At 45.7% G+C, this 144179-nt stretch overlaps 1 non-coding gene across 1 annotated transcript; it reads right to left on the reverse strand.

Moving 5' to 3' along the window:
- On the reverse strand, positions 42722-42793 carry TRNAG-UCC. Its single transcript has one exon. It is a non-coding gene; the product is annotated as a tRNA-Gly (tRNA).

Consider the following 144179-nt stretch of genomic DNA (forward strand, 5'->3'; position numbering starts at 1 on the left):
GACACGTGCATATTCTTTCAACTTTTTCATGCAAATTTAGGGTATTTCATATGCAGAATTTCTTGAATTGGATAATGGGACTGCTATGGGTTGAACTGTGTTTCCTCTCAAATTCCTGTGTTGAAGTCCTAATGTGCAATGCCTCAGAATGCAACCTTGTTTGGACATAGGGTCTTTGCAGAGGTAATCAAATTAAAGCATGGTCATTTGGGTGGGCCTTAATCCATTATAACTGGATCTATACAAAGGGGAAATTTGGAGAAAGACACCCATGCAAGGAGAAAAACATATGAACAGGAAGACAAGGAGCGGCCTGAAGCAAATCCTTCCTTACAATCTTCAGAAGGAACTGAACCTGCCAACACCATGAGCTCAGATTTTTAGATCTGCAAACTGTGGAGACAGTAAATTTATTTTTTTTTAATCATCTACTATTTTGTTACAACAGCTCTAGCAACCTAATTCTGGGATATATTTACTAAAGTAACAATAAAAATGAAAACATTTTTATTCACTGTTATTTCTCTAGGAGAAAGCATCTAATTGCATTTGGCTGAGTCACTTAAGGTGGAAGGAGAGCCCCTCCCCACCCCACCTCCCAGAATATTTAAACCATAAAAGATTTTTTAAAATTTGTTTTGGTCCTAAGGGAAAGCAGGAGATAACGTTGGCTGAAAGAGTGTGGGCAAATATTATCCGTCTCCCACAGTCCATGACCCATGTATGCTAAGTCGCTTCAGTTGTGTCTGACTCTTTGCGACCCCGTGGACTGTAGCCCGCCAGGCTCCTCTGTCCCTGGGATTCTCCAGGTAAGTATACTGGAGTGGGTTGCCATGCCCTCCTCCAGGGGATCTTTCTGATCCAGGGACAGAACCCACGTCTTCTGTGGCTCCTGTGACTCTTGCAGAGCAGGTGGATTCTTTACGGCTGAGCCACCCAGGAAGCCACCGTGACCCACACATCTTCACCGAGGACTACAGAGATTCCCAAACTGTTTTGCCTAAGCAGTTTCCTCTAGCTGCCAGTGCTGGAACTAAGTTTTGTGCTTGGGTTGTTGTAGGACCTGAGGCAGAGGGAGCCACTCCAAACTGGCAGAAATCTAACAGAAGAGTGTCATCGTCTCAACACTGTGGAATGCTGGCTGTTGCTAGTCTGATCTACAGGACAGAGGCCCAGGTGACCTGAATTACACTGAGAACAACAATAACACCAACAAAACAAAGCAGGTGAAATTTAAAACACACACAAATACAACTGCTATCATTCCCATAGCCTATGTACTGGTGTTCCAATCAGTCAGGTCACAGCAATGGCCCATCATTTCGGTGCACAGACTTGATCTCAGGACTTTGTGCCTAGTTTGAAGTAGAGTGGGGAAAATGATGGATCCTTTTTTACTAAAAAAAATGATGCATGACCATGGTTAGAGCCTAAAGTGTCATCTACAAGTGGGCTGTTCCCTTTGGAAAATATTGAGGATATGGAGAGAGGATGGCAAGAGCAGAAAAATAGGATTGAGCGTAATAATTTTCTTCAAAATCGATTCACCTTTGAAGCATGTGAGTAGACTTTAGAGCTTCATACCTCTAGAACCACCGTAATCTAGAAATTTTATTTGTACAGGGTCCTTCCTTCTCTCTTGTTTTTTATCCTCCTGTTGTGGGCTGTCCCATTCCACCAACTTTTGAAGAAGCAGAGTACCTTGCAGTCTCCCTCCAAGACACAGAATAAGGAAGTTCAATAATCTGAAGGTCCCCATCCCCTTTCATTAAAAATCCCATTTCCATTAAGAACCCCAAGTGGAAGAAGTGCTAAAAGTTGTGCCTCTGTCTTCGTTTTCTTGCCCTTGAAAAATAACTTCAGATAAATAAAGACTGTCTATCAGTGTTTCAGCCATTGTTATTTGCCACTCGTCCGCCCCATTCAGAAGGCTGAGGTGAGGAGAATGAAGGGCACTGCCTTTACTGGGACACTAAACAGAGGCCTAATATGTTATAAAGGTCTCAGCAAGACCTTCTGAGGCTGGAGTGAAGTCAAGAAAAAGAAGCCTAAAGAAATCTCACTTTATACCTAAATGAAAAGAAAAAGGGCAACAGCCAGGAGCGGCCCTTCATGTTTGACATCCTATTGGAGGTGCCCCTGATGGTCCCACTTTCTTTGGGCAAAGGGTTTTTGAGGAGTAGGCGTGGCCAGGCCCCTTGTCAGACGCACTCAGCACTGCAGAAGCCCTGTACTCCTTACTTCACGGACCAGACGACCAACGTGAGGACCCTCACACAGAGCCACAGAGCTGGGAGAGAGATGCAAGGAGCTGAACAGCACCGTCCCTGCTGCCAGACTTTGGTTTCCTTTCCCCCCACATTCCTACGAGGGGTTGGATTAGTTTTCCAAGGTTGCTGTATTAAATGAGTAGCACACACTGGATGAGATAGAACAAGAGAAATTCGTTTTCAGCTCTGGAGGCCGGAAGACTGAAATGAAAGAGTTACAGGGTCAAGCCTCTTGCTGGCTTCTGATGGCGGCTGGCGCCTTCAGCATGCCTCGGCTTCCAGCCACGTCACTCTAACCCCTGCCTCTGTCACGTGGCGTCATCACATGGGTCTTTACCTCATCTTACAAGGACCCCAGCTGTATCAGATTTGAGGTTCCCCCTTCTCCAGACCGACTTCTTTCTAAACTTTTAATTTTATGTTGGGCTATTTCCTATTAACAATGTTGTGATCGTTTCAGATGGACAGCAAAGGGACCCAGCCATTCATATACACTGTCCATTCCCCACCAAACTCCCCTCCCATCCAGGCCACCACAAGACATGGAGAGGAGTTACCTGCACTATACCGTAGGGCCTTGTTGGTTATCCACTTCATATATAACAGTACATGCATGTCCATTCCAAGCTGCCTAATTATCCTTTTCCCCCATTCTTCTTCCTGGCAAACTGAAGTTGGTTCTCTAAGTCTGTGAGTCTATTTCTGTCTTGTGAGTAAGTTTATTTGTATCATTTCTTTTTAGTTCTGCATTAAAGGGATATTATATGACATTTCTCCTCTCTGTCTGACTTACGTCACTCAACCTGACAATCTCTAGGCCCATCCATGTGGCTGCGAATGACACTATTTCATTCTTTCTAATGTCTGAGTAAAATCCCATTCTACTTATGCACCACATCTCAGGGTGACTCCACCTTAACTTATGATATCCACAATCACCCTATTTCCAAATAAGGTCACAGTATAATGTCACTGACTTGATGGACGTGAGTCTGCGTGAACTCCGGGAGTTGGTGATGGACAGGGAGGCCTGGCGTGCTGCGATTCATGGGGTCACAAAGAGTCGGACACGACTGAGTGACTGAACTGAACTGTACTGAACTGATAAGGTGCTGTGGGTTAAGCTCTCAACCCCTCCTTTGAGGGAACACAATTCAGTCTCTAAGAGGTCTCTTGCCCATGCAAGATCCACCTAAATAAAAATGAGGCTGGCTGGTTCTAGGGACCAACAACTCTAAGGATGACAGATCTAAATGTTCAAGAGGCATTCTGGGGACTCCGTCTTCCTTTCTTCTCCTTCCCCCACTTTCTAGTCTTTTTCTCTCTGTGTCCCCTCTTTCTCTTAGGGAATTAATCTTGATATGGCGGCTCATACCTAAATTCTAATAACTGCTATTTAATGCTTTCTCTTTCTCATTAGATCCAGCAGGATTCCGTGACAAAACCTCACGGTATGGCCTGGTCATGTGCCCCCCTGGGGAAATTACTGACACAGTCTATGCAGGAATGGGTTGGCTAATCCCCCGAGACAAATTATTATCACACATGAAACATGACCTCATTAGATACCTTTAGAACACGATTTGTCTTATGAATTCACACACCACATTGCTGGGAACCCAGTGGAACCAGCTTTTTTGTAACCATCCATCTGAAGACAGCTCTAGAGGATTTTGTATGTAAGCAATTTCCCAGGCACCATGGCTGGGTCTGTTTACCAAGATCCAGGCGAAGCTTTTTTATTAGTCACCTTTTCCCTTATTTCTATGGCAACTGTGATATAGAAGGCTTGTTTCTATGTGGGCTGTGCTGTTTTTATCTGGCACCACTTTAGAGCTATTCAGCTAGGGTTGAATTTTTGCTGCAACTAAATTCATGGGATGAGGAGGAAATTCAGGACCAGCAAAATCACAGTAGGGAGGAAAATTCAGTTCACTTCACTTTTAGCCTCTTGGTGACTCCCAAGCATGAGGGAAGGAGAACATTTTTCTACTTCTTTCCCTTTATTTTCTGAGACTTAGAGATAGAAAAGAACCACAGGAGGTAAGATATTTTGAAAACATTCCCAACCTTGGAAGTATCTCTCAGTCACTCTTTATATATATTGATTTACTTACTTACTTACTTGTTATGGCTATTCAGCCATGTGGGTCTTAGCTGTGGCATGCAAACTCTTCGTAGCAGCATGTGGAATCCAGTTTCCTGACCAGGGATTGAACACAGGCTCCCTGCATTGGGAGTGCAGACTTAGTCCCTGGACCACCAGAGAAGTCCCTCTCAGCCACTCTTGAAAAACAGCTGGAGAAGTGATTTTGGAGTCAGATATATAAAAAAAAAGAATGTCCCTGGTATGAGCATTTAGGTGCTGAGCACTGTGCTAAGGAGCCATGTGTCAGTTAGCTATTGCTGCATAAGAAGTCAGTCCAAAGCATCACGCCTTAACACAATTTATCATCTCAGTTTCCATATTCAGGAGTTGCGTGGCTTATCTTGGCCTCTGTATCAAGGTCTCTCATAGGAGCGATCAAGGTGTCACCCACAGCTGTAGATATTTTGAGGCTCTATTGGGGAAGCATCAGCTTTTAAGATCACTTGTGTACTGTAGACAGGAGTCAATATCTCATAGGTTATGAGACTAAGAACTTTAGCCCTTCAGTGGCTGTGTGATCATATCTAAGAAGGGACATTCCATCACTTTTTATGGGAGGGGATTACACCAGGACATGACTACCAGGAAGTGGATTGTGGGGCCATGTCAGAAATGCCTTCCATACTGAAGCAGATGTTACTAACATCCTCTAGCTCCCATGCTCCCAAAGTCCAAATCAATCCCCTCCCTTGACAGATCTGAGTGTAGACTCAAACTTCTCTGGACCATGAAAACTAATCTTATCATTCTGACACACAGGTAGAAAATGAAAAGGAACAATTATTTCCCCCTTGTACAGTCTCCTGGTAGAGGAACATCCCCAGGACCCTCTTGGCCTCTCTCCCCATCTTTCACTCTCTCCTTCAGGTGGGAAGTTGGAGAGATGATGCTGTCTCAGAGCTGTCCCCTCCCTCTCCTTCACATCTGCCTGCCTTCAGGAAAAGAGGATTTGGGTCCACTTGCTTGGCCACCTTATCAGATCCCTGCCTGAAGTTTTGGGCAAGTATATTCACCTCAGAAGAGTTTCAACAAACCCACTGTCCCACCTGAGTCATGTCCTCTAGCATAGCTTTCCCAGGAACAGACCAGCACTTTGCCCCCATTGCTCTGATCCCTGTTTCCCTCTCAGAAAGTGCAGGAGCAGATGGACCTACTTACCAAGAGTGACGCCATCCGATCTAGGATTTCAAAGGGCCCCTTGTTTGTCCTGTTGGGAACAGGGCAGGGGACAAGAGTTAGAATCGGAGAAGCCTGAGGGAAGGCTTTTGCCATCACCCAGGAGACAGAGGATGGTGGCTGGTCCAGGCTGTGGAGGCCGGGAGCAGATGCTGACGGGAGAGTGCACCAGAGTAGCTGACAGGTTGGGGGCAGGATGTGAGAACAAGGGAGCCAGGTCCCAGGGTCTTGTGCAACTGAAGGATGGACTCACCATCAGCTCAGACACAGGTGGTCACAGGCGGAGCGAGTTTCCGGGGGGAGAGAAAGAAGAGTTCAGATACGGACTTGTCAAGCTTGAGATGCCTGTTAGACATTACAGCAGGCAGAATAATGGCCCCTAAGGGTGTCCACATACTAAACCCCAGAACTTACAAATGTGTTACCTTACATGGCTAAGTGGAATGAAGTTTGCAGAAGGAAATAAGTTGACTGATTAGCTGGCCTTAAAACTGGAAGTGTCCTGAATTATCCAGGTGAGCCCTATATCATTATAAGTGCCCTTAAAAGTGGAAGGAAGAGGAAGAAGGCCATCAGAGTGATGCCATGTGAGGACTCAACTGGCCATCAAGGATGGAGGAAGGGCCTCAAGCTGAGGAGAGCAGGAGGCCCCTAGAAGCTGAGAAAGGCAAGGTCAAGGATTTTCCTTTAGAGTCTCCAGAGGACTACAGCTCTGCCAACACCTTGATTTCAGCCCAGTGAAACCCATTCTGGACCTCTAGCCTCCAGGACTGTAGGACAGTAGCTTGTGTTGTTTTAAGCCACCAAGTTTAGGGTAATATGTTACAGCATCAATTGGAAACTACTGCAGACATCTCAGTGGCTACCTGGTGCTGGCGGCTAAGTACAAAAATAATACAAAATAATCAAGGCAATGAGAAACAGAGGGCAAGATGAAAGATGGAGAGGCAGAGAGAGAGAACTGGGCACCAGGCAGCGGGACACTGGTTCCTGCAGCCCCTTCCTCAAGGGTTGATCTGTTTTTCTTCCCCAACAATGTGAGCAATGAATCCTTTTACTGCTTAATCTAGTCTGGGCCGGTCTTCTTTAAGTAGCCACCAAATTAGTCCTGACTCCCACACATGTCTGTGGTGAAGTTAGAATGGGGTACCATCTATGAAGTGCCCAGCTGATGCTCAGAGCTTTCTGGATGCTGTAGGTCATTAGAAGTCTGGTTTCAACCACGTAGAACTACAACTTCTCTCCTCTCTCCTCTATTTTCCTGATCGCCAGCCAGACTGGAGGCTTAAGGGACTCAGAGCTGGGGAGAGGGTATAAGTGTTCTCTTTGATTCCTTCTTTCCATCCTGAACTTGTTGGACAGTGGACTGCTACCGTCTGTCTCTGACACCCTTCCTGTCTGCTCCCTCTTCTGGGGACAAGAAAGAGGAGGGATAAGGAAAAGGAGCCATATCTCAGCTCACTGCCTTCTCTTGTCCTCCACCTTTGATCATCATTGCTGCTCTGGACAACACTGATGGGCTTTGACGCCCTCTGTGTGAAAGGCACTGGACACTTGTGTGTTCATGTGGGCAAACATTTGGATCCTGGAGGAGAGGGATGAGGCCCTGCCTTCTGCACTAAGATGCTGACTCAAAATTCCGAAGGTCTCCTCCTCCTTGCCTTCTTGTCTTTCGCTTCTGTAGCCCAGGAGGCATGGGATGGGCTTGGGGTGGTTTTGTGGTGATCAGACTTCCCTCTTTGTGATGCCTTGAGGGCTGTTTCACCTTGTCCATCTAAGGACCCTGGTGAGTTGGCCTATGTAAGTGCCCTCCTAGACCCCGAGTTCTGAGGCGACAAGAAACCTGCCCACTTCATCTCTGTGCACATGGCATGGAACAGATGCCGGCATGGAACAGATGCCAGCATGTATCTGTTGAATGACTAAATGAGGCCACTTAGTGACTTTACAAAGGAGAGAGAGCAAAAGAAGATGGACTGGGTTGGATCCAGGGAAAGGGAACGCGTAAGAATCCATCATCTGCTCAAGATGCTTTCAGGATAGAAAAGCATGTTTCAGTGACATACAGCTGAAAGCAGGCATGGAAGAAAAACGATATCTTCATGTTTATACCCCGAACTAAGTTCAGAATATATTTTTAAAAATCACATGCCGTACGTTATTTAGTGTAATTCTTGCAACCACCATCTGGGGGCCGATGTGAAAATCGAGGTCAAGGGGCAAAGTGCCTGCCCAAGGACACACAGATGGTGGGTCTGCTGCTCAAACTCAGAGCTGCCCCTGGACCTTGCATGACTCCAAGATGCCACCAGCGGCAAGAATCACCGAAGTCACTTAACCTACAAAGAAGACTCATCTTGGCAGCTCTTCTCAGCTATTCCAGGAAGTCAGGAAAGGCCAGGGCAGCTGTGTCAGAAACTATCTCTGCCTCAAGGTTTGAAGATCCAGGAGTTCTCTGACCTCAAACCTTCAGAGCCTCTGAAATGACTTAAAGAGACAGCTACAAGCTTCCCCAACAGAGAGAAGGTGTTTCTTAGATGCTCTTTTTTCTCGTTAATCTTACATCTTACTTGACTGCTTCCTACTCCCCAACACTGGCACTCAATTTTTTCTCTTAAGTTGGTCTTGAGAACAGCAGAAAAGTGGTGGTAAAGTAGTAGTTGAAATCGAGATCAAATGGCAAATGATTCCTAAGGCATTTGCTAGCTGGTTCTTTAAGAATATGATGGTGACAGTGATGGTGATGAGGATGATGGTGATGGTGGTAAAGATGGTAGTGATGATGGTGATGTAACTGACTGACTTCAGGCAAGGCCAAGAAACCTGAGACCTTCCTTGGGCCAGATGTGGCCTCAGCAGTAGAGAAGGCTAGCTGAAAGCTTACCTCCTGCTGAAAGGCTCTCCTGGAAGGGACAGCTAGTGCTGACTGGAGGGATGGCCAAGAAACCCAGGAGGCCAAGGGCCTGAGGAGAGACAGGTCACCTAAATGAGAGACATCACCAGCACTGCAGGTGTAACCAGAGGGTTCCCGGAGACCCCCTTGTAGAGAACGTCATTAGCCCCTGCCTGGCCAGAGAATGCTAAGCCACCTTGTCAAGCCTAAACTACCGCTTCACCGCCCGCCCCCCCTCCACTCGCCTCACAGTGTGACACAAAGGAGCGGCTGGTGTGCACACGGACTGGTGGACACTTAGTTTCTGAACCGAGGCTGGGGTAGGGGGCTTGGGTGGCTTATGCCTGTCTCTATCACCTAGGAGGGAGGAGTAAGAGAGGCACGGGGAGCTCTCTCCAATGCAGGAGACAAAAATAAAACAGACACTCCTGTAAGGCGTTCTTGTTCAATGCAGCAGTTAAAGCAAAAACAACCAATCAGTTAATAACAGCGACATCTCTGCCGACAGCAGCGTCTCCTCCCTACCTGCGGACCCCTGGCTCTCATGAAAAAGTCCATGAGGGTCTCCCTCAGGGTCAGTTCCTCTTTCTGCCACATGCCTTCATCTGCTTCACCAGGTTGCCTCCTCCTCAGCCTTGTAGGCACCCAACCACTCAAAGTACCGTAACTATACCCCATCTCACTGATTCCCCCCTCAAGGCCCTTATCACCAGCCAATTTCACTGCTGTGCATACACACCTGCTCACCACCTATCTCCCTGTCCTCTCCCCACTGTCCCCCCAGCACTTAAATCAGGGCCTGTCACGATGCCACCTCTTTGCACCAAGCTTCGTATTATCAAGCTTCAGTTCACATGTTTTTAAAATGGTACAGCCGAACCAGACTCATCTCTAAACTAGATTCATTGCACAGCTGCCTGTCTTGGATGGATGCTCCAGGAAACTTTCTAAAATCCTTAAGAGAGAGCAAAGACCCACGGTATCCGGAACTCAGGAGGCAGGCTGCAAGGAAAGGCCTGGGTGAAGATAGAAGGTGGCAGGAAGAGAGGAATGGAGCTGCTGGGGCAGCGGGAGGGCTCCATGTCCAAGGCTTTTTCCCAGATGGCCCCCTGCCTCCACAGCCTCTGTCCAAGGACACAGTCTCTGCCATCACCAAGGGCAAACAGCATCTTAGAGTCCACTCTGTCTCAAGACCCAGGAAGAATTCTGCCTGGGAACGCAGAACATTAACACACTGGGTTGGGAAAGCATGACCAGGGCCCAGAATAGCATCTGTGCCCCCTCCCCGGCCCCAGCGGAAGGCCCCAAGGCTCTGCTTCCTCATTTCAGTGTCACTGGCTGCAGTCTGCTCTGACTTCAACTCCCTTTCTCCATTCTGCGCCCCTGGCTTGCTCTCAGCGGGAAAGCTGTGAACTCAATTCTTAATTAAGTTCCCCTGGTGCCAAAAATAACTAGAACCACACACATACACACACTCACACACACAAAGAGGTCCCTCTAGTGTTTTTCTCTGTGTATCTGACAAGGCTGGATTTGAGAGGCAACTGATGCCTCCTTCTGCCCTCTTTCCATCCCTTATCTTAAGCCGGTCACACTCCAGCTCGAGGAATGGGAGTTTCGGGTAGCCGTGAATTACTCAGGTTCACACCAACCTTGGCCACTCTCCAATGGAAAAGCAATGTATCTGGAGCAAAGAAAGTGCTTCACCTCCCTGAGCCTTAGTTTCCTCATCCATAGCAAGGAAGATTATGTCCACATGGCATTAAGTAGACACCTAGTTAAACGGGAGGTGGTCCCATTGACTCAAATTTTACAAAGGAGGAAATGGCCCAGCCACAAAGTCTGTGTGTGTTAGGGATTCCAGCCGTGATTTAGGGTCCCCAGTCAGGTGAAGATCTGATTGTGTCATTCAGCTTTAAACTTCTTTAGTGTTTCCTATTGTTTGAGAGCCAGAGAGCAAAACCACCGCCCATCCTATCAACCCTGGGTGACTTCCTTCCTCCTCCCTGACCCCCTTCTCTGCACCCCCACCTCCCACAGCCCTCTTTTATCACTTTCTTTGCTCCGGATACATTGCTTTTCTCTTCCTTGAAAGCGCCACATTCCCTCTTGCCTCAGGGCCTTTGCATATGCTATCCCCTCTGCCTGGATGTTACTCCTGCGCAGTCCCACCCTTCTTCCTCTCTTCACCCAGCACCTCCTCACTTCGCAGCTATTAGCTGGAACTTCCTTTTCATGGAGAAACCCACCTTATATGGCCCCAGAGGTACTTCTCCTGCTTCCTGGTTCTTGACATTGGTATTGTTTGCGGTCTAATAATGACTCCAGTCACTCACATCAGCTTGTGAGCGCCGCAGGACTGGAGGTCTCATTTATCTTGTTCACCATTTGACGTCCCGGTCTAAAAGTATATTGGGGAGAGGGGCTATAGAGAGTGATCAATAGATAGAGATGAACAATGCACTGGATTAATGAACATGTCTTTAGGCTCTGGAGAGGAATCAGCATGGCCTTGAAGACCTGATTCCTCAGCCAGGACCTCTGACCTCACAGGGTCCGCCGCCCACCACCCACGAGACGGCTCAGCGCCCCTGCCACGTGCCTCAGCGCCTTGCAGGTGCTCTCACCAGGCAAGTCTAGGAATAGCTAATGAATAAGCAGTAGGCGCTCCGGAAAAATACAGCTTGTTGTGCAGATGCAGCACCTTCACAGCGGTGCCCAGGGCGGTTTCTGCTCCCCCTCTCACCCCACTCTGCAGCACCTCTCCCGCCCCCACCCCTCCGGGACGCGGTCCTGGGCTCTGGCAGCGGTTCTGACTTCAACACGCGGATAAAGAATTTTCCTTTTGTCCTTCCGCTGACAAGCCAGCTCCGACGGATCCTGCTCGCCTGAGGGGTGTTTTCAGCAGGGCTGCGGTTCCTGCAGTGCAGACACCGGAAGGAAATGGAATTTGGGCAGCAGAATCCACAGAGCAGGTGGAGGGAGCTCTGTGCCGGGGCTCCGGTTGTCTTGGCTTTCTGTGGGGTTTTTTTGTGGCTTTTCGGATGGGGAGAGGGTCTCTCTGTGTGTTTTCCCTATCCAAAAAAGAAAAAAAGAAGAACATAACGTCAGAGAAATTTTGGAAAATGTACGGAAAAGAATCTCGTACAAACCTAGCGGCCCGAGGGCGCCGTGCTCCTCTCTTGGCTTTGTTCGCCGGCAGCTCTGCGTGTGCACAGCTTGCGCAGAAGCCGGCTTGCTTTCACCCTGTTTCTTCTTTAGAGGTCCCCTGTAAGCACATCTCCGTGGGGCTTTTAATTATCAGCGTCAACCACAGCAGAATACGGCTTCCCCCTTGGGGGCAGTGCCCTGGCTCACCTGCCAGCTTCACTTCCGCCCCTCAGCTCAGCGTTCCCTTCCCCCCCCCCCCGCCCATGATGGGCCTGTTATGACCAGAGTTGGGGGACCCGGGTAGCTCTGGGGCAGCTGCTGGCCCTTTCCGAGCCTCCTTGTGCATGTCTAAAGTGGAGGACGAAGCGTCTTTCTCACGGGCGGGGCTGCTGTGAAGATGAGCAGCGTATATTCCTGTCCCAGGGCGCCGTAACAAATGATCACAAACGGGGTGGCTTCCCGCAAAGCCATGTCTTCTCACCCAGATTAGGAGGCCAGATGTGCTGTGGCTGTGCCTCTCTCGCGGCTCCCGGTGGCTGCCAGGGAAGTGCAGCTGGCAGTCCTTGTTGTTGCTGTTGTGTAGTCCCTAAGTCGTGTCCGACTCTTTGTGACCCCATGAACGGCAACCCACCTCTGTCCATGAGATTTCCCAGGCAAGAATACTGGAGTGGGTTGCCATGTCCTTCTCCAGGCAATCCTTGGAACTCCTTATAGACACATCATCCCGGTTTCTACCTCCATCTTCATATCAGCTTCTTCTCTGTGTCCTCACCTCTTCTTAGAAGGACACCAATCATTGAATTGAGCCAGGAGGATTTTGTGTTGACGTCTTTAATGACATCTGCAGGGACCCTGATTCCAAAGAAGATCACCTTCTGAGGTTCTGAGGGGACATGGGTTTTTGGAGGACTCTATTGAACCCACTTTACCATGATAACACAAGGGAAGTTATTGGCACCAGCAAATCTGTCACTACCCGTGATGGAACGTGTTCAACAAACACTGAGTGAGTTAGCAAGCTGACTCACACGCTAGGCACAGTTGGCATGGTTGGCCCCTCATCCCCCAGGCTGAGACCCTGGCAGAGCCGAGGACCCTGTGCAGGCACTGCGGTGGTAGGCGAAATGAAGGGTGGTGTGGTGGGGAGCAGATACCCCTAGGAGTCTATGGAAATGTTTCAGCTTATTCTAAAATAAGAAAAGAAAGAATGAATGGTATCCAACTTGAATTGTTGTTGTTCAGTGACTCAGTCCCGTTGTACTCTTGGTGATCCCATGGACTGCCGCACACCAGCTTTGCCTGTCCATCACTCCCAGAGTTTACTCAAAGTTATGTCCATTGAGTGGGTGACGCCAACCAACCATCTCATCCTCTGTTGCCCACTTCTCCTCCTTCCCTCAGTCTTTCCCAGAATCAAGGTCTTTTCCAATGAGTCAGCTCTTCACATCAGGTGGCTAAAGTATTGGAGATTCAGCTTCAGCTTCAGCACCAGTCTTTCCAATGAATATTCAGGGTTGATTTCCCTTAGGATTGATTGGTTGAATCTCCTTGCAGTCCAAGGGACTCTCAAGAGTTTTCTCCAACACCACAGTTCCAACCTGAATTGTATTTATCTTTATACCGATTGCATAAAGTTTTAAGCTTATTTTATGAGGAAATAATAAAATAAGGACCCATAAAAGCAAGAGTGTTTTAGGTAAGACCTCCCTGGTGGCCTAGCGGTTAAGAATCCACCTGCCAATGCAGGGGACACAGGTTCAATCCCTGGTCTGAGAAGCTCCCGCATCGCGAAGCGACTGAGCTTGTGCGCCTCAACTACTGAGCCTGCACTCTGGAGCCTGTGGTTACAACTACTGAACTGCAACTTCTGAAGCCCACACACCCTGGAGCCTGTGCTGCACAACAAGAGAAGCCACTACAATGAGAAGCCACAACTCATGAGTAGCCCCTGCTCAGCACAGCTAGAGAAAGGGCACCGCAGCAACAAAGACCCGACATAGCCAAAAACAGACAAATAAGTTCATTAAATAGTTAATTAATAATAATAATAAAAGGACGCTTGAGGTCCATGCAAGTCCCAGTGGGGCCTAACCTCTGTGGGCACGACCCTGTGAGGTTCTTTGCTGTGTTGTCTCATTTCATCCTAACAGCCTGGTAGGAATTGTTATCCTTATTTTGGGGGGCAAAGAAACTAGGGGTATGTGAAGTTGACCTGTACTGACCCCAAGCTGGAGACCTCGAATCTTGGCCCCCAGGAAATGGCCCAGGGCACACAGGGCTGCCCTGAACTAGGACAGGACTGTCTCCAGCCCAGGTGCTCCTGACTGCAGACCTTGAGCTCATTACAATCAGTGTGCTCATTGCACTCACTGCCTGGAAGGTCCCTGTCTCCATAATCCCCAAAGACACATGGGCCGCTTTTTCTATAAATCCACTGCCTGGTCTTTGGGCAGGCAGTGTGCCTGAGCCCCAGGAACCTCCCTGTGGGAGGAACATCCCTCATTAGCCAGCGGTGTTCACACTTGCTGTGCACGAGCCTGGGTGAGCTGGCTGAGGGCCCTCATCATGAGAGAAGGTGGATCTTCCTGGGGGGCTCAGAGGGTCTATCCCCACACATAGACTAGGCCTGTCTCCAGCCTGAGGACACATAGCTGGATGCAATGCAGTCCCTGCCTCCAGGAGCACCCAGTCACGTAAGGGAGGCTTCCCTGGGTGGTGATAGTCCAAGAGGTGGCAGCCAGATGGCAGGTGAGGGGCAGGTGAAGGGTGGACGTGTGTGTGCAGGACCGGGTAGGAGGGTCACATGTATGGAAGGCTGATAGGCATGGAACACTCCAGCCAGCACCCAGCAGATGCTGGGGCAGGAAGACTGGGCCAGTGAGCTGAGGGAGAGAGGACAAGAAAAAAGGCAGAGAGCTAAGTGGGACTAGATCACACCAGCCTTTGAGGGACTTTAGAGGAGCTTGGATTTGATTCTGTGTACAATGAAACTGCTGGAAGATTTTAAACAGGGAGTGATGTGCTCTGGACTAAGGTTTTTCTGTCATAATTCTGGCTGCTGTGGAGATGAGGTCAGAAGAGGTAGAAGGGGCTGGAGGGGAAGTTAGGAGACCTATTGGGGATGTTGTCATCAGCTGGGTGATGGGTATTGTGGGCTCAGCGCAAGGTGCTGCCAGAGGAGACCACACGAAGCTGAAGGATGTGGGGCATTTGCTGCAGGAGGAAGAGTAAGCAACTCTTCTGGGGAGACTGAGCTCGGAGGGAAAATGCCAACCAAAGAGTGACTGTGAGTAGGGTTTTTAAGACTGAATAGGAGTTTTCTCAGCAATCAAAGGCTAAAGGGTTTCTCCCAAGAGTGAGACCGGCATGGACAATGTCACAGAATGGGAACCTTCAGTGGCTGGACAGCACTGGAACACAGAGAGTACAGGAGAGGATGGCAGGAGGGCAAAGTCGGGGCCTCGAGGAGCCTTGACAGCCATGTCGGGTTTGCACTTGGTCCTAGAGAAGGAGAGAGCTGCAGAGCTCACACGGCTAGTTTACACCCTGAATTCCAGTGGAAGGGCTGGAAACCATTTTCCAGGTAGAAGGCGTGAATGAGTTGCTCAGATGCACTGTAAAATCCATTTTAGAGAGTGAGGAGCTGATGACGGCGCCTGCAGGCACATTCTCACCTTCTCCTGGACTCCGCTCTTCACCGTTTGTGAATGCCCATGGCAGGGGAACCCAAACTGGGAGAAACCTCCTCGGGGAGAAGCAGCGAGGATGAGAGATCTCACTGTTCTTTCGCCTCAGCGCGTCTTGAGGAGGGCACCCCAGCTATCGCAAGAGCTGGCAGGATGATTTGCCGTCATCATACTGACAAGTTTTTACATTTTTAACAGAGACACTTTTTTCTTAACATCGGTGAGAGAAAAATAATTAGCTCATCAAAGCCGTTGTTTTACATATAATGTTCCCAAGTGGGAGCTACATTTATATAAGAAAGTGGGTCAATTTAAAGAAAGTGAGTGAAAGTCGCTCAGTCATGTCTGATTCTTTGTGACCCACGGACTATACAGTCCATGGAATTCTTCATGCCAGAATACTGGAGTTGGTGGCCTTTCCTTTCACCAGGGGATCTTCCCAACCCAGAGATCAAGCCCAGGTCTCCCACATTGCAGGTGGATTCTTTACCAGCTGAGCCACAAGAAAGAAAGTGAAAAGTGAAGTCGCTCAGTCGTGTCCGACTCTTTGCGACCCTATGGACTGTAGCCTACCAGCTTCCTCCATCCGTGGGATTTTCCAGGCAAGAATGCTGGAGTGGGTTGCCGTTTCCTTCTCCAGGAGATTTTCCCAACCCAGGGATTGAGCCCGGGTCTCCTGCATTGTAGGCAGACATTTTACTGTCTAAGCACCAGGGAGGCCCAATTAAAAGAAAAACAGTATGCAAATGAGAATAGAAGATACTGGCTGTACTGTAAGGACCTGAACATCGGGGAACACTGAGTCTACTCAGTATCTGCAGGGTGAAGAGGATGTGCGTTGCAAGCCAGACCTCAGTCTGGCATGTGGGGCAGGACAATCTGTTTGCCAGTATGTTTTATGAAGGGACGGGTGGGGTGCTGACTTAGAGCGGGGACTGGAATGCTGTGTCCCTGAAGTTGCTCTTTGTAGCACCTTGCTGCTTGTGTTCTTGCACCAGGATCTGTGCCCTGAGGTGTGAACTCAGAGATGGCAGACTGTGGGATTCTCTGGAGCTCAGGCTTTGAGTCCCATCACTGGTTGACACAGAGGTCCTTCCTACAGAAAGGACCAGCATAGGGCACAGAGGGATGGAAAGCCGTCTTCCTGCTCACACAGTGAACAATGGTAACAACAGTAAGAAGGATCATGTGATAACTGGCTTCTTCCATGCCAGGCCCCGCTCGGGGCACCTTACCTGCACTTGAATATCTATTCCTCCCCCAACTCAGGAGGTTGGCACTCATATATCTTTTACAGATGAGGAAACTGAGGCTCAAAGAGATCGGGCAAGCTGCCCAGGTGACCTGGCAGAGCCGAGATTCCAGCCTAGCTCCGGCTGATGCCAAAGCACAGAGTTTGATCAAGCTGGAGGCAGCATTGCCGCGGTCTGGAGGCCAGGTTGGGCTGCAGATGTGTTTGGTTTGGCTCGCTCCATGTTTAATTCTTTTCTAATTGGTTGGCAACACCCAAGGACTGAGAGATTTCATGGGCGCATCCATCGTCCTGATTTTCTAAGCAGAGCGGGATGATCCGGGCAACGAGGCCGGCTGCTGCACCTGGCAACGCAGGAAGGGCTGCCTTCTGGCCAAGGTCTCCGCTCTGGGACCCCAGCAGCTCCTACCACCACCCTCACCTGCTCATCTCACTCAGCTCTAGGATCTGAGAGGCAGGAATCGAGTTCTGAGCATCTACTCTGCCGTGTCTGCAGTGGAAACAAGGAGAGCCCAGTCTGCCCAGAAGGACCTGCTTCATTTCCACTTCCCCTTGACCTCCACGCACTGTAGCCAGTGCCTGAAGCTTTTCTGTGGCCACAGCCTCAATGGGAAACAGAGGCCCAGAGCTGGGGAAGGCATACATTAGTCCCCTTCTGCTGCTGTAACAATGTACCATGCATGAATTTACTGCCTTAAGCCAACATATTTATTCTTCTACAGCTCTGGAGGTAGAAGTCCAAAATGCATGTCACTGGCTAACGTCAAGGTATCAGCAGAGCTCTGCTCCTTCTTGAGGTCCTCAGAGAGTGTCTTAGTTCATTCAAGCTTCAGTAACTAAGTGCCACAGACTGGGCAGCTTATAAAAAACAGAAATTTATTTCTCATAGTTCTGGAGGCTGGAAGCCCAAGGTCAGGGCTTGGTCCCAAGGTCCTGGGACCCTCTTCCAGGCCACACACTTCTCGTTGTGTCCTCACGTGGTGGGAGGGGCAAGGGAGCCCTGTAGGGTCTCTTCTAAAAGCACTGATTCCCCTCATGAAGGTGGAATGAGCTATTTGCCTCCCAAAGACCCTATCTCCTAATACCAGACCACTGGGGGTTAAGATTTCAACATGAATGTTGGATGCACACCCTCAGATGTCGGCAGAGAGAATCCGTTTCCCTGCCTTTTCCAGCCTCTCAAGGCCACCCGTGTTCCTTGGTTTGTGGCTTCTTTCTCTACCTTCAAACACAGTAGCACCATGTCTTCCTATCTGTCTCCTGCCTCCCTTTTATAAAGACCCTTGTGATGATTCCAAACCACTGGGGCATCTCTCCATCTCAAGATCCTTGACTCAATCACACCTGCAAAGTCCTTTTTACCATGTGAACTGCACATCCATGGCTTCTGGGGGCCAGGATGTGGTCAATTGGGGCCGGTTATTCAGGCTTCCACATGGTTCGATGGGAGGATGTGAGCGCTGGAAGGAGCAGAGTGAGAAACTCATGTCTGCATTGTTCTCCTCGCCCTTTTCCAACACCAGGTGGCTTCCTTTACAAGAAAATGCTTAAATCCTGATGTTTTACATGGAATGGGCAGAAAGGGACAGAAGTAAGGATTTGGGTAAAACTGTATGAAAGGTGAAAGTGTTAGTTGTGTCTGACTCTTTGGGACCCCCTGGACTGTAGCCTCCCGGGCTCCTCTGTCCCTGAGATTTCCCAGGTAAGAATGCTAGAGTGGGTTGCCATTCCCTTCTCCACGGGATCTTCCCTACCCAGGAATTGAACCTGGGCCTCCTGCATTGAAGGCGGATTCTTTACTGTCTGGGTCACCAGGGAAGCCCCTAGCTGAGTGAGGAATCCCCTAGATAACAGGGGTCCTGGAGCTGTGCGTCTCCAGTGGCAGAGCCCATGATGACCCCCGCAGGAACACCACCATGAATAGGGCAGCTCCTTGGTCCTCTGTGAGGCCCCTGTGTTCACTAGCTTTACCCATCTCCACGGGGGACGCCTGGTCATCTCCCTGAAGGCCTTCAGTCTCCAGCCTCTCCCCTCCCACCAACCCTCCACAGATCTCTCCTGAAACACAAGTCTGAGCACTTCCCTCCAAACCTGCCAGGGCTCCCGGGAGAAAAGTCAAGTTCAGTGTCCAGCATTCAAAGGCCCATAACTTGGTCTTACCACCATTTAGATCCTTCTGATCTGAAGAGAAGGCACTGGTCAGGAACCCAGTGCCCACCTGCCCTGATTCCATCAGTCACATCCACGTTTCATATCTTACTCTTCAGCTCCACACAAAATGCTATGAGTGATTGGCTGCATTTTATAAACGAGGAAAAGTGACCCGAGAGGTTGAGTGATTTTCCCAAGGTCGCACAGCTAAGAAGAGATAGACCTGAGGTTTGAAGCCAGTTCTTTCGACTTCCTGGAGGCCAGTTTATGGAGCTCTGAGCCCAAGGCCTGGCATGTGCCGTGGGTCTGACAAAAGTGAACAGAAACAATGACCTCTGTGGGCTCTCCTGAGCATCTTCTGGCTCTGACCCCAGCAGTTGCCTGTCGGAAAGCATCGTAAATTAAAAGCCAGTGAGGTGGAGAGCCCCAGATGGGATCCCTCATGCCAGAGGAGTAATTCATGGCAAACGAGTAGGGCTTAAGACAAAAACCTGCCAGATTTAGGCTCTATAGGGCTCCCTGCCCTGCCTGGCCCTGCTCCAGGATGCAGTTCACAGCTCTGGCAGCTGCAGGGGAGGCAGAGAAAGCTGCCTGGCAGTCCTCTCCCCACCACCACTGCGTAGCTTAGGCAAGCAGCCCTGCTTTCTGCGCTGACTCCTGCTTCTCCCCCCACTCTCTTCTCTCATTTGTTGATGGGGGCAAGCTGGACAGGAGGGGTGATCCAGCTGCTGCTAACTCGCTTCAGTCGTGTCCGACTCTGTGCGACCCCATAGACGGCAGCCCACCAGGCTCCCCCGTCCCTGGGATTCTCCAGGCAAGAACACTGGAGTGGGTTGCCTTTTCCTTCTCCAGTGCATAAAAGTGAAAAGTGAAAGTGAAGTCGCTCAGTCATGTCTGACTCCTAGTGACCCCATAGACTGCAGCCTACCAGGCTCCTCTGTCCATGGGATTTGCCAGGCAAAAGTACTGGAGCGAGTTGCCATTGCCTTCTCCGGGGTGGTCCAGACTCACCCCTAAAGGACAGCTTCAGAGGCCTCCAAACCCACCAGGCAGTGTGGTCATCTCCTTAGCAATGCGCTAGCAATTGCAAGCTCCCTGCAAAACTCCTGGTTTCCTCCTGACACCCTACCCAGGTGCAGCTAGCAAGACAATGGCTGGCGCAGCCCTACTGTTTACTTCATTTGCCTGTGATTAGTGTTATTATTCTTACAACCTCGCTAGCAAGAGGAACAGGGCGTGACTAGGGCGATGTGCACGGTGCCTGGGTTTTGCAGCCTCAGCCCAGCCCTGGGCTCCATTTTGTCAAATCCCAGCTGTGCGCTTGCCTCACCCCACCTACAGTCCCGGATCCACAACCCGGACGCTCCAAGGCCCCCTCATTCCATCACCCTTGTCTTCACATGGTTCACTGAGATGCATTTTACTAAGTTAACTGTTCTAGTCCATTCTATTTTTGTCACTAAAACATACAAAGTGGACAAGAACCTAAAAAAGAATATGTATATATAGTCTCATATATATGTGTTTTTTTGTGTGTGTGTCTGTGTGTGTCTGTGTCTGTGTGTGTATGTCTGTGTGTGTCTGTGTGTGTGTGTGTCTGTGTGTGTGTCTGTGTATGCGCGTGCCCTCACGCTCAGTTGCTCAGTCATGTCTAACTGCGATCCCATGGACTGGGACATTTATATATTAGAATATATGTGTATATATATATATATATATATATAAGAATACATATATATTCTTTTATAATATTGGATTGGCTAAGGGTTTTCATAAGATGTTATGTAAAAACCAAAACAAATTTTTTGGCCCACCCAATATACATACATATATAAGTGAAAAATATGAAGTCACTCAGTCATGTCCGACTCTTTGTGACCCCATGGACTGTAGCCTACCAGGCTCCCCCATCCATAGGATTTTCCAAGCAAGGGTCCTGGAGTGGGGTTGCCATTTCCTTCTCCAGGCGATCTTCCCAACCCAGGGATCGAAGCCAGGTCTACCCGCATTGTGGACAGACAATTTACCGTCTGAGCCACTAGGGACGCCTATATATATATATACACACACATATATATTTTTTGGCTGGGCGCGGTGGCGCAAGCCTGTAATCCCAGCTACTCGGGAGGCTAAGGCTGGAGGCAGGGGTTCTGGGCTGTAGTGCGCGATGCTGATCGGGTGTCCGCACTAAGTTCGGCATCAATATGGTGACCTCCCGGGAGTGGGGGACCACCAGGTTGCCTAAGGAGGGGTGAACCGGCCCAGGTCGGAAACGGAGCAGGTCAAAACTCCCATGCTGATCAGTAGTGGGATCGCGCCTGTGAATAGCCACTGTTCTCCAGCCTGGGCAACATATATATATTTTGGAGGAGGAAATGGCAACCCACTCCAGTATTCTTGCCTGGAGAATCCCATGGACAGGGGAGCCTGGAGGGCTACAGTCCATGGGGTTGCAAAGAGTTGGACACGACTGAGCACAGAGCATGCACGCATATATATATTTATATTTAAAACTGAATATGTATATATACATATATATTTAAATCTGAATATTATATATACATATATATATAACTGAACCATTTTACTATTTATCTGACCAAATATTGTAAATCAACTATACTTACATTAAAAATAATAATAATAAAATAATCACAGATCAATTAAAAACATGCAAGGTATTTTCAAGACACAGACATGTAATTTTATTTTCATAAACCCTTTAACCAAAACACTTTAATAAATGTCTTGGTGGGCTTCCCCGTTGGCTCAGACGGTGAAGAATCTGCCTACAATGCAGATGGTAGGTCTGCATTCCCTGGGTCAAGAAGATCCCCTGGAGAAGGGAATGGCAACCCACTCCTGCATTCTTGCCTGGAGAATCCCGTGGACAGAGGAGCCTGGTGGGCTACGGTCCGTGGGGTCACACACAGTCTGACATGACTGAGCGAGTAGAGAGACGGAGAGAGAAGTCTTGATTCACGTGGAACAGAAGTGTTCCTTCTTTTCCATACCAGTTGGCATTCTGAGCCTGGGTCTCCTCATCCATGGCACGGGGATGACGGGGATGAGGGGGCTGATATCACATCCTCCCTAAGGCTGTTTCAAAGTTTCATTCATTCAGTTGACACATTTGATGAATACATATTCTGTGTTAGGCAGAGTGCACGGTGAACAAAATTCACACAGTTTCTGCCGATGGAGCTCAGGACTGAACAGGAGACAGGCAGGAACAGTCTCCTGAGAAAGCTGCCATGTGTTGAACCCTCCGGAGAATCAGGATGGGGAGCCATAAGAAAGAGCAGGGGAATAGTTGGGAATTGAGGCAAATGCAGGAGGCACGGAGGTGGGCAGGTTCCAGAAGGACTAGAAAGTGGGCTTCCAGGTGGAGGAGGGGGTTGCAGGTCCCTCCCCTGCTCTGGGCCTCAGTTTCCTCCAGTGGGTGAGGCAAGGTTGACTGAGGGGAAACTGGGGAAAGCACATGGGGAACCTCATGAGCAGAAGCTAAATTCAGTTCAGATCAAATCAGAGAAATGTTGGTGTCGGTGTGTGTGCCTGTATGCTGAGGGGAGGGGCTGGCTCTCATCTGGAGCAGTAGGGAAGACTCCCTGCCCTAGCTGCTAGAAAGCTCTGCTCATTTCCAAACGATCTGCCCCAGGTTGAGGCTCACTTTGAGTTTGTAAAAGCCTCCCGGCACAGGCACACGCACACCAGGAGAAATGCGGGCTGCAGGGCCTCCAGGCACCAAGGTACCGCACGTGGGAGTTACTCAGCAGGCACCAAGCTGGGCCTGCGGGAACCAGAGGGGCCCAGAGGTGGTCCTGGCCCAAGGTCTCGGATCAGTCCCTGCAATCAGCATGGGGAGGGACACAGACCCTGGCTAGTACTGCAGCCGAGGCGCCCTAGCAGCCTCCACGTTTGTACCAGGACAGGCCTCGGGCTCACTCTGGAGGAACTGGGGATGCTGGAATCCACACTGGAACAGAAGGTGCCTTCACGGCGGCTGATGGAGCTGATGATGGAGGGAGACTGGGCTGCAGCGCATGGGTCCCTGTGTGCAGACGATGAGGAAAGAGAACCTGCAAAGGCAAAGGACTGCAAAGATCTTTGAGCCAGGCCCCGACAGAGGAAAAGGAATCCAGTCCGTCTGTAAGAGAGGAGTGAAGGCAGGCGATGCAGAGGACGGTTCCGGGATGCAGCGCGGGGCCCACGGGGTTGGCTGGGTCCACCGGCGGGGCGGAGGAGCCGGGTGCGGGAAGCGGCCTCACCCGGACAAAGGCCGTCCGGGCGGCGTCCGCGGGCGCGCGCTGCCCCCTGGCGGTGAGCGGCTCCCCGCGCAGCCCGCCAGCCCGCTGCCTTTGTTTGCAGGTGCCAGCTCCCCGCCGAGGCTGGCAGGAAACCGGTTAGATTCCCGGCACTGCAGTTTGTGGCCTGCAAGCCCGCTCAGAGCCTCCGTTTCCCCCGTATAAAATGGGGACAAGGAGGGCCCAGACTCATGGGTTTAGGGGTGAGGCGGGGAGGGGAAGCTCAGGAATTGGCGGTGCTTCTGGATAAGCGGCACAGGAGGCTGCTTGAGGCCTTCTCGTTCCCCCTTCCACCCCCACCCCCCCCCACCAGCTTAACACCAGCTGCCAATGCAGGAGACGTGGGTTCGATCCCTGGGTCAGGAAGATCCCTTGGAGAAGGAAATGGCAACGCACTCCAGTATTCTTGCTTGGAGAGCTCCCATGGACAGAGGAGCCTGGTGGGCTCCAGTCCATGGGGTCACGAAGAGTCAGTTGGTACTTAACGATTAAACCACAACAAATGAGATATTGGTCTCATTCTGACCCTGGTTACAGCTCCTTCCCAAGTTTCATTATGAAGTCTCATGCGGAACAGATTTGTGGGTGCCGAGGTTGGGGGCCAGATAGCGTGGGAGTTTGGGATTAGCAGATGCAAACTGGCCGAGGTTGGGGGCCAGATAGCGTGGGAGTTTGGGATTAGCAGATGCAAACTGTTACATACAGAATGGATAAACCACAAGGTCCAACTGTACAGCACGGGGAATATTCTGGGATAGACCACGATGGAAAAGACTATGAAAAGGAATGTGACTGAATCACTTTGCTATACAGCAGAAATTGCAAATCAATCTTTTAGTAAAAATGTCTCTGTTTAAAAGAAATAGAAAAAACAAAATCTACTCATCTGCACCATTTTGTGAGCTTGCATAGAATTTTATACAAGCTTTGGTGGTGGGAGGCAGCTGGGGGTCCCAGCACACAGGGACCCCTCATACCCTTCCTCTCCTTTCCCCAACCCTCATTCTTCTTGGCCTGCATCTTGAAGAATAGCTCTTGTTGCTGGAGTGACAAGCCCTCAAGGTCTCACTGTACATCCGCAAGCATTGTTCTGAGAAAATTCCATAAGGTCCCCGAGAGGAAGTGCGGGAATTCCTGAGAGGCGTGTCCTTCACTTCGGTCTCTAGGAAGGGTGCAAAGGCAGATTCCTGCTCAAATTACGTTCTTCCTGGAGCAGATGGGTCACCTGTTCATCCTGTGAGCTCTGCTTCCTTCTGCGATGTGATCCTTTTCAGTACCGGATACAGGAGGAAGAGAGAGAATGAAAAGCAATCAGTTTGAATCAGTTCTCCGGGGCTGCCGTAACGAGTACCACAGACTGGGTGGTTAAACAACAGAAATATGTTGCCTCACAGGTCTGGAGCTGGGAGCTTCAGGCTTGCAGCGCCAGCGGGCTTGGTCTTCTCTGGGGCCTCGCAGTGTGCCTTGCAGGCGAGCATCTTCCCCCGTGTCTCCACATGACCTTCCTTATGTGGGGCTGTGTCCAAATCTCTTCCCACGAGCTCACATGTGTTGGATTAGGGCCCACCCTCATGGCCTTTTACTTAATTTTTTACTTAATCACCTCTTTAAGGAATCTATTTCCAAATACAGCCCCATTCTGAGGTACTGGGGCTTAGGATTTCAATGTATACATTTTGGGGTACATGACTCACCCCATAACAGTGAGAAAGAAAGAAGGGAAAGGGAGGGAGGGAGGGAAGGATGAAGGAAGGAAAGAAAGGAGGGAAGGAAAGGGAAAAGAAAAAGAGGAGACAGTTCATCCGTGTGCACAGTTCGTCCTCTTGCTCTCTCTCCCTCTCGCTGGACATATGTGATCCAGTGATGCTGGCTTACAGATGAGGACCACGCACAAACTGCAGCTGTGACCGACGTTCTAAAGGGAATTTCCCATGAGAACTTGGATTTCCATTTCTCTTGAATGAGGTTTCTTGCCCCGCATTCTGAAGGAGTGATGGGAGCCCATGTCTAGCAGGGTTTTAGGAGTGAGGTTCCCCACACTGCCCACCTCCCTCACCACCTTACCTGCTCAAACTCTGCAGGAGTCTAGGCTGGAGGTCTCTGCTGTGGAGAAAGCAGGGTCACAGCCCTGGTGGATGTGGCTGAGAAGGGAGGCTTTCAGGCGACTCAGAAAGGTAGACGGGCACAGTGGGGAAAGCTGGGGTTTAGACAGCTGGGTTTGAATCCAAGTTCCAGTATTTGTAAGCTGCTTGGGACTTTGGGAAAGTCGCTGCCTCTCTTGGAGCCTCAGCTTTCCCCTCTGTGAAATGGGTAGACTGATGCCCTGCCACCCAGGGCTGTGTAAGGATTAAATCAAATGAAGGCATTTATACCAAAGGGCTTGGCACATAGGAGGCCCTCAATAAGCGCCATCCCAGCTCAGGAGATTTCATCGAGCGTGGAGCTCACCTGAGCTCCTTTCTTCAACATCACTCCCAGTGCTAGCCCAGGGAACTGTGTTTCCAGGCAGTCTTTAAAATGAACACTTTTCGTGGGAGGCAGTGGGTGAGTCCTGAGCTGGGAATCAAGGGTCTGAGAGTCACCCAGCTTCAGCTTCACAGAACTCTCTCCATGTATGGCCTTGGGTAAGTTGTTTTATTCTCCTGCTGCCCCTAGCTCCACAGGGGAATAGGAGACAGGGGTATTGGGGTCGTGGCCCAGCAGTGGGGAAAGGGTACTGGTATTTGCCGTGTGTCCCCTACGTGCTGGGTGCTCTGTGTGCCCAGCATCAAACACATGGCTCCCCAAAGGGCTCTGTCCCTGCCTAACTGTCCCAGTGCTCCATCTGTGTGTGGAAGCATCGCACCCATTATACACAGGGGGAAACTGAGGCACAGACGAGTGAATGACCACACCGGAGGTCCTATAGATTGGAGAAAGAACATTCAGAATTTGATTCCAGGATTGTCCCTGCAGAGTCTTTCATTTCCCCTAGACCAGGCTGTCTTTGGAGGAGAAAGAACTAACCTGGAGCACCATTTCTGGGCAGTCATTGGATTCTTCTAGGTCCAAAGTTCTTTGACTCAAGTCCAGCCATCAGCGTTTTTGTAATGAATTCCGGAACAAGAATTCTGCGTGTGCCCATGAGGACAGTTGTGTGGGATTTTGGAGGAACTGTGGTGCAGAGAGGAAGCCAGTGCAGAAGAGCATTTGCCATCTCCTTTCATTCTGAACCAACCCCTTGGAGCGTACACCAGACTCACTCGCTCGCTCATGCACTTATTCAGCCCTCCCTCTGCTTCCTCTTCAGTCGTTAGTTCAGGATTTATTTGCTGGGTGCCTACTCATTGCCATGGCTGAGGACTGCCAGCTGGGGGCTGAGTGGAGAACTGCCCCCTTCCTTTGCGGAGTTTGCACACATGAAAGGGGCACAGTCAGTATACAAAGTGTTAAGTGGCAATGAGAGCTACAAAGGACAAGACAGAGGGATGGTAGGTCTCCAGGAGGTGAAGAGGAACATATCCTTGTAATGTGAGAAGAAGAGGCAGGTCTGACACGAGAGGTCAGCAGAGACCAGAAGTAGCTCTCTGGGGAAGGGCATGTGAGGCAGAGGGAACAGAAGATGCAAAGTGTCTGAGGAGTGGATGAGAGGTTAGTGCCTGAGGCTGGGAAAGGGGAGAGTCGGGGGAGATATCGGGGCAGATGGCCAGGCCAAGGAAGCACGTTGAGTTTTATTCTGAATGAGATGGCAGCCGCTGGAGAGCTCCGTGCAGGGACCACTTCGGTCCCCAGGAAGCTGACAGTAGCTGAAATGATCCGGGCTGGCATCGGGCAGCCGTCTGCAGTGAGGGATGAGCAGGAGTCCGGCCAGAGTCTGAGCACCTGCATTTGCTGGATGGGGAGCAGGAGGAGTCAGGCGTGAGGCGAGGTTTGGGCTCCAGCCCCTAAAAGAATGGAGAGAGGGTCAGGGAGCAAGGCCTATTCGCGTCGTTGTGCGGCCAGTCAGTGCGTCTCTGTCCTAGTCAGTCCTCCGAGCAGCGTCCCTGATGGGGACGGATGGAGGGGGAAGGTCCGTGACACTCATTTGTGATGAGACGCTGCAGGGCAAAAGCGGTCCTCACCTTTGAGGGAGGCTGTGAGCTGACGCCTGAGGACCGGCTGCAGAAACGCCAGCATGGACTCTCCCCGCAGTGCTTACTCGCCCAGACCCCCGCTCCGTGCCCTCCGTGCAGAGCCCCGTCTAGCTGCTCCTGCCCTGGCTTGTGGACCAGAAAGCCCGGCTCAGAAACAGGATGTGGCTGCCTGCCTGTGACCCTCGGAGCTGGGTGGCCTTTCCGGGTGGGCAGCATGGGATGCTCAGGGCTTGGCTCACGCGCCACCGCCTCCCAAGTCTGGGTGAGGTTTGACAGAGGAGCCCTCCTGTCCGTGGCCCTGTGAGCATCGGGCATCAGGCGTCGGACAGTGCTTGTCACGCTGAGCTGTTCCCGGTTGCCAGGCAGCCCCATGTGTTGCTCTGAAACAGGGAAAGGCAGTGCCCCACAAATGAAGACTCAACATCTGTGTGCGTCTGCGCATGTGCACGTGTACCGGCGCATCCATGTATGCTTTTGAGCATGTGTGAACCAAGAACTTCCACATGTACAACCTGGGTTTTGAAGAGGCAAAGAAACCAAAGATCAAATTGCCAACATCCAGTGGATCATGGCGAAAGCAAGGGAGTTCCAGGAAAACATCAATTTCTGCTTCATTGATTATGCTAAAGCTTTTGACTGTGTCGATCACAATAAACTGTGGAAAGTTCTTAAAGAAATGGGAGTACCACGACTACCTGTCTGCTGAGAAACCTGTATGCTCATCAAGAACAACAGTTAGAACTGGACACGGAACAACGGACTAGTTCAAAATCGGGAAAGGAGTGCGTCAAGGCTGTATATTGTCACCCTGTTTATTTAACTTATATGCAGAGTAGATCATGCAAAATGCTGGGGTGGATGAATCACAAGCTGGAATAAGTTTGCTGGGGGAAGTATCAATCTCAGATACACAGATGACACCGCTCTAATGGCAGACAGTGAAGACAAACTAAAGGGCCTCTTGATGAGGGTGAAAGGAAAGTGAAAAAGCTGGCTTGAAACTCAACATTCAAAAAACTAAGATCATGGCATCTGTTCCCGTCACATCATGGCAAATAAAAGGGGAAAAAGTGGAAGTAGTGACAGACTTTATTTTCTTGGGCTCCAAAATCACTGTGAATGGTGACTGCAGCCGTGAAATTAAAAGACGCTTGTTCCTTGGAAGGAAATCTATGACCAACCTAGATGACATATTAAAAAGCAGAGACATTACTTTGCCAAAAAAGGTCCATATAGCCAAATCTATTGGTTTTCCAGTAGTCATGTATGGATGTGAGAGTTGGGCCATAAAGAAGGCTGAGCACCAAAGAATTGATGCTTTCAAATTTTCGTGCTGGAGAAGACTCTTGAGAGTCCCTTGGACCGCAAGGAGATCAAACCAGTCAATCGTAAAGGAGATCAATCCTGAATATTCATTGGAAGGACTGTTGCTGAAGCTCCAATACTTTGGCCACCTGATGTGAAGAGCCAACTCATTGAAAAAGACTTTGGTGCTGACAAAAATTGAATGCAATAGGAGAAGGGGATGGCAGAGGTTGAGATGTTTAGATGGCACCACCGACTCATTTGGCATGAATTTTAGTGAACTCCAGAAGACAGTGAAGGACAGGGAAGCCTGGTGTGCTACAGTCCATGGGGTTGCAAAGAACTGGGCATGAGTGAGTGACCAAACAGTAACAACAACATGTGTTTGAGCATTTGGTGGGGAGGTCGGAAGGAGAAGGGTGTTAACAGGTGCCTTGCCCACCCACTAAATGCCTGACCCTGCCAAATAACAATACTCACGCCCAGAGGAGGGAACAGCCTCAATCAGTCTCCCCTCTCCAGATCAGGAGCCCATTATGGCAAAATCAGGGGGTTCACCCCACACCCTTATGCAGCCTTCTGTGCATCTGGAGCACATGCAGGTTGAATGAAGAGCTGAAGGGACAGCTTGTTATGAAGAGCTCCATGCCCCTGTCTCTGGATCCCATACCACCCCCGTGGTTACAAGCCTCACTTTACAAGGAAGGAGTCATGCCCAGAGAGGGGAACACGGAGTCTCAGGTGGCCCACCCTGGTGGGGGTGGGGGGCAGAGTGGCTCGGGCCCCAGAGCAGCCTGCAGACTCTCCATCGTCTCTGCTGTGCCAGGTCGGGGAGGAGAGCTTTGTGCCGTTATGCAGACGAGACCAAGTCCCGTGACCAGACCCCACTCAGTGTGCAGCCTTGGTCAGTCACTTCTCTAAGTCAGTGAGTGTTTTACTCTATAAAATAGTACTTAACTCTTGATAGGTCATATTATTTAATTGTCACAAAGCCCCCTGACAGCAGTACTATCATCCTCTGTGGATCCTCTGTGGTTCCAGATGAAGAAACTGAGGCTCATGATCTTGCAATGGCTCCCACACTGCAAGGGGGACCACGTGGTTTACATGGTAACAGGCTGAGCAGGCGGACTTCCCTTGTGGCTCAGCTGGTAAAGAATCTACCTGCAATGCAGGAGACCTAAGTTCGATCCCTGGGTTGGGAAGATCCCCTGGAGAAGGGAAAGGCTACCCGCTCCAGTATTCTGGCCTGGAGAATTCCATGGGCTGTATAGTCTGTGGGGTTGCAAAGAGTCCGACATGACTGAGTGGTTTTCATTTTAGTGGGCTTCCCTCGCAGCTCAGTTGGTAAAGAGTCTGCCTGCAATGCAGGAGACCCAGGTTCGATTCCTGGGTCGGGAAGATCCCCTGGAGAAGGAAATGGCAACCCACTCCGGTATTTTTGCCTGGAGAATCCCATGGACAGAGGAACCTGGTGGGCTACAGTCCGTGGGGTTGCAAGAGTCGGACACGACTGGATGACCAAGCACACAGGCTGGAAGGCTATTACTGTTATCCCCACCTCTGAAATCAACATCCTTAAGGTTTAAGTAAACTACTGCAGCTGCTAAGTCACTTCAGTTGTGTCCGACTCTGTGCGACCCCATAGACGGCAGCCCACCAGGCTCCCCCATCCCTGGGATTCTCCAGGCAAGAACACTGGAGTAGGTAGCCATTTCCTTCTCCAAAGCACGAAAGTGAAAAGTGAAAGTGAAGTCGCAGAGTCGTGTCTCTTAGCGATCCCATGGACTGCAGCCTGCCAGGCTCTTCCGCCCACGGGATTTTCCAGGCAAGAGTACTGGAGCGGGGTGCCATTGCCTTCTCCGTAAGTAAACTAAGGTTGAGTCTTCTCCCTCCTTTCTCCCCGCCTCCCCTTACTGGGAGGGTCCCAGGGCGGGGAGGAGCTGAGAAGCCCGGCTTCTGGCAGAAGCTGGGAGCGTCACCCAGGCTGTGCGGGGACTTGGCTGTGGCTATACTGCCCTCAAGTGGCCAAGATGCAGCATAGCCCTTGGTGCAGTGGCTCAGGCTACACAGACCACAGGCTCCTCCTGAAAGAACCGTGTTCCTTTTATGGAACCTGGATGGGTCCCCTGTGTGCTATAAAAATTAATCTGTATTTGTCTGTTTCCTAGTGTGAAGAGTAAGTAGGTCTTTGGGAGCTTCTGCAGACAGTGTTTGTTCCCCTTTCCGGCCCCCTTGTGGCAGCAATGTGCTGGTCACAGTTAACTACTGGCTTCCAGGGCATAAAACCGGAACATACCCAGCATTTGCCAATTTCTAGGGCGCAGATGCTCCCAGCTTGGCCACCCCTGTGTGGGAACCGCTCGGAGGCGTCCCTTGTGCTCAGGGCTATGGAGACGTCAGGGCTGAGCAGGCTTGGGACTCTGCTGAAATACAGGATTCCTCTGTGCTCATGTATTCATTCATGTCTTTGGGGGCTTTTTGTTTGACCACAAATAAGAGTGTGCCTCATACACTTCTCTTCAATTTGTTATTTTTACCTAAGCATCTTGGCCATCTCCCTGGGTCTTCTGCTGGGTAACAGGTGCACAGTGATTCACTGGAGAGATCACCTCGATTTACTTGCACTCTCACCCCTATCCCCCACACTAGTCCCGGAAACTCCCAGGTAGCTTCCTCCTCTTGTGTCTCCACGTTCAGTGCATTTTCATGTGTGTGTTTTAATATCTAGTGGGTAGGTTTTTCAAGAGTGGTATTCCTGGGCCAAAAGATACGTGTTTATGAACCTACAATATTTTTTTTTCCCCAGAATTCCTTCTAAAACGATTATAGCCATCAGCACTCCCACACCATTGTAAGAGGAGGACCACTCCCCACATCAGAGCTTCCCTGATGGCTCAGCGGGTAAAGAACCTGCCTGTGATGCAGGAGACCCTGGTTTGAACCCTGGGTCGGGAAGATCCCCTGGAGAAGGAACGGCTACCCACTCTAGTGTTCTTGTCTGGAGAATTCCATGGACAGAGGAGCCTGGAGGGCAGTTCATGGGGTTGCAAAGAATCTGACATAACTGAGCCACTAACATTTACTTACGTAATCTCCACATCAGAATCAGATTGACCATTCTTTTGAATGTTGCAAATATAACGGGTGGAAACAATATTTCATTTTCTTCTATTTTGAGCTTCCCTAAATACAAAAAGATTGGCTTTTTCATATTTTTTGTTCAATTTTAGATTCATTGTTTGCCTCTTATTTATCACTTTGTAGGAGTTCTTCATGTACTGGGAAAAATTGACTCTCACATATGTAACGTTTTCCCCAAACATTTTGATTTTGATTATGGGATCTTTTGCTTTTCAGAATTTGAAGCATATTGAGCAGTCAGCTCTGTTTCTCCTACCTGTCGAAGCACCTGGGTTTCCTGACTTGTTTTATTTTTATTTTTAAAATTTTTATTGAAATATAGTTGATTTATAATTCTCCAAACCAGGTTTCAGCAATACATGAACCGTGAACTTCCAGATGTTCAAGCTGGTTTTAGAAAAGGCAGAGGAACCAGAGATCAAATTGCCAGCATCCGCTGGATCATCGAAAAAGCAAGAGAGTTCCAGAAAAACATCTATTTCTGCTTTATTGACTATGCCAAAGCCTTTGACTGTGTGAATCACAAGAAACTGTGGAAAATTCTGAAAGAGATGGGAATACCAGACCACCTGACCTGCCTCTTGAGAAACCTATATGCAGGTCAGGAAGCAACAGTTAGAACTGGACATGGAACAACAGACTGGTTCCAAATAGGAAAAGGAGTACGTCAAGGCTGTATATTGTCACCCTGCTTATTTAACTTCTATGCAGAGTACATCATGAGAAACGCTGGGCTGAAAAAAGCACAAGCTGGAATCAAGATTGCCGGGAGAAATACCAATAACCTCAGATATGCAGATGACACCACCCTTATGGCAGAAAGTGATGAGGAACTAAAAAGCCTCTTGATGAAAGTGAAAGAGGAGAGTGAAAAAGTTGGCTTAAAGCTCAACATTCAGAAAACGAAGATCATGGCATCCAGTCCCATCACTTCATGGGAAATAGATGGCGAAACAGTGGAAACAGTGTCAGACTTTATTTTGGGGGGCTCCAAAATCACTGCAGATGGTGATTGCAGCCATGAAATTAAAAGACGCTTACTCCTTGGAAGGAAAGTTATGACCAACCTAGATAGCATATTCAAAAGCAGAGACATCACTTTGCCAACAAAGGTCTGTCTAGTCAAGGCTGTGGTTTTTCCTGTGGTCATGTATGGATGTGAGAGTTGGACTGTGAAGAAAGCTGAGAGCCGAAGAATTGACGCTTTTGAACTGTGGTGTTGAAGAAGACTCTTGACGGTCCCTTGGACTGCATGGATATCCAACCAGTCCATTCTGAAGATCAGCCCTGAAATTTCTTTGGAAGGAATGATGCTAAAACTGAAACTCCAGTAACTTTGGCCACCTCATGCAAAGACTTGACTCATTGGAAAAGACTCTGATGCTGGGAAGGATTGGGGGCAGGAGGAGAAGGGGACGACAGAGGATGAGATGGCTGGATGGCATCACAGACTCGATGGACGTGAGTCTGAGTGAACTCCGGGAGTTGTTGATGGACAGGGAGGCCTGGCGTGCTGCGATTCATGGGGTTGCAAAGAGTCGGACACGACTGAGCAACTGAACTGAACTGAACTGATAGTATGTTAGTGTCAGATGTACAGCTAAGTGACTCAGATTCTTTTTTACAATTCTTTTCCGTCGCAGGTTATCACAAGATACTGAGTACAGCTCCTTATGCTGTGCAGTAGGTCCGTGCTGATCATCTATTGAATATACAGTCGTGTGTATATTCTCCTGACTTGTCTGAGATCATCTCCATTCAAAGATATTTTCCTAAGATGTCTTCTATTATTTTCATTTTGTTTTTTTGCATTTAGATTATTAATTTACCTTGAATCTTTTATCTGAAATGTATGATCAATGTGGCCCAGATACTGTTTTCCACCAGATGTCAAGTACCATATATTTCTCAATGAAATGAAAGGCCACTATTTTAAATATCAAGTTTCCCTGTGAACTTGGGTGTGTTTTTAACACGCTGTCCTGTATCATTGCTTTCTTGCTGGTCATTGCCCTACTGTACTTTGGCTGTCTCTTAAATTAGCTTGTTTGTTTGATTGTTTCTGGAAGTATTTTCCCTTTTCAAGAATATTTTGCATTTTCTTGACATTTTTTTCTTCCATAAGAACTTGAAAATAACTTTGTCCTGTTCAAAACCTATTGAGATCCTAACTGAAGTGGTAAGAATTTATGGTAATTCGTTTTCCTATTCAGGTACCTGAAATTTTTTTTCTGCTCATTAAGACGTATTTTGCATCTTCATTAAGGCTGCACAGCTTCATTCATATAGGTGCTGTATCTTTTTGTATTAACTTGGTTGCTAAGTATTTTATAATTTGCCTTTGATTTAAATAATTTAATTTTTTTCCATTTTACTTCTAAATAGGTCAGTGGGAATGCAGAGAAAAGACCATGAGCTCATCAATACCTTTAAAGGAGAGCATAACTGGGTATATTGCTGTTTCCCAAACCCTAGATCAGGTTAATAAGAGGAGGCCAGGCTTCCCCTGGGCCTAGCAGGCTTGGGGAGCAGAGGTCGAGGGAGGCTTTCTGGCTCCTCAGTCAGAGGCAGCCCTCCCCAGCCAGGAGGCAGCTGTGATCAGGGGAACAGCAAGATCTCAGGCATCAGACAGAGCAAGGTCCACAACCTAACTATGGCCTGTGAGCTGAGTGCCCTTGGTCAAGGTCATCACCTCATTGGGCGTCTGTTTTCTCATCTATAAACCAGAAATAACAACCCTTGGCTCACAGAGCTTTGCACGTCGACGGGCCTGATAAATTTCTTTTCTCTCTCAGCCCTTGGAATCTGACTACGCCTGGCTGTTCTTGACGCCCATGTCTGCCCTTCTGCAGACGCTGTCCCTGTAAGTCAGTTCTGGGGGCACAGTTATAGCCCTCTGTGTCCGGAGGGAAGGTGCCCTCCCTCTGAGCCAGCTCCGGGCAGCCGGGTGGACTTGGAGCATGTGCTCTAGACTCCAGAGTCTCCAGCAAACGGAAATCCTGCTGCGGCTGCCCCATTCGCCTTCCTTCTAGATCAGCCATCTCCTGGGGCTCCCAGCACCCCTTAGATATGACCCCTGAAGGGCTTACCAAAGCCTTGCTCTTTCGGTTTAAATGGGCTGATCTGGCCTCAGCCCCAGAACCCCACTCAAAGATCCCCATAAATGCACGTGCTCTAGGTCCTTTCTCTCCCTGCGCGCTGCCTTGAGCTCCCTGTGTGGCCACTTGAGGGCTGTTGTGAATGTCCCTCAGGACCTGTAAGGGACAAACTTCCCTTGCAGGCTTCCCTGGTGGCTCAGACGATAAAAAATCCACCTGCAATGTGGGAGTCCTGGGTTCGATCCCTGGGTTGGGAAGATCCCTTGCAGAAGGGAACTGCTACCCACACCAGTGTTCTTGTCCAGAGAATTCCATGGACAGAGGAGTCTGGCAAGCTACCAGTCCATGGGGTCGCAAAGAGTCGGACATGACCGAGCAACTTTCACTTTCTGTTGGTGAATCTTGGCTCACCTTCTAGCACCTGGTTCTGGTGTTAACAAGCGTTCATTTAATAACACCCTAAACCCCTCCTTGCGCTGAAGTTTCCTCTTGGTGGCTGTCCAGGCACAGACCCCCTCTGCCTCTTGGCTATAGAATTTCACCTGCCCACGTTATGCTTGGAGTTGGGCCCAATCTCTCTCCTTGGCTACAAGACCCCAGGGCAGTGTCCCCTAACCATGACAATGGCCCCCTTTGAATAACATCTTCCTTACTCATTTCCACGAGTGTCATGAATAATTTTCCTTTTTTATTTTTTCAACAGTGGCAAGGGTTGGGGAGTGAGAGCTGTGGCCTCAGACCCCATCAGCCCCTCCCTGGTTGTGTGACCTTGGACAAGTCATAGCACTCCCCCAAGTCCCTGTTTCATTATCTCTAAAGTATTGGGTGGAAAAGGCTTGGCTCAGGATAATGTATGTGTGTATATGTGCGTCCAGATCTGGAGCAGGAAGTATATAAGAAGAATCTGGCACGTCTTGTCATGCCTAAAAGTAAGAGGCTATCAAAGAGCTGATTTGAAGGGCTCCTCCTTCGGCTTAACGATGGGATAATTTTAGCATCAGAAAGAATAATGACTGCACTGGATTGAAACACAGCAAATGTATAGAGTCTCTGAATTCATAATAATACTACTTCTTACTTTTGGAGGTTGCTGGGATACCAGTTTATTATTCTGAAAATTGATAAATACAGAGAAAGAATAAAACATTTATCTTGTCTTGCCTCTATAGACCATATTTCAGGATAAGCAGATGGTTGATGGAATATTCTTCTTTGGGAAAGACTCTAAGCTAACAAATACAGGAGCAATGATAGAGTTAGAAACCCAATTCTTTTACAAATAAAACACTCCATCTCGGCAATGGTTACTAATTTCTGCTAAAACTCTCAAGGGACAAATCAGTGTGGTACCTTACACTGGATGGAGCCATCTGGTTGCCATACCCTTAACTTTCTGGGCGATTTGACAATACTGAAATGTGAACACCCAGACACAAGAAAGGACGCACAGGCTGTGAGAGGTTCGCAGCACTACCTGTAAGGGATTCTTGCAAAAAATCACTCACCTGGAATTCCAAGCTTCTAGTACTAAGTTTTAGAGATACGTGTGGGAGAGAGAAACTTGTCAGCATCATCAGTCAATCTGCCAAGATCAAAATGTGAGAACTGCTACCGGAAAAATGACCCTGCTTCTTCAAGAAACGAATGGCAGGCAGGTGAGAGGGGGAGCCTCACTAAAAGACAATTAAGAGATATTTTAAAATCCATTGTTGAATCCTGTATTTAGATAGGGGCTTCCCTTGTGGCTCAGCTGGGGAAAAAAAAAAAAAAACCCACCTGCAATGCGGGAGACCTGGGTTTGATCCCTGGGTTGGGAAGATCCCCTGAAGAAAGGCAAGGCTACCCACACCGGTATTCTGGTCTGGAGAATTCCATGGACTGTATAGTCCATGGAGTCATAAAGAGTCGGGCACGACTGAGTGACTTTTTCACTTTCACTTTTGTAGTAAACCAACTGTAGGGTGACGGTTTGAAGGCAAATGGGGGAACGTGAACACAGATGACATTCAGTAAATACTACTTATTTCATTGGATATAATTTTTAGAAGCCCTCAAGTGACAGAAATTCATACTGAATAAGCGGTCCAGGCTTTCTGAATCCTAATGGAGACGCTGGTTCTCCCTCGGTGCTCTGCCAGCCTGAACCAGCATCGCTGCCCACGCGGCTGGGAAGGGAAGAGATCCGAACGGCTTCCTCTGCTCTTCCCTCTCCTTCACACCCCTCCCTCCGGACTCCTTTCAGTCCTCTGCCTCCTGACGTCTAGATCCTGTCTGTGCTGTGCTGTGCTGTTCTTAGGCGCTCAGTTGTGTCCGACTCTTCGTGACCCCATGGACTGTGGCCCGCCAGGCTCCTCTGCGCATGGGGATTCTCCAGGCAAGAGTACCGGAGTGGGTTGCCATGCCTCCCCCTAGGTCCTGTCTGCTGCTGCTCCTGCTAAGTCGCTTCAGTCGTGCCCGACTCTGTGCGACCCCATAGACGGCAGCCCAGCAGGCTCCGCCGTCCCTGGGATTCTCCAGGCAACAACAGTGAAGTGGGTTGCCATGCCTCCTCCTAGGTCCTGTCTCCTTCTTTCCAAATCTGACACCACCATTCACACTCGGAGGATTTTTTAACTGGGCTTCCCCCTCCAACACACTGTTGCTCCTAGCTAGTTCACGCTGCACCTGGCAGCTAATCCAATCCTTTTAGATAAGTTAGAGCAACACTAGCTGCAAAAAGAAATAAACCCTAGAATTCTATGTCTCCTCCTACAGAATTAATTTCATAGAATTTCTAAGTCATTGTCTAATGTGGACAATCCCAGTTGGTGAGAGACTTGTCTACAAGATAATTCGAGAGGCTAGGTGCCTTTATCTTGTGGCTCTACCCTCCCCCAGGGCCCCCGAACCTTCTGCATCTGGTGGTGGAGCTGGAAGAGGGTACCAGAACAGTACTGCTTGTTTTTAAGAGTTCCACCCTAGTGATGTCACCTCACTTCTGCTCACATTTCATTGGTAAGAACAAGTCATGTGGCCGCCGCTGGATGTCAGGCAGGCTGGGAAATGTAGTCCCTGGCTGGCAGCTGTCTCCCAGAAACAATGCCAGGGCCGTAACTCTCCCTGTAGGAAAGGTAATACAGACGCAGCACTTAGGACCATGCCTGGCGCATAATGAGAGCTTAATAAATGTTGCCATTCATTATTTAACCAATATCCATGCATTCCTCTAAAAACTAAGATAGAACACAAAGGCTTACAGTCAACATTAATTTTCCCTTCCTTTCTTTAGCCCCTTTGCTCAGAAAACCAGTGTCCTCGGTTTCTACTACATTCTTCCATTTTATACACACACACACACACACACACACACACACGCCTGCATGCATGCCAAGTCACTTCAGTCAAGTCTGACTCTTTGTGGCCCTGTGAACTGTAGCCCACCAGGCTCCTCTGTCCGTGGGATTCTCCAGGCAAGAATCCTGGAGTTGGTGGGTCACCATGCCCTCCTCCAGGGGGTCTTCTCAACCCAGCAACTGAACCCAAGTCTCTTATGTTTCCTGCACTGACAAGTGGATTCTTTACCACTACTGCCAGCTGGGAAGCCTCATATGTACATACGTACACACACACACACACACACACACACACATGTGTACACCCATATGTGTAAAGGGGCAAATACATCTGCATATCTATTTTTAAATGGCAGTGATATCACACTGTGTGTTTGCTTTTTTTCCACTGAGAGATGTGTCTTGGAGAGCATTCCAAATCTGAAGCTTGATCAGACGCATTCATTTCACCAGTGGCATAGCTTTCTACTGAACGATGGGAGAATAATTATTTGAGCATCCTTCTACTGATGGGGAAGATGTTTATGTAATTTCCCCTTTATTTATTTTTCCAATTGGGTCAAAGAAAAACAAACAAAGGTGTTGCATTGGTCAGGCAGCAGACAGGTGTGAGCTCAGAGCCACATCAGGCTTCTGGAGGCCCCATCGGGTGCCTTCTGCACGCTTCACCAGCCGCAGCTTTTTGGAGAAAGGACTGAGACCTGAGACAAAGGGACATGTTACAGACGTGACTATGAGAGCAGGCAGTTTGGAGAAACTGGTGGGACTCAAATACACATACATATTTATTAACTAAACGAGCCCCCCCGACTCCTTCAGCCTGGACAAGTCATGGGTTTTGGCTGCTGCTTTGCTGCCTCTTCATGCAGTGTGGCTGCTCTCCAAAAAAGCAGCTGGGGAGAGGAAGAGAACGTCTGCAGTAACCCGGTTGGCGGGGATGTTGCCCCCAAATTGCAGCCTTCTCTGCGTGCGGTTTGAAATGATTCATCCAGCACCCGCTCTACTTTGCTGCTCCTGTGTTTCTCCCTGGGTTTTGTGCAGCACAAACCTGAGTCCAGTTCCACAATCACCTGCCCATTCACCCCCCAGTCATTTCCGGGGTGCCTGTCATGGAGCCGATGATGAATGGACCATATTCAAACAAAGCTCGCATGGCTCACTGAGAGTTCACCTGGCACCATAATGCCCTCTCCACCCCCATCGCCTTCCTGACTGCTCCCCACTAGCCAGACTTAGGGTGCTGGCGAGCACTGCCCCACTGGGGCCACAGCAAGCTTCCGAGTGAGTGCCCAGTGACCATCAACCATTACTATTACTAACATTTTGATTGCAAAGCTCTAAGCATTTGCCTGTGGATAAGAAGTTAACACCAGCCACCCTATTCCTTGCCTTGTCTTAAAGCCATTTAAGCTTGCTCAACATTCTATTAATAAGAAGACAAATAGGCTTTCTTTCTTGGGAAAATCTCAGTGTTCTTAGGAACCAATGTATACCTTCTGCACATATAATTCTGAAAGCCAGCGCCAGTCTCCAACTGCCTCCCCAGAGGTGTCTCAGAGACACCCCACTGTAACTAACCATGAAGACATTATCTGCCCCAACCTGTAGCCTGGCCTTCTGCCAGCATTCCCAGGGCCAGCCTCCCTGTCCCCAGTCAGATGCCTGCATGTCATCCTTGATTCAGCCTCTCTCCCTCCTCCATTCAAACACCTCGCCAGCCATAGCTCCCGTCCAGTCTCCATTCTTGTCTCTCTTTCTGCTCTTCTGCTGGGCAGGCCACATCACCTCCTGCGCAGGCTGCCACCACGAGCAGTTCTAAAATTGTGGCCTGCAGACCTGGGGGCACCCCAGCTTCCTGCCAGGGGGGCTGCAAGATTAAAACTCTTTTCATGAGAATACCAAGGCATTGTTTATGTTTCTCAGTGTTGACATTTGTACTGAGGGTGGAAGGCAATAGAGGTGCAACTCATGGAACTTTTGTGAAAACTCAAAAGAAGTGGCCCAAAGTGGTGTCGACATCAGAGTGTTCTCTCCCACCAGGCACTTAGGGTAAGAAAGAAAGAAAGAGGGGGAGAAAGGGAGGGGGGAGGGAGGAGGGAGGGAGGAAAGAAAGAAAAAGGAAGGAAGGAAAGAGGGAGAAAAGAAAGGGAAGGAAAAGCAAAGCCAATGACGGACAAACGTCTGGATGAAGCCGTATAAAATCATCATTTTTATTAAATCGCAACCCTTGCATACACAACTTTTTACTCTTCTGCATGGCAAAATAGGAAGTATGCATAAAGCATTTTTTTGTAGACTCAAGTATGACAGTTGCCTTGAAGGAAAGCACTTTGCTAATTTTTTTGAGCTAAACTAGCCACATTTTCCTGAAAGCACAACTGATAAACTATCCAAACTCACTGAAGTATTTGATAGACATTTTCTTGAAAATAAATAATGTGAGCTTATCACTTCAAAGCGGGGGGGATGACAATTTTTATCAATGATGAAATCTGAACTTGCCAGTGAAAATTTGAATTTGGGAAAATCCATGTTCAGCACTGTGAGCCTGACGATTTTCCAATAATTAAACACCCTTCAGAAAAAAACGTGCAGATATTAGTGAAAGTGATCTTCTGATATTTTAAAGAGAAACATGCCAAGATTTGATAGATCTGCATGATTCAGTGAACGAATGACTCCCAAACAATGAATGCAGGATGTTACAAAATCCTGCATGAGTGAGGGTCCATCGAAGAAAGAATAATGAGTTGCAATGTACCAGAGGAGAAAGAAATTCTGAAATGATAACAAATGATATGTTTCAGATTCCAGATTGCTGCTAACCTTTGAGAAAGTGCCATTTGTCAATTTGGGGTATAATATCAAAGAAGAATATTCACAATCACCTAGAAAATCTGTTAAAGTACTCTTCCCTTTACCAACTACATATTTGTGTGAGACCAGATTTTCTTTTTATTCTCCACCCATATATCTCAACAGATTGAGTGCAGAGCAAATACAAAATCCAGGTCTCTTCTATTAAGCTGGACACTAAAGAGATTTGCACAAAAATTGATGCCACTCTTCCACTAAATTTTTTGTTTTGAAAACTGCAAATTTTTTAAATAAAATATGATATGTTAGATGTACTGGGCTTACAAGTGAGTTAAAATAAGTGTTTTATAAATTTCCCCATTTTAATTTCCAATCCAGTAAGCATTGATAAATTTAATCCCCAACAATAATAATTAAAACTACACATTAATACATGCTAACGAATAATAAACACAAATATGAACACATGAATACTAAAATAATAAAAGTAAGATGCCAAAGTCTAAGAATAATTAATATATTACATTTGGCATTTTCCAGACCACGCTGTTGCATCTCTTGCATTTTAATCGTAATGGTTATTGCATTGTCTCATCAGCAACTCTCGTTCTAGTAACTGATGGGAACAAAGCAGGCAGGGACAGGGTCCAGATCAGAAGGGGCAGCCCACAGGCACAGCCCATCCCCCACCCCTCTCCGGGGGAGTCAAGCGTTTGCACATGTATCTAGTGAAGCCACCTCACGGTGCTGGGAGACAGGGAGGGTGGAAAGGAAGCGCAAGTCTTTAATAATTAAAACTACACATTAATACATGCTAACGAATAATAAACACAAATATGAACACATGAATACTAAAATAATAAAAGTAAGATGCCAAAGTCTAAGAATAATTAATATATTATTTAAGTCTTTAACTGTTGACATTTATCAGATGACTCGTGTACAGCCGGCCCTGGGACTCAGTTAAGGACACATTGTGCCAGGCCTGGTGTGGCAACAAGAGAAGAGAGGTGAGTGAGGACCAGGGAGGCTGCCTGCAGACAAGACGGCTGATGGCCAGGCTCATAGATGCTGATGTATCTGCCTAGGCTCAGATCACCATCCTCCCGCCTGCTAATCTGCCAATCTGTCCAAGGAGCCACCTTCACATCGCTGGCCCTCACTTTTGTCATCTGTAAAGTGCAATAACGATGCTTATCTTATGAGAGTTAGAGTTAGGACTGTTCGGACAATGCCTGGCAGAGAATGACTATAATGTGTTTGCCCTCTACCAGCGACTGTTTTTCTTGCCTTTCTTTGCAGGTAGAGACAGTCTTCCACCCCTAAGGCTGAAAATGCAAGCTATTCATTTTCTCCAGCCTCTGATGCTCGATTTCAGACAATGAGATATGAGGGAAAGTTGCCTGGGATGGAAACTCCTTTTCTTGTCTTTGGACCTTGTGTTACGATGGGACGTGGTGTTGGAAGCCGAGGTGGACGTCGGGCAGAAGTATGAAAGGACCATGTAGAAGCCAACCCAGGCTCTGATGTTGATCAGCTGGATTAACCAAGCCTGGGCCAGCCTGGCTCCTGAGGGTCCCAAGGCTATGGGAGACCACTTGATATGTCCAGGGAATCAGGACTAGAAGGAGGAGATCACGGTCATCATGGCGACTCTAAGAAGCAGATATTCTTCCTATGGCACAGCAGCTAAAACTGAGAGGTTATATAATCTGCCAAGATCACACAGCCAGAAAGTGGCGGGACAGAGACTCAGTCTAGGTGTTTGAAGCTGGGGAGAGGAGTTAGATAAAATGCAGGACACCTATTTAAGCTTAAAATTTCATTTATATGTATATTTTTTAGTATTTTCCGCCATGCCACACAGCATAATGAATTCTAGTTCCCCAATCAGGGATTGAACCTGTGCCCCTGCATTGGAAGCACAGAGTCTTAACCACTAGACCACCAGGGAAGTCCCGAAGCTTGAATTTCAGATAAACAACATTTTTTTAAAACCCTAACTATGTGCTGTGCTTAGTTGCTCAGTTGTGTCCGACTCTTTGCAACCCCATGGAGTGGCCCTGCCAGACTCCTCTGTCTATGGGGACTCTCCAGGCAAGAATATTGGAGTGGGCTGCCATGCCCTCCTCCAGGGCATCTTCCCAACACAGGGACTGAACCCAGGTCTCCCATATTGCAGGCAGATTCTTTACCATCTGAGCCACCCACCAGGGAAGCCCAACTATAACTATGCCCCATGCAAGCATTTGGGAACTACTTTTATTGTTATTGTTCAGTTGCTAAGTCCTTTCTAACTCTTTGTGACCCCATGGACTGCAGCACACCCTTTTTCCCTGTCCTTCACTATCTCCTTGAGTTTGCTCAAATTCATGTCCATTGAATCAGTGGTGCTATCTAACCATCTCATCCATCTTATCATCTACTTATACTACTTATCATCTACTTATACTAAAATATGTTATTGTCCTGAAATTCAGTTTTAACTTGGTATCCTGTCTGTTTATTTGCCAAGTCTGGCAACCCTGTAGTGCAAGGGACCTTGCTTTTGTGTCCCAAGGCAAAGGTGCTGTGCTGAGTTCACCCATCATACCAGCCACCTAAGAAAACAAGGGCTCTATCTGGGATAGAAATGAACTGGGCCAAGCTAGACAGCATAAGGCAGTGGCAGGTATATCTAGTTTTACCTTGGGCAAGTTCATTAACCTCTCTGGATTGCGCTTATTTTTCTGCAAGTTGACAAAAAATACTAGTACCTAAGATCAAATGAAATTAGATCTGTAAAATGCTTAGCGCAGAGACTGGCTCTATGAGCTCCATAAATGCCTCTATTCTTCCTCTGCCTCCTTTTTGTGGTCATTTTGTGGTACTACTGTGTGTGTTATCCTCACTATTATTATTTCTATTATTAACATTAAATGCCTTATTTATTGTCAGCATTAAAGGACTTTGGCTTCCCTGGTGGCTCAGTGGTAAAGAATATGAATAAATAAATCTCAGTTTCCATGAAGTCAGTTCCACCGTCTTCACATCACTGGGGAAGGCGTGCCTCTAACTCCCTTCCAGAGTGTCCAGCTCTGAAGGTCTTTCTTTTGGCCATAAAGCTTCCTTCAGGTCTGCAGACCTCGCGCTGGATGCCTGTCCTTGATGAAGTGGTTTCTGAAGCCACATGGGGGTGTCTCAGCTGACCCCATGCTGTGTCCGCCTTTGCTAATACCATCCAGCTCCGGGGGACCCACGTGGGGGACAGAGTGGGACCTGGGTTCCTGGAGCCACAGGGGAGATACGACATTCCATGGACTGGGAGCTGGGCAAAGGCTCTGCCGGAGCTCGGGGTAGGCTCTGCCGCTGAGCAAGAGGGGGCCCCCACATGCTGAAAGCGCCAGTGTGGAATGGGCCTTCCCAGCACTGTGGCCACTGCCTTTCATGACTTCTGGTGCCCAGACGGCCCGATGCCCAGTCTCGGAATCCTGGGGTCTTCAGGGCTCTGGTCTCTGCCAGCTCTGCTTCACTTGTTTCTTTCAAGACCTGCAGCCCACACAGCTGAAGATGTCTTTAGGGCCATACGTGTGTGTGTGTGTGTGTGTGTGTGTGTGTGTGTGTGTGTGAGAAAGTGAGAGTGTGTCACTTCAGTTGTGTCTGACTCTTTGCTACCCCATGCACTGTAGCCCGCCAGGCTCCTCTGTCCAAGGAATTCTCCAGGCAAGAATACCAGAGTGGGTAGCCACTTCCTCCTCCAGGAGGTCTTCCAGACCCAGGGATGGAACCCAGGTCTCTTACATTGCAGGCAGATTCTTTACTGTCTGAGCCACTAGAGAAGTTCCACATATATATATATATATGAATCGGCCTGCAATGCAGGAGACGAGAGTTTGATACCCGGGTCAGAAAGATCCCCTGGAGAAGAAACTGGCAACTCACTCCAGTATTGCCTCTCCTTGAAGCCGCTTCCCTTTGTGCTGCCAGCAGAGGGCGCCATTGTCTGACAAAGAGGCCGCCAGCCTAACCTGTGGCCTCTTTGCAGATACATCTGGGATCTGGTTTCTCCACTTGGTCTGGGCTCACAGGAGAGGGAAGGGTGGCAGCGTCTGAGCCCCAGGTTATAACTCAGCTGGTGCTGCCTCAGACTCCAGCCTGTCGCTGCCCTCTTACCAGCACAGTCCCTGCCAAGGAGCCTCTGCCTGGTCTTTCATTTGGGGGATTTTTCTAAGATGGCCACCTCTGGACCATTTCTTTCTTTCCCGTCTTGCCAACCCATGTCTCCGTTTTTAATAAAAATCTCCATGGAGACTGATGAGAGGAGGCTCCGTTGATCTTTCTCCAGGATCTTTATGCCTAGGAGAGGTGGATGGAACAGGGTTTGAATCCCTGGTTTTCTACTCACAAGCCTTGGAAACCTGGGCGTCTTGGGCGGCCTCTCTATAGTTTCCTCGTCTATAAAAAGGTTGCACCTGAGGAGGAGCCAGTGTTCGCAGTGTGCGTGCCCCATCCTGGGGCCTCAGTCAGCGGGGCCTGCCCTGCTTTCTTCTCCCAGCCTGGGAGAATCTTCCCTAAGAGTCCCTGCAAAGACGGCTTTAGGCCGGTAATGACAGTGAGAACTGATCTGCCTGTCATAGTTTCCAGAGAGGTCATCACATTTGTTGTTGTTTAATCTTTACAAGAACCCTGTGGAATAAGATGTATTTTTATACCCATTTTATAGCAAACGTGTCATGCATGGAACATTTCCTCCAATGGAGGGTGAATGGCTGTTTAGAGCTGCATGCTTCGGGTCGGACGTCACTGTCTCCAGCGCATCTGTGTGGACAGCTGACGGCCGGCGAGCAATGTCTCCGTGTCAGGAGCTCGGCACAGGTCTTGCTAGGAATTCTTCCATTTAATCCTCACAGCAACCTTAAGGGGTAGCGTGGTTTATACCTTTGTTTTACAAAGAGACCCAGGCTGAGGGAACTGACTAAGGAGCCAGGGATGGAAAATAGGTTTCCTGACTCCAGACTCACGCTCGTGTCCACCAGCCTCCAAGGAGGGGATGGCAGGGGGTCTGGGAGTGGGGTAAGGGGCTGCGGCAGAGGAGGGGGAGGCATGCTTTCAGAAGACGGGGTCTGACCCTGACCCCTCCATCCATGTGACCTCTCTCCATTTGCAAAGGAAAAAGATCTGTTTCCTGCCAGATTCATGGGGTTATTTTGAAGCTTACTTGCGAGAATAGGTAGGAAATTGTTTCCTAAACTCAATCAGAGGGTGAGGATTCTAGCTGAGCCCACGCTGGAATTCAGACAAGTCTGGGCCTGTTAGGGAAAGGCCCTGCCAGACCCCTCTCAGGAGTCAATTTAGAGAGATTTGGGGTTGTTTGTGACCGAAGGAGTATGAGGAAGTGGTTTTGCATGCTGAGCCTGGGGAAGTGCCCAGGGTCTCTTGAGCCTGTTCTGAATATTGTCCTGCATGTCAGCTCAGGCACCTTGGTCTGAGCTCTGCCCGCCAAGGGGCTTTTGATGGAGCTGACGCCTGCTTTGCCATGGGGTCCCTAAGCCACACCGGAGCCTCCGCTGAGCCATCATGGGGCCAGGGCGCAAAGTGACTTAGTGACGATGAAGACAAGAGGACTGTGCCTGCACCCCTGGGGGATGCTCCAGGGCTCCCAGATGCCCTTGCCCGGCAGGCGGAGGTCTGTGAGGCCCAACAGCCAAGGCGCAGTGGAGGCCACTGTCACCGTCGGGCTGGGGAAATCTGAGTTTCAACTGTAAAGGTCTGAAGCAACCAGTTGACATATATACCATTTCCGGGAGTAAATTCAGAGAAAAAAAAAGTTATTTTCTGGCCAGACTGTCGCCTATCACTAATGAAATGAAGGTCTTTGCCTTTGGCCTGGTTCTGAATTGAAGGCTTTGCTCCACCTTTGCAAACAAGGTGACCTCAGCTCCGAGCGCAGCCTCACTCGCCTGCACAATGCAGGTAAAGACCAGACCGCTCCCTCCCAGGGCACTGGGGCTGCGGAATGACCGAATGACACATGGGGGCTGAACCTGATGCAGCAGGGGACCTCACTCCTCTTTTATTTTCCACATTTTCTTTCTCATCCCCTGCCTCCCTCTTTCTTTCCCTCTCCATCTCGTCTCCTGTCTTTCCTTTCTTAATTCAGTCAAAATAAACTGTAATGAATGAAAAGAAGAAGCTGTGGTTGCCAAGGGAGAGGGAGTGGGGAGAGGGAAGGATTGGGAGCTTGGTATTAGCAGATGCAAACTGTTATATATAAAATGAGTGAACGACAAGGTCCTACTGCACAAGGCGGAGAACTATACTCAATATCCTGTGACAAGCCATAATGGAAACGAGTATGAAAAAGAACATTAATGTATATGTAATTGAGTCACTTTGCTAATAGCAGAAATTAACATGACTAGAAAACAACTATACTTCCATAGAATAAATCAACCATATGTCAATAAAATAAATTTTGAAAAATCACCTGTAATGCCCTATGTGGTCATTTGGCTCTACTCGGGGTTCAAGTGCCCTTACTATCTGTTAAGCCAATTCATAACCACTGTGACGATGACCATCCAGTGGGCACTTGAGAACCAGTCATCCCAGTGCATCTGGGGGGTGCAGTTCCAATGTAGGCCCCTGCCCTGTTGTGGAAATAAGAGAGGCCAGCCGTCTTCCCGGACTCAGCTGGTTTTCATCTGTTCTCCATGAGACAGTTTTGCCCCATTTATTTTTGATCACTGCTGCCCACGATAATCTACTCTCTTGTCTCTGGTTTTCACATCCCCATTTCACGGAGAGGCCAGTGAATATCTGAACAGAGGGAAGTCAGAGTCTCCTGCCGAAAAAGGAGGCAGGGTGGTGTGTGTCTGCTGGTGGGAGACAGGCAGGAAAGGAGACAGAATATGATCCATGAGGGACCTACACGGAGAAGAGGGGCGGGTAGAAAGAAGAGAGCTTCCATGTCAAAAGGTGTGGCCAGAGATACATTTATAGCCCCTATTGCCAAAGGATGAGGGGAGGTTTGTGTTCCCTGCAAAATCGCTTTCCTTTCCAAGAAGGCAGTGAAACTGCACAGCAGTTCATTTAAATAAGTCAGCTTCCTCTGCCAGGGGAGCCACGTCTGTGGAAGGATGCGACCCGGTGGGCACAGGGGGCCATGAGGGCGCTGGGATGAGGGTGCCAGTGAGCACTTCAAGGTGGTCACGACACTAATAACAGGGGGAAGCAAAGAACATTTTGTCAAGAGCTTTTTTTCACTCCTTTCTTCCCTCCAGCCAATGAACCAGCGATGAAAAGAGGACAGCTGGTGATACAGAGAAGAGAGCAGCGACGGACAGTGGTGAGGACACCTGGCCTGTCCCTCTGCCTGCTCGGGGAGAGTGAATCTGAGCTTGTCCCACTAAAGGCAGCTCAGATGGTGAAATATACCGTGGTTACAGCCAGGTGGACCTGGGTTTAAATTCTAGCAACACTACTTGCTAGCTGCCAGTTTTTCAAACATCAGTATGTTTCAGTTTTCTCATCTGGAAAATAGGATAATAATGTTAATGATAATAACCTAATGTCTCTTAGGGTAGTCGTGATATTAGGTAAGAGAAGCGCCCACAGGGAGCACTCCATAGAGAGGTTTTATCACCATTGACATTTGCAGAGTGGATGACTTGGAGCCCTTTCTGCTTCTCCTTGTCCATCCCACCCATCCTTCTTTCCAACCAGTCATCAAATCCTATTGAGATTTGCTTGAAGATATCTTCCAAATCCATCCTGTCCCTTCCATCCACACTTGAACTACCTGGCTTGGTTCACACATCATATCCCCCGGACTATTCAGGGACCCTGACTGGTTTCCCTCCCCTGGAGGAACATTAGCTTCACTTATCACAACTGAGAGTCAAGGAGCCCTGGGGAAAACTGGGGTTCACTTAGCAGAAGAAAGAGAAATGGATGCTGAATGAAAACCACAGGTGTCTCCTCTCCATAGATCAGGCTTCACATTATGCCCAAAGGCACATGCAGTGGTCTTCCAGCTGTCTTTCTTTTTTGAAGTCACTAAATTAATCCTTTCTTAAAAAAAAATACTTACTTATTCTTTAAACTTATTTATTTTTCATTGGGCAATAATTGTTTTACAATCCTGTGTTGGTTTCTGCCATACATCAACATGAATCAGCCATAGGTATACAGATGTCCGCTCCCTCCCACCTCCTACCCCCATCTGACCCCTCTAGATTGATACAGTAAATTTCCACTGGCGAACTAATTTTGCACATGGTAATGTATATATTTCCATGCTGCTCTCTCCATTCATCCCGCCCTTCCCTTCCCTCCCTGTGTCCACAAGTCAGTTCTCTATGTCTGCATCTTCATTGCTGCCCTGCAGAGAGGCTCATCAGTACCATCTTTCCAGATTACATATATACATATATATATATGTGTGTTAATATATGATATTTGTTTTTCTGACTTACTTCACTCTATGTAATAGGCTCTAGGTTCATCCACATCATTAGAATTGAGTCAAATGTGTTCCTTTTTATGGCATGCTTATGTGTCAGAATTTCTTTATCCATCCGTCTGCCAATGGATGTCTAGGTTGCTTCCATGTCCTAGCTGTTATTTATACATGGTGCTGCAGCACACACTGGGGTGTGTGTGTTTCAATTATGGTTCCCTCAGAGTGTGTGCCCAGCGGTGGGATTAGTGGCTCATATAGTAGTTACCAACTCCGAATATTCACTGGAAGGACTGATGCTGAAGCTGAAGCTCCAACACTTGACCACCTGATGCAAAGAGCCAACTCACTGGAAAAGACCCTAATGTTGGGAAAGACTGCAGGCAAAAGGAAAAGGAGGTGACAGAGGATGAGATGTTAGATAGCATCAGTGACCCAATGGACATGAATTGGAACAAATTCCAGGAGATGGTGAAGGACAAGGAAGCCTGGTATGCTGCAGTCCGTGGAGTTGCAAAGATTTGGTCACAAATTAGCCACTAAACAGCAACAATAACGATGGTAGCTTTAGTCCTAGTCTTTTAAGGGATCCCCATACTGTTCTCCTCAGTGGTTGTATCAATCTGTATCCCCACCTGGAGTGCAAGAGGGCTCCCTTTTCTCCATACTCTCTCCAGCAATTATTGTTTGTAAATTTTTTGATGGTGGCCATTCTGAGTGGTGTGAGGTAATATCTCATGGTTGTTTTGATTTGCATTTCTCTAATAATGAGGATGTTGAGTGTCTTTTCATGTTTATTAGCCATCTGTATGTCTTCTTTGGAGAAATGTCTGTTTAGGTCTTTTGTCCACTTTTTGATTGGGTTTCAGCTATCTCTTGATGGACAATAAAGCACCCCAAAGCGTAGTGTCTGAAATACAGGGATCTATAGTTTCTCAAGAGGCTGTGACTTCCCCGGGGCAGTTCCCCTGCTGGCCTCACCTAGGGTTGCCTGTGGGACTGCATTCAGATGGCCCCTTGGGGTCATTTACCTGCCCTCTTCCTCCACATACTCTCCCATCACTCAGCAGCTACCTTCAGCTGCTTCATCTCAGGGTGATCTTCCTGCAGCAGGGAGTCACTTGTACCACATTGACGGCCCTGGTGCAACTAAGTCACAAGAACAGCTCAGACAGAATGAGGGGGAACAGCCTCCACCTCTTGAAACAAGGAGTGGCCAAAAAAAAAAAAAAAAAATCTAATTTAATCCACAAAAATGAAGATGAGATTGGAGGTGATCTAGATTTAGCTCAACAGCTGAGAGTCTCTGCCACTTTCCTGCCCAGGATTGCATGTCCACTCCTCAGTTTCAGACTTTTTATTTTTAATTTTTTTGGAGTTTTTGGGTGTGGCTGTGACATCTTGAGGGGGCTGGGGTGCTGGGTCTGGCCCAGATGAAGAAACCAGAGAAGTGAGGCATTTGGCCCCCAGGCTCTGAGCACTTGATGGCAGGGGCGGGGACAATAGTCCTCGTTCATCCCAGCGCTGGGCCCAGGGAGCTGGGACGGGGGCCATGCAGACCCCAGTTCCCATCCTGCCGCTGTCACTTGTATGAGTGAAAGCTTCCCTTGTGGCTCAGCTGGTAAAGAATCCGCCTGCAACGCGGGAGAGCTGGGTTCAGTCCCTGGGTTGGGAAGATCCCCTGGAGAAGGGAAAGGCTACCCACTCCAGTATTCTGGCCTGGAGAATTCCATAGACTGTATAGTCCACGGGGTCGCCAAGAGTCGGACACGACTGAGTGACTTTCATGTCACTTCCCGCTCACAGCTGACTCCCCAGCACCCAGGGTAGCCCCTGACGGGTAGTCAGTGTTCCATAACTGTTTGCTGGATCAATGAACAAACCGCTCTGAGCCTTATTTCCTTCATCTGAAAAGCTGTGATAACAACAGGGACAGCTGGTGCAGTCAGGGTGATGATGTCAAGCCTCAGCTCTTCTTCACAGGCTGGGCGGCCCTGCGGAGTGTCACGCCGTGGGCCTCCAGCCTCTCTCCACACCAAGGCCCATGGCTCTCTGCACTCCAGTCACCACAGCTGCATTCCCGTTTCTCAGAGTCACCTGCCTCCTCGTCTCAGGCCTTTGCACACGCTGTTCTCTGTGTCAGGTGGACTTTTCTCTCTGTCTCCACTGAACTAGCTATTTCTCCCTTTCCAGTCCCATTAGCAGTGCCTGAGCTCAGCCCCTCCTGGCCCTCTGCACCAGGCTGGATCCCCCATTCCGGTCCCATTAGCAGTGCCTGAGCTCAGCCCCTCCTGGCCCTCTGCACCAGGCTGGATCCCCCATTCCAGTCCCATTAGCAGTGCCTGAGCTCAGCCCCTCCTGGCCCTCTGCCCCAGGCTGGATCCCCCATTCCGGTCCCATTAGCAGTGCCTGAGCTCAGCCCCTCCTGGCCCTCTGCACCAGGCTGGATCCCCCATTCCAGTCCCATTAGCAGTTCCTGAGCTCAGCCCCTCCTGGCCCTCTGCCCCAGGCTGGATCCCCCATTCCGGTCCCATTAGCAGTGCCTGAGCTCAGCCCCTCCTGGCCCTCTGCACCAGGCTGGATCCCCTATTCCGGTCCCATTTGGAGTGCCTGAGCTTAGCCCCTCCTGGCCCTCGGCACCAGGCTGGATCCCCCATTCCAGTCCCATTAGCAGTTCCTGAGCTCAGCCCCTCCTGGCCCTCTGCACCAGGCTGGATCCCCTATTCCGGTCCCATTTGGAGTGCCTGAGCTCAGCCCCTCCTGGCCCTCGGCACCAGGCTGGATCCCCTATTCCGGTCCCATTAGCAGTTCCTGAGCTCAGCCCCTCCTGGCCCTCTGCACCAGGCTGGATCCCCTATTCCGGTCCCATTTGGAGTGCCTGAGCTTAGCCCCTCCTGGCCCTCGGCACCAGGCTGGATCCCCCATTCCAGTCCCATTAGCAGTTCCTGAGCTCAGCCCCTCCTGGCCCTCTGCACCAGGCTGGATCCCCTATTCCGGTCCCATTTGGAGTGCCTGAGCTTAGCCCCTCCTGGCCCTCGGCACCAGGCTGGATCCCCCATTCCAGTCCCATTAGCAGTTCCTGAGCTCAGCCCCTCCTGGCCCTCTGCACCAGGCTGGATCCCCTATTCCGGTCCCATTTGGAGTGCCTGAGCTTAGCCCCTCCTGGCCCTCGGCACCAGGCTGGATCCCCCATTCCAGTCCCATTAGCAGTTCCTGAGCTCAGCCCCTCCTGGCCCTCTGCACCAGGCTGGATCCCCTATTCCGGTCCCATTTGGAGTGCCTGAGCTCAGCCCCTCCTGGCCCTCGGCACCAGGCTGGATCCTCTCATTGCTTGGTTTCAGGGCACCGTGTGCTTTTTCTGCCTGGCTCTCCTCAGAGGTGGTATTAGTCAGGGTTCTCCAGAGAACAGACCCTCCAGAAACAGAATCCACACATGCACACAGGCACACAGACACACAACACTCACACTCAACCTATCTATACGGACATACACTCATATCTGTATCTATGTACACACACATACAACATGCGGTGTGCTGTGTTAGTCCCTCAGTCATGTCTGACGCTTTGTGGCCCCGCCAGGCTCCTCTGTCCATGAGGATTCTCCAGGCAAGAATACTGGAGTGGGTTGCCATGCCCTCTTCCAGGGGATCTGCCCAATCCAGGGATCAAATCCAGGTCTCCCGCATTGCAGGTGGATTCTTTACTGTCTCAGCCACCAGGGAAGCCCACACATAACATATCTATATGCTCATACACATACATACAAAACACACACTCAATGTATCTGTTTGTATGTCTATACGCACATACACGTAATACACACACTCAACATGCCTATAAGTATATCTTTATCTATATATACAGAAAGGTTGATTTATTATAAGGAATTGATTCCACAGTTATGGAGACAGAGAAGTACCATGATCTGTTATCTGTAAACTGGAGACACAGGGAAGCCAGTGGTGTAATTTCAGTCTGAGTCCCAAGGCCTGAGAACCAGGATAATCAATGGTGCAAATCTCAGTCAGAGGGCAAGAGAATATTGGCGTCCCCACTCAGGAGTCAGGCAGAAAGAGAGCATTCTCCTTTCCTCTGCCTTTGTATTTTCTTTAGACCTTCAATCGATTGGGTGAGGCCCACCTTCAAGGAGGAGGACAATCTGCTTGACTCAGCTTACTGACTCACAGGCTGATACCATACAGCAGCACCCTCACAGACACACCTAGAAATCATGATTAACCAAATATCTAGTCTCTCTGTGGCCAGGTCAAGTTGACATGTAACTTCAACCATCACAGAGACTGAAGCTACAGTTTGTTTATTACTGTTTGGTTAATGTCGGGCTGCCCAGCCTGTCCTGTTTTGCAAGACTAGTGACGGGGCTGGTTTGTTCCATAGTGTAAATCCAGAGCTTAGCTCAGTACCTGGCACACAGTAGGTGTGTGACACATGCTGGGACTGGAAGATCAAGGGGTGGGTAAATACATGATTGCCTGGGGTGGTGCTTTTGTGCCAGAAAAGCATTTAGCCAGTATTAAGAATTTTTTAAAGTGAATGAATGAATGAGCTAGTGGATGGCTGGAACTAATCTGTGCACTAATTTGTGGGAGAGGACAGAGTCAGAAACGCAATTACAAAGCAATGAGCAAATGTCAGAAAAATTTAAGCAAATCACGGCCACAGTTCCCCAGCTGTCTTTCTCATTGTTCTTAAAATAAGAGAATTTTTGCTGGTGGGGGTTGGGGATACATTTTAAAAGCCACATGAATGATGAGCAGCGACCCCAAGAGCTGGCATACCAGGAGGAGAGGCCAGAACTGTCAATGACTTCACAATGAGCTGCCCATGCCCCCAGTGCCACAAAGCAGACAGTGCTTCCCTCCAGCCATCCCCGCCCCATGGAACCAAAAATGCACCAAGGTCATGCCTGTAGCTGACCTCGGTTCCCAGTTCCTGCCTGGGCGTTCTTGGGGATGCACTTTTAAAACTCAGCCCAGATGCTATAAAAGGACAGCAGGGTGGATGCTCCTCTCATACTTTCCCCAGCATCACGGCTGGGGACCAGCAGGTGCCTCCACAGGGCATGTGCCCACACCAGAAGCCGCTCATGGGCCAGGGCGGGACTTGAACCCTACTGCAGCATGTCAGAGTTGCAAAGAGCCTCAGAAGCCTTCAGTCTGCTCCTCCCTTTAAGCAGGCAGGAAGCTCAGGCCCAGAGAGGAAATCTGGATGACCAAGATAACAGCAATTTAAGTCAGCCATGTCATGCCAAGGCGTAACGGAGCCTGAGGCAAAAGCAGACACCCATAAACCCGATCCTGCTTTTATTGTAAAATTCGGTATTTTGTTCATCATGATTTTTGCATTAACTTTGATGTCGGAAAATATTGCATTAAGACATTACTTATCTTGATTAAAGTTTTTTTTTGACATCCCTTTAAATTCTGCTCCAGATGCAAGGGCCTCGAGTCAGTATAGAAGTATAGCAGGAGTCAGGGTAGCATCCTGGATTTGTATTTCTTGTTGGGAAGCCCACCACCCTTTCTCAGTCAGGTACCCACACTTCTGGAAGGAACTGGCTTTGTGGGCAGGCCCATGGGGACTCCACTCGCACCTCTAGCATCACCCCTAACCCCACTTGGGTGACCATGGGCTGGCCACTGAATTTCTCTGAGTTTCTAGCTTCTCCTTCTGAAAATTGGGCAGTCCCTCATTTATCCAATTGATTTTTTTCTTTTCCCAAGCATTCACCATGTGCCTGGCTCTGAGCCCACTCCTAGGCATGCGCAGAGACTGCCTGAGGATCTGAGACCTCAGTGCCCAGCCCTGGGCATGCACAGAGACTCGCTGACTATCTGAGACCACACAGAAATTGCTTAGGGCAGAGCCTGAGACAGGGGCTCCAGTCAATGTTATCATCTCCTTTTTGTCCTTTTGAGACCAGTCAATAAAGAACTGATGTTGAAGCTGAAACTCCAATACTTTGGCCACCTGATATGAAGAGCTGACTCATTTGAAAAGACCCTGATATTGGGAAAGATTGAAGGCATGAGGATAAGGAGACGACAGAGGATGAGATGATTGGATGGCATCACCGACTCAATGGACATGAGTTTGGGTAAACTCGGGGAGTTGGTGATGGACAGGGAGGCCTGGCGTGCTGCGGTTCATAGGGTCACAGAGAGTGGGACACGACTGAGTGACTGAACTGAACTGAACTGAATAGCTATTTAATGCATAATATCCCAAAGACCAGCCCAGATACTCTGAGCCTACTTTCAAGAGGTTCTAGCTCCCAAGATCTGACCTCTGCCTGTGCCACTCTCCCTCCCCCCCATCCCCTCACCCCACTACCCCCACCACCCATTCCAGCTGCATTCCCGGACCTCTGGGCCTGAGATAAGGCCGCTGTCTCCTCTTCCCTTCTCTTCTGTCTGGCCTGGTCAAGCTAGCTTATGTGGTCTTAGTTTTCTGTGTTTATAGTGACGTGGGTAGGGGACGGGAGCAGGGGGACAGCAGACTGGCCCGGAGCTCCTGGGCCGGTGGAAGACACTGGCCACAGGGGGCATTTAGTGCTCGGCCCCCGCTGGTTGTAATTCTGGAGGCAGCCGAGCTGCTTGGGATCAGGTCCCCCGGCTGTGATGACAGGCCTTCAGCAGGCACTATAATTGCAGTTTAAACCACCCATTTTCCTCCTGGCAAGCTCTAGTTAAAGAGGTGCTAGCGGGCAGCCTGCTTGTCTGCAGCGAGGCTGATCAAAGGGCTGAAGGCATCTGTTTTGTCTCTGTTTTCTTTCACCACCCCCCTGTCCTTTGAAAAAAAAATAGTTAAAAAGTAATTTATGAAAATGAATACCTGTCCTCCTCCGGAGGCTAAAAGGCAGCCACATATTAGAGATATTCAATGTGCTTTGGGTGTTTTTTACACTTCGGTCAGTTTTATAATGAGAAAATTGGAGCTAGAGAATGCTCCTGATACGTCCGCTCCCATTAAAACCTCTCGGCAGGGTTTTTATAATATAAGGCTTGACTCTTTACACCCTGAGGATTTCCTGAGGAAGATTAAACTCTCCCACCTCCAGCCTGTGATGGGCGATGGTGTCCTGACTGGTCTGTAACCCCCTAGGCCTCCCTACTCGCCTCTCCCAGTTTTCCTAGAGCCCAGAGAAGAGGTTGTACTGGACAAGGTTGTCCAGGTCTCCAGCCTCTGCCTGTTCTCAAGGGTCCACACTTTAGAAATTTCTCTTCATCTGACTGCACACAAATAGGTTTTCCATGTAGAAATACATATACCCCTCCCTTGCACATTTTTTTTTCCTCTTTGGCTTACAAAGAGGATAAAGGCACTCACACGTGAGAAGAAAATATACTGAGCAGAAAGAAGACGAAAAACTTGCTTGGGACTCTCAGGAAATGGGACACATTTAAGCACACTGTGAGAGAATCATTCATTGAAAGAACAAAACAAAAACACGTGTAATGTCTTGAAAGAGGTCTCATCAGCCACGCTTCACACGGCATGCAGTTCTGCGGCTTTGGTGAGAAACTTTAGCTCATTTGCACAGTCATTTACATGTAAAAGCAACACAGCCATCCAGGAGCTGGGAATACAGAGCGGTCCAGAACTGCCCGTCACCATGTCTGAAGGGTTCACATGGTAACTTAGAAGCTCCCTGTCCATGATTCTTTCTCATCTCCATGTGCCAAGATTCTGCCAAACCCTCAGGAGATACCTGATAAGGACAAGTTGTGCCCTGTTGGATTTCTGGCCTGACACAATTAAGGGTTAATTCTTCACCCTCCTTGCTACCATCTTTCTTGCTCTCAGAGTCCCTCTGAAAACTCAAAAGAATCTGCACATGTATGTGTACAGAAAATTTATAGTTTTCAGAGTATTTTCATAGCCTTTGTTGCACTAGAATTCCCACCATGATACCCTGAAATAGGCATTACTGTTCCCATTTTACAGATGGGGATAATCAGGGTTCGGAGGGAAGGTGCCTCTTGAGGTCACAGGGCTAGAAAATTACAGGACCTTTATCTGAATGCCTCTAAAAGAAGCCTCCCCACCACAGCCAGCTTCAGAAGTTTGCCAATGAAACAACCCAGGGCTCGACATCTGACCGAGCCTGGCTGGAAACTGAGGCTGATCTTGGACAGGTCACTTTCCTGCCCGTGTCAGGGTTTGGAAGGGCCACAGTAATCAGGAATCTGGTAAAGTGAAGGCACTCTCTTTGATGAGGTTTGGCTCAAGGGGCAAAGCTGCCCATACTTGGGTCCTCCAGGCCCTGCCTGGACCCCGTGACGTTCCCTTCCCTCCCCCCGGGTCTGAAGGCAAGGCTTGGAAAGTAGAATGAATCGTTCATGCCTGTGGGCATGGAGATGCCCAGACTCTGATCCCTTCCTGACTTCATGCTCGCTCCCTCCCAGCAGGCCTGGTGGCTCATTAGCATAACTCAGCTGCCCATTTGTACTGGCTCTGCGAACATTCTTTCTGGTTCCCAAACACCCCGGGGAAAGTAAGACTGCTGTCCCCACTGGTCAGTGATTCCGTTACGTACGCCAGAATGCCCCTACATGTGGTATGGGCGAGCCGATGGAAGCATTTTCTTCAAATGAGCTTTCATTCTCTTCCAGAATGAACTCCCTGGCATGTCAGCTTTCTATTCATTAGACTCTGGGCTTCTGCCTAGGAAAGTTGAGCTGGACTGAATGGAGACAACCTCCCGCCTCACACGCAACGCTGACTCGGGTGGGTTACGGGCCACCTCCCCTGCCCTTTCTCAGCATGTGGACAAAGACCTGCAGGTTGATTAGATGTTCAAGCACAATCCCTGGTCATGGGTCAGTCTTACCTGTAATGGGAGGAAGAAACCTGATCAGCTACTATATGTCAAGTACTGCACTGAGCAGTTTGCACGGTAATGATTACACAGTGACAGGCAATGTGTATTTAGTGTGTACTATAGACCAGATCTTGAGGCAAATATTTTCCATGCATTATATCTCATTCAAGGTTGGGAATTACCCTGAGATCTGTACTATTGCTGCCCACACGTTATAGGTGAGGATACAGACAGAATACCTTCCCCAGGATCTCAGTTAATAAGCAATGAGGCAGGCATGCACACTTAGCTGTGTGTGGCTCAAAATCCGAACCTTTTTAAATACCAAATAATGTGATCTTCATAACAGCTCATGAGGATGAGGTTGCTAATTCCATTCGATAAATGGGAAGGATGAAGGCATGGAAATGGGCATGTAATTTGGGCATCTCTCCAGAGGTCATGTGTCTGTTGAGTGGGAAGGCTAGGATTTGAGTTCAGAAAGCCTGACTCAAAAGCGACATACTCAAACTAGGCTTTAAAGCCACACCAGATCCTCTAATACCTCATTCCTTGGAGGCTAGATGCCCTTTGTCAGAGCTAGGTGGCAAGTTTCTATTCACCCCTCAAGACCAAGTCCAAATGTACCTTCCTAAGGAAAGACTTCTCCAATTATTCCAGTTACATCAGTGCTTCCTTCTCTGTGCACTTATAGAACCAGTTCGGTATCCCCAGTTTTCCCTTTCAATTTGTCTCTGTCCCTCTCACCAAACAGTAGCTCCCTCGTGATGGAGTCCAAATCCTGTTTGTCTGCGTATCCTTCAATGTGGCACAACATAAGATAATCTCAGTAGTAGCAGAGGGTAGAGAATAGCTCATTTCTTTCAGCTATCTTGAGATCTTCAAACATATCACTGGATGTTTTGTATCCATCTAGCATATTTAATAAATATAGATCAGGGTCACATAATGTGATGGCTGATAGCACATCTGTCCGGGACTCAATCATCCACCCCATTAGGTAGGAGTGTCACTTAAGCTGATCCAATCAATGTTATTCCCTGGGAATTTTTCTCCTGGAATCATGGGGAAGAAGAGTTTTCTTTGTGCTTCAAGTCATAGAGGTGGAAAATTGTGAACCCATGAAGGGCAGCAATGGTGTCCAGCACTTGTGGAAAGCCTGCCTCCTGTGGGAGGTGGGATGGAAAGAGAGACAGAGAGAGGGAGAGAGAGAGGCCTTTCAGCCATCCTCAAAGTCCACTCAACACTTGTGCTCTTTGAAGTTTGATGAAATAAAACAAATAATTTCCCTTTTACTCTTAAGCTACTTTTTGAGAGGTTTCCATCACTTGCAAATGTTCCTGGGTGATGAATATATGTATATTATGGGGTATATATACATTTTAATGAATTATAGTGTCAAATTTTTATATAAAAGATAAATTAAAAACTATGAAATAATGCTCAAAACTAGACCCAGTGGCATAAAATCATATCGTTCTTATTGCACGCCTTCCCCTCTGTAAATACGTGCCCTGGAAAGAAAGGTCCTCTCTCCTGATGTGGTCAATGTATGTGCCCCAAACTGATGGAAACAGTGTGGATTTCAAGGTTTTCTTAACCATCACAACCAAGGGAATCTGCTTTTCTGAAGACAAGGTTTTTGAGAAGTGATGGTATATTACTTCTTCTAACAGAAGACTTAAAGGAAAATTGAAGACCACCAACAGAAAAGCAGATAGATGGAGAAAGTCATCTATGACGCTGAATACACAAAGACATTTTTTATTGTTATTTATAGGTATTTAGGGCTTCCCTTGTGGTTCAGCTGCTAAAGAGTCCACCTGCAATTCGGAAGACCTGGGTTCAATCCCCGGATAGAGAAGATCCTCTGGAGAAGGGAAAGGCCACCCACTCCAGTATTCTGGTCTGGAGAATTCCACGGACTGTATAGAAAGAGTTGGACACGACGGAGCCACTTTCACTTTACTTTCAGGGCTTCCCTGGGGGCTCAGACAGTAAAGAATCTGCCAGCAATGTGGGAGACCCAGGTTTGATCCCTGGACTGGGAAGATCCCCCAGAGAAGGGAATGGCTACCCACTCCAGTATTCTGGCCTGGAGAATTCCATGGACAGAGGAGCCTGGTGGGCTACGGTCCATGGGGTCACAAAGAGTGGGACATGACTGGGAGACTAACACTTATGGGAATTTAAAGAATCTTAAAGAGGAGTGTTGATCCTTCCTGATCTTGCCTTACTTGCCGACTTCACACCCAATAAGATCAACCTCCACACAAGGTTATAGATTGTTTCTTAATATTATTTGTCCAGGAAACACTATGCGCTACCTCTTGGCCCATCTACTCTCCATCAGAACAATTCCTGTCCCGTGTTTGTCCATAACTTTCTGTTCACTTGTCGTAGTACAATGAATGTACTATGCAGGACATCACTTGCTAAGCCATCAGCTAAGTATCTTCTACACAGTTGGCTTCTTCGGCTCCAACATGGATCAGAAGTGGCTCCTGACCTCCAGGAGGGCATAACCTCTAGAGAGAAATAGAAGAGGAACTAGAGTATCACGTGCTTTGACAGAGGGCTCTATAAAGGGTGGTCCAAGCACAGAGGAGGGGTTTCACTACCATTAGCAGCAGGTCAGGAGAGTTCATTAAACTCTGCAGCTTTAATCCTGGCTTTGACGTATGTTAGGAGTTCACCAAGTAGTGAGAGAAGAAAAGCATCCTAAAGCTACATTCGAGTATTTTTCAATTCAGCTTTAAGAATCATGTCCCCAGATGTGTACCTTGCTGTAAAGAGTATCTTTTTTTTCCTTACAAAAAACTTATGGAAGAGGGAAGAATTTATATCTCACTTGGAGATTTGTCTGGGCCTTTTCCTAACCTATACAACTGCCTCCTGAGGGAAGGAAAATCCAGTAAAAATATCTTATGTCTAAAAGCCACAAAAATATGCAGAGCAGGAGCTAACTTTGACATATAAATATATTAAATAAATGCATTCACAGCTCAATTTCCTCACCCTCTGACTGCCAGTAATTTATTCAGACAGCTTCAGCTGAAACCATTTCTCACTTGATACAATAATCTGGAAAGGTGTGGTCAACTTTTGTTCATTCGACAGGGCTTTGTCCTTTTCTTGCCAAGAAAGCATTACATCCCGGGACGTCTGGCTTCTCTGAGCTGAGGTGGGTGGGGAATGGACCCAATCCTCTCTGGCAGGAGAGTCAAGCGTTTTGTGCTTCGAGACTTTCTCTTTCAGTTCAGTTTTGACTGATGTGTCCAGCACCTTAGAATCTAAGTAAGACTTTCATCATCGTTTCCAAGGACCCAGGGAGACGGGCTTTGTGATGCAGCCTCTCTGATAGCTGAGGAATCTGAAGCTCAGAAAGTGAGGAAGAGCAGAAGGAAAAGGAAGACTTAATGAGCACTTACTTTCGAAGGTACTTTTCACCTGTGAGATCTAATTTAAGTCCTCCACACAATCCTAAGAGGGAGGAATTATGGGCCCATTTTAGAGCCAAGAAACTGAGACTCTGGGTGGGGAAATAACTCTTAGAAATCACCAAGGCCTCCATGTGACCCAGGTCCCTTACCAAGGCCCTCTTACCTGAAATCAAATCCTGGCCTCTGGAGCCTAGGATACCATCATGGAGCCTCTGAAAGGCTGTCCTGGGGACCTACTGAGTGCCTGTCAGTTAGAAGGTTATGAACAAAGGTGAGACACGGATCTTGCCTCTTGGCTGAGAGGCTCAGCAAAATCCTGGAGAGGTGGCCTCCCCTGGGCACTCAAAGAGGCCGCTCTCCGGCCTGTCAGAGGGTAGGTGATCCTGTAAGCAGATTAAGCCTCTGGCAGGAAGGCGCAACCTGCTCAACTTTTCCATTCCCGGACAGAGTTCAGCCGGGGCCCCAGCAGCACTTAACCCCCGGGTCAAGTGAACTTGCTGAGTTTCAAAGGCAGATTGGGCTGAAACGTGCCCGCTTTGATAAGGAGGTTTAAGGCGTGGGTCTGGAACAGCATCCCCCACCTCCCTTCCCCCACCACCCCCACCTCGCCCCACCCCCCACCATCCTTGTTCTAAAAGCCAGCTTCTAACAGTCCCCATCCCATGCATAATCCACTTGTTACTTAATCACGAAATATAAAAGGTGGCATTTGGTTACAGAACCGGTTGGGATTCAGAGCAACAGAGGCCCATTAAGCTCTCTCAGAGGCCCCTCTTTTCTCCCCGGTGCAATGACCACGCCCTAAACCCCCCTCCCTGCAGCCTCCCTCCACAGGGCAGACCAGGAAATGAGCTGAGGAAAGATGGCAAGGTTTGCTGGTGTCCGGGTAACAGACAGAGTCCTGCCTTCATGCCTCTCTATTGCCAAAGCCCATGGTTTTGCCTTTTTTTTTCAACTTTATTGAGGCTTGAATAAAGTTAATGATTTATAACCATTATATATATTTAGGTGTACAACATGATGCTTTGATGTATCAATCCCTTGTGAAATGATTCCCTCAATCCAACTAATTGAACTTTCCGTCACCTCATGTAGTAACCTTTTTCTGGTGAGTGGTGAAAACATTTAAGATCTCCTCTCTAAGCAAATTTCAAGGACACGATACATTGTTATTAACTATAGTCACCATGCTATATGCCAAATCGGGAGAATTTATTCATATTGTAATTGAAAGTTTATATCCTTTGACCAACACTTCCTTCCCTGACTCCTGGCAACCACCATTCTGCTCTCTGCTTCTATGAGTTGGATTTTTTTAGATTCCACATATGAGTGAGATGGTGCAGTATTTGTCTTTCTCTGTCTCCATGCTTTTTTCTACTGATCTCCCTTAGTTTATTTAAAGCTTCAGCCAAATTTTAAAAAGTCATAAAAATTCTAATTAAAAATGTGGAAGTAAAGATGCCACTAACTGAACACAATCTCTTTTCATTTGTTCTGGCTCATATATAAAACTGATCAAATAATTGAATGGAAGGGTGATGGATGGATGAGGGCTGGCTGGCTGGATGGGTGATGGATGGATGGATGAATAGATGGTAGACAGACGGATGAGTACTGGATGGATGGAATAGATGGATGGGCTGATTAAATAAGTTTTTTCCCTTTGTATCAAGGACTTCTCCTAATCTAATCTGTCTCTCATTTGGACCATATTTTACAAACACATTGTATGTCCCCCAGTACCTATGTCCCCCAGTACCCATCTCCATTCTCTCTCTACTAGACTGATAGTAAACAAGGATTGAGGAGACCATCTTCCCAGGGTTCTGGACTATAGTGTGCCTAAGGTTAGACAGGAGGGCTGAAAACAGAGGTGTCCTGAGTCAGAGCCCACTCAGAACTACTCTGTTATGTCATAGAATAGATAGCTAAAGCTGGATGAAGAGGCTCCCCGGAAAGTGGCTGTTCCCAATGTCGTAGGGCTACTGCTCCTGGACCAGGAAAGAGGTGCAAGCCTGCTCCCACTACCTCTCTTAGAGACCACAAGTTAGGAGAACGTGAATCCTGTAGAGTCATCTTGGGCATTAAGAACCAGCCTCTCATCAGTTGAAGACTGTCTCCAAAAGCAGTAGGGCAGATGGGTACAGAGGAAAGAGCACTAGTTTAGGAGTCAGCAAGACTTGCGTTGTGCCCTAACTTTACCTCTGACCCTGGGAAAAGTTCTTAACCTTGCTGTGTCTCAGTTTCATCTATAAGTCAAGATTGGAGACAGTACCTACATCAGGGTTGTTGGAGCTAGAGGGAGCCGGGGAGGGGGTGACGGTCAGGGGCTGCACTGCAGAAAATGGGCAAATTGCTTGGCACAGAGCTGGGAAAATACCACATGGGTGTAGGTGCTCAATAGACGTTAGTCTCCCCACCCCTGCATCTCTGGTCTTTGCAGCTGACTTCTGGAATATAGAAATGGGAGTAGCTCTTTGTGTAACCGCGTTCTGAGTTTCCTATTTTCTTACACACTGTAATGGGAATTTGATGAGTTTAGTCTTGGCATATATTTCACTTGTTATGTCTTGCTTGTCTAAATCTGAAGTCTCTCAGTGGAGATAGTTGGAAAGGCCTTGAGCTTCAAATTGTTTAGAATATGATTGTGAATTCACTCCCATTTCCCACAATGATACAAAAAGTTGGTTTTCTTCTTCCTATTCCACTGACTCGGCGAAGATGTGATCCTCTAAAATAACAGTCCCAGCCCAGGAAAAGGGAATATTCCACAGTCTCCATCTGCAGTGTGTCAGGAAAGGAAAGGAAAAATAAAGAAAGCTTTAACAATTTGCCATATTGTATGCTTTGGAAGAGCCTGGTAAACTTTCTAGCAAATTGCTTCTAATTATAGGAAACCTGTCTTTTGCTTCAGGAAACACTCGGCAGCGTCATTCCAGTCCTCAGTTCTTGGCAGAAGCAGACGTTTCTCCCATTATTATTTTAGTTGGCTTGAGCAATTGACAATGCATTTATCAAATGGGGCATGGAACTGCCTCCATGGATACTGCCCTAGAGAGGGCAGAGCTTTGGAGCCCAGTGAAATGGGCCAACAGTTGACATGGTCCTGATGCGTTTCCAGAACCCATGTCAGCCCATCAACAGTGATGACCTGTCTTATAATCAATTTCTATTTAAGAAGTTGCAGAATGCGTAAGTGCTTATTTTCTCAAAACCTACAGAAATAAGTATAGTAAAATATCAAATTTCTACATCCTCTCTTCCCCAAGCCTGTATCCATCCCCAGGATAGCTTACTACTCCTGTGGTTTTTTCCTAACCCTGTTCATGCCTTTCAAGAGTCTTCTGCTTAATTGCTCCATTTGGGTACAGCCTCTGGTCCCAACCTCCCAGGGACCTCTTCAGATACTTCTTAATCTTTCACTTTGCAATGTGTACGTAGTTTTAAAAATACTTCCATAAATTGGATTATGCATTTAGTGATACAGCTTGGTTTCTTCACTTAACAGTAAATTTTTACTCAGAGATCATCGCTGACAGTGCCTACAGATGGACTTCATTCATTTAATGGCTACACAATGGTCTACAGTAGCTGTCATAAAGACCTAATGCCAGGCACAGTCATAATTCTTACTTTTCTAGTAGGCATCTTAAAGAAAGTAAAAAGAAATTGGTGATATTAATTTTAATTCCCACACATCATCAACATTTGTCTACGAAGGTCATACTTAACTGTTATATTATGATGTAATGGGAATCTTGGAATTTGTTGGCTCTTATTTCTGGGAGTCCCCAAGGGGTGATTCACGTGTCCTTGACAAGCACTAAATATCATTCCCTCCCTTCTTCCTCTCTTTTCTCTGTTCCCGCTGGTTACCATCAACCACCTAAAACCACCTGATAGAATCTCCCCGTGGCTCCTGTGCATCAGGAGAACATGAATGTTCACATCAAGGACATCATCATTGGAAGCTCCCGGAGTTTTCAGTTCTTGGGGTGCTGGAGTGGTGGTGATTTCTGTGCAGAGCTGTGGGACACTCTTCATGAACACCCTAATGCATTTTGTTAACTGGACTCCAAAGCAGAGTCGCACAGAACATTTCTAGAATAGATCTTTCAGTTTATTTTATGACCTTTCTCCCAAAGGTCTCCAGGCCAGTCCAGAAAACCATGGGGAAGGCAAACACTGCTTTATCCTTATCCACCCTACCCTAATGGCCCATCTCCTAACAAAAATGTCCATTTCTCAGTGTCCCCAAAGTTGCCTCCCACATGCATAAGTGTAAGCAGTAATTTGGAAAAGGATCAGGAGCAGAGTAGCTATGGAAAGCTATGATTAATTAACCCCAGCTAAGATAGTCCAAAATTCGATGACTTATGCATTTATTCACACACTCATTCATTCTATAAGAGTTCAGCGTCTATTCTGCCCCAGGACTTTTTATGGATTCAAGGAATGTCTGATTCCTGCTTTCTAAGAGTTTACAGTCTTAGGGATAAGACAAACAGAGAGATCAGCCAGCGCAAGATATGTGGTAAGTGTTGAGCTAACGTTAAACACAAAAAATTGGTCAACCAAGGTTTTCTCTGTAAAGAGTGAGCCAACCTGGGCTGGGAGAGCGGATGGTGGTTAGTTAGGAATACAGCCATCATGTGAAGTGCGTAAGATCAGTAGGAGTTTGCCAGGTGGACATACGTGAGAAGAGCCCTGTAGGAAGAGGGAACAGTGAGCGAAAGGTCAGAGGTGGCAGGGGGACCAGATGATTTCTGAGACCACCGAGGTGTGACAGTGTGGAGGGCGGGATGAAGTAGAGGGACTTTTGCTGGAGAAGCAGAAGAAGCAGCCCAACGGAATCCTTTCCAGCCACCAACTCAGATTCAAAACATGTCCAGAATGAAATTTACCATCCTCTCTCCAAAGCCTCCTTCCATCAGGTGTCGTCGCAATTGTTCGGTACTCTCTCCACCATCCAAATGAGGAACCTTGATCATCCGATGGCCCTCCAGTACAATGTCTCACTTACATCCCAGCTGCTATGGGGTTGCTGTGGCAACCTCCAGACTCGTCACTTCCTCATGCTTCCTCTTGTCCATTCCCCACACTGCAATCAGTGACCATTCCAAAGTGATAAGCTGACTATACCACTTGTTGTAGAGCTTCCACTGGTTCTCATTTTCCACAAGATCACCAATTAAAAAAAATTTTTTTTGATCACCAGCTTTATTGAAAGACAAGAGTAGGGGGTGGGCATGGGAAGGAGACTCAGTACTTCTCCCTGGTAGCTCAGACAATAAAGAATCTGCCTGCAATGCAGGAGACCCAGATTCGATCCCTGCATAGTGAAGTTTCCCCTGGAGCAGGAAGTGGCAACCCACTCCAGTATTCTGGCCTGGAGAATTCCATGGACAGAGGAGCCTGGCTGGCTAAAGTCCATGGGGTCGCAAAGAATCAGACGCTACTGAGTGACTAACACTTTCACTTTCATGGCTGATTCACTTTGTTGTACAGCTGAAATTAACCCAACATTGTAAAATGATTATACTCCAATAATAAAATAAAATAATAATTTTAAAAAAGAAAGAGAAGAGCGGAGCCCCTCTCCTACCCTGGTCCTGGAAGAGTGAGCCTCAGTCTCTGAACATCCAGGTGTCCTGTAGCCAGAGAGCAAAAATCTGTTTAAAGACCTGATAACGAACTAACTTTCTGTTATAGAATAACCTCCACTTTCCTCTATTCTTCTAATCACCCAGCCTTAGCAAGCTATCCCATTTCCTAACAGACAGAACTTCATATTTCCATCCTGTTCTTTCTGCCTGGAATTTTTATTCACCTGTGCAACCTGGCTAATTTTTTCATTTTTTTAGGACTTAGATAAAAAATTTTCTGCTTTCTTTACCCCAACCCATCTCTTCTACCCACATAGGATAAAATAATTGGCTCTCCATCTGTGTTTTCAAACACTATTGTTCTGTAACCAGTCCTTAATATATTATACTGTGATTCCATGATGGCTTGTACAACTCAAGAATATCTCTCTGGGACATACTTGTCCAATTTCAACATAGGCTCAGGTCCTGAAAAGGCAGAGTCTTGCAATCCACAAGTAATGAAGCATTTTGAAAGTCTTTGTTGAGCTCCTCCATGGGAATGGCAAAGAGGAGGATGGATTCTCACTAGTATACACCTTTGAAATTCTCTCCCAGGTGTTGGCTCTCTCAATATCTTTCTGTCAACAGTTCATCTAAAACTAACTCACTCACTCTTTCTCTCTCTCAAATTCTAACTCTCTGAAGCTAACCTTGACTTCTATCTTCTATGTTTATTACTGCTTCCTCATCAAGGCCCCTGAGTTGCACACAACAAGGGCACCATTCCTGCCCTAGCCTTTGGAGTGGTACTTCTAAGATTGCTACTTTCATAGAATATCAAGCAAATGATGCTCCCTGAATTTTTGTGATGAGTAAATATGTTCCTTAGCTTTCTCTGAGCTTATTTTATATACATTAACTTTGTATCTCTGGCTTATTTTATTTTCTCTACACTCTCCCTTAGCCAGTCTCTGGATGCTGACTCAGCGAGCAAAGATCTTTCCCACGACAGCCATGGGAAAAAGTAGAAGCTCATGAATACTCATGCAATTATTATTGTTCTTCCTGTGACATCCGTTTTCAAGTCAGTCTTCCTCGGCAAATGGTGAGCTCCTCTAGGTCATCGGCTGTATTTTATTTAGCTGGGAGCCTACCAAGGGTTCCAGAGCGTGTAGACTCTCAATTATTGAACTAAAGACTTTTAAAGAGAAATACACATGTAAATGCTTAAATGGCCACTTGCAAAAATAAAGGTAGTACTAACATCCTACCTTATTCTCTTTCAAGGGTAAACTTTTTTTTTTTTTTTTTTTAGTAATTGGCTTTCAAAATATAGTTTGTATCAGACAAAAGTTTCAAGCACAGAAATTACCCTAACTTTATTCAAGCCTTTCTAGTTTCTTCTATTTCTTTCTTTCATTATTACTTTTTTCTCTTAATTTAGAGCTTGTCATCAGCAATGGAACTGATTGCACTGCTTAGCAGTTTTGTTCTATGGTTTGAGAATCACTGTCCCAGTTTATCTGGAGAAGGATCCTTTTTCTATTTATGCCCCAGCACACCGTCTGTGTGTTTCCCCTAGTCAGCAGTGGGACACTTTTCACTTCTGATGCCTGTGGCCACTCCTGGGTATTGTCTCCTTGTTAGGAAAATGTCCACTCTCCATGGCCTTCATGGAGAAGGGAGTGTGAGACTTATTAGGAAGAAGCAGGTATCTGATCCTCTATGTCTCAAATCTGAGTCACGTTGGGCCCGAGGTCACCATTCAGAGCCCTTGTGGCCTCATGCTCACACACGAGTGTACATGAATCCTCAGAGAAAACAGAGCCTCAAGTTGTAAAGAGTGAGGGAAAATGTTTCCTAACTATCAAATAGTTGTACAATACCTTTCTTCCATGCACGTGGTACTTCCTCGTTACTCTTTGGAAGTGAAGTGAAGTGGCTCAGTCATGTCCGACTCTCTGTGACCCCATGGACTGAAGCCTACCAGGCTCCTCTGTCCGTGGGATTCTCCAGGCAAGAATGCTGGAGTGGGCTGCCATTTCCTTCTCCAGGAGATCTTCCCGACCCAGGGACTGAACCCAGGTCTCCTGTGTTATAGGCAGATGCTTTACCTTCTGAGCCACCAGGGAAGCTATGTATCTACCCTCTTCCCGCTTTCAAATTGTGCCCCTTGAGGTCTGCCAAGAATAGGAAAAGAGCCTGTTTTATACCCTCTGACTGACTTTTCCCAGGCACTAAATTTGATTTGAGCCGGGCATTCTGGGAAACATTAACTTCTATTCCTGGCCTTGGTTTCTGTCTGTGGGGACTGGTGAGATGACCCTTTTCTTCCAGACACACTGGGAGATAAAAGCTTTGCTGAGAAATGAGAGTGAACGCAAGACAGAGAGGGAAGCAGTGATGAATCTGTGGTGTCCTGGGTTCCCCCCAGGCACCGCAGACGTGATGATGTGTGTGAATTCAGTAGCCAGCACCCAGCATCTACTCAGGAGGGAAAGTTCTCTAGACCCATCACACATGAAAAGAGGGAAGAATCAACAGCAACAGTAACAACAAACCTGGCCCAAGCCATCGGCTTAGGCAAGGCAAGCACCTGTGAAAAACTCAACCTCTCAGTCCCATAAAATAAAGACCATAGCCTGCCCTGCTAACCTCACACCGCTGCAGGGGAGTGTGCAGGAAACCCACGTGGGATGAAAATGCATTCTGAATATGGTTCAGTACCCTGTCAGTCCTATGATTTTAAAAAGAAACACAGTCCTAATGAAACATGAGGCCCACAAGATACTAATACAATTGCATTCCAAAAATGAGAGGAAAAAACTCACATCTACATGCAGGCATTCAGCTGGGTCATTTCACAGCCCACATCTCATTTCATTCTCAGAATGACAGTAAGATGAGGCAACGTTATTTTCTATTTTTCACAGAGAAAGAAAGAGGTTCCGGGAGAAGAGCTAACTCCCCCTATTTCACAGCACAAGAGGACACTCAGACTCTGAACTGGAAGGTAAACTCATGGCCAGGCTCCAGGGGCCCTTGCTTCTTTCTACTTCTGCTCAATATCCAGTAACACAAAACTAATCGGAGACACCCAGGGTAGACCCCACTGCACAGGGCACAAACCCCAAGAATCTCAGGCATTAAGAACCCTGCAAGGAGGCTTCCACAGAAGATTCCAGGATGAGCAAGCCCTAAGCAGTCTGGATTCACATCCAGGAGTAAACAACTGTTTTCTGGCCTTCTTTCCAGATCACGGATTCTGGGCATTGCAGAAAATGAGTCATTTCTGAGTTAATCAGGAGACACTGTTTCTTGAAGCCACCAGGCTCCCCTGTCCTTTGGTGGCATTCCCTGACAGCAACCCCTATTCATTCTGTGGACTTAGAAGTCCACAGACACTTGACCTTGGCCTTTAGTTTTTAAACTGAAGAAGGAGCTACTTGAGGTTGCTTGGATCCCAAGGATGGGGCTGCTGGTTTTGGAAACACCTCTCTGTTCTTGGAGAAGACTTTTTTATTTTTAAATGTCCCCTGATAGCAGTTACCAGAATACTGCCAGCTTCCCGGCCCCATTCTGGCAAGAGAGATGAGCTGCCTTGGAGAGACTGTCTGAAGCTTGATGGGGACGCTGCCTTCTGAAGTTGTTACATCCCCTCAGTCTGTTTTTAGAAGGCTCTCAAAAAGAAGAGATAAACTGCTCGGTGCCCATGATAATGGAACGGGAAGGAGTTTCGCTGCCTGGATCAGGTGGCAGGGGAAGCTTGGGTCTTGGAGATACCGCTGGTTCTACATCAGCACCCACTTCCTGACCCCAGTCCAGCCCTGTGTATGCTGAGTCATTCTCGGAGTAACTAACTCTCTGGGATGTTAATCTGACTACATCACCCTCTTGTTTCCAAAATTAAGCCAAACTCCTTAGCCTACCCATCAAGACCCTCAGACTCCAGCTCCTTCCAACCTCTCCATCCTTCTTGCCCTCCCCTCTTCCACCCGCTCTCCAGACCTGCAAGTCTGAAATAGTATGTTATGCAGTCACACCCTTACGCAAGGTGTACCCTCCACCTGGAATGACTTTCCCCACCTCCTTGGCCTTGCTAACTTCCCTTTGCCCCCAAGATCTAGTTTAAGCCTGTGCTTGCTCAGCCTACCACTAATGTGGTCACTGCATCCCTTGCCTGTGACCCCACAGCACTCTTGGCTCATCCTATCAGAGCCTTATCACACAACATGCTAATTACTCATCCTCTTGCCCCTTTCCCCATGAGGCAGTGAATGTTATAAGGTAGTGACCGTGTCCCATTCATCATAGCAGCCTCACTACTGCATGGTCCAGTTCTTGCACAAAGTAGACATTTAGTGAACTTGAAAGAGTCAGCAAGAAAGAGAGAATGAAGGAAGAGGGAGGAGGGGTGTGTGCGTGTGTGTGTGTGTGTGTGTCCCACTCTTTGAGACCCCATGGACTGTAGCCCACCAGGCTCCTCTGTCCACCAGGTTCTCCAGGCTAGAGTACTGGAGTGGGTTTCCATGCTCTCCTCCAGGGGATCTTCTCAACCCAAGGATCGAACTCATGCCTCTCATGGCGTCTGCATTGGCAGGTGGATTCTTTACCACTGAGCCACCTGGGAAGCCCGGGAGGAGGGGGTGGGTCCTTCCAAACAAATAAAAGTGTTGTTCCTTATCATCAGAACGTCAAGAGTGCTGTAAAGTGCACACTCGGGGCCAGACCAATTGGGGCTGAACTCTGCCATGTCATGTCCCAGCTGTGAGAACCTGGGTGTGTCCCTTAACCTCTGAGTGATTCAACTTCCTCAACTTTAAGGTGAGGATGAAAAGGCTTATGAAGATGAATAAGTCAGTACATGTAGATCACAGAACAGATGTAACAGGGCTTTAGGCACAGTGAGTAGCCCCAGCTACTCTAACAGTTCATCCTGGACTCAGCCGCTCACAGCCACCTCCTCCACAGCCTCTCAGGCACCCAGGCTCCTTCCACCTCAGTGCTCATCTTCCTCTGGGTCCTGAGATTTCTCCCCCTGCAGCTAGCAGGTGAGAAAGAGAGCAAGGATTATCGAGAAAGGGAGGAGAGACACCAGATTACAGTCCAGCGGCTGTAGCTGACCAAAGAGTGACTCAAAGCTCAGCTGTGGGCACTGAGAAGGGAAGGCCGTGGTCACTGGTGGGGCAGGAGAGCTCAGTGCTTCAGATGTCACTTGGCATATTGTGAGCTCTCAATAAATGTAGCTGCTGTTATTACAGGGAACAAAATCTCCTGAGAACCATCCTCCATGATTCTTGATGGATCATGAGGACATTTGTGATGGCCAAGGGCTAGCCCCCTCCCCAAGGAATGGGCTCTGGAATCAATATATTTTGTGGGCCTGTTCCAGAAGGACACCGCATGGTTACTGTCTTTCATCCGCACAGGGGAGATGGTTTTGAGCTTATTGAACCACTCCAGTATTCTTGGGCTTCCCTGGTGGCTCAGCTGGTAAAGAATCCACCTGCAATGCGGGAGAGCTGGGTTTGATCCCTGGGTTGGGAAGATCCCCTGGAGAAGGGAAAGGCTACCCACTCCAGTATTCTGGCCTGGAGAATTCCATGGACTGTATGTGTGACCATGGGGTCACAAAGAGTAGGACACAACTGAGCGACTTTCACTTTACTGATGCAGAAACTATCTCAAGAAAGAGGAGCATCGCACTAGAGCTCCATGGAGGCTCTAATCACACCTGGGCCCAGGACATCTTTCTGGCAATAAACTCTACCTCTGTGTGGCACAGTCACCTCACCTGACTACTCAGGATCCAAGCGTCCACATCTGGAAAACGTCGGAGTGGGAAGGGACCACTGTGGAAAGGATGCTCTCACAAAAAGCTCTTTTGTGAAATGAGGTCAATGAAGGGTTTTTACAGGAAGTAAGAATTAATGGTGATTATCTTGTAATTGGAGAAAAAAATGTGATTGGATCCTGTATGTAGTTTTACCTCTATGAAAGGTACAAATCGGCTCTGCCTCTGGGAGAATCGTGCTGCTTTCTACAGGGATCTGGCTATGGTTAACTGTGCAGATTTGACCAGAGCAAATATATTTTGTTAAGTATTTTCCCCTGGAAACATTCATGTTTTTACACTGCAGTTGCAATTAAGAATAGCTAACACTTAGTTAATTAGCACAAACATACTCAATTGTCAATTGAAATGACTCGGATCCGTGAAAAAAGCAGCAAGCTCAGATGGATTCCATGGGGTTTCAGTTATACAAAGACATGCATGCCTTTCTTTGAAGTTTGCCTCAAGAAGCTTGGGTCTGCCCAACACCCTAGCCTATTGATCTGATCTGGAAGAGCATCTTGATGTCATGAAAATTTAATTTGTTTAAAGAATTCCCTGATTCAATTGTTCACCCTTTTGTAAGATTATTAAATATAGTGTGACATACAGAGGCAATTTGGGCAAAACTTTGGCAGGAGGTTGCAAATAGTAGCTGGCTTGTTTTCAGCTAACTCTTTTGGGACACAAAGAGGTAGAAAAATACAGATACCAAAGCAGACCACTGTATTCCCAAAACTATGCTGTAAACAATGTGTGACCAAAAACTGTCCCCAGTCAAAAGGCCGTGTTTGATCTGACAACTTTCCTGGGGCTCCAGCTTCTAAATGGCTTGAAGATGACTAGTTAGAAGGACCTTGGGGCTGGGTCAGAGGTGACTCAGAGGCTGAGATTATTCAGTTACCCACTTTATGTATTTCATTAATAATTTCTAGAGTTTGAAAGAAAGAATAGAAAAAAAAGAAATTAATAACCATTATATACCTAATTTTTAACTCCCTCAGGAATCTGAACCAATATGACCATCTAGCCAAGGGGGCCCCTCTTCGAACCCCAGGCACTCTCTGTCCTGTCTGGTCCCCACACTCTCCTCAGGCTGTTCTTTATATTTTTTTCTCCCTTCTTTCTTTCAATACTATTGAGATCTACTCTGTCCCAGGCCTGAGACACTCAACAGAAAAGAAAAAACAGTCCTTCCTTCAAGGAGCCCCAGTCTATCAGGAGAGAGATGAGCAAGTGGACACGTAAATTCAGCAAGGGTGCAGGGAGTTACGAGGAACACTGGGAGGGCCCAGCTCTGTCTTGGAGAAGATAGAGCTCTTAGAGAAGAAGAGTGATTTTGACACAGAGTTCCCAAAGGATGAGTCACATACAAAATAAGGAAGGGGAAAATGTGTCTAAAAGCAAAGGAAAAAAATGAAAAAGTAGAAATGACATCAAATTCACAAGCACCAGAAGAAAATAAACAGATAAACAGGATATGGTCAAAATGTTTAGAATTACACTTCAAAGGACGCCATCAAGAAAATGCAAAGACAATCCACCAAATGGGAGAAAAATTTTGCAAATGACCTATCCAATAAGCAACTATTATCTAAACTGTAAGTAACTATTATAGCTTGATAATAAAAGGACAAATAACAAATAGCTTAAAATGGACAGTAGAGCTGAATAGACACTTCTACAAAGAAGATGAAAAAATAGCCAATGGCACATGAAAAGATGGTCAACATCATTAGCCATCAGGGAAATGTAAATCAAAGCCACAAGATATCACCGTCTACTTACTAATAGGGCTATAATCAAAAGATCGATGATAACAAAATGGGAGTGAAGGTGTGCAGAAATTGAAACCTTCATATACTGCTGGGGAGACTATAAAATGGTGCAGCCACTTATTTCACACAAAATGTTAAACGCAGAGTTATCACACAACCTGGCAATCCCACTCCTGGGTATATACCCAAAAGAAAGGGAAAAATCCCACTCCTGGGTATATACCCAAAAGAAAGGGAAAAATCCCACGCCTAGGTATATACCTGAAAGAAATGAAAACATATGTCCACATGAAAACTTGGCAGGAATGTTTGTAGCAGCTTTATCCGTTAGAGACAAAAGGTGTAAACTGTACTGTCCACCAACAGACAAATGGCCAAACATGACGTGGTGTGGCCATGCAGCTCACCCACGAACACGAGCGAAACACTGGCGTAAGCAGCAACATGCGTGCACACTGAAAGAGACCAACAAGGGATCTTATGTCGTATGATTCCATTTATGGGAAAGGCTACCACAGAAAAATCTAGACAGGAAGTAGATTAGTAATTGTCAGGGGCGGGGCTGGGGTTGATGAGAAGATTGGGGGGTGATGGCTACAAACTGCCAAGTTTCTTGGGGGGGCAAGTTTTCTACACTTGGTTGTGATAATGAATGCAGGTGAGTATCTGAAAGCCGCTGAATTATACACCACAATTTAAAGAAGGATTTGTAAGATGTGCAGATTATAGATCAACTACATTGTGACGTGGAGAAGGCAATGGCAGCCCACTCCAGTCTTCTTGCCTGGAAAATCCCATGGACAGAGAAGCGTGGCAGGCTACAGTCCATGGGGGTCACAAAGAGCTGGACACGACTTAATGACTAAACAACACCAACAACGTTGTTACAAAATAAAATAAAATTATAACTCGTATAACTTGCATTATATCCAGAAGGCTGTAGACAGTAAGGGTTACCAGTGCCTATTCCAAAAGCAACCTGCTGAGATTTGAATTCCTATGACCCAGGATAGTCACATAATCTCTTAGGCTTCAATTTCCTTGTCTGTAAAATGGGGGATAAATGAGAGAATGAATAAAAAGGGCTGAGTACTATGCCTGGCTTCTAGTACATGCTCAGTCTTGTGAGCTATAAGTATCATAGTCAATTGATAGGTTGAAAGAGTGATACCCCTTGAGAAGAGTTCCAGGTGGGTTGTAAAGAAAGAAAAGATGTATTAGAAAAAAATATTTTTCGGCTTGTCTTCATGAGAGTTATAAAGAAATCTATGAATTTGGAAACACTAAATGTGGACAATAACATCTATTTTACAATGAGAGTTTTCTGTTGGAGGAGGAAATGGCAACCCACTCCAGTATTCTTGCCTGGAGAATTCCATGGACAGAAACCTGGCAGGCTACAGTCCACAGGGCTGCAAAGAATTGGACATGCAAGGAGATCCACTCACTCACTCAGAGCTCATGTGAAGTCACACATTCATTCATTGGGAGCACAAAACTAGGAGGCAGGGTGGTGCCAAAGCCCATGAGTATGATGCTTGACTGACGGTGTTAGCGGGGAAGAAAAGCAGCTGCCCGGAGTGTAAAGACCACAAAAGTTGGGGCCTTGGAGTCCTGGAAACCACCATGGTCCCAATGCCAAGCACAGAGGCTGGTACCCAGGTGGTCCTCTTAAGAGTTGGCTGGAAGAATCTATGGTCTCCCCTGTGCCTGGCCTTTTGATGATTCCTTCACACACACGATCTCATTCCACTCCCTCTTGCGCTCTGATACAGTGATTTCCATTCCCATTTTACAGGGGAAAGCCAAGCTCTTGGGTGTTAAAAAGCAATCTAGGACCCCCCAACCAGGTAGAAGAGATGCTGTGCCTCAGCCAGTCAGTCAGTCCAGTCGCTCAGTCGTGTCCGACCCTCTGCAACCCCATGGACCACGGCGCGCCAGGCCTCCCTGTCCATCACCAACTCCCGGAGCTTACTCAAACTCACGTCCATTGAGTTGGTGATGCCATCCAACCATCTCATCCTCTGTTGTCCCCTTCTCCTCCCACCTTGAATCTTCCCCAGCATCACGGTCTTTTCAAATGAGTCAGTTCTTCGCATTAAGTGGCCAAAGTATTGAAGTTTCAGCTTCAGCATCAGTCCTTCCAATGAACACCCAGGACTGATTTCCTTTAGGATGGACTGGTTGGATCTCCTTGCAGTCCCTACTCTCAAGAGTCTTCTTCAACACCACAGTTCAAAAGCATCAATTCTTCAGTGCTCAGCTTTCTTCACAGTCCAACTCTCACATCCATACATGACCACTGGAAAAACCATAGCCTTGACTAGACAGACCTTTGTCGGCAAAGTAATGTCTCTGCTTTTTTTTTTTTTTTTTGAACTGAACTGAGCAAATGACATATATTTTTATTTTTTATTTTTTTTTCTGTTCCTCCTGGGTGTTTTTTTTTTTTAATTTTAAAATCTTTAATTCTTACATGCATTCCCAAACATGAACCCCCCTCCCACCTCCCTCCCCATAACATCTCTCTGGGTCATCCCCATGCACCAGCCCCAAGCATGCTGTATCCTGCGTCAGACATAGACTGGCGATTCGATTCTTACATGATAGTATACATGTTAGAATGCCATTCTCCCAAATCATCACACCCTCTCCCTCTCCCTCTGAGTCCAAAAGTCCGTTATACACATCTGTGTCTTTTTTCCTGTCTTGCATACAGGGTCGTCATTGCCATCTTTCTAAATTCCATATATATGTGTTAGTATACTGTATTGGTGTTTTTCTTTCTGGCTTACTTCACTCTGTATAATCGACTCCAGTTTCATCCATCTCATCAGAACTGATTCAAATGAATTCTTTTTAACGGCTGAGTAATACTCCATTGTGTATATGTACCACAGCTTTCTTATCCATTCATCTGCTGATGGACATCTAGGTTGTTTCCATGTCCTGGCTATTATAAACAGTGCTGCGATGAACATTGGGGTACATGTGTCTCTTTCAATTCTGGTTTCCTCAGTGTGTATGCCTAGCAGTGGGATTGCTGGGTCATAAGGTAGTTCTATTTGCAATTTTTTAAGGAATCTCCACACTGTTCTCCATAGTGGCTGTACTAGTTTGCATTCCCACCAACAGTGTAGGAGGGTTCCCTTTTCTCCACACCCTCTCAAAGAGGACACTAATAGATGGAGAAATATACCATGTTCATGGATCGGAAGAATCAATATAGTGAAAATGAGTATACTACCCAAAGCAATTTACAAATTCAATGCAATACCTATCAAGCTACCAGCCATATTTTTCACAGAACTAGAACAAATAATTTCAAGATTTGTATGGAAATACAAAAAACCTTGAATTGCCAAAGCAATCTCGAGAAACAAGAATGGAACTGGAGGAATCAACTTGCCTGACTTCAGGCTCTACTACAAAGCCACAGTCATCAAAACAGTATGGTACTGGCACAAAGACAGACATATAGATCAATGGAACAAAATAGAAAGCCCAGAGATAAATCCACACACATATGGACACCTTATCTTTGACAAAGGAGGCAAGAATATACAATGGAGTAAAGACAATCTCTTTCACAAGTGGTGCTGGGAAAACTGGTTAACCACTTGTAAAAGAATGAAACTAGATGGCTTTCTAACACCGCACACAAAAATAAACTCAAAATGGATTAAAGATCTAAATGTAAGACCAGAAACTATAAAACTCCTAGAGGAGAACATAGGCAAAACACTCTCAGACATAAATCACAGCAGGATCCTCTATGATCCACCTCCCAGAATTCTGGAAATAAAAGCAAAAATAAACAAATGGGATCTAATTAAAATTAAAAGCTTCTGCACAACAAAGGAAAATATAAGCAAGGTGAAAAGACAGCCTTCTGAATGGGAGAAAATAATAGCAAACGAAGCAACTGACAAACAACTAATCTCAAAAATATACAAGCAACTTATGCAGCTCAATTCCAGAAAAATAAACGACCCAATCAAAAAATGGGCCAAAGAACTAAATAGACATTTCTCCAAAGAAGACATACGGATGGCTAACAAACACATGAAAAGATGCTCAACATCACTCATTATTAGAGAAATGCAAATCAAAACCACAATGAGGTACCACTTCACACCAGTCAGAATGGCTGTGATCCAAAAATCTGCAAGCAATAAATGTCTCTGCTTTTGAATATGCTATCTAGGTTGGTCATAACTTCTTTTCCAAGGAGTAAGTGTCTTTTAATTTCATGGCTGCAGTCACCATCTGCAGTGATTTTGGAGCCCCCCAAAATAAAGTCTCTCACTGTTTCCACTGTTTCCCCATCTATTTGCCATGAAATGATGGGACCAGATGCCATGATCTTCCTTTTTTGAATGTTGAGTTTTTAAGCCAGCTTTTTCACTCTCCTCTTTCACTTTCATCAAGAGGCTGTTTAGTTCCTCTTCACTTTCTGCCATAAGGGTGGTATCATCTGCATGTCTGAGGTTATTGACATTTCTCCCGGCAATCTTGATTCCAGCCCGTGCTTCCTCCAGCCCAGCGTTTCTCATGATGTACTCTGCACATAAGTTAAATAAGCAGGGTGACAATATACAGCCTTGACGTACTCCTTTCCTATTTGGGACCAGTCTGTTGTTCCATGTCCAGTTCTAACTGTTGCTTCCTGACCTGTACTGTGCCTAAGTGATGGCAAAGCTAGTGCCTCAAGAACACGATCAGGAACCCAGCATCCCATCAGAGAGCCTTTAAAATGAGAGTGTACATCCTGCCGGAGAAAAGAAGCCTTCATCCCGTGTTGCTGTCTTTCAGAATTCTCCCAGTGCTGATGGAATCTGTGTTGTTGCTAAGATGAAAATGGCCAGGGATTGTAGAAAAATAGAAATAGAAAATAAAAAATAGGTACTCCCCGTAGCCTGGTAATTCCCCCTTCAAGCACCTACCATAGAGAAGCACCAACTCATGTGGTCAAGGAAACAGGTACAAGGATGCTCTCTGACAAGAGCAAACAGAACCCCCCAACTGTCTCTCTGTCTAAACAGGTTGGTAATGGGCCATGCATGAGCAAAGCTCCTGACATTCTATGAGCACCCAGGGGACTGCTTGTGGACCAGGTAAACAGGGCTCACAGCCCCAGGAGCCCAACAGACCTGTGCGCCTGAGGCCAGGAGGCTGATAAGAACTAAGATTCTATGCAGGCCTTTGACAGGGTGGGCCGTCCTGCGGAAAGTTAATGTGCTGGTTTGGGAAAGTGAGGTATTGAGCCCTGTCTCCCTCATCTCCAGCAACTCTGCATTATAATCCATTACTGAGAGACTAGGGTTCATAAGGAAAAGTAGACAGATTACAGGGAGAGGAGGGAAGGGAATGAAGGAGGTGAAGCTTTCAGTTCAGTTCAGTTGCTCAGTCGTGTCTGACTCTTTGAGACCCCATGAATCGCAGCACACCAGGCCTCCCTGTCCATCACCAACTCCCGGAGTTCACTCAGACTCACATCCATCGAGTCGGTGATGCCATCCAGCCATCTCATCCTCGGTCGTCCCCTTCTCCTCCTGCCCCCAATCCCTCCCAGCTTCAGAGTCTTTTCCAATGAGTCAACTCTTCGCATGAGGTGGCCAAAGTACTGGAGTTTCAGCTTTGGCATCATTCCTTCCAAAGAAATCCCAGGGCTGATCTCCTTCAGAATGGACTGGTTGGATCTCCTTGCAGTCCAAGGGACTCTCAAGAGTCTTCTCCAACACCACAGTTCAAAAGCATCAATTCTTCGGTGCTCAGCCTTCTTCACAGTCCAAATCTCACATCCATACATGGCCACAGGAAAAATCATAGCCTTGACTAGCCGGACCTTAGTTGGCAAAGTAATATGCTTTTGAATACACTATCTAGGTTGGTCATAACTTTTCTTCCAAGGAGTAAGCGTCTTTTAATTTCATGGCTGCAGTCACCATCTGCAGTGATTTTGGAGCCCCCAAAAATAAAGTCTGACACTGTTTCCACTGTTTCCCCATCTATTTCCCATGGAGTGATGGGACCAGATGCCATGATCTTCGTTTTCTGAATGTTGAGCTTTAAGCCAACTTTTTCACTCTCCTCTTTCACTTTCATCAAGAGGCTTTTTAGCTCCTCTTCACTTTCTGCCATAAGGGTGGTGTCATTTGCACCGGCCTTTATTATTTTTGTGTGTCCCAAGGTGAGGACTGTGTTCATTATTTGGTTTCTCTAGCCTCTCCCCATCCAGCGCATCTCATTGTTTAGCTACAGGTTTGCACAAGCTGGCTCCTTCAGGCCCCAGTTTACACACCACATCCTTGGAGAAGCCTTCCCCAAGCTCCCGCATATCCTCTCCACGTCTCTCTAGCACTCATCCCGCTTTATTTTCATCACAGCCCTTATTTTGACTAAGGAGTCTCTTGTCCTTTGAGGCACATGTCTGTGTGTTAATTGTCTGGCTTTCCCTCTGTCTACAAACTCTGTGAAATCCCATATCTGCTGTTCACAGCTGCATCCTCAGCACCGCATGCAGCAGTCAGCACACAGGAGGGCTCAGTAAACACCTGATCAGCTTGACTAATTGATTCATTAATTGGAAGTCTAAATGGAAAGATGAGAGTAGTTGGCTGAGCTATAAAGCAGAGGCAGGCAACTCGAAAGACTTTGGGAGCCAAATCCTGCAACACAATGCGATGACGATGTAAGACACGGGGCGTGGTGACAATGGGGCAGACTGGGGTGTGCCTGACGGGGGATTCAAATCTAAATTCAAGTGGGAGGCTTGGCCAAGTAACATCAATGTCTGAACCAGATTCAGCCCAGGGGCCAGTAGTTTGCAATCCTTGTTATAAGGGTTTGACCTTGACAATTCATTGAGGGCATGTCTTTCCTTCTTAGATAAAATTTTGTGTTATAGATGCTTTAATAAAAATTTGAGTTTCAGGTTAAAGAGTTGGAAAAGTGAAAGAGACCTTGGAGAAAACCCACTTATGAATTAGAAAGTCATTCTTTCTGAAGGGCACATGTCTTGCCTGTCACAGAGAGAGCTGGAGGAGCCATTGGACTCTTGATGGCCTGCATGAACACATAGATTTACAAAAGCATTTATTGCAACACTTTTTACAAACATACAAAAGAAACTTGAAAGTCCAAAAGTATGGAATTACTTAAATAAATTGTGGTCAAAGAACTAGATGCAAGAGACTAATCATCAAATTTAAAAGTCATGCTTTAGGAGAGTTTTGATATCAAGCACGGATGTGCATGATGCTAGAATGTGTATGAAATACAATCCCCGTTTCATAAAGATCACTTGGACTCCAGCTGAGCCCCTGACTCCTGGGATTTAGACGTGTCTCTCTACGTTAGATGAATTCATTAAACATGTGTCTGATGGCATGAGCTTTTCTCAGTGGATGAAAGGAAACATCAAAGGGGAGATTTGGGAAAGAAATGGGGTAGGGGCGTGAGGAGGGCAGCAAACGACCTGCAGCCACTGGCCAGCCCCAGGGGCCCTTGTGAGAGGCAGGGACTCAGAAGCAGTGCTCAAGGACTCTGTCTGACGTCAGGCAGCTCAGGGCCAGTTCCAGTGGAGAGAACCTGTCCTACTGTTTTGCCCAGTACCCTGGCCCAGCTCTGGAGAAGGACCTGGGAACTCAGGATCCCTTGGTTGTCTCAGGAGACTGGCTTTTGGCCCAGATGTCACCACTGTCTCAGCGGACATGGAATGGAGAGCAGCGGCCAAGGTGGGCACTAACCTAGAGATGTTTCTCACTGGGGCCTGGAGTGGTGGGCACAGGGCAGCAGAACACGGGGGCTCTGTCTTGAGCTCATCTGAGACCCCCACTCCAGGCTCCCTAGGAGAGCTCAGGGGGAGATTGGCAGACGGAGGCCCTGAAGGTTAATTTAGTAAATGTGACCTCACTGGACACAAGGCCTAAAGGGGAAACTTGGAGGATGTATTTGCATTGATATTACCCATGACAAAGACATAAAAATACCAACAGCTTCTTTGGATGGGAAAATGGTGGGAGAGCTTCAATTTCTGCTGCATAGTTTTTACCTTTTGTCATTTTTGTTTCTAAAAGGAACAGATGTTACTTTCACACGGCTGCTGCTGCTGCTAAGTCACTGTAGTCGTGTCCAACTCTGCGCAACCCCATAGACGGCAGCTCACCAGGCTCCCCAGTCCCTGGGATTCTCCAGGCAAGAACACTGGAGTGGGTTGCCATTTCCTTCTCTGATGCATGAAAGTAAAAAGTGAAAGTGTAGTCGCTCAGTCATGTCCGACCCTCAGCGGCCCCATGGACTGCAGCCTTCCAGCCTCCTCTATCCACATTATAGGATTTTAGAAATGCATGATTGATGAGCTCAGACCGCTAATTTTTGGCCGTGCTGGGTCTTCTTTGTTGGTGCTCAGGGTTTCACTGCTGCTCAGGCTTTGCTCTAGATGCAGAGAGTGGGGGATGCTCTCCAGTTGCGGAGCACAGGCTTCTCATTGGGGCAGCGTCTCTTGCTGAGGAGCACAGGACTTCAGTCGCTGTGGCCCGTGGGCTCAGTAGTTGGGACTCCCAGGCTCTAGAGCACAAGCTCAGTCATTGCGGTGCCCCGGCCTAGTTGCTTTGCAGCCTCTGGGATCTTCCTGGACCAGAAATTGAACCCATGTCTCCTGCATCGGCAGGTGAATTCTTCATCACTGAGCCACCAGACTTTTTGAGGGGTGATCCAGGAAACTGACTTCCAAAGGTGTGACCGAGGAGTCTGGAAGGTGTTCAGATCCAGGGAAGGTGACCAGGTGATGTCCTAGAGCTGAAGAATCAGAAATGTTGTGATTGAGTTGGGTGTTCCCAATCCTGACTGATGATCACGTATCACCTTATTGTTGTTATTATTATTGTTTAATCCTCACAAGAGCAGTGCAGGGTATTATTAGCCATACTTAACAAAAATAAGGCAACATTCTGAGAGACTCTGGAGGAGCAGGTGGGTACACAGGTGTTTTATGATTGGGGTAGCACACCTTGTCAGCAACAGGATGATGACTCAAACCTCGCTTTCCTAGGATTTCCCCCTTCATTTTTCTAAGACAATGTTGGTCTCCAAACTCTGGCTTCTAGAGTTGAGCCTCTTCACCTGGCTTTGGGAAAGCCTGTAAGCCTTTTGGAATTCGATACACTTTGGCATGCATGCACTTTTTCTAAAAGGATGAGCCCCACTTCTACCACCCCTCTGAAATAGAAGAGCTGCTACTTCATGTGGTGTGGCAACTATCTGCATGAGGTACAGCACTGGAGATGGAAAGCACTCCTTGAATGGCACTACTCTGAGGATCCAATGGTGAATAAATCAGCAACACATGGATTGAATTTCCTTTAAATTATGTGTGAACCGAATGATTCGAACGGTTTGCCAAAACAGGCTTGGGGTTTTCTCAAACCCAAACTGTTGGTATACTGGGCCTGTTTGGGAGATTATAGGTTGGGTGGGCGTGCTTGCAGTATGGGTTTGGAATGATATGTTTTTGATTTGGGGGCACCGGTTCACTGGGGCTGGATATTGTGGGGTTTGCGGTGTGGTGGGTGTGTAGTGGTGGTGGTGGTGGTGGTGTAGATTAGGGTGAAGGGATACTCCACGTTGCCCTCTGCCATGGTTTATTCCAGGATGTTTGTTACTGAGAAGGATTTGACCACTGAAACTATGAGAGCACAACAGAGCCCAGGAGCACAGCCTCTCTGGCACATAAGCCAGATGAAACCACATCTTCCAGGGGGAGCAGCAGTAATTGGACGTGGGAATGGAGATCATTAACAGATCTTCTGCTGCAATTCAGGAGGGGATAAACAGACAATGGTTTTAATAGTTTGGGGGGTTCTAAAAGGGTGATAGCAGTTGCTAATATTACCCAAACAGAATCAGATTAAGATTCACTGATCTTAACTGATACCTGTCCTATGCCTAGAGCTCCTCTCGGATGGTAGACAAGCAGAGGTGCCACCCAGAGCCCACTTCAAGGCAAGACTTGCTGCTCAACTGTGGGGATCATGATCCAAAGATCCCCAGCTATCAGCTCATTCTGGATCGTTCTAGAGGTCACACCCTAGCCCTTTGAGGATATGCAGGCTGAGGAGGGCAGGGGAGTGAAGACCTAGGTGTGCTGACTCAGGACCCTGGCCCATGGTAATGCCGGGCCCCTTCACTGCTGACCGAGGCTCTGCCAGACCTGAATCAAGGTGCCTTCTCTGCCCTGAGCTGCTGCACTCTCTTCCGGTCAGAGGCACTGATCTTTAGAGCACAAGCACCTTTGCTCTAAGACTCCTCCGTCTCAGCCTGTTTCAGGAGAATCAGCTCCATACCATCCTTTGTGAAGTTTGCAACCTTCACGGCCATTTTAAGAGAGTAAGAATTACTATCTCCATTAAACAGATAAGGAAACTGATGCTCAGAGGAGCAAGACTCCTTAAGTAAGTCAATGTATGGCAAAACCCACCACAATATTGTAAAGTAATTAGCCTCCAATTAAAATAAACAAATTAATTTTTTTTAAAAAGAAGATAAGCATTTTGAAGGTAGGGCATTGTGAAATTGGGATTTGAATTCAGCTCCTCACACCGCATTTACTGTATATTCCAACGTTCCCAGCAGCCTTCCACATTCCTCAGTGATCTTGCTTCTACATTTTCCAACGACCTTGGCGTGCAGTGATAAATTCTTGTATGATTAGGTGTATTGGTGAAGAGTGGACAGCAAATTGTATCAGAAGAGGACATTCAACCTTAGTAATTAGGGGGAAATTCTGTGATTTACTGGGCACCTAATAAGTGCCATGGAATCTACATTATAATATTCCCACTGAACAGTCTAAATGGTAGCAGTTGCTGACACGTAGAGATATTGACTAGGAGCAGGACATAGACTCATCAACATCTCATAATGACCAGTGAGGATCTGCTGCTAATGTTCCCACTGAGGGAACTGACAGACAGCTAGGAGTCGCTTGCCTGGGTCAAGGAAGGACTATCAACTCCAAATCCTGCTTGCTTCCCCGCTTTGCTACCAAGCCTACAGGTACCTTTGCTACCAAGCCTACATATCCCCATTCTATAAGGAGAGGCCCAAGGCCTAGAGTGGTGACTACACCTCTTCAAAACCACAGCTGATGGAGGTGGACCCAGGTCCCAGCCCGTATCTGCTCACCATCAAAACCTATGACCTCTTCCCTACCCAATGTTGCTTTTCTGAGAAGCAAGAGACACAAAAACTCATCTGTTGTCTCAAGGGAACTGGGATCAGATTTTACCTTTAGGTGAAACCCAAAGCTGGTCAATGCCAGAGGGAAGGCATGGCCATGTAGAGAGAGGAAGGGATACTGCAGAAAGGCAGAAGGTTCATGGCCAGGAATCTGTAGGAAGAATCTGGAGCAGATTCCATTTCATCTACATGTACTGGATGCTGACCATGGTATGCTGATGACTTCCACACTCATAACTCTCTCCAGGTTGTTTTCCTGATGTCAGGAGTAGGTCCACATATCCACCGACCTTTCTTCCAGATGCCCCATCCTCATCCATTCAGCAGGTATTTATGGCATGCCTGGCAGCACAGGTATTGTCCTGTGCTCTGGATCCAGTAGTGAACCAAACATGTTTCTTGGCTCATAAAGAGTTCAGGGAGGGAGTCAGACATGGGGACAGGCAGTTACAGCCGCCCTACCCTTTCCATGGCCAAGAAAGCGGGAAGTCTATATCCTAGGATGGTCCTCTCTCTCTAGGTCATGAAAATGCAGTCCAGAGTGCCGGAGCAGAAACACAAACAGATATCACCTTAATTGCACTTGGCTTTGTATTTTCTGGTTTTAAAGGATTTATCACTTTCATTTATTTACTGTTGGCTGTGTTGGGTCTTCATTGCTGCCGGTTTTTTTCTAGTCGTGGTAAGCTGAGGCTACTCTCTAGTTGCAGTACGCAGGCTTTTCATTGCGGTGGCTTCTCTTGCTGCAAAGCACAGGCTCCGGGGCACGTGGGTTCAGTAGTTGCAGCTCCCGGGCCCTAGAGGCACAGGCTCAGTAGTTGTGGCCCGTGGGCTTAGTCGCTCCGTGGCATGTGGGAACTTCCTGGACCGGGGGATGATCCAGCATCTCTGGCACTGGCCAGCAGATTCTTTCCCACTGAGCCACCACGGAAGCCCTTGGCTTTATAATTTCTTGCTGACCACTGTGCCAGAGTGATTTGCTTGTTTCAATCACAAGTGCTGGGTCCCCACTAGTGCTCCATCTTACACCTGCCATAGGCCCCTGAACACCAGGTCCATGACCCACAATATCATCCTGCTACTGCCAACGGCCTCACCTCTCATCTAGATGTCCATACCTGAGGTTATCCTGCCCTGTCCCCAAACCCACTCCCCCTGGTTCCAATGGTGGCATTGCCACCTCCCCACACATCCTGGACTCCTCTCAGTCATTTTCAAGGTATGTCAACTATACTTTTTCAAACTTGTTATCTCTTTATCCATCTCTGACCTCAGCAATCAAGCCCCTGACCTGCCCTAGACCATGCTCCTGTCTGGTCTCCATGATGCCATTCTTTCCTCCGATATTCCTTCTTGGAATCAGTCACTTTAAAACACAAATCTTACTGTGCCATTTCCATACTCACAGTGCTCTTCTGTCTCATCTTCAGCTTGGTATCACAGCTTTCCCTAATCGGGGTCCTGTTTTCGTCCACTCCTCTATCCTCCCTACCAAATGCACCAAGAGCTCATGTCACTGTGTCTTGAACATGCTGTCCCTTCCAAACTTACCCCAACTCTCACTGCTGCTGAGACACCTCCTGTGCCCACCTCACACACACCCAAACCATCTCTTGTGTCTCCAGCCCCAAATGCTTCCCTCCAGTGTCACACTTGTCCCACCGTTACAGGGGACGGTGAACATGCTGACCCCCCATCTAAAAAGGGTGGACCCCTGAGAGAGGGGACATGTCTTCTGCAACAAAGTATTCTGTGTCTGGCACACAGTTGGTACAAATAAGCCACTGTGAGTGAATGAATGAATGAGTATAGAGTCTGACCCTCCAGTTGGCTCTACCACGAGGAAATGCTCCTAAATATTTTGTTCCTGCTCCTCTGCTCACCCCACCACGAGATCTTTTTTTTTTTTTTTTTTCTTTCCTGCATCCCATCTCCCTCCCCATCCTACCCCTCTAGGTTGATACAGAGCCCCTGTTTAAGTTTCCTGAGACATACAGCAAATTCCTGTTGGCTATCTTTTGGATTCAAGAAGAACAGGTGGATTCAAGAAGAATTTTAAGAATTTAAGAGTGACTTGGCTAAATATTGTCTTATAACTAAATCATTCAGTTTTAAGAGTGTCTGTTAAGAATATCTTGATGGCAGTTTAGGTTTCTACAAATATTTTGTAGATGTCATTAATTCTTTTTTTTTAAATTATTTTTTATTTTTTAAATTTTAAAATCTTTAATTCTTACATGCGTTCCCAAACATGAACCCCCCTCCCACCTCCCTCCCCACAACATCTCTCTGGGTCATCCCCATGCACCAGCCCCAAGCAAGCTGCACCCTACGTCAGACATGGACTGGCGATTCAATTCTTACATGATAGTATACATGTTAGAATTCCCATTCTCCCAAATCATCCCACCCTCTCCCTCTCCCTCTGAGTCCAAAAGTCCGTTATACACATCTGTGTCTTTTTTCCTGTCTTGCATACAGGGTCGTCATTGCCATCTTTCTAAATTCCATATATATGTGTTAGTATACTGTATTGGTGTTTTTCTTTCTGGCTTACTTCACTCTGTATAATTGGCTCCAGTTTCATCCATCTCATCAGAACTGATTCAAATGAATTCTTTTTAACGGCTGAGTAATACTCCATTGTGTATATGTACCACAGCTTTCTTATCCATTCATCTGCTGATGGACATCTAGGTTGCTTCCATGTCCTGGCGATTATAAACAGTGCTGCGATGAACACTGGGGTACATGTGTCTCTTTCAATTCTGGTTTCCTCAGTGTGTATGCCCAGCAATGGGATTGCTGGGTCATAAGGTAGTTCTATTTGCAATTTTTTAAGGAATCTCCACACTGTTCTCCATAGTGGCTGTACTAGTTTGCATTCCCACCAACAGTGTAGGAGGGTTCCCTTTTCTCCACACCCTCTCCAGCATTTATTGCTTGCAGATTTTTGGATCGCAGCCATTCTGACTGGTGTGAAGTGGTACCTCATTGTAGTTTTGATTTGCATTTCTCTAATAATGAGTGATGTTGAGCATCTTTTCATGTGTTTGTTAGCCATCTGTATATCTTCTTTGGAGAAATGTCTATTTAGTTCTTTGGCCCATTTTTTGATTGGGTTGTTTATTTTTCTGGAATTGAGCTGCATAAGTTGCTTGTATATTTTTGAGATTAGTTGTTTGTCAGTTGCTTCGTTTGCTATTATTTTCTCCCATTCAGAAGGCTGTCTTTTCACCTTGCTTATATTTTCCTTTGTTGTGCAGAAGCTTTTAATTTTAATTAGATCCCATTTGTTTATTTTTGCTTTTATTTCCAGAATTCTGGGAGGTGGATCATAGAGGATCCTGCTGTGATTTATGTCTGAGAGTGTTTTGCCTATGTTCTCCTCTAGGAGTTTTATAGTTTCTGATCTTACATTTAGATCTTTAATCCATTTTGAGTTTATTTTTGTGTACGGTGTTAGAAAGTGATCTAGTTTCATTCTTTTACAAGTGGTTGACCAGTTTTCCCAGCTCCACTTGTGAAAGAGATTGTCTTTACTCCATTGTATATTCTTGCCTCCTTTGTCAAAGATAAGGTGTCCATATGTGTGTGGATTTATCTCTGGGCTTTCTATTTTGTTCCATTGATCTATATGTCTGTCTTTGTGCCAGTACCATACTGTCTTGATGACTGTGGCTTTGTAGTAGAGCCTGAAGTCAGGCAAGTTGATTCCTCCAGTTCCATTCTTCTTTCTCAAGATTGCTTTGGCTATTCGAGGTTTTTTGTATTTCCATACAAATCTTGAAATTATTTGTTCTAGTTCTGTGAAAAATGTGGCTGGTAGCTTGACAGGGATTGCATTGAATTTGTAAATTGCTTTGGGTAGTATACTCATTTTCACTATATTGATTCTTCCGATCCATGAACATGGTATATTTCTCCATCTATTAGTGTCCTCTTTGATTTCTTTCATCAGTGTTTTATAGTTTTCTATATATAGGTCTTTAGTTTCTTTAGGTAGATATATTCCTAAGTATTTTATTCTTTTCGTTGCAATGGTGAATGGAATTGTTTCCTTAATTTCTTTTTCTACTTTCTCATTATTCGTGTATAGGAATGCAAGGGATTTCTGTGTGTTGATTTTATATCCTGCAACTTTACTATATTCATTGATTAGCTCTAGTAATTTTCTGGTGGAGTCTTTAGGGTTTTCCATGTAGAGGATCATGTCATCTGCAAACAGTGAGAGTTTTACTTCTTCTTTTCCAATTTGGATTCCTTTTATTTCTTTTTCTGCTCTGATTGCTGTGGCCAAAACTTCCAGAACTATGTTGAATAGTAGTGGTGAAAGTGGACACCCTTGTCTTGTTCCTGACTTTAGGGGAAATGCTTTCAATTTTTCACCATTGAGGATAATGTTTGCTGTGGGTTTGTCATATATAGCTTTTATTATGTTGAGGTATGTTCCATCTATTCCTGCTTTCTGGAGAGTTTTTATCATAAATGGGTGTTGAATTTTGTCAAAGGCCTTCTCTGCATCTATTGAGATAATCATATGGTTTTTATTTTTCAATTTGTTAATGTGGTGAATTACATTGATTGATTTGCGGATATTGAAGAATCCTTGCATCCCTGGGATAAAGCCCACTTGGTCATGGTGTATGATCTTTTTAATGTGTTGTTGGATTCTGATTGCTAGAATTTTGTTGAGGATTTTTGCATCTATGTTCATCAGTGATATTGGCCTGTAGTTTTCCTTTTTTGTGACATCTTTGTCAGGTTTTGGTATTAGGGTGATGGTGGCCTCATAGAATGAGTTTGGAAGTTTCCCTTCCTCTGCAATTTTCTGGAAGAGTTTGAGGAGGATAGGTGTTAGCTCTTCTCGAAATTTTTGGTAGAATTCAGCTGTGAAGCCGTCTGGACCTGGGCTTTTGTTTGCTGGAAGGTTTCTGATTACCGTTTCAATTTCCGTGCTTGTGATGGGTCTGTTAAGATTTTCTATTTCTTCCTGGTTCAGTTTTGGAAAATTGTACTTTTCTAAGAATTTGTCCATTTCTTCCACATTGTCCATTTTATTGGCATACAGCTGCTGATAGTAGTCTCTTATGATCCTTTGTATTTCTGTGTTGTCTGTTGTGATCTCTCCACTTTCATTTCTAATTTTATTGATTTGATTTCTCTCTCTTTGCTTCTTGATGAGTCTGGCTAATGGTTTGTCAATTTTATTTATCCTTTCAAAGAACCAGCTTTTGGCTTTGTTGATTTTTGCTATGGTCTCCTTTGTTTCTTTTGCATTTATTTCTGCCCTAATTTTTAAGATTTCTTTCCTTCTACTAACTCTGGGGTTCTCCAACTCTTCCTTTTCTAGTTGCTTTAGTTGCAGAGTTAGGTTATTTATTTGACTTTTTTCTTGTTTCTTGAGGTATGCCTGTATTGCTATGAACTTTCCTCTTAGCACTGCTTTTATAGTGTCCCACAGGTTTTAGGTTGTTGTGTTTTCATTTTCATTAGTTTCTATGGATATTTTGATTTCTTTTTTGATTTCTTCTGTGATTTGTTGGTTATTCAGAAGTGTGTTGTTCAACCTCCATATGTTGGAATTTTTAATAGTTTTTCTCCTGTAATTGAGATCTAATCTTAATGCATTATGGTCAGAAAAGATGCTTGGAATGATTTCGATTTTTTTGAATTTATCAAGTTTAGATTTATGGCCCAGGATGTGATCTATCCTGGAGAAGGTTCCATGAGCACTTGAAAAAAAAGTGAAATTCATTGTTTTGGGGTGAAATGTTCTATAGATATCAATTAGATCTAACTGATCTAATGTATCATTTAAAGTTTGCGTTTCTTTGTTAATTTTCTGTTTAGTTGATCTGTCCATAGGTGTGAGTGGGGTATTAAAGTCTCCCACTATTATTGTGTTATTGTTGATTTCCCCTTTCATACTTGTTAGCATTTGTCTTACATATTGCAGTGCTCCTATATTGGGGGCATATATATTTATAATTGTTATATCTTATTCTTGGATTGTTCCTTTGAACATTATGTAGTGGCCTTCTTTGTCTCTTTTCACAGCCTTTGTTTTAAAGTCTATTTTATCGGATATGAGTATTGCCACTCCTGCTTTCTTTTGGTCTCTATTTGCGTGGTATATCTTTTTCCAGCCCTTCACTTTCAGTCTGTATGTGTCCCTTGTTTTGAGGTGGGTCTCTTGTAAGCAGCATATAGAGGGGTCTTGTTTTTGTATCCATTCGGCCAGTCTTTGTCTTTTGGTTGGGGCGTTCAACCCATTTACGTTTAAGGTAATTATTGATAAGTATGATCCCGTTACCATTTACTTTATTGTTTTGGGTTCGGGTTTATACACCCTTTTCGTGTTTCCTGTCTAGAGAATATCCTTTAGAATTTGTTGGAGAGCTGGCTGGTTTGGTGGTGCTGAATTCTCTCAGCTTTTGCTTGTCTGTAAAGCTTTTGGTTTCTCCTTCGTATTTGAATGAGATCCTTGCTGGGTACAGTAATCTGGGCTGTAGGTTATTGTCTTTCATCACTTTAAGTATGTCTTGCCATTCCCTCCTGGCCTGAAGAGTTTCTATCGAAAGATCAGCTGTTATCCTAATGGGAATCCCCTTGTGTGTTATTTGTTGTTTTTCTCTTGCTGCTTTTAATATTTGTTCTTTGTGTTTGATCTTTGTTAATTTGATTAATATGTGTCTTGGGGTGTTTCGCCTTGGGTTTATCCTGTTTGGAACTCTCTGTGTTTCTTGGACTTGGGTGATTATTTCCTTCCCCATTTTAGGGAAGTTTTCAACTATTATCTCCTCAAGGATTTTCTCATGATCTTTCTTTCTGTCTTCTTCTTCTGGGACTCCTATAATTCGAATGTTGGAGCGTTTCATATTGTCCTGGAGGTCTCTGAGATTGTCCTCATTTCTTTTAATTCGTTTTTCTTGTCTCCTCTCTGATTCATTTATTTCTACCATTCTATCTTCTATTTCACTAATCCTATTTTCTGCCTCCGTTATTCTACTAATTGTTGCCTCCAGAGTGTTTCTGATCTCATTTATTGCATTATTCATTATATTTTGACTCTTTTTTATTTCTTCTAGGTCCTTGTTAAACCTTTGTTGCATCTTCTCAATCCTTGTCTCTAGCCTATTTGTCTGTGATTCCATTTTGATTTCAAGATTTTGGATCATTTTCACTATCAATATTCGGAATTCCTTCTCTGGTAGATTCCCTACTTCTTCCACTTTTGTTTGGTTTGGTGGGCAACTCTCCTGTTCCTTTACCTGCTGTGTATTCCTCTGTCTCTTCATCTTGGTTATATTGCTGCGTTTGGGGTGGCCTTTTTATATTCAGGGAATTTGTGGAGTTCTCTTTATTATGGAGCTTCCTCACTTTGGGTGGGGTTCTATCAGTGGCTTGTCAAGGTTTCCTGGTTAGGGAGGCTTGTGTTGGAGTTTTGGTGGGTGGAGCTGGGTTTCTTCTCTCTGGAGTGCAATGGAGTGACCCGTAATGGGTTACGAGACATCAAAGGTTTTGGGATAATTTTGAGCTGCCTGTATATTGAAGCTCAGGGGAGTGTTCCTGTGTTGCTGGAGAATTTGCGTGGTATGTCTTGTTTTGGAATTTGTTGGCCCTTGGGTGGAGCTTGGTTTCGGTGTAGGTATGAAGGCATTAGATGGGCTCCTATTGCTTAATGTTCCCTGAATTCAAGAGTTCTCTAATGTTTTCAGGCTTTGGATTTAAGCCTCCTGCTTCTGGTTTTCAGTTTTATTTTTACAGTAGCCTCTAGACTTCTCCATCTATACAGCACCGATGATAAAACATCTAGGTTAAAGATGAAAAGTTTCTCCACACTGAGGGACACCCAGAGAGGTTCACTGAGTTACAAGGAGAAGAGAAGATGGAGGGGGTAGTTAGAGGTAACTGGAATGAGATGCGGTGAGATCAAAAGAGAAGAGAGCAAGCTAGCCAGTAGTCACTTCCTTATGTGCGCTCTATAGTCTGGACCGCTCAGAGGTATTTACAGAGTTATACGGGGAAGAGGAGAGGGAGGAAGTAGACAGAGGTGACCAGGAGGATCAGAGAGAGGAATGAGTAGGAGAGAGACAAATCCTGCCAGTAACCTGTTCCTTAGGTGTTCTCCACCGTCTGGAACACACAGAGATTCACAGAGTTGGATAGAGGAGAGATGGCGGAGAAAAGAGACAGAGGCCACCTGGTGGAGAAAAAGGAGAGTCCAGAGGAGGAGAGAGTGGTCAAGCCAGTAATCTCGCTCTCAGGTAAACTGGGATAGTGAAGTTTGGGTTTTTAAGTGTACAAAATTGACCACAAAAACCTAAGAGCAAAGATTAAAAATCTGTTTTTGAAGACAATGATCTGCTTTTCTGGTTGCCTGATGTCCTCTGCCAGCCTACAGAAGTTGTTTTGTGAAGTTTGCTCGGCGTTGAAATGTTCTTTTGAGGAATTTGTGAGGGAGAAAGTGGTCTTCCCGTCCTATTCCTCCGCCATCTTTCCGTGGTTCCCCCACCACGAGATCTTATCTGGACATCTGCTTCTGTCACTGTGTCAGTCTTTCAGCAGGACATGCACCTTGGGGACCCCCTGGTAAATCATTTGCAGCAGCCACAAGTGCTTTAGAGAAGCAGTCAATTGGTCATCGCCTGCACAGGCTGGTGACCCGCAGAGAGTTTGTCTGCAGACACCTTTGTGGGCAGCCATTCTATTTCCTGAGCATGGGGAGGCCTTTATTTCAGATTCCAAACTTTATTGCAACTTCTGAGTGACTGCCTTGACCCCCCTGCTAACCTCACAGCCCTAACAATGATTCATCTCTTTAGGAAACTGGGTCTCCCCTGGGTTTGCCCAGTGATATGGGGCCAGATATGCTGGCTTGGAGAGGGACTGGAGAAAGGGGGAAAGCCCTTGGCTGTTTGCAGTCTCCTGAGTGGTCTGTGAGAACCAGATTTCTTTTGCTGGATTCAGCAGCTAAAATGGCAAGGAGCTGGACCCTGGACGAAGCCCAACAGGCAATCAAAGGGAATAGCCGAGCTCACCGCTGCTGCACCTATGGCCCCCTTCCAGGAAGCTGTCCATTGCGTCATCCAGTGGTTCCAAACCGTTTTGATTTGAGTCTTTTTGCCGATTGAACTCCAAACATCACTTCCTTAGTCCTCCTCAATTAATTAAAGACAGACAGGGTGGTATCCTTGAAAGATGACAAATTCTGAAATCGAGCACACAATAATTTTTAAATTTTTTTTGGACGAATAACACACAGACATAGAAGTCCACAGATCATAGGCATGCAGTTTGTTGAATTGTCTCGAAGGCACAGCTGACCCTGAGTTCCCACTCTTGCTTCCCAAACTTCCCCAAGTCACATACCCACTCCAAGCTTCAGTTTCATTAATTCTCGAATGGGTCTTCAGAGAATCAGGCTTCCATTACAAACTAATCTAAAATCCTATGTCCTTGCCTGCTCCCCCACCCTGTGGTCATGCTGAACCCTCTCCGTGAGATTTATTGTTCTTCACAGAACACATCGGCATCTGACATGTTGTCTGTTTAGATTTGCTAACGTTTTCTCTCCCGGTGAGAATGTCAGCTTCCCAAGCAAAGAGAATTTGCTTTATTCACTACTTTATCACGTTAACGGTGTCCAAGCATTGGGAGTTGTAAATGAATTCTTGCTAGGTGAATTTAGACAAAGGTTTTTGGGGACTGCCAAAATAATGCTTTAACATTTGGGAGATGCCATTAGGATGGCTATTCTAAAACCAAAAGACAAAAATAACAAACGTTCATGAGCTTGGGGAGAAATTAGAACCCTTGTGCCTTGCTGGTGGGAATGTCAATGGTGCAGTCACTGTGGAAAACAGTATAGCGGCTCCTCAGAAAATTAAACATAGACTTTCTGTATGATCTAGCAACTCCACTTTTGGGTATACTCCCAAATGAATCCAAAGCATGCTTTCAAAAATATATTTGTACACCCATGTTCATAATAGTATCGTACACAAAAGCCAAAAGTAGAAGCAACCCGAATGACCATTGATGGATAAATGAATAAATAAAATGTGGTATATACATGGAATGGAATATTACTCAGTTGTTAAAAAGGGGAAAGACTTTCTGCCACATGCTACAATATGGATTAAGTCTTGAGGACATCATGCTAAGAGAAATAAGCTAGTATCAAAAAGACAACTACTATATGATTCCACTTATATGAGGTACCTAGAGTAGTGAAATTCATAGAGACATTGGAATGATGGTTACTAGGGGCTGAGGGGAGAGGGGATGGGGAGTTTCTGTTGAATGAGGACAGAGTTTCCATTTGAGATGAAAAATTGTGGAGACAGACGGTGGTAATGGCAGCCCAACAATGTCAATGTGTTTAATGCCACTGAACATTACCAAGGATTAAAATCATAAATTTTCTGTATATTTTGCCACAATAAAACTTTCTAAATGTGAGAAATGGCGCAGGATAATAATCCTATAAACACCAGTAGTGAGTTTGCTCCCCGCAAAGGTCCAACCAACTCCATAAACCTTCCCTAAGCCTTTGTGTTCAGATTACACAATCTTCAGCTTCATCTTCTTTTGCGTTCATGTCGTGTGTATCAGTCTGGGCTTTCTGATGAAAACTAAGGGCAAAAAGAATGTCATATGTCAGGCCCAGGGTTGGTAAATCCAGCCCTACATCCACCCCCTCATTTCATCTTCACCGCAGTCCTGGTTTTACAGAAGAATAATCTGAGGACCAGGGAACGGTGAAATAACCTGCTCGGAACCTCATTTTATTCATTCATGCAACAATGATTTATTGGACACCTGCCATGAACTTGGCGTTCTGCTAGGTGCTGAGGCTCTGATGATGAATGAGACCAGTCCCTTGGCCATAAAGAACGTCTTGTTTGGTAGAGAAAGCAGGTGATTAAATCAATCACCATAGGACCATAGGACCATAGGACCACTGGTGCTAGTGGTAAAGAACCTGTCTACCAATGCAGGGGACATAAGGGACTCAAGTTCATCCCTGGATCTGGAAGATCCCCTGGCAACCCACCCTAGTATTCTTTTCTGGAGAATCCCAAGGTCAGAGGAACCTGGTGGGCTACAGTCCATGGGGTCACAGAGAGTCGGACACTACTTAGCAACTAAACGATGGACTGAGTTCTATCCCCTACCTCCAATTCGTATATCGAAGCCCTAACTCCCAATGTGATGGTGTTAGTAGTTAAGGACTGTTGGGGGTAATTAAATCGTGAAGGTGGGGTCCTAATGATGGGATTAGTGTGCTTAGGGGAAGAGATCAAAGAAGGGGTTCTCTTTACATCAAGAGATGACATAGCAACAGGATGGCCATCTATAAGCCTCAGAGAGAGCTCTCACTAGGGAAGAAATCAGCCAGCACCTTGATCTTAGATTTCCAACCTCCAGAACTGTGAGAAGTAAATTATGTTGTTTAAGCCACTCAGTCTATGGTGTTTTGTCATAGCAGCTGGAGCTAAGACAGGAGCCGTGATGGAACCCACATTCCTCTCCAACACACCTAATGTATTTCTCACCAGAGTATGCCACTTTCTAGACCTGTCTGGTAGCTCAGACGGTAAAGAATCTGTCTGCAATGAAGGAGACCCAGGTTCAATCCCTGGGTCAGGAAGATGCCCTAGAGAAGGGAATGGCAATCCACTCCAGTATTCTTGCCTGAAAAACCCCACGGACAGAGGAACCTGGAGGGCTACAGTCCATCGGGTCACAAAGAGTCAGCCACGACTGAGCAACTAATGCTTTCACTTTCACACCTGCCACTTTCTAGATTTGGGGGAGTTAGGTTTATTTCCCTACCTCTTCATATTGCTCAGTGTCAAGCACTTAATAGATGCTTCATGAATCCCACAGACCAGCCTCAGGACATTCTAGGAGGACTTAGTGGCGCAGAGTGCAGCACGGGCTCAATTGGTGTGTAGGCTGTCCGACACTGTGCACCCACCAAGAAGTAGGAGACAAGGGCTATCGTCCTCTCTCTGTGGGGAAGGGTCCCTGTTGCTGAGTTCTCCCATAACTTGGTGGCAGTTGCAACTGAATTATCGAGTCTTGGTCATAGTTAGGGAACCAGGGATATGAGAGTCAGGAAGGGAGTGTCAGAAGCTGTTGCAACTTGATTTGGGAGCTTAGACCCTGATAGTCTGATTTGCATTTTACAAAATTCTAACAGATCCTCACATGCCCACCCCACTCCCTGCTCAGATTTATCACATTCATTTCCCCTGGAGCGCTCCATAAAGAATTTGGGTCCGGAAGGCTCCATTTAGACTCTAGTTGTTATCAACATTAAGATCTTCTTTGCAGGAGGATATGAATTGCTCTCTGTTTATAGCTCAGAGCTGTGAGAGAAGGCTTCAGTATTGAATTTTCTAATAGGCCCACCATGGTTATATGCACCCATCAGCTTCAGATCAGTCCAGTCACTAGATCAAAGTCACTTGGGACTGAAGAGTCCTTATAGAGGTCACCACCTTGATGCAGGTCAGGAAACTGAGGCCCAGGTAGGAGATGCACAGGCCCAAGGTACTAGGTGAACTAACTGCTGAGTGGGCAACTGCTCACTAACCCTTATTATGTTCAAGGGTACCTGAGGTACAAACGGCAGATAAAACACTGCTTTCCTATAGACTATGACTTCTGCATGCTCCTATTTCTTGCTAAACAAAACTTGATTTGGAATTAGAGTCCACGGGGTCGCAGAAAGTCAGATATGACTGAGCGACTTCACTTTCACTTTGTATCTTTTTACATCTTAAAGTAAGGAATGCATCCATTAACCACTTATTCTGTATCAGAGACCATCCTGGGCATTTTGCAATCATTAGCTTGTTCAAGGCTTACCAAACCAAGAGATACATATCATCATCCCATTCTACAGAAGAGGAAACTGATGCTCCAAGGGCACATTATGTTGCCCAAGGTGGCATAGATGGTAAAGTACAAAACTGGGATTAGGCACGTCACTTGCCTGTCTTCAAAGCCTTTTTTCTTCATTCTCATCCTTTGTCTCTGGCCAGCTGATCTTTACATCCTTGGGTAAAAGCCTCTACAGTGGATTTTACTTGGCCTTCAGTTGTGGGAGCCCAGAAACTTCACCAAATGGGTCCGAAGAGTTCCCATGTTTCATGAAAATTATTCAGGAGAAGGAGTGGAGCCTCTTTTCTTCCACTTTTCTTCCTCATGGGCCCCTTAAAGAGTCCAGGAAGTATTGAAGTGGTATCTAGACAGAGACAGTGGGCTATGTAACTCAGCCTGGGACACACCATTCATAACTACATGCCAGGTGCCATGCTAAGGAAATTACAAGCACCAACTCTTAAATCTTCACACCGTCACTGTGAGATTGCCTCTATTACTCTCCCTGCATTAGAAGAAATGGAGGCACAGAGAATTACTTTTCCAAGGTAGCAGGCCAGCTGAGACAAGTTTGGAGGAGCTTGGTTCCGAGTCTGGAATCGAGGCCCTTTATCATTATTTTATATGCTCAAGAATTGACTGTGGACTGAAGAATTGAAATTGCTTTATAAAATCAATCTTGGAAAAAAGAGAAAGAAAACCTATCTCTGTGTCCATTCTCCCGCTTGAGCGGACTGTGAGCTGGTGAGGGACAACCAGCATCAGGCCAGCTGCCTGGTGGGTGTACTGAATGAGCAAGGCAGCCACTCGGTGGGCTCCAAGGGGAGAGGCAGCTGGCCCCTGAGGCTGACAGCCAGGCTTTGAGGATGCTAGCAATCCAGGGAGAATGACGCCTGTGGTTAATTCCAGAGGCTGTCCAGTTTTCCTCTCCTGCTCTGGTTCTTTGATACATAATGGTTTGCCTCATTCCTCTGCTCCTTCCCTTGGGGTTAGGTCACCCAGGTGAACAAAGCCTCTTTTCAAGGATCCTGCAGAAACCAGATTATGTTATGGGTCCTGTAAATTAGAGGCCTGGAGAGGAGACCTCTTATTTGGGGATAATCACCATTTGTTCTCTGTTGGACGACTTGTTTCAAGATAATTAGAGCTTCACTTTCAAGACTTGAAACAGCCTCTTCTGTTTTCTCTTGTCCCCGCCAGCCCTAGAGCTGACTCTCACGGGTGCTACAGCGAAGCACGCGATGTGGGGAGATGCACGCCAGGCCAATGCCTTACCAAGAGCTGTCAGAACAACTGCCACGTACACAGCCTTTAACACCGGGCACGAGTGGCCCAGGTAAGAGGCATGTTTAGACCTTCAGTCGTGCAGATCTTTAACCGACACATGCTCAGTATGCACAGGGCTAGGTGTAGGGGGTACGGCAATAGAAGACGAAGACAAGCACTCGCCTAGTGAGCTTTTATTGTAGAGAGAGCAGAGGGAGGACATGAGAGGCTTGACTCATGTAGAAGTGAAAACAATTTTAACAATGAAGTATGTTCAGCTAATGAGACCCTAGGAATTGATCATTATCATTCCTGGGTACAACAGGAGGAGAAATGATAATAAAATCACTGTAGTAATAATATTAAGAGTCTGGGTTTGCTTCAGTAAGCATTAAATGACTTTGCCAAATATGTTCATTATTAGACTAGAATTGGTTGTATAGAATCTTGCTAAAAGTAAGTGACCAATATTTAGGACCTGGCACTATTTTCGCTGGGGCTTCCCCAGGCTCAGCGGTAAAGAATCTGCCTGCAATGCAGGAATGGCAGGAGAGGCGGTTTCAGTCCCTGGGTTGGGAAGATCCTCTGGAGGAGGGCACAGCAACCCACTCCAGTATCCTTGCCTGGAGAATCCCATGGACAGAGGAGCCTGGAGGGCTACAGTCCATAGAGTCGCAAAGAGTCGGACACGACTGAAGAGACTTAGCACACACTCACTATTTTTGTTGAACAGATTTGTTCTTCACTCTTGTATGGTACAGTCATGGGAAATCAGAGCACTCGAGAAATGAGTTTTTTCATTAACTGAATTCTCTTGTTGTTTTGTGTAAAAATCACTATTAATAATAAAATGATGATCTTTTTTTTGGCATTTAGATTACTATTCCAAATATAAATGATTATGTAATTTGAGTTAATGAGCATTTACTTCCTGGAGACTGGAGCTGGAGTGAGAAGCAGATGAAGGAATTGATCTCTGCATAAAGAGATACACAACACTGAAATGATGTGTACTCACCCTGCAAGATTTGAGGAGTAAGGTTTTCCCAAAATAACAATCTTGATTTTTTTTCTGGGCTTCTGTTTAATATAATACTTAACTATGTGTCCTTCAATAATGATTTTTTAACACAGTCAAATTTAAATAAATGAATATGCACTTGCTCAACCAGGAAAAAGCTTTAGAAGTTTAGTTGGAAATTGACACACTCATAATCATAATGGAGATTTTCATATAACTATTGGAAATGGAAAGACCAAAAAAGAAAGAAAAAGAATATATGGAAAATTTGACCAATAAATACATACACAAACTTGAGCTGGTGAGCATATATAGAACCTTGCATCCAAAAAACAGAATATGTATGCATTTCATACTCACACAGAATATTTGCAAGCATTTAGTAGATATCAAGCCCAAAGGAAGCCTCAACAAATACTAAAAAATGAATATCATAGAGATAACGCTCTAACCACAATGCTGTAAAATTCAAAACCAACACAATACACATTTACAAACTAAAAAAGAGCCCTTGTAAATTATTTGTCAAAGAGGACATTATAACGAATATTACTGAATCCTTTCAGACCATAGTAGAAGTGAAACTGTTAGTCGCTCAGTCCTGTCCAACCGTGGATAGGACTTTGCAACCCCATGGACTGTAGCCCTCCATGGACAGGCTCCTCTGTCCAAGGAATTCTCTAGACAAGAATACGAGAGTGGGTAGCCATTACCTTCTCCAGAGGATCTTCCTGACTCGGTGATCAAACCTGGGTCTCCTGTATTGCTGGCAGATTCTTTACCATCTGAGCCACTAGGGCAGCCTCTTGTGGAATACTCTCATAGTAGAAGGCATATTATTTAGCTATTGTGCTAAGTCGCTTCTGTTATGTCCAACTCTGTGCGACTCTATGGAATGCAGCCTGCCAGGCTCCTCTGTCCCAGTGGATTTTCCAGGCAAGAAAACTGGAGTGGGTTGCTGTGCCCTCTCCAGGGATCTTCCCAACCCAGGGAACAAACCTGTGTCTCTTACCTCTCCTGCGTTGCCAGGCAGGTTCTTTACCACTAGCGCCCCCTGGGAAGCCCCAGTTAGCTATTACTGTATAACAAATTACCTCAAATTTTAACTGATTAGAACAACATTTATTATTTTACAGTGTCTGAGAGTCAGGAATCCCAGAGTATCTTAGCCAAGTGGTCTTGGTTCAGGGCTTCTCATGAGGTTACAACAAAGCTGTTAGCTGGGGCTGCAGGCTCTGACCTTGGGCACTTCCAGGTTCACTGACATGATTCACTGCAGGCGACCATGCTCTTCACTGGGTGCCCCTCACCGGCTGTTGGATTTCTTGCCACATGAGCCTCTGCACAGCGTTGGCCTCCAGCTTTCCCCAGAGTAAGTGGTCAGCCAGTCCCCACGATGGAAGTCATTGTTGTTTATGGCCTAATCTTTCTCACTGTCTGCTCCTGGTCACACAGAGCAACCCTGCTACGGGACAGGGGACTGCACAAGGGTGTGAACCAGGAGAGCTGGACCGCTGGGGGCCACCTTGGAGGCTGCTTACCACGGAAAGAGTCCTGCAAAATGGGATTTTTCTTGGCTGCTAATCCTCACACAGTGACGAGTAGGTGAGGAAAATCAGTTCCAACTGAACAAAATCATTAGATTCTCCTTTGGGTTTCAGATGATATTGAAATTCAAGGAAAGGTAGTGGTCTCAGGGTTGGATTTCTTGGCATTTGGATCAGGACTTAGGTGAACTCTCTTATGTTTTGCTTTCACTGTGAACCTTTCAAAATATCTATTTTCCCCCAAATAATTTTTGCCCACCAAGTCCCTTAACACATTTTGCCAATCCACTTTTCCCATCATTTTCAAGTTGATGTCTCCTCAAAAGGAAATTTGATTTAAATGTTTTCGATTCCTTTACATAAAAGTATTGAAACTCAAGTTAGCAAGAATAATTGGAGGGCCAAGAAATCCTCCGATTTCATGTGAAAGTTGTGAGGTCCATTTTTCTCAAAATTATGAAATCATGCTTTGCCAAAGAGTCAATAAAATACTGTCTCAACTAGGGTTAAGTTTAACCACACACAAATCAAAACGTCTTGTTAACTTCATGCCAAACAATATTTTGTAGCTGGTTTAGAATATTGAGTTGACCATTCCCACCCATTCCTCAATTTAACTGAATTGTAAAATAATTTTCTGTCTGGTGGAAAACAGTCATGGAAAAAGTAAAGCGCTGAATTAAGATAATTTAATTTCTTTAAATGCCTCTTTCTACTTGAATCCACAATACCCAGGTATCAGCATTATCTTACTGAGATGAAATACCAGTCTTATTTGTTGCCCTCTTCATTGTTTTCACATTTCCCTGACTTCTCATTAGTTTCAGATAGACTCTCCCATGCCATCCATGACTCTGCATTATAGAGTCTCAACCTCTTTCCCTTACCTCTTTCCCTCCTGTCTCAACTGAGCAGATTTAATTCTAGCCCTGCAGGAAAGAGGGCCATTTCATGAACATGCCACGCACTTTCAGACCCCAAGTCTGTTCAAAGGCTGTTCTCTCTGCTCACAATGCCTTTCCCCCGATCACTGCCTGGAACTATACAATTCCCTCTTCAAAGCACATTTTAAATGCCATCTTTCCTTTTGAGGAGTCTTCTCTGACACACCCTCTCCACCAACAACTCCTTCATTTAACAGAAAAATTTTCAAATCCTTTGGTCTCAAAAGGAGGTAATTCCACTCCTTAGTATTCTACAAAATTTTACATATACCGACACGACAACACTTTCCTAACTGCATTGCAACTGTCTAGAGTATTTTTTGTGCTGTGCTAAGTCGCTTCAGTAATGTCCAACTCTTTGCAACCCTATGGACTGCAGCCCACAGGCTTTTCTGCCTATGGCATTCTCCAGGCAAGAATGCTGCAGTGAGTTGCCATGCCCCTCTCCAGGGGATCTTCCTGACCCAGGGATTGAACCTGCATCTCTTAAGTCTCCTGCACTGTCGGGCAGGCTCTACCACCAGCTCCACCTGGAAAGCCCCAGAGTATTAACAAAGGTAGTGTTAATACTAATGTTAAGGGAACGCTTCAACAGAGGTACCTCCAAATCTCACTGCTTAACACAATAAGAATTCACTCCTCACTCTTGTAAAATTGAATCAGCAGCCAGGGCTGGGAGGGTGATTTGCTCCATGCAGTCAGTCATTCAAGGACCCAACTTATAAAAGTACTGCCTTCTGCACAATGGCTCCCTGGACCATCCTGGGTGTAGAGACGCAATCAGCAGACAGTGAAAGAGATGCGGTAGAGAAGCATGAAGGAAATTTCATGGGGGAGCTTTGAAGTGGCACAGATTTCTCTCTTTCACATTCCACTGGCTGAACCTGGTCACATGGCCTCACCCCACCTGCAAGGCAGAATGGGAAACACAGTCCAGCTGTGCACCCAGGAGGAACATAAAACAGGTCTAGTAAACAGATAACCAGTCTCTTTCATAATTGCCTGCAAAAAATTGTGAAAATCTGAAGAAAGGGGTTGTGTCTTTTCTACTGCTCCATCTTCAGCATGTATCGCTGACCATCCTCAGCACATATTTGGACACTTAGTAAATATTTGTCAAATACATACATCAATATTAATAGATAAAAACCTTTTGTTGCTGAAATTACTTGAAAATCCCCTCAATCCTCCACTGTATTATTGTTGTTATAGAAAGAGACTGTGTATTTTAAACAAAATTTGCAAATTGAGTCAAGTCTTTAGGTGATCCAGACCTAAAGTTCTTCTGCCTGTATTAACTGGTTAAATGGATTTGCCTACCTGAATGGTAAAGATGATAATTCAATTCAGCGCTTTAACATCCAGTCTCTTTTCATTTGCTTGGGCAGAGTCTTAATAGCAAACATGCTTATCTCTAATGAGCAAAGTCACCTTTCAGCATTTGTCTTCAGCAAAGTCACAGAATCCACACACCATCCCCTTCCCCCAAGTAACATGGGAACTGAAGCTTCCGGGTCTAAGCTGTTCCCTCTGTTCCTTGGATTTTCAGATGGCAGATCTTCTAGAGCTTTGTTTCCTGACCTCTGAACCAGGTGGAAGGCAGAAACGGGGAGGAGACAGAGAAACAGTCTTTCTGTGCCACTTTGTCGGTCTTCAAAGAGCTGGAAGCTGCCGCGGAGGTGAGGAAGGTGCTTGGTTTTGTGTTAATGACCTTGGCTTTTTTTTTTTTTAACTTTATTTTACTTTATAATACTGTATTGGTTTTGCCATACATCGACATGAATCCGCCATGGGTGTACATGAGTTCCCAATCCTGAACCCCCTCACACCTCCCTCCCCATACCATCTCTCTGGGTCATCCCAGTGCCCCAGCCCCAAGCATCCTGTATCCTGCATTGAACCTAGACTGGCAATTCGTTTCTTACATGATATTATACACATTTCAATGCCATTCTCCCAAATCATCCCACCCTCTTCCTCTTCCACAGAGCCCAAAAGACTGTTCTATACATCTGTGTCTCTTTTGCTGTCTCGCACACAGGGTTATCATTACCATCTTTCTAAATTCCATATATATGTGTTAGGATACTGTATTGGTGTTTTTCTTTCTGGCTTGCTTCACTCTGTATAATCGGCTCCAGTTTCACCCACCTCATTAGAACGGATTCAAATGACCTTGGCTTTTCACACCAGACATCTGGTTGTGAACCTTGGCTCTGCCGTTTCCTAGATGTGTGACCTTGCGGCAATTACTCGTTTTGTGCTTCTGGAATGACGGTGCAGAGCTTTATCTTGGGGTCTCCTCTGCTGCCTACTGTTTTGTCATCTGTTTACTCATCTCCTATTCCGCCTAGATTGTGAGCTCCTCCAGGGCAAGGATTTCCCAAAAATGCTTCTGGAAAAGCAAACAAAATAGGAATGCCCTGGAAATACGTGCAGCTTCAGATTTAAAACTTCAGGATTGAAAAAAAAAAAAAGTCTGCCTAGATGGATGCCGCCACTGGACCTTAGGTGCCACCTCCACTGTGCAAACCCATGGGGTTCCGCTCGAGCACCACAGCCCCTCACCTCCCCTACCCACCCCCACCCCCCCACCTCCCCTACCCACCCCCACCCCCCCACCTCCCCTCCCCACCCCCACCCCCACCCTCCCACCCCCGCCCTGGAGGCTCTGCCGAGGAGGTGGCAGGCGGAGGCGGGGCTACTGGGAGGAGGAAACTGGTAGACCCGACAGAATGCTCCAGTTGGGAAAATGAGATGGTGGAAGCAAGCCGAACGGTGGAGGGAAGGCTCCGGCATGGCTGGGGACGAGAGGCGCCTTGGCCTGGAGCGTGAGAACAGCAGCCTCTCTGAGGAGGACGAGCAGTGGGGCAGCAGTGGTAGGGGCAGCCCTCTCCTGGAAGGCGGTTTCTGAGGCGCGGGCAGCTGACACATTGGCAGTGGCTCTTCGGAGGCCAGGCCTCTGCTGGGAATCTGTTGGGAGCTCAGAGGTCAGGGCTGGTGGCTGGTCATCGGTTCCCCCACGTGGGAACCCCTGCTGGTGGGGCTCCTCCGTAAGGCGCTGCCTGCCTGTGAAGTGCATACTAAGTTGGATGTATTTGAGAGGGTGGAATTATGAGGCTGCAAGCTAGGAGTGGCCAGAGGGTCTCTCAGCCTGATGCACTGAGGGTGACAGCCACGCCACTTAGTGGTCCAGTGGGTAGGACAGCAGGCTTCCACAGAAGGGGGTGCAGGCTGTGGGGAAACTGAGGTCCTGTATATGCTGCTCCAAAGGGGCCACAAAATAAAAATAAGAAAGAACCCGCCCCACAAGCTCTTCTTCCAATGTGCCATTATCACTACTACTGCTGAGTGGGGGGGTCTATGTTTCCTCCCTTTCAACCTCTGTGACCATCTTAACCAATGGAATATGGTGGACACGGCACTGTGGCTCTCAAGGCGAGGTGTTAAAATGCTCTTCCTCCTGCTCTCCTGTGATGCTTGCTCTAGAAATTCGGTCAGTATCATGCAAAGAAGTTAGACAGCCACACAGACAGGCCAGCATCCACCGCAGGACAGGAGAGTGAGCGAGTGAGTCTTCAGACGACCCCAGCCCCTAATCTCTGAATCACTCCAGCCTTTGAGCTGCCCCAGCTGACAGCAGCAGGAGCAGAATCGAGCTGACCCCGCGGAGCCCTGGCCAAAGCGCAGACTGTGAGCAAGACAAATGACCGTCAGTGTCATTTGGCATTAAGTTTGGATGGTTTGTTACCCAAGGACAGATAAGTGGAAGAGAGGAGTCAAAGGGCACAAATACAAGGAAGCCAGGAATGCCAGGAGGTTCAATAGATGGATGGCTGGTCTTGAAAAAAGAATCACCAAACCCAGGACGGTCTGACTGCATCTTTCTGTGTAGCCGAGGTTGTGGGATTCCTGCATTCACTCTAACCTTTGTATCTCTCTTGTGTGCCGTTAAAGTCTTGGTTCATTTGCTTTGTAAAAATGCGTTTTCATGTTACCTTGAATAGAATCTCATTTGAATCTTAATGGTCCATTAATTTTAAATCAGTATATAAGTAATGGTTTCTTCTTTAATCAGAATAACCAAATATTTACTTGAAACTCAACAAATAGGTAGATAGATAAATAGATACATAGCGTACGTACATACTCAGTTGCTTCGGTCACGTCTGACTTTTTAACCCCATGGACTGTAGCCCGCCAGGCTTCTGTCTCCATGGGATCCTCCAGGCAAGAATACTGGAGTGTGTTGCCATTTCCTTCTCCACAGAATCTTTCTGACTCAGGGATTGAGTCCACGTCTTTTATGTCTCCTGAATCGGCAGGCGGGTTCTTTACCAGATAGTAGATAAATCCATGCCTCTAAGGGTGTTTCAGAATAAGTTTAGGGATACAGGTCTAATGTTGAGGATAGTCTGACTGAGAGCCCATCCTTTGAACCCCTGTCCTCCCTACCTCCCCTGGAAGGCTCTTCTTCCCGTGTGCCAATGCCGTGCCTGTCACTGAGTGTTGGGGTTGATGTTCCTGCCCCTTGAGCCTACGTGGGCCTTTGTGACTTTCTGAACATTGCCTGGGACAGAAGAGATGTTCAACATATATCTCCATCCATTTCTTTCTAAATAACAGGAAACCAGTTCCTACACACTATGCCACAGCCAGTCTGTGTGTGTTCATCTTAGTTTCCCCTTCACAGAAGGGTTTACACACGGGAGGTGTGTGGTATATTCGTGTCGATTGTTGACACTTCTGGGAGGATGGTTTTTTGCAGCTGAGGACTCTAAGGGTGTGTAGCGGAGCAGAGGCCAGTGAGTAGAGAGGGTCTGGAGCTTCACAGAAGGACTTTCTTCACTGATGTGTTTCAGAAGACAGCCCATCTTGGACACATTATGAAGCAGCATGAAAACAAACGGCACCTTCACTCCGTCTTCCTGGGGGAGGACGAGCTATCCGAGAAGACCTTCCCTTTCAAATAAAAAGAGAAATTGTTGAGTAAAGCTTCACAGTCAGCCCCTGAGAAGGGTGCCCCGCAAAGCAGGCTGAAAGGCATTTCCAGCAAGCCCAGGGACAGACGACCTGGCGCTCCCCCGGACCCCAGCGTCTCCCCCTGCGTAAAGGCGATATGAAACACAGGCCTTCAGAGGACCAGGCCGAAGCAGGCTGCATGTTCCGGCAACTGTTATAAAGCAGGCCAAAGCCACGTCAGGTCCAATTACGCTCAATGAGGAACATCTGTATTTCGGCACCCACGTTGCTTAATGCAAACATTTCGTAATTACAGCCCCTTGCACACGCGGTGTGTTACGAGATGTGGTGTCCCAGTGTGAATCGTGGTCACATTCTTCAGAGTCGTCAGCAGTCTCGGTCTGGCTGGGATGCCGTTTGCTCACTGCCCATAAGAGCATGTCTCTAAAATATTGAATTAAGCGAAGTCCGGCATTTCCCTCTTATCTATGAAATCTTGTGGTTAAAGCTTGACTGTTTTTATAAAATGAAATATAGAAAATGTATAAAATGCAAATAAAGTTGAGGTTACAGTGGTGTGTTTTTTTTCCCTCTGGCTCTCTCCTTTTTTTTTTTTTTTTTCTGGAGAAGGACATCTGTTTTTTCCCCCTTTTCCCTTCAGTGTTTTCAGCTGAAATGTGAAGGTTCAATTGTCAAGCAGTCTGAAAGGCTCCATTTCCAAATGACTTTTCACCTCATCAGAAGCAAGTCTGGTTACAAGGACTCAGCTGGTTTGGGCATATTTTCTCATGCACAGTTTTTCCTGGGCAAAGCGATTGATATTGACTTTGCAATCAAAGGAAATCCAATAGCCCTGGGTTCAAAGTTAAGATACTTTAAAAGTTCTTACGATGCAGTCAGTGCGGCCTCACCGCAATAGGAGCTGTGGACTGGGGCACTGGGGATGATACGAATCTGTCAATAAACTCTCAGATTTACAGTCCACACACACGTTTCACTCAAAAATTGCCATTCTCAGGAAATCTGGGACTCTACATTGCCACCTTACGGTGACACCTTGGCCTATTTTGGATCCTCATTTTCCGATCCCATCCCTTGGAACAACCCCAGTGTAATTAGCAGACAGGACCCTAATGACCATTTTCCCAGACTGATACGCCCTCCATTGAGAAAGCCCCTGATTCAGCCTGACTGTAGGGACTCCACCCCCAGCACAGTGAAGGGCTCATTCTCTACTTCAACCCTATTTCTGCAGGGAGAACAGGGCTGACATCAGGAGAGGATGACCAGCTGGTGGGTAGCTGGGTCTTTGACCCAGCCAGGCACTTCTTTTAATTGGTTGGAAGTGACAGAAACCCAAGTCAAACTAACCAAACAAGAAAAGGGGGGAAGGTAGGTTTTATGGGTTACTAGCATCTAGGTCGGAGAAGGCAATGGCACCCCACTGCAGCACTCTTGCCTGGAAAATCCCATGGAAGGAGGAGCCTGGTGGGCCGCAGTCCATGGGGTTGCTAAGGGTCAGACACAACTGAGCGACTTCCCTTTCACTTTTCACTTTCATGCATTGGAGAAGGAAATGGCAACCCACTCCAGTGTTCTTGCCTGGAGAATCCCAGGGACGGGGGAGCCTGGTGGGCTGCCGTCTCTGGGGTCGCACAGAGTTGGACATGACTGAAGCGACTTAGCAGCAGCAGCAGCAGCATCTAGGTAGTGACTGGAAGACCAAGTTCCAATAAGGTCAGGGCAGCTGAACTTGGGACACAGTTCTCATCCCAGTTTCTCTGTGTGGGTCAGCTTCATTCCCTCTCCCTACAAATTGCCTCTCTGATCTTTTTTAACTTACAGTCCAGTCAAGAGAGTATAGACTTATTTTTTCCTGCTCTTTCCTGCTAAGCATAATTATAAGCCCTGAAAATGGCCCAAGAGACAACTGTGGTGGTTAATTTTACATGTTAGCTTGGCTGGGCCACAGTGTCCTAATCTTTGGTCAGCTATTATCCTAGATGTTTCAGTGAAGTTGTGGTTGTTGTTGTTGTTGTTGTTTTTTAATTTTTTTTTTTGAATTTTCATACAAACTGGTGGACTTTGAATAAAATGGATTGTTCTCTGTCATATACGGGCCTCATACAATCAACTGAAGTTTGTAAGAGAACAAAGATGGATTTCCCCTGAGCTAGAAAAAATACTTTGAGCAGATAGCCTTTGGATTTGAACTGTAATTCTTCCCTGAGTCTCCAGTCTGCCAGCCTACCCTGTAGATTTTGGACTTTCCATGCTTCCATGATCATGTGAGCCAATTTCTTAAGATTAGTCTTTCTCTCAGAGCTAGATAGAGATATCTATACTTTTATCTCTGTATCTATCTATCCACATATATACATCTCTCTCTACAAAAATGGATATCTCTATACACTTATGCTATATAGACAGGATATGTGCATGTTTACATAGGATGTCTATCTGTCAATCCATCTGTTCTGTTAGTTCTGTTTCTCTCAAGAACTCTGACTAATACAACCACCAAAGGAGAACTCTGGAAAGTGATTTTTTTTTTAAAAAAAGAAGAAGAAGAAGATAAACTGGTTTGAGATCCCAGGAATGGAGGGCCAGCACAGGAGCAGCTCATCCTACCAGAGGAATGTCCCCTGGACCTGGTATTTTCTAACCTCCAACATAGCAAGGGAGGGCAGCCAGACTAGGCTCATTCCATCCCTGGATCAAAAGGGGAGTCACTCTAAGAGCATCAAATGAGTCTGACATCCCTCTACAGAGAGTGATTGGGATCCCCTGGCGGATGTAAGAGGATGAAGGAGAGCTCTCCTCCCCTGCCAGGCCCAGGATGCCCTTTATAGTGAGAGGTCCAGAGGAGTATGGGAGGAGCTGTCAAGAGAGGACCAGCTACAGCAGGCAGCCTGGCCCAGGAAGCCTCTCTGTCCTTGTCAGTACAGCTCTTCTCTCCTCTGCCGAGAGGCACTGGGAAGCCAGCAGACATGAGCAGGATGAATCCCTCGGCAGTGTCTCCATTATGGGGTGTTCTATTGGCCAGATCTGGGGATACCCTTTCTGCCTCCTCAGGCAGCCCAAGTAGGGATTAGCGAAAGCCCCAGTGGCACGCATAAACCAAGAAGACTAAAACAATACTGCAAGTGTTCTGAAAATTAAACTGCCTTCGGAACCACAACCCACAAAATAGGCTAAACCCACATGATGAACCAGAACACAGTGGTTGCCTGCTAAAATAAAAGAATTATATAGGATCCAGAGTCTCCTAGGGAAATAGACAAAAATGCACAAAAGTCAATTAAAACTCCCCCACCTGTTATACAAAGAACCACAAAGATCACAAATTGAATGAGAAAAGACCATCAATAGACACCCGTAGTTGACATGACTCGGATGTTTGAATTCTCTGTCAAGGGTTTTTTAAGTAGCTGTCATAAAATACTTTAACAATTAATTATAAACTCTCTAGAAACACATGAAAAAAAATTTCAGCAAAGAAATATAAGTTGTTTCTATTTCTTTTTCTAAGCAAAGATAAAGAGCCAAATGGAAATTATAGAACAGAAAAATTCAATCACAGAAATAAAACACTAGATAGGTGGGCTGAATAGGAGAGTGGAGATAACAAAGGATAGAATCAGTAGATGCGAGAAAAGAACAACACAATTCATCTATGCCGACTAAGGTCTGTCTAGTCAAGGCTACGGTTTTTCCAGTGGTCATGTATGGATGTGAGAGCTGGACTGTGAAGAAGGCTGAGCGCTGAAGAATTGATGCTTTTGAACTGCGGTGTTGAAGAAGACTCTTGAGAGTCCCTTGGACTGCAAGGAGATCCAACCAGTCCATTCTAAAGGAGATCAGCCCTGGGATTTCTTTGGAAGGAATGATGCTAAAGCTGAAACTCCAGTACTTTGGCCACCTCATGAGAAGAGTTGACTTATTGGAAAAGACTCTGATGCTGGGAGGGATTGGGGGCAGGAGGAGAAGGGGACGACTGAGGATGAGATGGCTGGATGGCATCACGGACTCGATGGACGTGAGTCTGAGTGAACTCCGGGAGATGGTGATGAACAGGGAGGCCTGGCATGCTGCGATTCATGGGGTCGCAAAGAGTTGGACATGACTGAGTGACTGAACTGAACTGAATCTAAAAAGCAGGGAGAAAATAGACTTAAAAGTTATTAGAGACCTAGAAGCTTATGGGACAGTAACAAATAACTCAACATTAGCATCACTAGAGTCCCAAATCAGAGAGAAAAATGGGATTGAAAAATATTCACAGGAATAATGGTTGAAAACTTCCAAAACTGGGGGCAAGACACAAATCTACAGATCCAAGAAGCTGGGAAAATCTCAAATAAGATAAATTCAAGTAAATCCATACTAAGGTACATAATAATTAAACTTTTAAAAATGAAAAAGAAAGAAAGCAACGTAGAAAGAAAAGAAAGCTCTTGAAAGCAACCAGAGAAAAATCGCACATTTATAGGGACACATCAACTCGAATGACAGCAGATTACTCACCTGGAGGCCAGGAGAAAATGAGTGGCACCGTACTATTCAAGTGCTGAAAGAAAAGAATTGTCAACTGCAAACTCTGTTTCTGGTGAAACCGTCCTTCAGGAGTGAAAAATAATAACATTCTGACATGAAGTAAAACTAAAAGAAAATTCATTTGCTTAAAGCTTAGCTAAAGGAAATTCTTTAAACAAGAATGAGCTGATTAAAGGAGGAGTCAGAACATCAGGAAGGAAGAAGAAACAGTGGGAAGAATAGAAATGGGTACACATGAGAGGCTTCTTGATACTTTTGTAAATCATGTTTGATGATTGAAACAAAAATTATAACACCAACTAATATATAAGACAATAATATTTGAAAGTAAGAAAGGTAGGTGAAGAAGATAAAGATTTTTATATAGCCAGTAGCTTAACACCCTCTTCCCCAAATCAGAGTGTAAGTAAAGTTTTCATGCTTCACTCAGCGTGGCAGGATGTTGTTACTAATATACTGTTGTAAATCACAGACGATGTTGTAATAGAGAAATAACTACAAAAACTATACAAAGAAATATTTTAAAAGCACTGAAAATAAATCAAAATAAAATTCTAAAATATGTTAAAGCAACCTGCAGGAAGGCAAGAAAAGAGAAACAGGATGAGAATGAGAAGAAACAAATAGAAAACAAACAAAATTATAGTTAGATGTTAGCATACAAATAAGTGCCTCAAAAGTGAATAGCCTAAACACAACGATAAAGAGACAGAGATTGGTAGAGTGGGTAAAAAAAAAAAAAGAATGCAACCCAACTATCTACCACTCGCAAAAGACACACTTCAAATTCAATGACCTAGATTGAAAGCAAAATGATGGAAACAGATATACCACACAAACATGTATGAATCTGGGTTTCTTCCACATGGCACATGTAGCCCCTAATCCCCTTAAGTTTCACACGTACAATTGCCTTTGCTCTCTTTCTAACCCTGGGGAAGGACTCTAATTGGTGCAGCTTGTGTGTGGAACTAACCTCTGGACCAGTCAGGGGCAGGGTCCCATAAGGCTACAGCTTTATATATAGAGTCCAGGCTTGGATTAGGGGGACAAATGATTCCTAGTAGAAAGAAAAGCACTCTTCACAGGAGGTGGATATGTGGGAGCCATAAGAATTAGGCCTTAACTACAGTATGGATCCCTCTCCACTTTGTATGGGTACCAGCCAGCTCTCCACCCAACAAATCAGAAGAAAGTGAAAAAATAGTTGTTCCTCCCAGGAAAGGAAAAAGGTGAATGGATTATTTTTGCTTGTTGCCTCTCAGTGGTCAGAGGTTCACCCTTTCTTAACCTTTGACACTCTCTCAGGCATCTCCAAGTCAAGTAGAAGAAATGAAATATAACACACACTGGTCATGGTCTTTGAATTTTGATGTTCAGTGATGAATGGAGTTAACACTCAATCTCTCATTCGTTTAATTGTGAGTAGGATTTAGAGCTCATGTCTCCAGACTAACCATACCAGCTTTTGGGTTTTTCTTCTATTTATGCAAAGATTATAGTAGAAATTTACTAACTTCTGTGAATTAAAATCAATTATAAAACACAGCTCTTCTCTCTTTTAACAGTTAGCAGAACTCCCACTGAAGTTGAAGTTGTTGGTTAGTTAAATCCAAAGTTGTGCATGTTTGGTGGAGGAGGTTGAGATGAGTAGGTCAGTCTTAACAAATGCATTCAGGACTTCCCTGGTGGTCCAGTGGTGAAGAATCCTCCTGCCAATGCAGGGAGCACAGGCTTGATCCCTCGTCCAGGAAGATCCCACGTGCGACAGAGCAACTAAGCCGGTGCCCCAGAACTCCTGAGCCTGTGCGACACCAGGCAAGCCAGCACAGCGACACGCCCGCACACCACCATGAAGAGCAGCCCCTGCTCGCCACGAGCAGAGAGAGCCCATGCACGGCAATGAAGGCTTAGTGCAGCCAAAAGTAAATCGATAATTTTTCAAAAGCCTTTAACAAGTGCATTCATTCAACAGCCATTCCCTGGGATCTTTGTATGCCAGACACTACTAGGTTGTGCGTACAGGGAATATACAGTCGCTAACCTCAAGGGGTTCGTGGTTGAGCAGATTGGACAGGTGCATGAACACAGAAAACAAAATGAAAATGTATTCCAGGCCTCCTCAGTCAGAGCTAAGAGGCACGCATATCTGGTCAAGAGTTAAGCAACGACCCTCTCCTCTTCACTGTAACCTTTCATCTCTTCTCCTGGGATTAAAATCTGAACCATGTCCACAATAGGTTCAGATCCCCCCTGATGTTGCTAATGAAGATGGTATCCCAGGGAGTGGTGGAAACCAGATTCTAGGGAGGGATGTTGAGTGCTAACAGAGGATTTTTATAAGGAAGGAGGACGCCTCTGGGAGACACCAGATTCCAGTCCAGGGCCTGAGGAGCAAAGGGTCTTCGTTGCTCTGGATGTTGAAAGGCAGCCAGTAAAGGAACAGGCCCCAAACCAGGGAGGACTGTAGGAATAAAGAGAGTGATCTTTCTAAATGTCACACTACCCATGGCTCCAGGAAGCCTCTTCACAGAAGGTTGCTGCACCCTTGCGGCATCGTGAAGGCTGAGAGTGTGAGTGGCTGGAGGAAGTGATAAGGATTGTTACCCTAACAGGCCAGAAGCTGGTGCCCATCAAGACACACCAGTGAAGCAAACTTGCTCATAGAGGCAGCGGTCCATGGAACACAGAAGCAGCATTCATTTGCTGTGAGGGTCAGACTCACCCACCACCACTTCTTGGACACTTATACTGGGTGCTTGCTAAGATGAAGGAGGCTCCCTTTCTAGGTCCTGTCTACTTTTGGTTCTTATAATATAAGCACTGAGAATGGAAGTTTCCAGACAAAGGGAGACTCAGAGATAGTCAGCGAATGACTCCATTGCCCTTTATTTTATATTCAATGAGACATTACCTAACACACAGCTGTTTCCCCAACAGGGTTAGGTGGGGTGGTTAAATAATTTATCATCCAAGCTTATAATTTAGAGAATAGCAGGGGACAATCTTACTAGTTATGCTGGGAAAGCAGGTGTAAAATGAGACGGTCCTGGGCCAAAGGGACCATTCTAATTCTATTCCTCTGCTTTTGAGATTTCTTCTTTTTCATACTTCTGAACTTATCAGAACGCCTTCCACTTTGGCAGCTGAGGAAGGGGCAGAGGTTGAACCTGAGGCTTTTTCCTCACAACCAGTAGTCTTCAAAATGGAAAGTGTTCTGCACCTTCTTGTACCCTCTCCTGGGACAGGCATGATTGGCAGCAAAGAAATCTAATTTGGGGGCCCTCCCCACATTATAGGCACACTTAGCCAGCAGTTGTCTCTCTATAGTTATTTAGTAGCTACATGATTTTTAAAACTGAGATATAATTCATATACCATAAAATTCACCCTTGCATAATGTATAATTTAGTGGTTTTTCATATATTCACAAGGTTGTGCAACCATACCCACTACCTATTTTGAGAACATTTTCATCATCCCGAATGGAAATCCTCTGTACCTATTAAACAATCACTCCCCATTCCCCCTCCCCACCAGACCCTGGCCACCATGATCTGTTTTCTCTCTTTATAGAAAAGTCCTATAATATATGGCCTTTTGTGACTGGCTTCTTTCACACTGCATCGTGTATTCAAGGTTCATCCATGGGCTTCTCTGGTGGTTCAATGATGAAGAATCCACCTTGCAATGAGTGGGGCACCAGTTCAATCCAAGGCCCAGGAAGATCCCACATGCTGCAAAGCAACTAAGCCTGTCTGCCACAACTACTGAACGAGAGCTCCAGAGCCTGTTCTCTGCAAGAGAAGCCACTGCAATGAGAAGTCAACACATCAAAATGAAGAGTAGCCTCCGCTCACTGCAATTAGAGAAAGCCTTCACGTAGCAAGAAAGATCCACCACAGTCAAAAAATAAAATAAATAACCATGGAATACTATTCAGACATAAAAAGGAATGAAATATTGACTCTTGCTGCAACACGGATGAATCTTTTTTAAAGGATTTATTTATTTAAAATAAATTTTATTTAAAATGAATAAAAAAGATTCATCCGTGTTGCAGCAAGAGTCAATATTTCATTCCTTTTTATGTCTGAATAGTATTCCATGGTTTGGATAGACCAGATTTTATCTGTCTGTTTATTAGTGGATGAGCATTTGGGTTAGCTGCATGCTTTTAAACAAACATTTCTCATAAGGACTTTGCAAGCATCAGACATTATGTTTATTGCACACATGTGAATTTATCTTTCTGGAAAATTGTGTACATGTATCCCACTGTGGCTTACTTGAGAATAATTATTAATAGTACTACAAGTGTTTGCTTGTAGTACTTTTTATCAAACAAGTACTACAAATCTTTTTCTCAAACAAGAAAAACAAATCTTTTTCTCAAAGAAGAAGAGACAAGTTGCATGAATATTTTTCAGGGGAGCTTTGAAGCTACAAAGGAGGATTTGACCTGGGGTCTAGTAGAATAGAATACTCCCACATATTCCAGGAACCCATGCAGGGGTTCAGAGGCTTGAATGAAAAGATGGGGCTAGAGTCAGTGAGCTTCCAGGATGAAGATAAATGCAGTGTCCTTCTTACTGCAGCCTGCAATTCAGATAACAGGAGAGAAAGTCCTAAGAAGTTATGGGGGTAAAAAGCAGAGAGCAAGGAAGACTGCTCAGAGGAGACAATTTTGATAATAAATAGAAGACTGCCTGGGAAAAAAGGAAGAGGACAAGCATTTTAGGCAGAAGGGTAAGCATCTGCTGTGGATAAAGATTTGAGGGAGCAGAGCCTATTAAGGGGGATCTCAGGTAGGTCATTCATTCGGATATCTAGTCACTGGAATGGTTTTTGTGGCATTCTGTCTTAAAAGAATTTCATTTCATGAGTACACAGCACATGGTGCTGAAGTGTCCCACCAGGCTGGGAGGTACAGATCATCACTGCCATAGTAGCCACATCAGCATGATGCAAACCAGGTGGTGTGGGATGTAAATGATGGTCAGGGTGATGTCACCGCTCTCTTGCTGGAAAAGGCCCTCCATGGACTCTGCTTTCTCTTTTGTCATATCCAATCCAAGAACTTTCAGTTTTACTCCTTAGGCCAGTGTTCTCAAACTGTAGTGTTTGAACCACCTAGAAAGAAAGAAAGTGAAGTCACTCAGTCATGTCCGACTCTTTGCGACCCCATGGACTGTAGCCCACCAGATTCCTCCATCCATGGGATTTTCCAGGCAAGAATACTGGAGTAGGTTGCCATTTCCTTCTCCAGGAGATCTTCCCTATCCAGGGATTGAACCCAGGTCTCCCGCATTGTAGGTAGATGCTTTACCAGGGAACCATCTAGGGAGTGTGTCAAATGCTTGTTTCTGGGCATCTCCAACAGAGGGTCTGGTCAGTGGGCCTGGGGAATCACTGACCATTTTTAAGCAAGGAAGTGCCATGTCCTTCCAAGATACATTTTAGATCTTTAATGGTTTAAGTTAGGGACTGACTATATCTTCTCAATCCCATGAAACTCAAGACCACAAGTCCTCAGCAAAAGTTTGTTGAATGGCTGAATGATCATTCCATTCATCAGTGTGGGTTTGGATTGGAGACACTAAGACTGGAGACGAGATTGATGAGGATGTACCCAGTGAGCTAAATCAGGTAGTCTAAACCAGGTCTACAAAAGATGGAAAAAGGACACAGGAATCTGTTGCCCTGTTCCAAGGAGGATTTGTGGAAAACAGAAAGGATCAGTGATTAGGGTCACAAGATCAACAGCTGTACTAAAAATCAGTGGGTTTCGGCCAAAGCCACCCAGTACCCCAGAGAAGGAAATACTGATCGATCACCCCAGAGTATCTGGAAACAGACAAAGCCTGTTCACACTCTTTACTCTTAAACCAGAGCACATCTTGATCGCTTTGGGTCTGGGCTAGGGCTGGCCATGTCACACAAGTGGTAAGGATATTGAAGAAAAGGCAGGGCCTGGTGCCAGGACGCAGGGAGACATGGGAGGGGAAATATGAAAAAGGAATAGGAGAAGAGTTCAACCATGGGAAATAAGTTCAAGTTCATCTTTTAAGGGTCGTGGCTTCCCAGGTGGTGCTACTGGTAAAGAACTCACTGCTAATGCAGGAGACACAGGAGATGCAGGTTCTGTCCCTGGGTTGGGAAGATCCCCTGGAAGAAGAAAATGACAACTCACTCTAGTATTCTTACCTGAAAAATCCCATGGACTGAGGAGCCTGGTGGGCTACAGTCCATGGGGTTGCAAAGAGTCAGACACAACTGAGCGTACACGTGCACTGTTGTAAGAATGTGCATTTTAGAATTAACACAGCCTGGAAACCTCGCTACCAGCTATGTTGGCCTTGGCAAGTCACAAAATGCCCCAAAACCTGTTTCCTCATCTGTAAACTAGGGATAGAAATAACTCCTACCCAAGTCGTTTTAATTAAAGATAAGTGATACATATAATAGCCTATTAGTTTCTTTTCATTTTGAAAAGTTTAAGCACACACTATGGTGTAGGCAATAATATAATAAACATGTATTAGCCACCGTCTAGCACTGTCAAATCCAACATTTTGCCTTATTTATTTCAGATATTCTTTTCGAGAAATAAACCACTTCAGATATGATTGGTTCTCCCTGTGTACCCTACCTTGATTGGACGAATTCCCACCTTCTTCAGCGTGGCCATGCTATTTATTATCCCTAAAACTATACAGCTTTGAGTTTTGCTGTTTTTAAACTATACAAATGACACCATAGTATTTACATCTGGATGCTGTTTACTGTTCACATGGAGGATGGCTTTTGGTAGCTCTAGTTAACTCGCTGTCATTGTTGGTAGTAACCCACTGCATAAACATTACACAGGTCTCAATTCTCTTATTGACCAGATTTTAGGCTGTTTCTAAGTTATCATTTTTCAAAGATAAATTGTTCAGCTTCCTATAAATTTATAGAACTATGGCTACATATGGTTCTTTGAGGCAGTTTTACAACTTAAGCCTAAATCCCAAGCCATGCCTTTTGGGTCTTAGGTCATTCTTCTCAAAAGCAAGCAGTTTCTGGTTTCTGAGTCATCTGGTCATATCTGTAATGATTTTTTTTCTTAAAGTTCTGAAAATGATTCAGATATGTGTGCGTATTTAATTCACTTCAATGATCTGTAAACTTGGATGGTATTTACTCTAAATGGGGGGAGAAACTATTTTATACTGCAAATCTATGTAATTTATAATGGTTTTGTTTTATATATATTTTCATATCTTTAGGGCACATCTACTATTCCCATCTTTTTGTATATCATACTTGACAAAAAGAGATACTAATATTTGACTAAATCTCTAGGAACCAAATGTGACATCTGGTAACGTATAGAAACCGCTCTAGAAACACCCGAACTTTCTCATCCATCCTGAGCATTGTTATGCTGTGTCATCACACCCGGAATGACTGCTGATGGGCATTTTTTTCCCTTTTCAAAGTCAAGGCCCAAAGTCCTGACCTCCCACATAGTGGAGTTTGGAATCCTTCGCTTCTATATCTTTTTATTGTGTGTTTCATTTTTAACTGTTACTCAGTTAAATGACAAACAATGTTTGTGTTGTTCAGACTTCCCTTGAAGGGCAAATGTGATAAGAAAGCAACTTGGTGGAGAGATTGGGCTTGAACGATGGCTGTGTAGCTTATTCACTGGACTGATAACATTTCAAATATAATACATGGATTGTTATTTATTGGTAATTTCAGATCTGTTCAGCTCTTTAGCTCATGAAGAAAACAGAAGGCAAAAAGAATATTCACATGTTTCAAACAGATAGCCTCTAAATGTGGTGCCACCGACACAAACCAGCTCAACCCTAGAGACCCTGATCCCTGCCAGCCGAGGAGCTGTTTCAGAAAGGCAAACCAGCCCGCCTGTTTGCATAGGTTGAATTTCAGTCTTGTCTGAGGGCTTCCCTGGTGGCTCAGACAGTAAAGAATCTGCCTGCAACTCGGGAGACCTGGGTTCAATCTCTGGGCCGTGAAGATCCCCTGGAGAGGGGAATGACAACTCACTCCAATATTCTTGCCTGAAGAATCCCATGGACAGAGGAGCCCGGTGGGCTATAGCCTATGGGGTCACAAAAAGTCGGACATGCCCGAGTGAATAACACACTTTCAAGTTATCATTATTATAAGAATTGCTAAGATAAACCATTTTCTCCCGTATCACCTGGTAAGCGTGTGCTGTAAATGAGAAGTTCTATTGCTTCACACCAACAATGGATTTTACCAGGCTTTTAAACTTGTGCCAGCCTCTGCTGGGTGCTATTTATTGTTTTAAGAAAAAAATAGTAACAGCATCTGCACCTCTGGATTCTCCAGGGCTGTTCTAATCCGAATATAATGTCCTATGGTATCCATGAGTAACAATTACACTAGTTGGAGAAGGCAGTGAACATTTAGATCAAGAGCCAGAGCCACTGCAAGTGAAGACTCTGGCCAACCAGAAGGGTGGGGTGGCCTAGGCAGAAGATGGCATTGGGAGGAGGACATCATCTTTTCCAACCTTGACCCTGTTTTTTTCATGCATTCTTAAGAATCACTGTTATGCTGACACAGCTCTTGGGTGTTTTGATCTTTCCTGAGACTGATCACTGGGGAAGAGATGAGTTTTTTTAAAGACTTCAGTCCACTTCACAAACAGGGGGTTATAGAGATGGTAAGACATCTTCTCTGTCTCTGAGGCACTCAGGGCCTAGAGGTGGGGTGAGCAAGGCAGGGTGCGGAGGGAAGGCAGGTTGGGGAGGACTAATGCTCCACTGAATGAACCTCCCCAGGGTGAGCACAGTGTCTGTGCAAAGCTGTCTCTTGGGACTGGGGCCCTCGTAGGTCAAGGACTCACAGGTAACAGGATGGAGGGAAGCCACCTGCTATGTAGGTTGAAAATGGTACCCAGACCCCGTTGAAAGAAGACTGTAACAGAGCACGGTCTTCAAAGGGTGGCTCATCTTTAAGAGGAGTTCTCAAGAGGAAACAGAATCCACTTTTGGTGGTGCCAGTGGGGTTAGGGGAGGCACCTGACTTGAAGGTTTAAGCTTCCTATGTTGCAGGATGTTAACTAATTCTGGTTTTAAAGTGAACACTATTTGGTCCCAACAGAACCTATCCAGCGCTGCACCTGGTCCACATGTCATCAGTTTAAGGCCCTTAAACTGCTCGAATGTGCTTTTCAACACTGATAGCCGCTTAGTCTAGACCAGGATACCACTACCCTCTTCCCACGCTATCTTGTTACATCTGCAAACCGGCCTCTGAGGAACATCCCCCTGTGGACCCTGTTCACAGACAAGAGAGGTGGTCCCAGTCACAAGCTGCAGAGTGGCAGAGAAGACCAGGTCTATTTTTCTCTACAGTCTGGACAACTGGATTTTTCCACTAATCGTGTGAATGAGAGATGAAGAGAAGATTTCCCATAAATGTGACATAAGAACCGGGTCTTGATGGACTAAAAGTGTGTCAGGCAGAGGGACTGGAAAGTCCACTTGCCCCTTGGTTTCCTAGGGGCACTGGTTCCATAACTGCTCCTCTCCCCCCAGACCCCATGGTTACCCAAATCCTTGGATGTTCAAGTCCTTTATATTAGATGGCATTGTATAGTCAGCCATCATATCTGTGGATTCTATGTCTGTGAATTCCACCAACTGTGGCTGGAAAACCCACTGGTTGAATCTGCAGATGTGGAACTCACAGATACGGGGGCTGGCTGTACCCTTTATAGAGCCAGGAGTACATCCCAGGGCTTTACAGTACAGGTAGAGGGGACACTGTCATGATTCTTGCCATCAAGCCACTGCTGGGTCAGGGCTTCATAATTACAATGAATGACTGGAGCAGGCACCGCCTTTGAGATAGTCCTTAAACAAGGCATAGCCCCAGGGGGATGCCTGAGGGCTAAGAGAGCCTGCATGAGACCCTCCCCCGTGGATCCTGGAGATAACTCAATGAACTGTTGCAGGGGGAAGATGGTGGAAAGGCAGCTATATTTAAGTTAATGTGGCTTCCTTCGTGCACAATGGAAGAAACTTGGGTATATATTGCATTTACACTGATAAATACAAATATATCAAAATACTAACTCAGTGTCTTTTGGTGATAAAATGACCCTTTGCTCCATGTTACTTGTTTCCTTGGATATTCATATTCATCACAAGACCTCGATTTATTGGCTATGTTTTTTAATGTGCCAATGAGCTGCTCATGATTTCTGATGAGTTTTTAGAAATATGATTGCTTCTATTAAATGTCTCAAAACAACCATTTTAGATCTCAGAATGTTCCCTTCTCAAAAACCTAGGTTGATTTCATATATATGTATATAAATGTATGTCGTCCTTAGATGGATATTTACTCTCGGGTCCTCAGTGATCTCTCTCTCTCTCTCTCTCTCTCTCTCTCTCTATATATATATATATATATATATATATATATATGTATTTTTCTTCTTTCTTTATATAATATATATATTATACTTATATATGTCATATATATATATGACATGTATAAATACATACATATATATGTCTTTTTCCCTTGCTTCTTCCTTAGAGGGATATTTACTCTCAGCTCCTCATATTGGTCCCTCCTAAACACTGAATCTTCCACATGAACAAAGATTTTTTTTCATCATTGGAAGGACTGATACTGAAGCTGAAACTCCAATACTTTGGCCACCTAATGCAAAGAACTGACTCATTGGAAAAGACCTGGATGCTGGGAAAGATTGAAGGCAGAAGGAGAAGGGGATGACAGAGGATGAGATGGTTGGATGGCATCACTGACTGGATGGACATGAGTTTGGGCAAGCTCTGGGAGTTAGTGATAGACAGGGAAGCCTGGTGTGCTGCAGTCCATGGGGTCTCCAAGAGTCCGACACAACTGAGCAACTGAACTGAACTGAGCTGAAACACTGAATCTTCCATATAAACAAAGATATGTCTCTTATTTGCTTCCTATAATGGGATATTTGTCCAGTACTGGCAATTCAGATAAGTTCTGGGAGAGGCAGAGTGGCTTACATTATTCAGGCCCAGAGAGGGTACAGAACTATCTAAAATTAAAAGGTTTACTTCACCAGGTGATAGCCTGTGTCTGAAGCAGAGGCAGATAGACCAAGAAGGACACTTAGATGGGGTATAGATGGCGATAGTCATATAAGAAACAATTGATAAATTAGAATTCATCAAAATTAGTAGCTTCTACTCTTCTGAAGACACAATTTAAAAGAATGAAGATGTCATTATACATTTGTCCAAATCCATAGACTGCTCAGCACTTGGAAGGACTCCTAACGTAAACTACGGAGGTAGGGTGCTAATGACGTGTCAGTGTGGGCTCATCACATAACAAAAGTACCCTCTGGTACAAGATGTTGATGGTGGTGGAGTTTGTGCATACACGGGGGCCGAGGATATATGAGAGACTTCTGTACCTTCTGCTCAATTTTGTTATGGATCTAAAACTGCTCTAAAAATAAAGTGACTATGAAATAACTTTTTAAGAGTACATATTTTTAAAATGAGGAGGCAGGCTATAGACAGGTTGAAATATTTGCAAAACATATATCTGACACAGAACTTCTGTCCAAAATGCATAAATAACTCCTAAAACTCAGTAATAATGAGAAACAATAGTCAAGTTTAAAATATAGGCAAAGACACTTCAGAAAAGAAGATATCTCAGTGGTTAATCACCATAGAAAAATAATCAATGTCACAGTTTATTAAGAAAGTGTGAAATAAAATCACATTGAGATACCACTGCAAACTTACTAGAATGGTTGAAATTTTAAAAGATTGAGAATGCCAAGTGTTGGCAAGGAGGTAGAGTAAAAAAGACCCATTTCTTTGGGGGATAAAAAGCACAATCACTGCAGAAAAAAATTTAGCAGTAACTCATAGATTTAAACTTACATCTATTGTATAAACCAGCATTCACCCAAGAGAAATGAACACATATCCATGAAATGATCTGGACATGAAAGCTTATAACAGCTTTATTTATAATAGTCCCAAACTGGAAGCAATCCAACAGTCCATCAACAGGGGAATGACTAAATCAACGGTGTCGTATTCACACAAAGGAATAAGATTCAGCAATCACAAGGAGCAAATATTGATACACACAACTACATGGATGCACCTCACAGATGTGGGGCTGAGAACAAAAGCCAGAGACGAAAGAGTACCCGTGGCATGATCCCATTCACACGAGGTTCAGGAGGAGGCAAAGATAACGTATGCTGGAAAAATTCAGAATACTTTGTCTCGAGAGAGAGAGGAATTGATTGAGCATGTCGATGGGGGAACGATCTGGAGTGAATGGCAAGATTTGACACGACAGAGACGTGAATTACATGAGTGTATCATTTTGTCAGAACTGTACATTTAATATTCATGTATTTCAGTGCATGTAAATTTTACCTTAAAAACTACAAAAAAAAAACACTCAATGATCGAGTTGGGGTTTGGAGGACTGGGGAGGCAAAAGTACAAAAACAATGCCAGGATGTTGATCTTTGTCAAAGCTGGATGCTGGACACACATGGGTTCATTGTATTATTCTGTTTATTGTATGTGTCTGAAAAATCCCATAATAAAAAGTTTCTTACAGTCTCATAGGATTTCAGAGCAGGAAATTCTGCTGATTCAATACCTTAAGCCCATTCTCACCTCAGGACCTTTGAGTCCTGAGCTGGAAACACTCTATTCCCTCATCTCAGAATAGCTGGTCCTTCTTGTTGTTCAAGGTTCTGCTTAAACGTCACTTCCTCAGGCCTCCTCTGACCAAATTAGCTAAAGTAACACCCAGGCGCTCTCTCAGCTTCGCATACTGCCTGTTTTTGTATGTTTTTTCCTGTTTATGTAATATTTAGTGATTGTCTGCTTTCATCAAAATGTAAGGTCCACAATGGTGGGGATAGTGGGGCTGTGTCTGTCTCACTCATTTGTTTCTCCCTACCACCTGGTCACTGGTGCCGTGTAGATTTCATTCACTATCCACCGCTGTCCAATGAATGAATTCAGCAGGTAAGTGCCAGAGTTGGTGTTAGGGCTGAATATGTTGAAGTCCTAACTCTCAGTGCCTTGGAATGTGACTATATTTGGAGACAGGTTCTTTCAAGAGGAAGCTATGTTAAAATGAGGTCATGTGAGTTTCTCCTAATCCAATATAACTGGTGTCCTTATAAGAAGAGGGTATTAGTACACAGACATGTATGCAGGAAAGACCATGTGAGGACTAAGGGGGAAGGTGATTGTCCACAAACCAGGAGGGCTTAGAAGAAACTAACCTTGCCAACACCTTGATCTCAAATCTCTAGTCTCCAGAATTTTGAGAAAATAGATTTCTGGTGTTTAAGCCACTCCATCTGTGCTATTTGTTACAGCATCTCTAGGAAACTAATACAGCTGATATATGAATGCAGTTGTGTTTAAAGCCTCTAGATTTATCCACCTTCCAAATAAGAAAGCTGGTTAAATTTAGAGTTGCCAGATAGCGCAAACAAAAATATAGGATACCCAGTTAAATTTGAAAAATAACTCTGTTGGATTTTTATAACTTATTGAAAAAAAAGCTAAGTATAGAATATTTAAGGGATTCTGACAAAGTCAAACAGGATGAATTCATTAAATATAGCCCATGTTTTATATGTATAAGACATGGAGAAATCCTAACGGAGGGGATTATAGAATTTCAGTCTCCTAGCTCCCATTCCAGGGCTGTCTGTGGACACAAGATTTGAAGATAAGAAAATAGTTAATTGAAGCAAACACCCAAGCATTTATTCCTGCCCACTAAGTTTTCCTGGGCCCTCTAGCTTGGGACAGTCAAGTGGGAACTTCACCATTAGGTGAGGGAGACTTCTTCAGAAGCTTCCTGGGTAAGTCACCATGGCAGATACCTAAGTCTAGGCAGGAGAACGTTTTCCTAAGATGCTTTTTCACTTGCACAAGAACCTAATGTGTCTAGGAAAGCCTGAGTTTTATTAGAGAGCAATTTTCCAGCATAAAATAAAATTTAAAATCTATCAACCATCAATTCCGTTTCTCTATATCCACTCTAGAGAAACATCCCCACATGTGGTCCAGGAGGCCTAAAGAATATTTGTACAGTGTAAAATTGGGAACAGTGGAAATAGGGGTATAAGAATAATGGCATGACTATTTAATGGAATACTATTTAATGGAATACACAGATGTTTAAAAGGATGAGAGGTCTTCATAGGATCCACAGTACCAGGTAGAAGCCCAAGATATACTGTTAGATGGAAGACCAAGCTCTAGAAAGAGCATAATGGCAGGACACCATATAATATAGCGCATAATATACATATGTGTTTATTATGGGTAGGTAGCTATGAGTGCAAATGATTGAGTAATGTACTGGCGGGCAGCCTCCCAAACTGACGCCTAGCAGAACAAATACATCTCTGAAGCTGGGAAGGAGCCAAGACTGCACTGGGGGAGGAGCTGTCAAAAGAGACATTAACTTTCCCTGTAACATTCTGAACTTAAAAAAAAAAATGTTTTGATATTTAACGTAATTAAAAGGTTTTTGAAGAGAAAGATGCAATCAGATGCAAAGTGAGTCTGAGCTCTGTCACTCACTGACTATGTGGCTTCGGCCACTGTGGTAGCTGAATAACGCCTGCCTCCAAGATGTCCACATCCTAATCCCTGGAGCCTGTGAATGGTAACACGTGGCAAAGGGTCTTTGGAGATGTGGTTAAGTTTAGGATCTTGGGAGATCATCCTGGATTATAAGGTGGACCTAAATATAATCACACGGGTTCTTGTAAGAGGGAGACAGAGGGAAAATAGATGGCAGAGGGGGAGGAAGGAGGTGAGGGAAGCAAGGGCAGAAAAGATGATGTGATGGAAGGTGCATGAACAAGGGATAAGGATAGCCTCCAGAAGCAGGAAAGAGCAAGGAAATGGGTTTTCCTTTGGAGCCTTTGGAGGGATCATGACCTGGCCATCACTGACCTTGATTTGGGTCAAATGAAACCCTTTTCAGATTTCTGGCCTGCAGAACTGTAAGAGAATAGATGCATGCTGTTTTCACACCACTGGGTTTGGGATAGCTTCTTACAGCAACAGTAGGGGACTGACTGAGCAAATTACTTCACTCTGCTGAACCCATTTGCCCATCCGTAAGATGGGAAGGTTCAGGTCCTTCACTGGGTGTTGGGAGGACCCGAACTCTTGTTTGCTCAGCCAGTAGTAGAGTCATTACTGGAGCTAATGCTGAGTAGATTCTCCCCGTAAGCCTACGATTACCCCTATCAAGACTTTGTGCAAGGAGGTGTCTACCAACAACTCAGGGCATGTTGACGCCCATCTATGCTCTAAATATTGGAGCTATCCTGCCTCCCAGGACAAAGCCTGTCCTGTTTTGGTTTTCAGGAAACTGTCCTTGTCAGATGACTTGACCATTTACTTGCTACAGTCAGGGAATTCCTAAAATGAGTTAAGCTGTTTAGAAGCAGCTCTCCCTTGGGTCTTATTTCACTTCCTGGCTCTTTCCTCTTGCATTTCAAGGATGACTGGTGCTGTCACAGAAACTTTGGAATCAGTTTAATCATGGCTTCCAATGTCAGGGTTGACTAATCTTTACCATATTTGAAGATCATCATTGCCTAATGCAGTACTAAACTCGATCTCTGTACTTGGGGAATTATATCCCTTTTGGGAGCCATGAAAGCATTGCTCCAAGAAAGCAATGCGTGTCATTCCCACAGCCTCTAGGCTCCTGATAGGAGGGCTGCTCCTACAAACTGAGAAGGAAGGCCCCTCCGGAGTCTGGAGATCCAAGACTTGTCAAGAAGGGGGGTGATGCCCAGGAGGCCCCCTGCAATGCCCACATTTTATTACATATGTCACGGAGGAGGCAAAGTCTGAGCCACTTCCTCCCAGGACTGTCACAACCTCCCAGCATCAGGAGGTCTGGGCTCCAGGGGAACAATGGCTTGGAGACCTCCCAGCCATGAACTCAGACAGGAAACCATCAGCTCATGTCAGAATCAGTTGAAAATGAGCCTGAGCTGTTTGGCATTACAGCACCTGTGCTTTATCAGCAAAAACCTCCACTATAGGCACCAAACACTCCACACTCCAGGTTCAGGGATGATGTGAATCTGTAACGGATTTTTGCTCTGCTCAGAGGCCATTAACTTTTCTTTTCTGCAAGTCTTCTTCAGCCCAGTCTTTAAGTTGATTTAGGATGATTCAGTTTGGGAGTAAATGATTTGTGTTAGACAAATGTCTCGGTGGGGAAGGTGTGAGATGGTAATCAAAAGGAGAAGGACAAAGAATCAACAGTTCCACTTCAGAGTATTTACCCGCCAAAGGACTGAAAGCAGGAACCCAAACAGACATTTGCACAGCCGGGTTCATAGCAACATTGTTCACAATGGCCCAAAGATGGAGACAACTCAAGTGTTCATCAACAGACGCATGGGGATGGTACATCAAGTGTGCTATATAGTAATATATTCAATGGAATATTACTCGGTCATAAAGAGGAAAAATATTCTGACACATATCACAACATGGATGACTCTTAAAGACAGTACACTAAGCCAGACATAAAAGGACAAATATTAGATGATTCTGCTGACATAAGGTACCTAGAATAGTCCAATTCATAGAGACAGAGTAGAATAGAGGTTACCAGGGGCTGGGGGAAGTGGGCAAGAAGGAGTTAGTGTTTAACGGGTATAGAGTTTCAGCTGGAAAAGATGAGACAGTTCTGGAGACGGATGGTGGTGATGGTCACACAACAATGTGAGTGTACTTCAGGCCACTGAACTGCCCACTTAATAATGGTCAACATGGTAAGCCTTATGTATATTTTACTACAATAGAAAAAGGGGTAGGTGGCTGAGGAGTGCAAGGGGACCAGAATCGCTTGCATCAGGACAGGAATGCTGCCTGGCTCCCCGCTACAGTCACCTAACACGTTTGAAAAATCCTGATGACCTGGCTGCAACTGAGGCCAAGTATGAAGAGCATTCGTGTTTTTTTAATCTCCTGGTGATTCCCAAGGGAGCCAAGGTTGAGAATCACTCCTCTGCTACCCTGCTTCCAAAGTATAGCCAACAGAGATGCACCGGGAAGAAAACTACCACTGATGGAGCCCCTCCTCCACGCCCAGCTCCTTAGTCCATTCCAAACACCCAGCAGTCTTTGCAGCAAGGCAAGTCTACATCCTGAGTCCCCCAGCCCAGGACAGTCCCCATCTATACCTGTCCCAGTAGCATTATTCATGGGGCCCCCTTTCACTCTCACAGATGTCCCAATATAGGTGACGAGTGCTACGAGCCCGTGCCTGTATCACTCTGCATTCTAAGTGTCCTTCTCCACTTTCAGTGTGAGGAAGCCAACCCTGGGAGAGATTTGGAAACTATCCGAGGTCACACAGAGGAAAAGCTGAGACTTGACCTGCATTTTTCAGTTTCCAAGTCTCTGCCCTGTAACCATCTGCCTACCCAGGAGACAAGTCCAAAAAAATACATTTTCAAGGGCATTCAGAATGATTATATTTTTAAACATGGATTCTAAAATGGCATTTTTCTCTAAGAAAGAGAAATTTTCATTTTAAGAAGGGGGGAATGCAGCAGCCTCCTGAGTTCCTTACCTTTGCTCTCGACCTCCTAGAGTCCATTCTCAGCCTGCGAGTGAGCCAGTTGAGACAAAGCAGACCCTGTCCTTCCTCTGTTCAAACCTCTCCCACCTCTCTTGGAGTAGAGCCAATGACCTTGCCATGACCTCTCCTGCCCCGTGACGTCTCTGACCTCACCTCCCTGGGCTCTGTCCTAAGCTCTTTCGTCTCCAGCCATAGCTATTTCATCTCCCGTTTGCTAGTCTTTGAATGGTCCAGGCATGTTCCCACCTTAGGGGCTTCGCACATCTGCTCCTGCCCAGAACATTCTTCTCTGGGACAGTCGCATGGTCCCTCCCTCGCCTCTTTCAGCCGTCACCACCGTCACCTGCTCAGTGAATCCTATACTGACCGGATTACTCACAGTGACAGTGCCCCCACCTCTGCATCCCCAACCCCCTTAAAAAATAAAAATGCTTTATGCGCAGTTATTTTTTCAAACTTGAACAAACTATAGTTTATCGCTTCCTGAAAATCTAGAATTTATTTATGTATTAATTTACTAGTGCCTGGGATCTATCGCTCCCAATGGAGGGCAGTGATCTCTGTCAGTTTGTTCACAGTTGCTCCCTGAGCGCCTTTAATAGTACATGGACATTGGAGACATTATCTATTTACTGAATAAATAATGGAATATATTTAAACCTATAGCCAAATCCATAGGTCTTTAACCTTCTGCTTTTGTGGTCAGACCCAGAAAGCCCTTCTCAACTCATGAGTATTGAGAACAAAGGAACCAGCATTGCCTGACCACTCTAACCTTCCAGATTATGGCTGTATTTTGTACATCTAGAATTTTAATCTATTTTGGAATTTATTTATTGTTTAGTGTGTAGTAGGGAAAATGATTGCTTTTAATCCATGGTTTGTCTGTTTGCAATATGTTTTATTTCTTTGATGATTTCAAATGCTGGCTTAATTGTTTTATCCTTTATTTTTATAATACTTAGTTCAATTTCTAGACCCCTATTGCTTTCCTTTGATCTGATTTCTTACTGCTCCATCAGTTAACAAACTATTTTAATTATTTTAAATGCCCATATTCCTTTTTAAAAATAATTAATTAGAATTTCCAAAACATTCTTTTTATTTGGTCTTTTGAAGAATTGGTTCTCAGATTTATCAGTTTTACTGGGCATTTGTTTCCATCATATCTAATTGATTAATTTATACTTTTGCTTTTTTTTAAAGCAATGGCTTTTTTTTTAAAGCTGACTTTATTATTTTCTTTTAAGTTCTTTTGGGCAAGATGTTTGGCTCATTTTTTTGCATTCATTCAAGAAGCGAAGGCCATCTTTTCTTTGAATTAGTTTGACCACGTCTCTTAAGATCTGATAGATTTTCATTGTTATTTTCTAAATGACCCATAATTACACTTTTATTTTTCTCCGTTTTAAGAATTGTTTAGATTGGTTTTCATTTCCCATAAGCACACAGATTGTGATTTTAGGATAATTATTTTGTTTCAAATCTATTATTGTGGTCAAAGGATATTTCTATAAATTTTCTAATTTTGAAAGATGGTTTCTTCTTGAGATATTTCTTTATGACTTCAATTGGTCATTTTTTGCAACTGTGCTCACAAAACTTGAGAAGAATGCATATTCTTTGCAGGTACTAAGTTCAATATGTACCCACTAATTTGAGCTAAATAATCCTTTTTTGTTTTTCTATTTGTTTGATGCTTTCTTCACTCTCAAAGAGAAGAAAGATTTGTTAATGTTCTCCTTTCCCCTGGTGTTTCTATTAATCTCTCATTGCCTTTCTTTTTCTTTATGTATTTGGAGTCTATGCTTTGGAGAATGATGCATTAATGTTTGTTGGTGAATCATGTTTCCTGCCAGTTTCTCTGCTGGGGTGTTTTACCTTCTTAGGGACCTGAAAGAGGTTTTTCTATATTAAATATACTAACTCTCTGCCATTTGTGGTACAAATACTTTCACAAATTCTTGGTTTAAAAAAATTCTATTAGTGATATATTTAGTACACAGATTTCAAATCTTTCTATATTCAAATATTATGCTCTTGCTTGATTCTCAAAACAGTGTGGAGAGAGGATGTTAGGTAAGGGGCAAAAGTCTTGGCCTCCTCTCCTTGATCAACCTTGAACTTCTTTGCCTGTTTGGTTAAGTTTCTCGGCCCTCATTTGCAAGCTGTGCTCTCACGTCACATCCCTCTTCTGATCCTTCAGGAAGTTTCAGGGCCAACGCCTTCCTTAAGGAAAGAGAGAACTCCTTTTATCTTGTAGAGCCAAAGACCTAAAGGTATAATTAAGAACCACACTTTGACACCATTGATCAGAGTATAACTATAATAGCACATGCTTTTTCTGTAACTCCTATTCTGAAATCTTTTGCCTCCAGGTCGTAAAATGTATCCCTTTCTATAAACATATGATCTCTGTGTATTTTAGGCACTTCCTGGTAGCTCAGACGTTAAAGAATCTGCCTGCAATTCAGGAGACAGGTTCAGTCCCTGGGTCGGGAAGATCCCCTGGAGAATTTCATGGACAGAGGAGCCTGACAGGCACAGTCCATGGTATCGCAAAGAGTTGAATATGACTGAGCTGTTAACACACTGGCAGTCCAGTGGTTAAAATTCCACACTCCCAATGAGGGGGGCAGGTTTGATCCCTGGTGAGGGAACTAAGACCCCACACGCTTCATGGCGTGGTCAACAAAAAGGAAGAAGATTTTGATGAAAGATTTTGAGGTTACAGAACAGTGATTTCATTTAAGCACCTACCATAGCTTAAAGATGAATACTCTACATCTGTTCTAAAAAAATTCCACCTCCATTGCTGACTGTCCCCTTTCCTCTCCCACTTGCTTCGTCACTCCCAAATCTAATGAAAAGCAGTCAGGATTTGTGTGTGTGTGTGTGTGTACCTTGTCTTTTAACTGTGTTTTTTCCTGAAGAAAAGTATTTTATTTCTTTAGATAGTATTTCTGATGTCAATTGTTAATGTATTTCTTCAACCCATAACAAATATATGAGTAATACTGTAAGTGGACCTATGATTATGTTAAAAAATTTAAAAAACTATTCTCCATAATACAAGGTTGAAGAAAATGCGATGTTGATGATAAGTACATTAGAATGATATGGCCTTGGGCACATCATTTGATCTCCTTGGATCTCTATCCTCTATCCTGACAGGTCCAAACCAGTGTCATCAGATCGGGACTGAATCTAAGAAAGTCGTATGACCTTAGCAAGTTATCGAACCAGTTACCTACCTCACCAGTTAGTCAGGTAATTGATGGTTGACTTGAAAACACACTGTCTTAGCCAGAATCACTGGGGCACCACTTGAAACAGAGACAAAATTGCCTCCAACTTACAAGTCAGAAGTTTGTCTACACTGAATGCTAAAATTTTACTGACTGTTCCTTCCTTGCCTTAACCTTTTGGCAGGCACTCTATAAATGTTTTTCATGTCTAAGGATGTCTCTCCAGGGTACAGTTCCCTTTCCTTTCTTTCTAGAACCCCAGCTGCATTCAAGTATCTATGCAACCCCGTGCAGTCATGTACACCTGCTGCTGCTGCTGCTGCTGCTGCTGCTAAGTCGCTTCAGTTGTGTCCGACTCTGTGCGACCCCATAGATGGCAGCCCACCAGGCTCCCCCATCCCTGGGATTCTCCAGGCAGGAACACTGGAGTGGGTTGCCATTTCCTTCTCCAATGCATGAAAGTAAAAAGTGAAAGTGAAGTCGCTCAGTTGTGTCCGACTCTTAGCGACCCCATGGACCGTAGCCCACCAGGCTCCTCCGTCCATGGGATTTTCCAGGCAAGAGCACTGGAGTGGGGTGCCATCGCCTTCTCCAGCCATGTACATCAGGGAGAGTTAATTTCACCCCAGCAGTTGGGGAAGGGGCTGGTAGATCCAAGAAGGATTCCACTTCGCTTACTGGTGTTTGGATAAGGATAGGTCACTGGACCTAGTTCAAGTTCATGAGATGTGAGTAAAAGTCAGTGAAGGCACTACTAGGAAAAGTTCTTTACTCATAAACGCGAGTCATGGACGAAATCAGTCATTTGTCTTCCTGTGATTACATCCCGTGAGGCTTAGAAATGTTGTGGTCTGAGGATGGAGCCATTTTGAGCATGGCAGAGCAGAGAAACAGAAAGAACATGAGAACTTGATGACATCATTAAACCCTGAAGCCTGTCCTCTCACAGGCAGGACTTCTGCTTTTGAAAAACAGCAATTATCCTCATTGCTTATGGCAGTATGGGGACAAGATCGTTGTGACTCGCAGCTGACAGCATTCTAACTGAAAGCCCTGGATGACTTTTTAATTATGTCATGCCGTGAGCTCACAGTCTAGTTTGTGGGTAGTAAGTTTGATAGTTCCATTAAACTGAGCTAAATAATAATTTAATCTACTTCTTATATCCATCTCTCATAATAGATATGATCTTTTGTCCAAACAAAAGATCACTTTAAGAAGGGCTCTATCCATGGACAAGGGATATATGTGCAAAGAGCTATGAGAACACAGAGAAGGAACAATTCCTTCTCTTAGGGGATCATCGCAGGCTAAGGAGCCATGCTGAGCTGAGTTTCGAAGACTGAATAAGAATTTATCACGGGAAAAAAATAGAGAAAGGCATTTCTGACAGAAAAGTTAGCATGCATGAAAGCATGAGCTGCTTTAACTTGACAATTATAGCCACACTTGCTGTCTTTCATGGAGTAGCAAGATTTCACTGGGAGAAGAGAGAAGGGCATTCATTCATTCACCTCACTTTTTCACTGGACACCTATTTTTGAACACCTACCAGGTGCCATGCACTATTTAAGGTGCTGGAGTTGTTGTTTCTGTTCAGGTGCTCAATCGTGCCCAACTCTTTCTGACTTCATGGACTACAGCACTCCAGGCTTCCCTGTCCTTCACTACTCCCGAGTTTGCTCAAATTCATGTCCATTGAGTCAGTGATGCTATCCAACTGTCTCATCTCATTCTCTGTTGCCCCCTTCTCCTCTTTTCCTCAATCTTTCCCAGCATCAGGGTCTTTTCCAGTGAGTTGGCTTTTTGCATCAGGTGGCCCAAGTATTGGAGCTTCAGCTTCAGCATCAGTCCTTCCAATGAATATTCAAGGTTGATTTCCTTTAGGATTGATTGTTTTGATCTCCTTGCTGTCCAAGGGACTGTAAAGAGTTATAGAGTATTAAGCAAAAAGAGACCTGCCCTCATGGAGCTTACAAAGAAACAGCACATTCAACCCCCTGTCTCCACACAGCTAGCATGCTCATATTTGACTTGGTCTTGGTGGGTCCTCCCTTGCTGCACAAGGCTTGATCCTCTAAAATTTATCGAGTGGACAATACTAGCACCTCCTTCTTCATGTTTTCAGCCCTTTCCTATCCATGGCCCACTCGGCCTCTTCCCATCCATCTTTCATTTTTATCAGTGACTCTTATGTAATGGTTGGTCCATTCATTGAGATTTTCATTTTACCCAGGTTGAGAATTACCCAATAAATGAAGTTCTATTGGTGGGTTGTCAGAAGTCTGCCAGTAAATGGAGATCCTAGTCTCTGGAAAACTGGAGACTCTGTAGGAAGGGCAGCTAAAGCTACACACCCTAGATTGATGTCTACAAGACTGATCTTCACTGGGAAAACTGATGAAAGCAAAATTAGCTCAGATAATTTGATCATGACTCCTTGGCCCTTCTGTAGGACCAATCTTAATCCTCATGAAAGATTCTTGTGGTCAGGGAACATAGGACAAAGGACACAGGGGACAAGACACCTAAATTCAAATCCTCTCTCACTTGGGACCCTGAGTAAACTTCAAAACCCATCTGAGCATCAAGCATCTCGTCTTTGATGTGAGACTCATCATATTCCCTTTGCAGAGTTGAAACGGAGATTTAAATAATTTGTATGGCTAAAACAGAGTGAATACTGAATTGATGGTCATTACAATTTGTTTACTACAATAGTAGTCATGGTTGTATCCTGTGTAGAAGCCTTGAAGTTGGAATTGAGAGAATCTGGGGTGACTCCGCTGATTGGTTAAGCATGCTCTAACATCAATCCTCTAGCTAGTTAAGTCTCTTTTCATCTTGAAACTTCCTTTGCCAAGAGGACAAACAAAAAGAAGAGAAAAAAACTTTTTCACTGCTGGGAGAGAAAGCATCCTTCAATCAAACAAAACTGACTAACCATTCATTAAGTCCATTTTGTTATTAAAGGCCAATAGGATTAAAGAGCTAATTACAGTGTCCTGGGTTTGGTATTATCCATTGTTACCAGGGCTGAGTCATGCCCGGTCCCCAGCTTTTTAAGAACCAGCATGATAGAGCGTTTGGTTCACCTGGATATGTTTTCCTTTCTCTGGCATAATCAAGCATGGTTATTAGCATCTGCAAACTCAAACCAGACAAGCAATCTGGGATTAAGATAGAAGCAGGGTGATAGACTGTTCCTCCAGATTTCCTTCCCTGGCTGCCCGCCCCTCAGGGTCTGGGCAATACTCAGCGACTCCAACTGGGCGGAATGTACACAGCATACATGAAGTGAATTTTGGACACTTAATGAGGTAATTGCAGGTTAAATATATTCCTGGAGAATCAGAGATATAAAGTTTCCCACCATCCTTTCCCTGTTGTAGTCTTTTTCTTTTTTTTTTTTTGAAAGGTCTTATTAATTTGCAAACCAGCTAATTACAACTCCTCTGGGCTAAATAACTGTGCAGTTGGCGCTGTAATAGATGAGTGGTTCAGGCTGAGAGAGCAGGTCCTGTTTTTTTCTTTGCCTATTACACACATTGTTTTAGGTAATTAACATCCACTTTGTAGTGGCAGCTCTGACGCCTCCCTGTCTGAACAGTGTCTTGGCTGACAGCCTCCGACACAGCCCTGGTGAACTTCTTGCAAAATCATGTGATATTATTATGTAATTCCCCTCGATGAAAGCTCAAAGAGAATCTGCACACACAGCTACGTGTGAGCTTTTGGATCTAGACATACTCGCACGGAGTGACTTTTTGAAGACATGTTTTCTTCCAGCACAGCAGGGACTGGGGTGGGAGCAAAGGAAAGAATTGAGTCTGAACCCTGGTGTTGCTGCCACCCGAGGAGACGAGACACACTGACCTCCCGGAGCTTTTGTGCGCATTCCGCGAGTTTTTAACAATACTTGGCAAAGAGCAGTTTCACCTTCTACTAAATTAACAATCTCTTCTCTAGAGTTCATAAAAATTAACAGGCAGGCTTTCAGAAGAATCTATTATTTTTTTCCCCCTGGTATTCTTGCCTTTGAGTATCATTTTGAATTAAAATCTGTAACTTCGAATTACAGCTCCATGGGTCAAGTGAAGCTCTCAGTGATTGCCAAGGTCCTTAAACTACAGAGGTTACTGGTCTTAAATGTTCTTCTTCCTCTCTCCTCCTCTGTCACTCTTTCCTTGTAAGGGCCTACATATTCTGGGGCATGTGGAGAATTCAGTTTCAGGGTCTTTTCCAAAATCGGTTAGCGGGTTGGCATTTGATGGAAGGTGTTTCTAAATTATCTTGCAGCTTTTTGCTTTGCTGAGCCCCGGAAGAAATGGGGAGAGGGCATTTCTCAACACTTTATCACTTGTCTCCCAGTGTTTTGTTGCTTTCAAACAACTACAGCAACAACAACAAAACAGATGGCTAGCGTTTTGTCATTGGAAGCAGCCTGCCGCCCAATATTTTCTTATGCTTGTGACATCTAGAAACCTACATTAATCAATAGCACGCTCTCTTTCCTCCAAAGCTGGGGAGAGTTGGACAACCGATGAGTCTAGAATGACACTGGATCACTCTTTTGTCTTCTCTTCCTTATCTTCTTAAGTTTTATGGGGGATTAATTCTTAAACCTTCCTGACCCCTAAGCCTGAGTTTTCCCCAGAAATAAATCTCCCCAGCCCAGCATGGCCCATGGGCTGGAGCTGGCTGACTCCTGTGGTGGATATATGGCAGTGAACAAGCATAGGGAGTAGATAGCACTGCCTTTCTGTCTCCTTTTGGAAAGACCAAAGGACCCAGGGTTGAAAAAACAACAGATCAAAGGGTCTGCAGGTCTGAACAGGGACAATAGAAAAGGAGGCCAAAGAGAAGAAGATTTGTGGGAGGCAGGACCTGGCTTCAAAATGATAGATATTGAATATATACTACTTACTCTCTGCAGTCACATCCTCATCTCATTTAATCCCCACAGTTTGAATCCTCTGAGGGGAATAGTAACAGCTTACAGAACAGGTTAGGCGACTTAGACAAAATCACTTAGCACGTAGGTAGCAGATTCAGGATTTGAACCCATGTGCATCTGACTCTACAGACCTCAACTTATACAAACACATGTCCTTTTTGAGAAGCCAAGAGGGGGAAACAACTTGGGGAGGGGGAAAAGAGAATTAGAAAACAGCTGGATTTTGACCTCTGTGCTCTGATACCTGACCAAAGAGAGTCCAGGCTGCTCTGCTCCCTGAGCTCTACTCACAAACCCCAACCAGAGCCCAGCCTTCCTCTTAGAGCACAGCTTTCACTCACTCGCATTCCAAAACACCAGAGGTCACAAATTGGCAGCCGGTGGACTCAAACTGGCCTAAAGATATGTTTTGTTTGGCTCCTAGGAATTGGATCACACAGTATATTTCAAAAATTAGATCCGTTGCCAACACAGAATTCAGGGGTTACGTCGTTCACGTTTAGCTGTGATGGACTGGCTTGATTCAGACCAACCCTCCCACAGCAAATGACTAGAGAAGCTGGACTTAAAAACCCCTATCGGAGGGCTAACACTGCAGGGCTGCTAAGGATGCCAGGGCTTGAGGAAATAGGGCTCCAGAGGAAAGGAAAATACTTGAGAATGAAGCAGACGATTTCAAGTCGTGTGCCAGTGCCTAAGCTGGGCAGATGGAGGCTGCTGACGCCCTGGAGATAGCGGCAACTGGGAGGCAGAGGGGCTGAGCAGAGTCTTCCGGAGCTTCACAGGCCAAGAACCAAAAGGTGGCACTGAGGTCTATCAAGGCAGCCAAGACATTAGGGGCCAAAGGAAACACCCAGAAGGGAGTCCAGGATTTGGTGGTGCCCTCTCTGCAAGGGGGAACTGAATATGCTCCTGAACATGAATGGTAGGAGGAGGGGTGGTTAAAATTAAAAAAGAATTCAGGGTCCATTAAGGAAGAGGAGCCTAGGAGAAACTCAGGATTTTAATTGGGATTCGAGAAGGGTGAGATTCTAGGAATAAGGGCAAACAGAAATAGATGGTGCCATATGAATACCTGAAACCCACCTCACAAAACTCGCTCCCTGAGTGGAAAGAGATGACTTACTCTGACTGCCTTGTAGAAGCACTAACAAACCTCTCAGGAGGAAGATACTATCATCTGGAGATGTGAGTGTTTTATCTGTGCCCCAGAGGCATGTGCGCTTACAAAACCCAGACTGGGTTATGATGAGTAAAGGTGACAAAGGCATAGATGGAGGACCAGAGGACCAGAAACCACTGATGTGACTCTCTCTGGAATGTAGGTCCCAGGATAGACGGAGATAAAAGCCAATGGTCTTCTCCGACTTTTCCTCAGGGTAGGCATTTACTCTGCAGAATCTCTGTGAAGTTTCCACGCAGCTGTGTATTAGAACTAATCTCTTCTTCTCTAAGCATCTCTCAGGAGCAAATGCACCATCTTGGAATGTAGCAGGTGCTTCTGGAATGCCTGTTGGATTGCTGTATATTACACAGCCAAGCACTGAGACTACTGCTGACTTGTAAGAAACCCAAAAACAGTGGGGTGTTGGAGCACGTTCACACCTGTTCACAAGATCTGATTGTGCGCACCTCTTCCCAACCAGTGTTTAGGAACCTTACAGAGCTCGCTTGAAATCAACCATGGTGGGAATGTTTGCACCATAGAAATCAGCCATGTTCTAAAGCAAAGCACTTTTTTTCCCCTTCCAGATTGTCCACTGTCTAATATTTACCAGCACACCACTGCTCACAGCCATTTAGGTTAAGGCTGTTTAAAAGCACAGAGAGCAGAGTTGCTAGTTCACACATGCTTGTGCTCACGTGTGTATGGGGCTTCTTTACCTGCACTGATTGAATCCGCCTTAGTGCCTCCACTTTGCTGAACAGCAGTGGGCACAAGAAGAGAAGGAGATGGGCAGTCAGTTTAGTTTAATCTGGTGAACTCAGTCTGGTTCACCATAGGTCCTTAGCTATTTCAATCTCTTTGGGGTAAAATGCTCAGATATACAGAGTTCCTCTCACCCCAACCTTTGTGTAAACAGGTTAAGTTCCAGAGAAATAGACTCAAAGATAGAGAATTATCAGTTATGGAAGATTTTGTTTTCTTTTTTTGGCGGGGGTAGCTGTGAATTTTTCTCTAAACTGACACTGTCAAGGAGGGAAGGAAGATTGGGGAGAGAGAAGTTGAATAGAGAAGAAGTCACAACAAGACCTCAGCCAATCCCACAGGGACCCTACATATGTGCCTGCATGGCATTGTAAACAGTTTTTAAATAATTACCAACATCTTAGTATCATTCCATAAAAGTCAGGCTGGCCAGTTTCTATGGAGGAATTTGCACCAACTGAGGCTGGATCTAGAGCCCCGCTGTGCCTTTAATAGCACTTATGGTTTCAGCTCTTATGGGCTGTACCTAGCCAATCTCATAATGATTAGGAAGCATGGCTTTTGAATCCAATAATTCCACAAAGAAACATAAGTCTGAAACAGTAGCTGTGTGACCTTAGGCAAGTTGCTTAAACTCTCTGAGCTTCAGTTTCCCCTTCTGTCTATAAAGTGAGGATTTAAAATACCTACCCCACAGGGTTGCCATGAGGATTAAATAAGATCATGTTTTGAAAGTTCTTGGCACAAAGTGAGTATGTAATAAAAGGTGCCTATTTATGCTTCACTGGTTCAAATTGTCTCTGAATCCTCTTTGGATTTTCATTTATTCCTGGAAAATATAAGAAGTAGCTGGCACTTGAGCTTTCACAGCCCCATGAAGGCTTCTGTTTTGTATTTCACAGATGCAAACTGATAAGCCTTTCTTTTATGAAAATTGTAACTAGAGAAGTGAATCAGTTCCATAAATTAAATCAACTTTCTGGGTATGTCATCAACTACCTATGTAAGCAAGATGAAAATGAAAAGGAAAAATTATATATCTTGGCTTTAAAAGAAGGGGGGGTTCAACAAACCCTAAAGAGATACAACTCCCTGAAGACAAAACTTTTATTTTCATTGAATTACGGTGTCCATCACATTTTGACTAATTTCATTTTTTGGAGTAGCTATCCTTTCATGATCGTGTGCCAAGTGAGCACCATACCAAGAGAAGAAAAGAGCCCAGGAGAGAAAGCAGGAGAAACGTGCCCGCTGATGTCAAAATTTTGTCATCTCCTGACTGTTAGGTATTTCAGTATCCATTTACATTCTTTTGCCTTTTTATTCAAAGAAGAACTTGAAAACAATGGCCTTCAACTTTTTTTTTTGCCTTTATACTATTGATAGGTCATTGGGGAGTCCCTTCAGTAATAGCTCCCTTAACTCATAGTGATTCTCAAAGTAAGAAAGTAGGGGAGGCTCCTCTTTGAAGGTTGCATCGGGATGGGGGTGGTGATGTGAGCACAGTTTGGAGGGCCCCCCTCCAGCTGGAACTTCCAATGCGCAGCCAACTGAGGGCTGGTCCTGGCAGTGGTGGCAGCAGATGACCTGCCCGGTCAGGTTTATCGATGGCCATTAAATTTTATCCTATTCCTCTCCTTACTTTTGGCTCATTCACTCATTCAGAACATTCTATTAAACATCTATTTGTGCCGATCACTGACTATGGTGAATAACAGAAGCCCCAGCTACCGAAGAGCGAAAGCACAGTCTTATGGAAGAGACAGAGATACAGATAAAGAATTATATGCCCCTGCTTACAATAGCCAAGGCATGGAAACAGCTTAAACGCCCATTAACCGAAGAATGGATAAAGAAGATGCGGAGCACACACACAGTGGAATACTACTCAGCCATTAAAAATGAAATCATGCCATTTGCAGCCACATGGATGAGCTGAGTGAAGCAAGTCAGAAAGAGAAGGAGAAATATCATACGTCATCCCTCTTATGTGGAATCTAAAAAGAAATGAGCTCACAGAACAGAAGTAAACCTACAGACTTGGAAGATGAACTTATATTTGCCAGGGTGTGGGGTGGGAGGAACAGATAGTTGGGGAGCTTGAGATGGACATGTACACACTGCTATGTTTGAAATGGAAAACCAACAAGGACCTACTGTATAGCACATGGAGCCCTGCTTAATGTTGTGTGGCAGCCTGAACGGGAGGGGAGTCTGGGGGAAACATGATACTTGTGTATCTATGGCTGGGTCCCCACGCTGATCTGAAACTATCACAACATTGTTTGTTAATCAGGTATACCCCAATACAAAATAAAAAGTTTGAAAATAAAAAATTATATGCCAACATGAGACTTATTGAAATGTCATGTATGCAAGTGAGTTTGATGCATTGAATGGGGCTAATGCTGGGGCAAACTCTGCCTGGGGGACGGGGGTGGGGGGGATTAGGTAGATCTCATATAGGAATTGGCCTCTGAGCTGAGCCCTTGGTGGATACAGACAGGTTCACCAAGTTGTGGAAGGAACCACGAATTGAGGGACAGTGGAGAAAGGACGTGGAACAGAGGCAGAGGATTTGAGGAAGAGTGGATGGTTTTGCTGAACTTAGAGGAACCTGTAAAGGAGAATGCAGGGCTCAGAGCTAAGAAGGCAGGCCAAGGGCCAATCAGAGAAGATCGTGAAAGCCAGACTCAAGTTTGTGAGCCTCTTCTCCCAGCAGAGAGAAGCCGCTTCTATTTTCAGCAGGGGACTGCCTCTGTTAGCTCCTTTTCCAGAGATTTGGCAGCTGATTTTCTGTCATTTCCCATGATGTTGAAATTATACAAAGGGGATTCTCTGAAGATGGCAAACCATGTAGAAAAGGAGAAACTGAGTCGCAAACTCAGGACAGCATTTCCCGAATAGGTACGGTCCAATTTTCATGACCCAAAATCGAACGAAAGCAAGAGCATATAATTCAAAAGAGCAGCAATTCCAGGAGCTTCTTTTATGTTTTTGCTGGTAACAAGTCTTTACGTTTAAATGTTGTACGTCACAAGTTCTGGAAATCCACTTCAAATGGCATGGTGGCATCCATCCTAGAGCAGTGAGGCAGTCAGTAAATCTTCTACTTCCAGGCTCAGCGTCGTCTCAACCTATTC

The sequence above is a fragment of the Capra hircus genome, chromosome 20, assembly GCF_001704415.2.
Source record: "Capra hircus breed San Clemente chromosome 20, ASM170441v1, whole genome shotgun sequence".
NCBI classification, from domain to species: domain Eukaryota; kingdom Metazoa; phylum Chordata; class Mammalia; order Artiodactyla; family Bovidae; genus Capra; species Capra hircus.